This window comes from Amblyomma americanum, chromosome 2 (genome assembly GCF_052857255.1).
Source record: "Amblyomma americanum isolate KBUSLIRL-KWMA chromosome 2, ASM5285725v1, whole genome shotgun sequence".
Lineage (NCBI taxonomy): Eukaryota > Metazoa > Arthropoda > Arachnida > Ixodida > Ixodidae > Amblyomma > Amblyomma americanum.
This window is the reverse complement of record NC_135498.1, coordinates 227,067,733-227,211,911: the sequence shown is the minus strand read 5'-3', so window position 1 is coordinate 227,211,911 and position 144,179 is coordinate 227,067,733. Positions and strand designations below refer to the sequence as shown.

The window sequence follows — 144,179 nt, the reverse complement described above, 5'->3', positions numbered from 1 at the left end:
AGCGAGCGTGTAACGGCATGGAAGTGCCGCGTGCTATACTTGAAATAAACTCGATATGAGCACAATCACTCAACTCAGTTGGCGTGTGACGTCTCACGCGGATGGGTACCCCTTGCGTATGCACGGCCCTAGCGAGCGTGAAACGGCATGGCAGTGCGGGTGCTATACTTGAAATAATCTCGATATAAGCAAATTCACGCAACTCGGTTGGCGTGTGACGTCTCGCGCGGATGGGCACCCTTTTCTTAATCTGCCGATCCACGGCCCTAGCGAGCGTGTTACGGCATGGCAGTGCCGCGTGCTATACTTGAAATAAATTCGACATGCGCGAATTCACGCAACTCCGTTGGCGTGTGACGTCTCGCGCGGATGGGTACCCCTTGCGTAATCTGCCGATGCACGGCCCTAGCGAGCGTGTTACGGGATGGCAGTGCCGCGTGCTATACTTGAAATAAACTCGATATGAGCGCATTCACGCAACTCAGTTGGCGTGTGACGTCTCGCGCGGATGGGTACTCCTGGAGTAATCTGCCGTGGCGCGGCCCTAGCGAGCGTGTTACGGCATGGCAGTTCCGCGTGCTATACTTGAAATAAAATCGATATGAGCGCATTCACGCAACTCAGTTGGCGTGCGATGTCTCGCGCGGATGGGTACTCCTGGTGTAATCTGCCGATTCGCGGCCCTAGCGAGCGTGTTACGGCATGGCAGTGCCGCGTGCTATACTTGAAATAAACTCGATATGAGCGCATTCACTCAACTTAGTTGGCGCGTGGCATCTCGCGCGGATGGGCACCCCTTGCGTAATCTGCCTATGCGTGGCCCTAGCGTGCGTTTACGGCATGGCAGTGCCACGTGCTATACTTGAACTCAATATGAGCGCATTCACGCAACTCGGTTGGCGTGTGACGTCTCGCGCAGATGGGTACTCATGGCTTAATCTGCCGATGCGCGGCCCTAGCGAGCGTGAAACTACATGGCAGTGCCGCGTGCTATACTTGAAATAAACTCGATATGAGCGCATTCACGCAACTCAGTTGGCGTGTGACGTCTCGCGCGGATGGGTACCCCTTGCGTAATCTGCCGATGCGAAGCCCTAGCGAGCGTGTTACGGCATGGCAGTGCTGCGTGCTATACTTGAAATAAGCTCAATATGAGCGCATTCACGCAACTCAGTTGGCGTGTGACGTCTCGCGCGGATGGGTACCCCTTGCATAATCTGCCGATGCGCGGCCCAAGCGAGCGTGTTATGGCATGGCAGTGCCGCGTGCTATACTTGAAATAAACTGGATATGAGCGCATTCACGCAACTCAGTTGGCGTGTGACGTCTCGCGCGGATGGGTACTCCTGGCGTAATCTTCCGATGCGCGGCCCTAGCGAGCGCTTTACATGGCAGTGCCGCGTGCTATACTTGAAATAAACTCGATATGAGCGCATTCACGCAACTCAGTTGGCGTGTGACGTCTCGCGCGGATGGGTACCCCTTGCGTAATCTGCCGATGCGAAGCCCTAGCGAGCGTGTTACGGCATGGCAGTGCCGCGTGCTATACTTGAAATAAGCTCAATATGAGCGCATTCACGCAACTCAGTTGGCGTGTGACGTCTCGCGCGGATGGGTACCCCTTGCATAATGTGCCGATGCGCGGCCCAAGCGAGCGTGTTATGGCATGGCAGTGCCGCGTGCTATACTTGAAATAAACTGGATATGAGCGCATTCACGCAACTCAGTTGGCGTGTGACGTCTCGCGCGGATGGGTACTCCTGGCGTAATCTTCCGATGCGCGGCCCTAGCGAGCGCTTTACATGGCAGTGCCGCGTGCTATACTTGAAATAAACTCGATATGAGCGCATTCACGCAACTCAGTTGGCGAGTGACGTCTCTCGCGGATGGGTACTCCTGGCGTAATCTTCCGATGCGCGGCCCTAGCGAGCGCTTTACATGGCAGTGCCGCGTGCTATACTTGAAATAAACTGGATATGAGCGCATTCACGCAACTCAGTTGGCGTGTGACGTCTCGCGCGGATGGGTACTCCTGGCGTAATCTTCCGATGCGCGGCCCTAGCGAGCGCTTTACATGGCAGTGCCGCGTGCTATGCTTGAAATAAACTCGATATGAGCGCATTCACGCAACTCAGTTGGCGTGTGACGTCTCGCGCGGATGGGTACCCTTTGCGCAACCTGCCGATGCGCGGCCCTAGCGAGCGTGTTGCGGCATGGCAGTGCCGCGTGATATACTTGAAATAAATTCGATATGAGCGCAATCACGCAACTCAGTTGGCGTGCGATGTCTCGCGCGGATGGCTACTCCTGGCATATTCTGCCAATGCGCGGCCCTAGCGAGCGTGTTACGGCATGGCAGTGCGGCGTGCTATACTTGAAATAAACTCGATATGAGCGCATTCACGCAACTCAGTTGGCGTGTGACATCTCGCGCGGATGGGCACCCCTTGCGTAATCTGCCGATGCGCGGCCCTAGCGAGCGTGTTGCGGCATGGCAGTGCCGCGTGCTATACTTGAAATAAGTTCGATATGCGCGCATTCACGCAACTCAGTTGGCGTGTGACGTCTCGCGCGGATGGGTACCTCTTGCGTATGCACGGCCCTAGCGAGCGTGACACGGCATGGCAGTGCCGCGTGCTATACTTGAAATAAACTCGATATGAGCACATTCACGCAACTCGGTTGGCGTGTGACTTCTCGCGCGGATGGGCACCCCTTTCGTAATCTGCCGATCCACGGCCCTAGCGAACGTGCTACGGCATGGCAGTGCCGCGTGGTATACTTGAAATAAAATCGACATGCGCGAATTCACACAACTCAGTTGGCGTGTGACGTCTCGCGCGGATGGGTACCACTTGCGTAATCTGCCGATGCACGGCCTTAGCGAGCGTGTTACGGCATGGCAGTGCCGCGTGCTATACATGAAATAAGTTTGATATGCGCGCATTCACGCAACTCGGCGTGTGACATCTCGCGCGGATGGGCACCACTTGCGTAATCTGCCGATGCACGGCTTTAGCGAGCGTGTTACGACATGGCAGTGCCGCGTGCTATACTTGAAATTCGACATGCGCGAATTCACGCAACTCAGTAGGCGTGTGACGTCTCGCGCGGATGGGTACCCCTTCCGTAATCTGCCGATGCGCGGCCCTAGCGAGCGTGTTGCGACATGGCAGTGCCGCGTGCTATACTTGAAATAAAATCGATATGAGCGCATTCACTCAACTCAGTTGGCATGTGACGTCTCACGCGGATGGGCACCCCTTTCGTAATCTGCCGATCCACGGCCCTTGCGAGCGTGTTACGGCATGGCAGTGCCGCGTGCTATACTTGAAATAAATTCGACATGCGCGAATTCACGCAACTCAGTTGGCGTGTGACGTCTCGCGATCATGGGTACCCCTTGCGTAATCTGCCGATGCGCGGCCCTAGCGAGCATGAAACGGCATGGCAGTTCCACCTGCTATACTTGAAATAAACTCAATATGAGCGCATTCACGCAACTCAGTTGGCCTGTGACGTCTCGCGCGGATGGGTACGCCTTGAGTAATCTGCCGATGCGCGGCCCTAGCGAGCATGAAACCACATGGCAGTGGCGCGTGCTATACTTGAAATAAACTCAATATGAGCGCATTCACGCACTCAGTTGGCGAGTGACGTCACGCGCGGATGGGTACCCCTTGCGTAATAAGCCGATGCGCGGCCCTAGCGAGCGTGTTACGGCATGGCAGTGCCGCGTGCTATACTTGAAATGAACTCAATATGAGCGCATTCACGCAACTCGGTTGGCGTGTGGCGTCTCGCGCAGATGGGTACTCATGGCGTAATCTGCCGATGCGCGGCCCTAGCGAGCGTGAAACTACATGGCAGTGCCGCGTGCTATACTTGAAATAAACTCGATTTGAGCGCATTCACGCAACTCAGTTGGCGTGTGACGTCTCGCGCGGATGGGTACTCCTGGCGTAATCTGCCGATGCGCGGCCCTAGCGAGCGTGTAACGGCATGGAAGTGCCGCGTGCTATACTTGAAATAAACTCGATATGAGCGCAATCACTCAACTCAGTTGGCGTGTGACGTCTCACGCGGATGGGTACCCCTTGCGTATGCACGGCCCTAGCGAGCGTGAAACGGCATGGCAGTGCGGGTGCTATACTTGAAATAAACTCGATATAAGCACATTCACGCAACTCGGTTGGCGTGTGACGTCTCGCGCGGATGGGCACCCTTTTCGTAATCTGCCGATCCACGGCCCTAGCGAGCGTGTTACGGCATGGCAGTGCCGCGTGCTATACTTGAAATAAATTCGACATGCGCGAATTCACGCAACTCCGTTGGCGTGTGACGTCTCGCGCGGATGGGTACCCCTTGCGTAATCTGCCGATGCGCGGCCCTAGCGAGCGTGTTGCGGCATGGCAGTGCCGCGTGATATACTTGAAATAAATTCGATATGAGCGCAATCACGCAACTCAGTTGGCGTGCGATGTCTCGCGTGGATGGCTACTCCTGGCGTAATCTGCCGATACGCGGCCCTAGCGAGCGTGTTACGGCATGGCAGTGCGGCGTGCTATACTTGAAATAAACTCGATATGAGCGCATTCACGCAACTCAGTTGGCGTGTGACATCTCGCACGGATGGGCACCCCTTGCGTAATCTGCCGATGCGCGGCCCTAGCGAGCGTGTTGCGGCATGGCAGTGCCGCGTGCTATACTTGAAATAAGTTCGATATGCGCGCATTCACGCAACTCAGTTGGCGTGTGACGTCTCGCGCGGATGGGTACCTCTTGCGTGTGCACGGCCCTAACGAGCGTGACACGGCATGGCAGTGCCGCGTGCTATACTTGAAATAAACTCGATATGAGCACATTCACGCGACTCGGTTGGCGTGTGACGTCTCGCGCGGATGGGCACCCCTTTCGTAATCTGCCGATCCACGGCCCTAGCGAGCGTGTTACGGCATGGCAGTGCCGCGTGCTATACTTGAAATAAATTCGACATGCGCGAATTCACGCAACTCAGTTGGCGTGTGACGTCTCGCGCGGATGGGTACCCCTTGCGTAATCTGCCGATGCGCGGCCCTAGCGAGCATGAAACGGCATGGCAGTGCCGCGTGCTATACTTGAAATAAACTCGATATGAGCGCATTCACACAACTCAGTTGGCGTGTGACGTCTCGCGCGGATGGGTACTCCTGGCGTAATCTGCCGATGCGCGTCCCTAGCGAGCGTGTTACGGCATTGCAGTGCCACGTGCTATACTTGAAATAAACTCGATATGAGCGCATTCACGCAACTCAGTTGACGTGTGACGTCTCGCGCAGACGGGTACCCCTTGCATAATCTGCCGATGCGCGGCCCTAGCGAGCGTGTAACGGTATGGCAGTGCCGCGTGCTATACTTGAAAAAAACTCGATATGAGCGCATTCACTCAACTCAGTTGGCGTGTGACGTCTCACGCGGATGGGTACCCCTTGCGTATGCACGGCCCTAGCGAGCGTGAAACGGCATGGCAGTGCCGCGTGCTATGCTTGAAATAAACTCGATATGAGCGCATTCACGCAACTCGGTTGGCGTGTGATGTCTCGCGCAGATGGGCACCCCTTGCGGAAAATGCCGATGCGCGGCCCTAGCGAGCGTATTGCGGCATGGCAGTGCCGCGTGCTATACTTGAAATAAGTTCGATATGCGCACATTCACGCAACTCAGTTGGCGTGTGACGTCTCGCGCGGATGGGTACTCCTGGCGTAATCTGCCGATGCGCGTCCCTAGCGAGCGTGTTACGGCATTGCAGTGCCGCGTCCTATACTTGAAATAAACTCGATATGAGCGCATTCACGCAACTCAGTTGGCGTGTGACGTCTCGCGCGGACGGGAACCCCTTGCATAATCTGCCGATGCGCGGCCCTAGCGAGCGTGTAACGGTATGGCAGTGCCGCGTGCTATACTTGAAATAAACTCGATATGAGCGCATTCACTCAACTTAGTTATCGTGTGACGTCTCACGCGGATGGGTACCCCTTGCGTATGCACGGCCCTAGCGAGCGTGTTACGGCATGGCACTGCCGCGTGCTATACTCGAAATAAGTTTGATATGCGCGTATGCACGCAACCCGGCGTGTGACATCTCGCGCGGATGGGCACCCCTTTCGTAATCTGCCGAAGCACGGCCCTAGCGAGCGTGTTACGGCATGGCAGTGCCGCGTGCTATACTTGAAATAAATTCGACATGCGCGAATTCACGCAACTCAGTTGGCGTGTGACGTCTTGCGCGGATGGGTACCCCTTGCGTAATCTGCCGATGCGCGGCCCTAGCGAGCGTGTTACGGCATGGCAGTGCCGCGTGCTATGCTTGAAATAAACTCAATATGAGCGCATTCACGCAACTCAGTTGGCGTGTGACGTCTCGCGCAGATGGGTACTCCTGGCGTAATCTGCCGATGCGCGGCCCTAGCGAGCGTGTTACGGCATGGCAGTGCCGCGTGCTATACTTGAAATAAATTCGACATGCGCGAATTCACGCAACTCAGTTGGCGTGTGATGTCTCGCGCACATGGGTACCCCTTGCGTAATCTGCCGATGCGCGGTCCTAGCGAGCATGAAACGGCATGGCAGTGCCGTGTGCTATACTTTAAATAAATTCGACATGCGCGAATTCACGCAAATCAGTTGGCGTGTGACGTCTCGCGCGGATGGGTACCCCTTGCGTAAACTGCTGATGCGCGGTCCTAGCGAGCGTGTTGCGGCATGGCAGTGCCGCGTGCTATACTTGAAATAAAATCGATATGAGCGCATTCACTCAACTCAGTTGGCGTGTGACGTCTCACGCGGATGGGCACCCCTTTCGTAATCTGCCGATCCACGGCCCTTGCGAGCGTGTTACGGCATGGCAGTGCCGCGTGCTATACTTGAAATAAATTCGACATGCGCGAATTCACGCAACTCAGTTGGCGTGTGACGTCTCGCGCGCATGGGTACCCCTTGCGTAATCTGCCGATGCGCGGCCCTAGCGAGCATGAAACGGCATGGCAGTGCCGCGTGCTATAGTTGAAATAAACTCGATATGAGCGCATTCACGCAACTCAGTTGGCGTGTGACGTCTCGCGCGGATGGGTACCCCTTGCGTAATCTGCCGATGCGCGGCCCTAGCGAGCGTGTTACGGCATGGCAGTGCCGCGTGCTATACTTGAAAAAAACTCAATATGAGCGCATTCACGCAACTCAGTTGGCGTGTGACGTCTCGCGCAGATGGGTATTCCTGGCGTAATCTGCCGATGCGCGGCCCTAGTGAGCGTTACGGCATGGCAGTGCCACCTGCTATACTTGAAATAAACTCGATATGAGCGCATTCACGCAACTCAGTAGGCCTGTGACGTCTCGCGCGGATGGGTACGCCTTGAGTAATCTGCCGATGCGCGGCCCTAGCGAGCATGAAACCACATGGCAGTGGCGCGTGCTATATTTGAAATAAACTCGATATGAGCGCATTCACGCAATTCAGTTGGCGTGTGACGTCTCGCGCGGATGAGTACCCCTTGCGTAATCTGCCGATGCGCGGCCCTAGCGAGCGTGTTACAGCATGGCAGTGCCGCGCGCTATACTTGAAATAAACGCGATATGAGCGCATTCACGCAACTCAGTTGGATTGTGACGTCTCGCGCGGATGGGTACCCCTTGCGTAATCTGCCGATGCGCGGCCCAAGCGAGCGTGTTATGGCATGGCAGTGCCGCGTGCTATACTTGAAATAAACTCGATATGAGCGCATTCACGCAACTCGGTTGGCGTGTGACGTCTCGCGCAGATGGGTACTCATGGCGTAATCTGCCGATGCGCGGCCCTAGCGAGCGTGAAACGGCATGGCAGTACCGCGTGCTATACTTGAAATAAACTCGATATGAGCACATTCACGCAACTCAGTTGGCGTGTGACGTCTCATGCGGATGTGTACCCCTTGCGTATGCACGGCCCTAGCGAGCGTGTTACGGCATGGAAGTGCCGCGTGCTATACTCGAAATAAGTTTGATATGCGCGCATTCACGCAACTCGGCGTGTGACATCTCGCGCGGATGGGCACCCCTTGCGTAATCTGCCTATGCGCGGCCCTAGCGAGCGTTTACGGCATGGCAGTGCCGCGTGCTATACTTGAAATAAACTCGATATGAGCGCATTCACGCAACTCGGTTGGCGTGTGACGTCTCGCGCAGATGGGTACTCATGGCGTAATCTGCCGCTGCGCGGCCCTAGCGAGCGTGAAACTACATGCAGTGCCGCGTGCTATACTTGAAATAAACTCGATATGAGCGCATTCATGCAACTCAGTTGGCGTGTGACGTCTCGCGCGGTTGGGTACCCCTTGCGTAATCTGCCGATGCGAGGCCCTAGCGAGCGTGTTACGGCATGGCAGTGCCGCGTGCTATACTTGAAATAAACTCGATATGAGCGCATTCACGCAACTCAGTTGGCGTGTGACGTCTCTCGCGGATGGATACTCCTGGCGTAATCTGCCGATGCGCGGCCCTGGCGAGCGCGTTACATGGCAGTGCCGCGTGCTATACTTGAAATAAACTCGATATGAGCGCATTCACGCAACTCGGTTGGCGTGTGACGTCTCGCGCAGATGGGTACTCATGGCGTAATCTGCCGCTGCGCGGCCCTAGCGAGCGTGAAACTACATGCAGTGCCGCGTGCTATACTTGAAATAAACTCGATATGAGCGCATTCATGCAACTCAGTTGGCGTGTGACGTCTCGCGCGGATGGGTACCCCTTGCGTAATCTGCCGATGCGCGGCCCTAGCGAGCGTGTTACGGCATGGAAGTGCCGCGTGCTATGCTTGAAATAAACTCGATATGAGCGCATTCACGCAACTCAGTTGGCGTGTGACGTCTCGCGCGGATGGGTACCCCTTGCGCAACCTGCCGATGCGCGGCCCTAGCGAGCGTGTTGCGGCATGGCAGTGCCGCGTGATATACTTGAAATAAATTCGATATGAGCGCAATCACGCAACTCAGTTGGCGTGCGATGTCTCGCGTGGATGGCTACTCCTGGCGTAATCTGCCGATGCGCGGCCCTAGCGAGCGTGTTAGGGCATGGCAGTGCGGCGTGCTATACTTGAAATAAACTCGATATGAGCGCATTCACGCAACTCAGTTGGCGTGTGACATCTCGCACGGATGGGCACCCCTTGCGTAATCTGCCGATGCGCGGCCCTAGCGAGCGTGTTGCGGCATGGCAGTGCCGCGTGCTATACTTGAAATAAGTTCGATATGCGCGCATTCACGCAACTCAGTTGGCGTGTGACGTCTCGCGCGGATGGGTACCTCTTGCGTGTGCACGGCCCTAACGAGCGTGACACGGCATGGCAGTGCCGCGTGCTATACTTGAAATAAACTCGATATGAGCACATTCACGCGACTCGGTTGGCGTGTGACGTCTAGCGCGGATGGGCACCCCTTTCGTAATCTGCCGATCCACGGCCCTAGCGAGCGTGTTACGGCATGGCAGTGCCGCGTGCTATACTTGAAATAAATTCGACATGCGCGAATTCACGCAACTCAGTTGGCGTGTGACGTTTTGCGCGGATGGGTATCCCTTGCGTAATCTGCCGATGCGCGACCCTAGCGAGCATGAAACGGCATGGCAGTGCCGCGTGCTATACTTGAAATAAACTCGATATGAGCGCATTCACACAACTCAGTGGGCGTGTGACGTCTCGCGCGGATGGGTACCACTTGCGTAATCTGCCGATGCACGGCCTTAGCGAGCGTGTTACGGCATGGCAGTGCCGCGTTATATACATGAAATAAGTTTGATATGCGCGCATTCACGCAACTCGGCGTGTGACATCTCGCGCGGATGGGCACCACTTGCGTAATCTGCCGATGCGCGGCCCTAGCGAGCGTGTTACGGTATGCCAGTGCCGCGTGCTATACTTGAAATAAATTCGACATGCGCGAATTCACGCAACTCAGTTGGCGTGTGACGTCTCGCGCGGATGGGTACCCCTTCCGTAATCTGCCGATGCGCGGCCCTAGCGAGCATGAAACGGCATGGCAGTGCCGCGTGCTATACTTGAAATAAACTCGATATGAGCGCATTCACACAACTCAGTTGGCGTGTGACGTCTCGCGCGGATGGGTACTCCTGGCGTAATCTGCCGATGCGCGTCCCTAGCGAGCGTGTTACGGCATTGCAGTGCCACGTGCTATACTTGAAATAAACTCGATATGAGCGCATTCACGCAACTCAGTTGGCGTGTGACGTCTCGCGCGGACGGGTACCCCTTGCATAATCTGCCGATGCGCGGCTCTAGCGAGCGTGTAACGGTATGCCAGTGCCGCGTGCTATACTTGAAAAAAACTCGATATGAGCGCATTCACTCAACTCAGTTGGCGTGTGACGTCTCACGCGGATGGGTACCCCTTGCGTATGCACGGCCCTAGCGAGCGTGAAACGGCATGGCAGTGCCGCGTGGTATGCTTGAAATAAACTCGATATGAGCGCATTCACGCAACTCGGTTGGCGTGTGATGTCTCGCGCAGATGGGTACTCATGGCGTAATCTGCCGCTGCGCGGCCCTAGCGAGCGTGAAACTACATGGCAGTGCCGCGTGCTATACTTGAAATAAACTCGATATGAGCGCATTCACGCAACTCAGTTGGCGTGTGACGTCTCGCGCGGATGGGTACTCCTGGCGTAATCTGCCGATGCGCGGCCCTAGCGAGCGCGTTACATGGCAGTTCCGCGTGCTATACTTGAAATAATCTCGATATGAGCGCATTCACGCAACTCAGTTGGCGTGTGACGTCTCTCGCGGATGGATACTCCTGGCGTAATCTGCCGATGCGCGGCCCTAGCGAGCGTGTTGCGGCATGGCAGTGCCGCGTGCTATACTTGAAATAAACTCGATATGAGCGCATTCACGCAACTCAGTTGGCGTGTGACGTCTCGCGCGGATGGGTACCCCTTGCGCAACCTGCCGATGCGCGGCCCTAGCGAGCGTGTTGCGGCATGGCAGTGCCGCGTGATATACTTGAAATAAATTCGATATGAGCGCAATCACGCAACTCAGTTGGCGTGCGATGTCTCGCGCGGATGGCTACTCCTGGCGTAATCTGCCGATGCGCGGCCCTAGCGAGCGTGTTACGGCATGGCAGTGCGGCGTGCTATACTTGAAATAAACTCGATATGAGCGCATTCACGCAACTCAGTTGGCGTGTGACATCTCGCACGGATGGGCACCCCTTGCGTAATCTGCCGATGCGCGGCCCTAGCGAGCGTGTTGCGGCATGGCAGTGCCGCGTGCTATACTTGAAATAAGTTCGATATGCGCACATTCACGCAACTCAGTTGGCGTGTGACGTCTCGCGCGGATGGGTACCTCTTGCGTATGCACGGCCCTAGCGAGCGTGACACGGCATGGCAGTGCCGCGTGCTTCTTGATCTGTGCGTTACAAGTTTCCCTCGTGAGAATGTAAAATCAGGCACCCTGGTCTGCAGTTTAAGCGATCATTTGCCAATATATTGTGTGTTACCCTGCAAACACACAGTCGCCCCCGAACACCAAGTATTAATTAGAGATTACTCCGAGTACAATGTTAACAAGTTTAGGGACATGCTGACAAATGTTGACTGGAACATAATTTTGGAGCTCTCGAACCCCGATGCCGCTTACGACGCTTTCCTTTCATGCTTTGTATCTGCTTATAACACATGTTTTCCCCTCAAGCCCCGAAAAAAGAACAAAAAAGTACGAAAGCCCTGGATTTCTCGTGAATTGTTTCAAAGAATCAAACAGAAAAACCGACTTTTCCAAACATTCTTGCAAACAAAAGATGAAAGTGACTTTCATGCATTCAAGAAAGTACGAAATCTGCTAAATTCAGACTTAAAAAAAGCAAAGCTCAAATACTACACACATAAATTTACACAGGTGAACGGTAATACACGACTGGTATGGCAAACCATGAGAGAGTTAATCTATAAGAATGCAGAAACAAAAAAGTGAAATTTCGGAATGCCGATCTGTCTGAAGCAGAGGTTTCAAACCTGTTTAATGAGCATTTTCTCGCTGCTGGTGCTCCTTTAGCCGACGCAACAAATGTCCCTTCTTCTACACCTTGGGAAAATTATGTCACTGCAAGTAATCCGAATACAATATTTTTGTCCCCCACTGATTTCAGCGAGGTGCAAGATATAATTATGTCTCTAAAAGACGGTTGTGCATCTGGCACTGATGAGATCAGACCAAAACCACTGAAGGCTGTGAGTCAAATAGTTAGTACTCCTATTGCACACATCTGCAATCTTATAATGGAAAAGGGAGTTTTCCCAGCCAAAATGAAACTTGCTCGTGTGACGGCTATACACAAGGGAGGCTCTTTCGATGACGTGAACAATTACAGGCCGATCTCTGTGCTTTCTGTATTTTCGAAAATAGCTGAGCATATTATAAACAAAAGGCTTGTTGGATTTCTAACCTCGCAAAATATTATCGTAAGGCAACAGTTCGGCTTCCAGAAAAACAAATCTCCAGAAACAGCACTACTTGGAATAAAAGATGAAATTCTGCACAATATCGAAAACAAGGCATTAACTCTGGGTATATTCCTCGATTTTAGAAAAGCGTTCGACAGTGTCCAACATGATATACTTATAAAAAAGCTTCAGCATTACGGTGTCAGGGGTATAGCTGGTACTCTCCTCATGAGTTATTTAACTTCACGTGAGCAGTATACTGTCATCAATGGTGAATGTTCAGAGACAAACACTCTGTTGTATGGTGTACCACAAGGGTCCATCCTAGGGCCAGTCTTATTTCTCATCTATATTAATGATATTGTAAATATACCGGGTGCCTCGAATTTGGTTTTATATGCGGACGACACCAATGTGTTCTTTTCGGGTAGGGATTTAGATGCGCTGTTCAGAAAGGCGAACAATTGGATGTTGGGCTTAACCTCATGGCTGGGAAGTAACCGGCTCGCATTAAACATAAACAAAACAAAGTATGTACTCTTTCGTTCCAAAGGTACAGAAATGTATACAATTCCGTGTTTAAAATTTAATGGCCTGGACATACAACAGTCTTCTACTACCAGATTTCTAGGTGTGACATTCCACGAAAATCTCTTATGGAATGCTCACATCCACACACTTAGAACTGATCTCTCTCGTGCCTTAGGCATCTTAAACAGACTGAGGTGTTACCTGCCAGCTTCTATCAAACGACTAGTGTACTACTCCCTTATACATTCACGTTTTAGCTATTGTTCTCTTGTGTGGCAAACCACAACGAAAACAAATTTAGATTCCTTACTATCAATACAAAAAAGAGCAATACGCGCTATCAGTAACTTAGAGCTGTCCTCTAGTTGTGCGCCCTACTATAGATCGCATAGAATACTCCAAATGCCTCAGTTCTACAAATACAGACTAAGCCTGGAAGTTTACCGCCAATACCGGTTGGATAAATCTACCTTTGAAACAAAATACCAAGAAAAAAGAAGTGTGTACGATTTAAGAAAAAGCATCATAGTCAAGCCCCGAGCTCGAACAAACTATGGACATCAAAGATTAAGCTGTCAGATAGCAGATTTACTAAACAACTATCCCGTCATTCACGACCTATTAACTGAAAATCTTTCATTAAGCAGGTTTAAGAAAACACTCAAGGGATTATTCTTAACGGAAGACTAGTGTGTTATGTTTTCATGTTTTTCTTCTTGTTTTCAATTTTATGTTCCATGCGCTTCAAGTTCGATAGTTTACATGTATTTTATGTTTGGAAGTGTTTTGTTAACATGTATTGCTAGCAGAAGTTGCTGCACTTATTCTTGTACTCTGTTTCCTGTACATATTCTTGCACTGTAAAAAAAATATATATATATATATAATAAGGGGGTTGGGGGATACAGTTTGATCTAAGACATTTCTCTGCATGTAAACTCTGTTGAAACTCTGCATGAGTGTCAAACCGCTGCTTGCCACAGGGTGGCGTGACCTCGTCAGGCACTTTTCCGCCTTTTGTCACGTCCCCCAAGACAATAGTCTTGTATTATTGTCTTGAATAAAAAATGATTGATTGATTGATTGATTGATTGATACTTGAAATAAACTCGATATGAGCACATTCACGCGACTCGGTTGGCGTGTGACGTCTCGCGCGGATGGGCACCCCTTTCGTAATCTGCCGATCCACGGCCCTAGCGAGCGTGTTACGGCATGGCAGTGCCGCGTGCTATACTTGAAATAAATTCGACATGCGCGAATTCACGCAACTCAGTTGGCGTGTGACGTCTCGCGCGGATGGGTATCCCTTGCGTAATCTGCCGATGCGCGACCCTAGCGAGCATGAAACGGCATGGCAGTGCCGCGTGCTATACTTGAAATAAACTCGATATGAGCGCATTCACACAACTCAGTTGGCGTGTGACGTCTCGCACGGATGGGTACCACTTGCGTAATCTGCCGATGCACGGCCTTAGCGAGCGTGTTACGGCATGGCAGTGCCGCGTTATATACATGAAATAAGTTTGATATGCGCGCATTCACGCAACTCGGCGCGTGACATCTCGCGCGGATGGGCACCACTTGCGTAATCTGCCGATGCGCGGCCCTAGCGAGCGTGTTACGGTATGCCAGTGCCGCGTGCTATACTTGAAATAAACTCGATATGAGCGCATTCACGCAACTCAGTTGGCGTGTGACGTCTCGCGCGGATGGGTACCCCTTGCGTAATCTGCCGATGCGCGACCCTAGCGAGCGTGTTACGGCACGGCAGTGCCGCGTGCTATACTTGAAATAAACTCAATATGAGCGCATTCACGCAACTCAGTTGGCGTGTGACCTCTCGAGCAGATGGGTACTCCAGGTGTAATCTGCAGATTCGCGGCCCTAGCGAGCGTGTTACGGCATGGCAGTGCCGCGTGCTATACTTGAAATAAACTCGATATGAGCGCATTCACTCAACTTAGTTGGCGTGTGACGTCTCATGCGGATGGGTACCGCTTGCGTATGCACGGCCCTAGCGAGCGTGTTACGGCATGGCAGTGCCGCGTGCTATACTCGAAATAAGTTTGATATGCGCGCATTCACGCAACCCGGCGTGTGACATCTCGCGCGGATGGGCACCCCTTTCGTAATCTGCCGATGCACGGCCCTAGCGAGCGTGTTACGGCATGGCAGTGCCGCGTGCTATACTTGAAATAAATTCGACATGCGCGAATTCACGCAACTCAGTTGGCGTGTGACAACTCGCGCGGATGGGTACCCCTTGCGTAATCTGCCGATGCGCGGCCCTAGCGAGCGTGTTACGGCATGGCAGTGCCGCGTGCTATACTTGAAATGAACTCAATATGAGCGCATTCACGCAACTCAGTTGGCGTGTGACATCTCGCGCGGATGGGCACCCCTTGCGGAAAATGCCGATGCGCGGCCCTAGCGAGCGTATTGCGGCATGGCAGTGCCGCGTGCTATACTTGAAATAAGTTCGATATGCGCGCATTCACGCAACTCAGTTGGCGTGTGACGTCTCGCGCGGATGGGTACTCCTGGCGTAATCTGCCGATGCGCGTCCCTAGCGAGCGTGTTACGGCATTGCAGTGCCGCGTCCTATACTTGAAATAAACTCGATTTGAGCGCATTCACGCAACTCAGTTGGCGTGTGACGTCTCGCGCGGACGGGTACCCCTTGCATAATCTGCCGATGCGCGGCCCTAGCGAGCGTGTAACGGTATGGCAGTGCCGCGTGCTATACTTGAAATAAACTCGATATGAGCGCATTCACTCAACTTAGTTATCGTGTGACGTCTCACGCGGATGGGTACCCCTTGCGTATGCACGGCCCTAGCGAGCGTGTTACGGCATGGCACTGCCGCGTGCTATACTCGAAATAAGTTTGATATGCGCGTATTCACGCAACCCGGCGTGTGACATCTCGCGCGGATGGGCACCCCTTTCGTAATCTGGCGAAGCACGGCCCTAGCGAGCGTGTTACGGCATGGCAGTGCCGCGTGCTATACTTGAAATAAATTCGACATGCGCGAATTCACGCAACTCAGTTGGCGTGTGACGTCTCGCGCGGATGGGTACCCCTTGCGTAATCTGCCGATGCGCGGCCCTAGCGAGCGTGTTACGGCATGGCAGTGCCGCGTGCTATACTTGAAATGAACTCAGTATTAGCGCATTCACGCAACTCGGTTGGCGTGTGGCGTCTCGCGCAGATGGGTACTCATGGCGTAATCTGCCGATGCGCGGCCCTAGCGAGCGTGTTACGGCATGGCAGTGCGGCGTGCTATACTTGAAATAAACTCGATATAAGCGCATTCACGCAACTCAGTTGGCGTGTGACATCTCGCACGGATGGGCACCCCTTGCGTAATCTGCCGATGCGCGGCCCTAGCGAGCGTGTTGCGGCATGGCAGTGCCGCGTGCTATACTTGAAATAAGTTCGATATGCGCGCATTCACGCAACTCAGTTGGCGTGTGACGTCTCGCGCGGATGGGTACCTCTTGCGTATGCACGGCCCTAACGAGCGTGACACGGCATGGCAGTGCCGCGTGCTATACTTGAAATAAACTCGATATGAGCACATTCACGCGACTCGGTTGGCGTGTGACGTCTCGCGCGGATGGGCACCCCTTTCGTAATCTGCCGATCCACGGCCCTAGCGAGCGTGTTACGGCATGGCAGTGCCGCGTGCTATACTTGAAATAAATTCGACATGCGCGAATTCACGCAACTCAGTTGGCGTGTGACGTCTTGCGCGGATGGGTATCCCTTGCGTAATCTGCCGATGCGCGACCCTAGCGAGCATGAAACGGCATGGCAGTGCCGCGTGCTATACTTGAAATAAACTCGATATGAGCGCATTCACACAACTCAGATGGCGTGTGACGTCTCGCGCGGATGGGTACCACTTGCGTAATCTGCCGATGCACGGCCTTAGCGAGCGTGTTACGGCATGGCAGTGCCGCGTTATATACATGAAATAAGTTTGATATGCGCGCATTCACGCAACTCGGCGTGTGACATCTCGCGCGGATGGGCACCACCTGCGTAATCTGCCGATGCGCGGCCCTAGCGAGCGTGTTACGGTATGCCAGTGCCGCGTGCTATACTTGAAATAAATTCGACATGCGCGAATTCACGCAACTCAGTTGGCGTGTGACGTCTCGCGCGGATGGGTACCCCGTGCGTAATCTGCCGATGCGCGGCCCTAGCGAGCATGAAACGGCATGGCAGTGCCGCGTGCTATACTTGAAATAAACTCGATATGAGCGCATTCACACAACTCAGTTGGCGTGTGACGTCTCGCGCGGATGGGTACTCCTGGCGTAATCTGCCGATGCGCGTCCCTAGCGAGCGTGTTACGGCATTGCAGTGCCACGTGCTATACTTGAAATAAACTCGATATGAGCGCATTCACGCAACTCAGTTGGCGTGTGACGTCTCGCGCGGACGGGTACCCCTTGCATAATCTGCCGATGCGCGGCCCTAGCGAGCGTGTAACGGTATGGCAGTGCCGCGTGCTATACTTGAAAAAAACTCGATATGAGCGCATTCACTCAACTCAGTTGGCGTGTGACGTCTCACGCGGATGGGTACCCCTTGCGTATGCACGGCCCTAGCGAGCGTGAAACGGCATGGCAGTGCCGCGTGGTATGCTTGAAATAAACTCGATATGAGCGCATTCACGCAACTCGGTTGGCGTGTGATGTCTCGCGCAGATGGGTACTCATGGCGTAATCTGCCGCTGCGCGGCCCTAGCGAGCGTGAAACTACATGGCAGTGCCGCGTGCTATACTTGAAATAAACTCGATATGAGCGCATTCACGCAACTCAGTTGGCGTGTGACGTCTCGCGCGGATGGGTACCCCTTGCGTAATCTGCTGATGCGAGGCCCTAGCGAGCGTGTTACGGCATGGCAGTGCCGCGTGCTATACTTGAAATAAACTCAATATGAGCGCATTCACGCAACTCAGTTGGCGTGTGACGTCTCGCGCAGATGGGTACTCCTGGCGTAATCTGCCGATGCGCAGCCCTAGCGAGCGTGTTACGGCATGGCAGTGCCGCGTGCTATACTTGAAATAAGCTTGATATGAGCGCATTCACGCAACTCAGTTGGCGTGTGACGTCTCGCGCGGATGGGTACCCCTTGCAAAATCTGGCGATGCGCGGCCCAAGCGAGCTTTTTACGGCATGGCAGTGCCGCGTGCTATACTTGAAATAAACTGGATATGAGCGCATTCACGCAACTCAGTTGGCGTGTGACGTCTCGCGCGGATGGGTACTCCTGGCGTAATCTGCCGATGTGCGGCCCTAGCGAGCGCGTTACATGGCAGTGCCGCGTGCTATACTTGAAATAAACTCGATATGAGCGCATTCACGCAACTCAGTTGGCGTGTGACGTCTCGCGCGGATGGGTACCCCTTGCGCAACCTGCCGATGCGCGGCCCTAGCGAGCGTGTTGCGGCATGGAAGTGCCGCGTGCTATGCTTGAAATAAACTCGATATGAGCGCATTCACGCAACTCAGTTGGCGTGTGACGTCTCGCGCGGATGGGTACCCCTTGCTCAACCTGCCGATGCGCGGCCCTAGCGAGCGTGTTACGGCATGGCAGTGCCGCGTTTTATACTTGAAATAAACTTGATATGAGCGCATTCACGCAACTCAGTTGGCGTGTGACGTCTCGCGCGGATGGGTACTCCTGGCGTAATCTGCCGATGTGCGGCCCTAGCGAGCGCGTTACATGGCAGTGCCGCGTGCTATACTTGAAATAAATTCGATATGAGCGCAATCACGCAACTCAGTTGGCGTGTGACGTCTCTCGCGGATGGATACTCCTGGCGTAATCTGCCGATGCGCGGCCCTAGCGAGCGTGTTACGGCATGGAAGTGCCGCGTGCTATGCTTGAAATAAACTCGATATGAGCGCATTCACGCAACTCAGTTGGCGTGTGACGTCTCGCGCGGATGGGTACCCCTTGCGCAACCTGCCGATGCGCGGCCCTAGCGAGCGTGTTGCGGCATGGCAGTGCCGCGTGCTATACTTGAAATAAATTCGATATGAGCGCAATCACGCAACTCAGTTGGCGTGCGATGTCTCGCGCGGATGGGTACCTCTTGCGTATGCACGGCCCTAGCGAGCGTGACACGGCATGGCAGTGCCGCGTGCTATACTTGAAATAAACTCGATATGAGCACATTCACGCGACTCGGTTGGCGTGTGACGTCTCGCGCGGATGAGCACCCCTTTCGTAATCTGCCGATCCACGGCCCTAGCGAGCGTGTTACGGCATGGCAGTGCCGCGTGCTATACTTGAAATAAATTCGACATGCGCGAATTCACGCAACTCAGTTGGCGTGTGACGTCTCGCGCGGATGGGTATCCCTTGCGTAATCTGCCGATGCGCGACCCTAGCTAGCATGAAACGGCATGGCAGTGCCGCGTGCTATACTTGAAATAAACTCGATATGAGCGCATTCACACAACTCAGTTGGCGTGTGACGTCTCGCGCGGATGGGTACCACTTGCGTAATCTGCCGATGCACGGCCTTAGCGAGCGTGTTACGGCATGGCAGTGCCGCGTTATATACATGAAATAAGTTTGATATGCGCGCATTCACGCAACTCGGCGTGTGACATCTCGCGCGGATGGGAACCACTTGCGTAATCTGCCGATGCGCGGCCCTAGCGAGCGTGTTACGGTATGCCAGTGCCGCGTGCTATACTTGAAATAAACTCGATATGAGAGCATTCACGCAACTCGGCGTGTGACGTCTCGCGCGGATGGGTACCCCTTGCGTAATCTGCCGATGCGCGACCCTAGCGAGCGTGTTACGCCATGGCAGTGCCGCGTGCTATACTTGAAATAAACTCAATATGAGCGCATTCACGCAACTCAGTTGGCGTGTGACCTCTCGAGCAGATGGGTACTCCAGGTGTAATCTGCAGATTCGCGGCCCTAGCGAGCGTGTTACGGCATGGCAGTGCCGCGTGCTATACTTGAAATAAACTCGATATGAGCGCATTCACTCAACTTAGTTGGCGTGTGACGTCTCACGCGGATGGGTACCGCTTGCGTATGCACGGCCCTAGCGAGCGTGTTACGGCATGGCAGTGCCGCGTGCTATACTCGAAATAAGTTTGATGTGCGCGCATTCACGCAACCCGGCGTGTGACATCTCGCGCGGATGGGCACCCCTTTCGTAATCTGCAGATGCACGGCCCTAACGAGCGTGTTACGGCATGGCAGTGCCGCGTGCTATACTTGAAATAAATTCGACATGCGCGAATTCACGCAACTCAGTTGGCGTGTGACGACTCGCGCGGATGGGTACCCCTTGCGTAATCTGCCGATGCGCGGCCCTAGCGAGCGTGTTACGGCATGGCAGTGCCGCGTGCTATACTTGAAATGAACTCAATATGAGCGCATTCACGCAACTCAGTTGGCGTGTGACATCTCGCGCGGATGGGCACCCCTTGCGGAAAATGCCGATGCGCGGCCCTAGCGAGCGTATTGCGGCATGGCAGTGCCGCGTGCTATACTTGAAATAAGTTCGATATGCGCGCATTCACGCAACTCAGTTGGCGAGTGACGTCTCGCGCGGACGGGTACCCCTTGCATAATCTGCCGATGCGCGGCCCTAGCGAGCGTGTAACGGTATGGCAGTGCCGCGTGCTATACTTGAAGTAAACTCGATATGAGCGCATTCACTCAACTTAGTTATCGTGTGACGTCTCACGCGAATGGGTACCCCTTGCGTATGCACGGCCCTAGCGAGCGTGTTACGGCATGGCACTGCCGCGTGCTATACTTGAAATAAGTTTGATATGCGCGTATTCACGCAACCCGGCGTGTGACATCTCGCGCGGATGGGCACCCCTTTCGTAATCTGCCGAAGCACGGCCCTAGCGAGCGTGTTACGGCATGGCAGTGCCGCGTGCTATACTTGAAATAAATTCGACATGCGCGAATTCACGCAACTCAGTTGGCGTGTGACGTCTCGCGCGGATGGGTACCCCTTGCGTAATCTGCCGATGCGCGGCCCTAGCGAGCGTGTTACGGCATGGCAGTGCCGCGTGCTATACTTGAACTCAATATGAGCGCATTCACGCAACTCGGTTGGCGTGTGGCGTCTCGCGCAGATGGGTACTCATGGCGTAATCTGCCGATGCGCGGCCCTAGCGAGCGTGAAACTACATGGCAGTGCCGCGTGCTATACTTGAAATAAACTCGATATGAGCGCATTCACGCAACTCAGTTGGCGTGTGACGTCTCGCGCGGATGGGTACCCCTTGCGTAATCTGCCGATGCGAGGCCCTAGCGAGCGTGTTACGGCATGGCAGTGCCGCGTGCTATACTTGAAATAAACTCAATATGAGCGCATTCACGCAACTCAGTTGGCGTGTGACGTCTAGCGCAGATGGGTACTCCTGGCGTAATCTGCCGATCCACGGCCCTAACGAGCGTGAAACGGCATGGCAGTGCCGCGTGCTATACTTGAAATAAACTCGATATGAGCGCATTCACACAACTCAGTTGGCGTGTGACGTCTCGCGCGGATGGGTACCCCTTGCGTAATCTGCCGATGCGCAGGCCCAGCGAGCGTGTTACGGCATGGCAGTGCCGCGTGCTATACTTGAAATAAACTCGACATGAGCGCATTCACGCAACTAAGTTGGCGTGTGACGTCTCGCGCGGATGGGTACCCCTTGCGTAATCTGCCGATGCGCGGCCCTAGCGAGCGTGTTACGGCATGGCAGTGCTGCGTGCTATACTTGAAATAAACTCGATATTTGCGCATTCACGCCACTCAGTTGGCGTGCGACGTCTCGCGCGGATGGGTACCCCTTGCGTAATCTGCCGATGCGCAGGCCCAGCGAGCGTGTTACGGCATGGCAGTGCCGCCTGCTATAGTTGAAATAAACACGATATGAGCGCTTTCACGCAACTCAGTTGCCGTGTGACGTCTCGCGCGGATAGGTACACCTTGCGTAATCTGCCGATGCGCGGCCCTAGCGAGCGTGTTACGGCATGGCAGTGCCGCGTTTTATACTTGAAATAAACTCGATATGCGCGCATTCACGAAACTCAGTTGGCCTGTTACGTCTCGCGCGGATGGGTACCTTTGCGGAATCTGCCGATGCACGGCCCTAGCGAGCGTGTTACGGCATGGCAGTGCCGTGCTAGTTTTCATGTGACGTCACGCGAGCCACTTCCGCCGGATGTCCGCCATTGCCGGGTACTGAAGATAGCTGGGCTCGCGGCGCCTGCGCGTTCGTTCGCTGCTCTGTTCCACGCAAGACGATGGCCAAAGCCGACCGGCGTGAGTTTTTCCGCTCCTATTTGAACGAGCTTGTGGGGCCTACGCGGGCTCGGTACGAATCCAAGGTGGAAATGTGCGGTGGCGTGGACGCCTACACACTACGCGTTGGGACGGACTCCGCTCCCGATGCAGACTTCTAAGCACGATGCACGTAGATATCATCAGTTACCTAGTGTTATCAACTAGCTACGTGTCTCTTCAGCAGATGAAGGCATACAAGTCTCTTGAGGCTCATAATTACTTCACCAGTGGACGGGTAAATGTGTGACTGCCATGCAAGTGCCATCGAAGCGTGTTCTGAGCGGTGAGCTTCCTTAACGTCGAAGCATGTGTGCGCGGAAGCGCGCGTTTGTGTTCGTATTTAAAATATAGATTTGTACTCTAATATTTGTGGCTAACATGCCGCCCGCAGCACGCATTAGACTGTATGGTCGCTTTGTTTCGAATGGCAGATACGAGTTCGTGTATGTAGGGTATGTGCGAGTGGAAAATGATTGCAAGTGAAAGAAATGGAGCTTTTGGCATACGCTTACAGCCTCAGATTAAATGCTTGAATTCACTGTAGCCTTAAATTATGGACGAAATTCGTAGTTGGGTGTTTGACGTGCTGATGCTGCAGCTGGGCAACTAGTCATGCCGGTGAATCACGCATGCCACTGACCTGAAATGTCCGAGTGAACGCGCATGCTTCATCAGCTGGTAACATTACCAGGCAACTGGATCGCGAGGCAGTGGAGTACAGTATATTTTTTCCCCGAGGACACGCATCCCGTTAACTTTTCCGGGCAACAGATTGTTTCTGCATTTTGTTCCAATCGAAATGCGGCTGCCGGGGCCGGAATCGTACAAGCAATCCTCAGATCAGTGACATCTTAAGATGTAGATTGCTGTCAGCACCTAATTACTGGTCATTTTTTCTCAGGTCACCCATTCACAAAGGCTACGGGAGGCACCACTGAAGGTGTGGGTTCTGGCAGAGCTTGACGGAGCCATCGTGACAGCGCACTGCACTTGAATGGCAGGTGCAGGCGAAGCCTGCTCTCACATTGGTGCTACATTGTTCACTGTTGAGACGGCAGTATGTCTCAGAGACTCACGAGTGTGCACGGACAACACCGTCTCAGCCAACACATAGACGACGGCGAGGCTCGTGTACCACAGTTCATTACCAGCTGCAGCTGCCACGGTAAACATCTCCGACAGCGACCGTATGTAGGCTTATGTCAATCAATAAAGTTTACTTTTTCTTACCTGTGATAAAGTGCCGACCGCATACACGAACGTTGTCCAGGTTTTTCAAGTCTTTCCGGTTGATCCGTGCGAGCCAAAGGCTTCGACGCTTCTCCAAAAGGAGCTTTGTGCACTCGCACTGCCAGCTAATCAGTTTCGGTAAACAGTGAAGTCCAACGCCCGGCTCGGTGTTTGTTTTCTGAGCAGAAGACTTGCTTCTGCTTGCGCAGTCGAACATGGCACACATCGGCATGATGACACCCCTCAGAACCAGAAATACTGCTACGGTTGTGCTTGTGCTTGGAACGCTCGTGCTTGGTGCGCTCGCGCTTGGAACGCGAAGAGGACGAAGTGCGTTTCTGCTGCTGGGCTTCGCGTGCCCGGTTGTTCGGCTGCGTGGCTGTAAGCTGTTTCCCTGTAAATATATTTTTCCCTTTTGGTGTGCACATCTTCACGTTACATTATTGGTGTGAGGTGCTGGGTACAGCCACAGCAAGCACGGAACTTCGCAGCGGTCGTCAGCTCGCCGGCTCTTCAACCATGACCAGCGAAGGGGCCGCTCCGTCGGCGTCCGCCAACCCGGCGTTCGTCATTGCCCATCCGAGAGATCCTGGGACCTTCAACGGAACGGACGGCGTCGACGTGGAGGACTGGCTCGCAATGTACGAGCGCGTGAGCACACACAACAGGTGGGACCCGACCCTAAAGTTGGCCAACGTCATCTTCTACCTGACGGGCACTGCCAGGGTATGGTTCGAGACCCACGAGGATGAACTCACCAGCTGGGATCTCTGCAAGCGCAAGCTTTGTGACCTGTTTGGTAAGCCATTCGGGCGTCAGCTCACTGCGAAGAAGGAGCTCGCATGCCGTGCACAAACGTCCACAGAGTCCTATGTATCATACATTCAGGACATATTAGCTCTCTGCATGAAAGTCGACGCCACTATGTCAGAGTGCGACAAAGTAGGTCACGTGCTCAAAGGCATCGCAGATGACGCCTTTAACCTTCTTGTATACAAGGACTGCGGAACGGTTGACGCAATCATCAAGGAATGCCGCCGGTTCGAACAAGCGAAGAGCCGCCGAATTTCTCCGCAGTTCACGCGGTTGCCGAATACGACTGCGACGTCGTCCTGTGTAGACTCGACTCCACCGAGCCGTCTGCCGACATCTGAGAGCCTGACACGACTTGTGCGCCAAGAAGTAGAGGCAATGTCCCCCGTTGCGTTTCATCCACCCGCAACAGACAGTACTCCAGCAGTATCCCTTATACAGGCTGTCGTTCGCAAAGAATTTGCCAATCTTGGGATTCAACCTGTTTGCTCAGTTAGTGCCCCATATGCTCGCCGCATGTCCCCGGAGCTCGGTTCTGAACGTGCATACTACCCTCGACGCAGCCGCAATCCAGATGAATGGAGAACACCTGATGACAGGCCCATCTGCTTTAACTGCTCCCGAGTTGGCCACATATCTCGACACTGCCGAAGCCGTCCGTCCTCGACCTACAGCCGCTACCCGCCGGGTTCTGCATATTCCCGCCGCTCTCCCTCGCCCTCGGAAACGACCTCTTCTGGCCACAACGCTCAGACCCCGCTTACCAACCGTTCGTCGTCACCTCAGCGCCGTCGATCTCCATCGCCCCGACCTCGCCGCCCTTCGTCGCCGGCCCCATATGCCCGCTCCCGGTCGGAAAACTGATGGCTGCAGCGTCTGGGGGTGATGCTGCTCTGACGACCCGACCAGAAAACCCTCCTTTAACTCTTCATGCTCATCGGAACATCCTTAACGTCGACGTGGACGGGGTCCCTGTTACCGCTCTGATCGACACTGGAGCGCACGTCTCAGTCATGAATGCTCGTCTTCGCCGTCGCCTAAGGAAAGTGCTCACTCCTGCCCCCTCAACTGTGGTCCGTGTTGCAGATGGCGGTATGTCTATTGTCGTCGGAATGTGTACTGCTCGTGTTTCAATAGCCGGCCGCCATACTTCTGTGCTCTTCACTGTCCTCGAACACTGCCCTCATGACATCATTCTCGGCCTTGACTTTCTCACCGACCATTCCGCCCTTATAGATTGCGCCACAAGCATCGTTCAACTCGCTCTACCTGTTCCTTCAGAGCCACCGGATCCAATTGTTCACCGACTGTGCACCGCCGACTTTGTCCGCCTGGACCCCGATGCCGCCACTTATGTCCGTTTCTCCTCGGTCCCGCCAGTTCCCGATGGTGACTACATCATTACTCCGGTTCCTGATGTGCCCTTTACACGCAGTGTTGCCCTTGCGCATACAGTTGTCACCATGTCGGCAAATCAAGCGTCCCTTCCGGTTCTCAACTTTGCCTCTTACGTTCAGCCGCTCCCACAAGGTATGTCGCTCGCCACGCTGTGCCCTGCTGCCGAATGCGTCGTATCGGCGGTGAGAAGCGTCCCACCCTCGTCGAACTGCCGCGACTCTGACGTCCCACCACCTGATGAATATGCAAAAATGATTGCTGCTGACCTCTTACCAGGGCAAGCTCACGACCTTCGGTATCTTCTGTCGTCTTTTCGCGACATCTTTGACTTCGATGACCGCCCTTTGGCTCGAACATCTGTGGTCACGCATCGCATCAACACCGGTGACGCAGCTCCTATTCACAGACGACCCTACAGAGTGTCCAGTACAGAACGCACCATCATAGAGCAAGAGGTGGACAAGATGCTCAGTAAAGACATCATAGAGCCCTCGTCGAGCCCTTGGGCCTCACCAGTTGTGCTGGTTAAAAAGAAGGACGGCAGCTGGCGCTTTTGCGTTTATTACCGGCACCTAAACAACATAACAAAAAAAGACGTCTATCCACTCCCAAGAATAGACGATGCTTTGGACTGCCTTCACGGAGCCAAATTTTTCTCTTCAATTGACCTTCGGTCCGGGTATTGGCAAATCTCTGTTGATGACAATGACCGCGAAAAGACGGCATTCGTCACACCGGACGGCTTATATCAGTTTAAAGTTATGCCATTCGGTCTCTGTAATGCGCCAGCTACCTTCGAAAGAATGATGGACTCCTTGCTTCGCGGCTTTAAATGGTCCACATGTCTATGTTACCTCGACGATGTTGTGGTTGTTTCGCCCACGTTTACCACGCACCTCGAAAGACTGGCGAGCATTCTTTCTGTCTTCCGTCGAGCCGGGCTACAGCTCAATTCGTCGAAATGTCAATTCGGTCGCCGCACTCTCACCATTCTCGGACATCTAGTCGACGCTTCTGGTGTCCGCCCGGATCCTGTTAAAGTTAAAGCCGTCAAGGACTTCCCTATTCCCCAGTCGTCTACGGATGTGCGCAGCTTCGTCGGCCTCTGCTCGTACTTCCGCCGTTTCATCAAAAATTTTGCCGGCACCGCTCGCCCCCTGACCGACCTTCTAAAGAAAGACACCCCTTTTACCTGGGGCCCTGCCCAAGAGGAGGCCTTTTCTTCGTTAGTCGACTTACTCACCTCCCCACCTATTCTGGCCCATTTTGATCCGTCGGCTCCGACTGAAGTTCGCACAGACGCCTGCGGTTATGGGATTGGCGCCGTGCTAGCCCAACGTCACCAAGGGCAAGAACGCGTTATTGCATATGCCAGCCGCCTCCTTTCTACAGCTGAGCGAAATTACTCAATTACAGAGCGCGAGTGTCTAGCTCTTGTTTGGGCCGTAGCTAAGTTCCGACCGTACCTGTTTGGCCGTCCATTCTCCGTAGTGACCGATCACCACGCCCTCTGTTGGCTGTCTTCACTGAAAGACCCCACAGGCCGGCTCGGACGTTGCGCCTCCAAGAGTATTCTTACACTGTTCATTACAAGTCAGGGCGTCTCCATCAAGACGCCGACTGCCTGTCTCGGCACCCTGTAGAGCCGCCTGATCCTGGAGACAACGACCTCGGCCCGTGCCTCTTCGCTATCTCCGATCTGGTTAACATCGCGGACGAGCAGCGACAAGACTCTTCCTTGCGTATTCTCATTGATCGCCTCAACTGTGCCAGCCGAGATCCTTCATTGCAACTGTTCGTCATTCAGGATGGCGTCCTATACCGCCGCAACCTTCGTCCTGACGGACCTCCGCTCCTGCTAGTCGTTCCCCAGCGCCTCCGTTCATCTGTCCTAGCGGAACTACACGACCTACCGACCGCAGGCCACCTCGGCGTCTCCCGCACATACGATCGGGTCCGACGCCGCTTCTTTTGGCCTGGTCTGTACCGCTCTGTTCGGCGTTACGTTGCCTCCTGCGACCTCTGTCAACGCAGGAAGAGACCATCAACGTTGCCTGCTGGCCTTCTACAGCCTATTGACGTACCTCTCGAACCATTCTACCGTGTTGGACTCGACCTTCTCGGACCTTTCCCGACGTCCTGCTCCGGCAACCGTTGGATTGCTGTCGCGACCGACTATGCGACCCGGTACGCTATCACGCGTGCGTTACCAACAAGTTGCGCAACCGATGTCGCCGACTTCCTATTGCAGAACGTAATCCTTCACCACGGCGCTCCACACCAATTGCTGACGGACCGCGGCCGCTACTTTTTGTCCCGAGTAGTTGACGATATCCTCCGGTCCTGTGGCACGCAGCATAAGCTCACTACAGCTTACCATCCCCAGACGAACGGGCTTACCGAGCGCCTCAACAGGACTCTGACCGATATGCTATCCATGTATGTCTCGCCCGACCACCGCGATTGGGACGTTGCCTTGCCTTATGTAACATTTGCTTATAATTCGTCGCGGCATGATACCACCGGCTATTCTTTCTACCTTCTGTTTGGTCGGCATCCTGCGCTGCCATTGGATACATTACTACCGAGTTCTACTGCCTCGACCACAGAGTATGCACGTGACGCCATCTCCCGAGCAACTATGGCCCGTGAAATCGCCCGAGACCGGCTCACCGCATCTCAGACCTACCAGAAGTCAGTTTACGACCGCCGGCATCGCCCAGTACACTATCCGCCGGGCTCACTCGTCCTCCTTTGGTCTCCTTCTCGCCATGTCGGTCTCTCTGAGAAACTTCTACGTCAGTACAGTGGCCCTTATCGAGTTCTCCGTCAGGTGACCGACGTGACCTACGAGATTACACCTCTTCATGCTCCGACGTCGTCCACTAGCCCTTTGACTGACGTCGTTCATGTAGTCCGTCTCAAACCGTACCACACGCCTGCTACATCATCCACTTAGCACCGGGACGGTGCTTTTACCACCGGGAGTTATGCTACGGTTGTGCTTGTGCTTGGAACGCTCGTGCTTGGTGCGCTCGCGCTTGGAACGCGAAGAGGACGAAGTGCGTTTCTGCTGCTGGGCTTCGCGTGCCCGGTTGTTCGGCTGCGTGGCTGTAAGCTGTTTCCCTGTAAATATATTTTTCCCTTTTGGTGTGCACATCTTCACGTTACAATACGAACGCACGGACTGACTGCGTCCCCTGTAGGTTTGTGTGGCTTGGCGCTCAGCGCCTGCGGTTCCGCTCAGTACCCAGAAGCCCTCGTATGTGACGTCCGTGAAAACTATGTTTATGTTCTGCTCCACCGAGTGAAGAGACGAGTGATTACCGTGCCCCCAACATGGGAAGCCCAAACAAAAAGCCTTTATTCATGCCCGCAGGCAGAATATATAGACCAGATTCTTTTACCCTCGCACGCAGGCTGCCGGAGTGCTCCCACTCTCAAAACCAGTCGCCATCTGTCGGCGCGTGCGGCACGGACTGCGGGCGGGTCGCGCCGGCGGCGTGTAGAGTGCGTTTACATGTTCTTCGCTTCCGTCGCTGATGCGCTCTATCACCTAACGTATATGGGTGTGTGCTGTGCATCACTACTCAGATTTCCCCAGGCCGTTCTACGGTTATCTGACACACATTGTTACACATATATCCGAGGGTAGTCAACCGGGTAGGGTGCGGATTCGAAACAGGTACTTACAAGCACATTTTGCGCTGGCATGTCGTTTGTTGCCGTCTTTTACGTACGCTAACATCTATGATAATTTTATGCATCAGGATGTATATTTATTGATTTGACTCGATGGTGCAGTGATGTGCAAGCTGTAACGGGATCGGCCAGCTGCAGACCGAAGCTTGTCCAGGCGAAGCACGTGTTTTCGATCAGCAGTACGTCTTCGACATCCATGTGCTGAGCTTGCTTTTGTTCCCGTTAAACACATTTCGTGCACGGGGATGTAAGCGCGACGCTACCAATTTAAGTTGCTATTTCCACATCTATCTCAGAGGGATCTGAGGGTAAAGGGCTGACCGTAGTATCTCTGGTGTTCGTACCTGCTTGAATCACAGCTATATATGCACGATTTTATTACATTCTGTGACACTTGGCCAAGCGGCTAAGCGACGCTGTCACACGCGCCGAGAGCTTCCGAATAAAATAAACGTGACTTCAGGCCGCAGAATTAGTGAAAGCTGGCCTCCCTGCCGATATTGACTCAGTCTTTCAATATTGATTCAAATGATTCAATATTGATTCAAAATGTTTTTGTGCGCCAGATAGCATAAATTATGGCTAAAACAGTTTTCTGTTAGCCCTGCAACTCAGTTGAGCTCACAACAATAAATTGCTGATGTAACTGGCGCACCACGTAGCTGGCGACAAGGAAGCCCTATTTGTGGTGGGTGCTTTATGGCCTGCAGGAAGGATTAAGAGTGCATTAGAGCTGAAATTGCATTCTAGCTGTGCACATAATGCTTTATACTGACCAAAAAAGTTTTCTCAGCCACATACCCTAGGAAGACAGGGCAAGCCAACCCCAGTGTGGTAGCGGTGGTGATAAACTCGAACACACACGAAATTGTTAGCGCATCGCTACGAGACTACACGGTAACCGAGGCTGAAGAAGCGGCCGTCGCTCTAGCTGCAGCGGAGGGCTACCGGACTAAGCGGTCCTTAACCATTCTCACCGACTCTCAAGAGGCATGCTGAAACTACACGTTACGCAGAATAGGACACAGAGTGCTCCACATACTCCGCTCTGGAGGTCACCACACAAGAAGCACACAAGAAGAAAACCCAGTTAAACACACGATAGAGTGGACGCCAGGCCACACGGACATGGAAGGCAACCGAGAGGTCGACAAGGTAGCTCGAGGATACACTACATACCGAGCCCCCTACGATATCGGTCTCGAGGATGCCGAGCCAGTCCATAGAGAGTACTCGGTTATACTCAACCACTACAGGGGCAGCAGGAAGCGGTATCCCCCACCGCACAACTCTCTCACCAGAGAAGACTCCGTAGCTTGGAGGCTGCTACAAACAGGCACATACCCGAACTTGAACACACTCAGTAAGATACAACCCACACAATACACAGACAAATGCCCATGGTGCCAAGAAACACCCACGCTATACGACATAACGTGGGCGTGCCAGGAGATAGATGCGGTACCAATAATACCAAACCCCAGTGCGGAGCAGTGGGAAGGAATGCCCTCCAGCGACCGTCAGGACGTCCAACTTGGGCTATTCCCACGGGCTCAGCTGGCAGTAGCATCCAGCGGAGCCCTGGACTAGGGGCAGACGGCCACCGCTAAGAAGATGGAAGACACCATCTGATTCCGCGAAATCTCACCAATCTTAGAGCTCAATAAAGGTTTTTCGTCTTCCTCCTCTCTGCGATAGAGCACCAGGACGGTAGCGATATAAGCGCGAGCGCGTGCTAAGCGCCGGCACAATTATCATGAATGCCGAACTAAATGTCATCAATTTTTATCTTTTTGATAACCCAAAGACTTCCTGCAATGGAAGTATGCAGGGTAAGGTTTTGATAGCGCCCGCAGGGTAGTAATTCATGGCTAAATGCAGGCGCGGCCCGCAGAGCTGCCGCAGACCCGTAGTCCCCAGTGAAACGCCCGCATCGCGGCGCGACAGTCGGCGAAAAATGGCCGTGCCCGAGAGCGGCCCTGGATTCTGATCCATACGCACTGAGGGGCACCGCCCACTTGCTCCTAGCGCTATCGCGTGACAACTCAAACAAGCACAAGGCGGCGACCACTACATCTTCCATCCTGAGACTGTTACAAGTTCAACCTGCGCAGTGGTCTCATTGCACGACCGTATCGCGTTCGAGTCTGTTCTTGAGGTTGAGGCGAACCCTGGATCTCAGGCGAATAAGGATACGTGCAAAGGTCCCACCGGCAACGAGCAGGAAGAAGTTTGTAGCGACCTTTCAGGTTTTGATGGCGAGGCTGCTGCCTGTTCTGGGATGTTCTGGCCAGTTGGGAAACGCACCAGATGGCGACGATTTCTCTGCAGAATGCTGGCAAGAGTCTCAACCACGTACGACCGAGGCCACTGAGCAGGGCTGAGGACCCGACCGCTGCAACCAATGTCCTTGACTCATACGTCGTCCCCTGGTTTCAGAGGACTCAGAGGGCTTGCACTGTGACCCTGTTGCACCTTGGCTGCACCTTGACCGTTTCCCTGTTGCATCTTGGTTGCAGAATCCTGTGCCCTGAATGTCTCGTGACTTGGCAGTGCTGGCAGAAGCCGTTCTAGCAGTCCCGGAAGGCGTGTTTGCAGTTTTCGTCCCATTAGTAATTGTGCTGGAGATATGCCCGAAACACCAGGCGTCTCGGTAAGTGAGAAGGGCCAGGTACGGATCAGAGCTTTTCTCAAGCAGGTCCTTCACTGTCCGCACCATACGCTCGGCCTCTCCGTTACTCTGGAGGTATCGAGGGCAGCTTGTATCACGACGGAATCCTTATGATCGGGGGAACTCGGCGAAACCGTTGGATACGAACTGAGGTCCGTTGTCTGTCCGCACGACATCGAGAATCCCGAAGCAAGCTAAGCAACTCTTCGCAGCAGCAATAACCGCCGTAGCAGTTGCAGTCCCCAGTGTGACCACTTCAGGGAATCTAGAGTAGTAATCAACAATCAGAACATAGTCACGTCCTTTAAACTGGAATAGGTCGATACCGAGGTGTTGCCATGGCCTCTCCCGTGTGCGAGTTGGCATCAGTGGCTCTGAACGTACGACTCTCATCTCGGCACACTTGGGACACTGGGCCACAAGATGTTCAATGTGCAGGTTGCAATTTGGCCACCAAACGCACTCTCGTGAGCGTTCTTGACAGCGGCGTACCCCTTGGTGCCCTTCGTGCAGCAATACGTGAATGTCCTGGCGTTGATCAGACGGAATAACGATACGGCAATCCAACAGAAGCAGACCCTCATACACACTCGGTCTGTCTCTCTCCTTCCAGTACGCTGCTATGTTGGTTGGTACTCAGTTCTTGGAAGGCCAGCCTCTCTCGCAGTAAGTCATGACAGGAACACTCCCCATCTTGACCTTGCTGTCGGCGAACATCATCTAGCCAACTTGCCACGCGAGGAGGTAGATCCTTCAGGACCTCACCGATAAGGATTTCCAGGCTGTTAACGGCTTTCGAGGCTGGCAGTGAAATAAACTCGATATGTGCGCATTCATGCATCTCGGCGTGTGAAGTCTCGCGCGGACGGGTACGCCTGGCGTAATCTGCCGATGCATGGCCCTATGGGCACCGCGCAGGAACCCAGGGGGCAGCACTCTCGGCGAACAGCCAGTGCCGCCGGAGCAAATGCGCTGGGAGAGTCGCGGCCGCCTGGGTCGGGCACGCGCCCAGTTTGGGGCGGCTATCGGGAAGTTTTCGGGACTTTTGCAGCGAGGTGGTAGCGATTTGGGCTAGTTGGAGTGACACAGCGATAAATAAACAGTGCGGGAACATAACGCCACCAGACAGAGAGACGTGGACGAGACCTGGCTTTATGCTGGGCGCTTACTTCCAAGTAGCAAAGCACGAGAAACGGAGCACACTACACAAGGAGAAGGGTGCCCAGCGTCACGAATTTTTCGCCCTCCGTAGCTTAAGCGCCGCAAAATTGCCCGTTTCCTGAGAGCCAGGTTGGCAAGAATAAGGAGAAAAAATTGCTGATGGCCTAGCTCTGATAGGCCAGGATATACGTAGCGAAAGGGCGGCTTTTGCATCGGAAGAGTGCATTCACTAGATGCGCCTTTATTTATGGTTAAAGCTTGAGCCCTCGTGGCGGTGTGGTGTCGTGCAGGACTAACGCATTTAAAAATTCCTTTTTTCCGCGCACTATTTGCGATTGGAATGCGCTATCCACCGACACGGTTGATTGCCCAACGGTTTCGTCATTCCTCTGTGCACTTGCGCATAAATCCTGAGTGACATGTGCCTCCCCCCCCCAAAAAAATGAAACTCATGTTGTAAATGGTATCTTGTGTGTTTGTTTTTGTTCTGATTTATTATTCAGCGTCCTGTATCTTGTTTGCAGATTTTAATGTTTTTGAATTTGTTGATTTGTGTTGTCCACTCCTGCCCAAGGCCTGATAATAAGGCTGGCAGTACCTATAAATAAATACAAATTTCTTAACAATTTTTGTTCTCGCACCTGTATGATGATTGAGGAAATCATCGCAACTGCAAAATTTCTTATCGTTTTATTTCAAACTGAATTATTATTGGAAAATGGATATATTGTAACAGTTGTTACACTGAAAAGGAACTGCAGCGGCTGAACGAGGGCACCAGAGAAACGGACCTACACTTCAGCGTCGTCTACTTCTAGAGGCTGCGATCTCTTTCTTCTTCTACTTCCAATCCTCGTGTTACTGCCCCCTCTTCAGGAGCATCGCCCCGATGCGGTGTTACCGTCAGACCGAATAGCGGGAAGAAAAAGTGTTCAAGAGGTACACCACGAGTCTTACATCACGGAATATGACTACATGCAGCCGGAAAGTCACTCGGGGGGGTCGCTCGTAGTACGGCTTCATTCGCACCACATGCACAACGTCGCTGCGCTTGCCGTTGTGCGATGAACGAGCTGGCGAGGCTGGTGCAACTTCGTACGTTACGTCGCTGAGGCGGCGGACAACAAGGTAAGGGGCGAAGTAGCGGCGCAGTAACTTTTCGGACAGCCCGCGACAACGAACGGGCGTCCAAACCCACACATAGTCACCTGGGTGGTAGGTAACGTAGCGGCGTCCAAGGTTGTAGCGGTCAGCATCGATCTGCTGCTGACGGTGAATGCGGAGTCTGGCCAGTTGCCGTGCTTCTTCCACGCGCTGAACATAGGTGGCGACGTCGACAACAAGTTCGCTCTCACTGTCAGGGGGGTCCACGGGTAGCATAGCATCGAGGGGGGTGGTAACCTGTCGACCAAAGACTAATTCGAACGGAGTGAACTGCGTCGTCTCTTGCTGCGCGGTATTATACGCGAATGTTGTGTATGGGAGAATTTCGTCCCATGTCTTGTGCTCGATACCAATATACATGGAAAGCATGTCGGTCAAGGTACTGTTGAGGCGTTCTACCAAGCCATTTGTCTGCGGGTGGTAGGCTGTTGTACGTCTATGGCTGGTGTGCGTGAGCTTGAGTACAGCCTGAGTGAAGCGGGCCGTAAATGCAGCTCCACGGTCAGTAATGATAGCTGCAGGAGCGCCATGACGCAGGACGATGTTGTGGACGAAGAAGTCGGCGACTTCAGCAGCAGTACCGTTTGCAAGTGACGTGGTCTCAGCGTATTGGGTCAAATAATCTGTCGCGACCGCAATCCACCAGTTTCCTCTGGTCGACTTCGGAAAAGGGCCGAGGAGGTCTATGCCAATTTGCTGAAAAGGGGTCTTTGGTGGTGCTATGGGCTGCAGAAAGCCGGCTGGCTTCAGAGGAGGAGATTTGCGCCGTTGGCAATCCCGGCATGTTGTTACGTATCTACGCACGGATGGGAGTAAATTGGGCCAGTAATACTTAAGCCGAATCTTTGCCAGTGTGCGACTAACCCCCAAGTGGCCGGCGGATGGTTCATCATGACAAGAGCTTAAGATTTCGGATCGTAACTGGGATGGCACAACAAGCAGAAACGTCTCTTTGTTGCTGTCAAAGTTGCGCTTGTAGAGGACTCCACGCCGCAGAATGAAGGCCTGTAGTCCACGGCGAAACACACGAGGTACATGAGAATTCAAACCCTCCAGATACTTAACGAGTGGCGCCAACTCAGAATCTGCTCGTTGAAGCTGCGCCATACGGGAGATGCTAATGGCACAAACAACAGGGCAATCTTCAGGGATGTCTTGCGTAGCCGGTTCCACGGGCGCTCGTGATAAACAGTCCGCGTCCTGGTGCTGCCGACCCGATTTACAGACGACCGTAACGTCGTACTCCTGTAAACGGAGGCTCCATCTGGCCAACCGGCCAGAAGGGTCTTGAATGCTGGCCAGCCAGCATAGCAAGTGATGATCGCTGACAACACGAAACGGTCGGCCGTAGATGTAAGGTCGAAACTTACTCAGAGCCCAGATGACGGCAAGGCACTCTTTTTCGGTCGTCGAATAGTTCCGTTCCGATCGAGAAAGTGTGCGGCTCGCGTAGGCGATTACTCGCTCTGCGCCATCCTGCCACTGTACGAGGATCGCTCCGAGGCCGACATTGCTGGCGTCAGTGTGGACATCAGTCTCTGCATTCTCGTCAAAATGAGCTAGTATTGGTGGACTTTGAAGGCGGCAGCGGAGTTCCTCGAAGGCTGCGTCTTGGGCACTTCCCCATACGAAGGGTGTGTCATCTCGAGTCAAGGCAGTCAATGGCTCAGCTAGGCGAGAAAAATCTTTAACAAAGTGGCGGTAATACGAGCAGAGGCCCAAAAAACGTCGGAGGGCCTTCTTGTCGGTTGAGCGTGGGAAACTGGAGACGGCGGAAGTCTTGTCGGGGTCTGGAAGAACACCTTGTGCGCTGACAACATGTCCTAAGAAACGGAGCTCCTCGAAGGCGAAATGGCATTTCTCTGGCTTGATCGTTAGTTGTGCAGACTGAAGAGCTTGAAGGACAATGCGCAATCGCTGCAAGTGTTGTTCGAAGCTAGACGAAAAGATGACCACGTCGTCCAGGTACACAAGGCACGTCTGCCACTTCAAACCAGCTAAAACAGTGTCCATCATGCGTTGAAATATGGCCGGAGCGGAGCAAAGTCCAAACGGGAGCACCTTAAATTCGTACAGACCGTCGGGTGTCACGAAAGCCGTTTTCTCGCGGTCTCGCTCGTCCACCTCGATCTGCCAATATCCGCTTTTCAGATCTAAGGAAGAGAAGAACCTGGCATCCCGGAGTCGGTCAAGGGCATCATCGATCCTCGGGAGTGGGTATACGTCCTTTTTGGTAACATTATTCAGTTTCCTGTAATCAACACAGAATCGCAACGTGTTGTCTTTCTTTTTCACCAGGACCACCGGCGACGCCCACGGACTTGTTGACGGCTGTATAACGTCGTCTGCAAGCATTTCATCGACTTGCGTCCTAATAGCTTCGCGCTCTTTAGGCGAAACGCAGTATGGACGCTGACAAACTGGTGGCGTAGCCGAATCGATGACAATGCGATGCTTGGCTACCGGCGTACGTCCGACCTTGGAGCTCGCCGCGAAGCAATCTTTAAAATCAAGTAGCAGCGACGACAGAAAGTTCTTCTGATGAGGTGACAACTCCGGGTTGATTTTAACCTTCTGAAGGGCGTTACTTGGTGCGGCATCGTCGTGAAGATTCACCTGTATGGGGCACAGATTCGGCAACCTATCCACGTCGTCGAGGAAGGCGACGGCCATTCCCTTGGCGAGGTGCTGAATTTAGTTCGTGAAATTCGTCAGAAAAACTGTCGCACAGCCGTCATTCAGTTCAACAAGACCGCGCGCAATAGCCACACCCTTCTCGAGCAACAGCGAAGGGTGACTGTCCGCAATACCTTCGTAGTCGTGAAACGAGTCGTTCCTCACTAACACCAGCACACTGGACCGTGGTGGCAGCATTACGTCGTCTTCGACTATACGCAGAGCGTTGACTCCTGGGCCTTCTGTGTTACTGTGCGCCACGGCTTGCTTCGTCGAAAATGTGACTCGCACCTCGTGTAGATCAATCACAGCACCGTTTGCCTGTAGAAAGTCAAGGCCCAGGATCAAATCTCTCGAACACTCACTCAACACGACGAATTTACCCACGTAGACGAAACCGCGGATGCCGACTCGGGCTGTGCACCTTCCGGCCGGGCTAATGAGGTGACCTCCAGCCGTGCAAATGCTAGGGCCCAACCATGGTGTCAAAACTTTGCTCAATTCCTGGGCGAGGGTGTGGCTCATCATGGAATAGTCAGCCCCAGTATCAAGTAAAGCGATGGTGTCAGTTCCGTCAATCGTCACACGCAAATCAGAAGTAGCGCGTCGGATGCTGTCGCTACCCTGCCCGGTGAGGAATCAGCGTATCAGTATATCGGCGGCGGAGGACCTTCAGTTTTCCGGACAGCAGCGGCCTTGCCTCCGGAGACCGCTGGAATTAGTTTTCCCGGCGTGGACTGGGAGAACGCCGCTCAGGGTAGCCGGCGTTTCGGCGAGGGCTTGGGGAACGGTAACGCAGCGGAGATGACGACCTAGGATCGTAGCGACCGTATGTCCCAGGCCTCTGACGGGCCGACAGATGAGCTTCAATTTCGAATGGTCGTTCGCCATTCCGGGGGCAAGGGTCGTCGGGCGCGAAACCACGCAGACCCACTCGGCGGTACGGGCAGGCCCTGTAAAGATGTCCCGCCTCACCACAGTGGTAGCAAAGGGGCCGCCGGTCCGGTGCACACCACACTTCACACTTCCATGGCCGCTGATAAGCTGGTCGAGCAGGCACACGGGAAAGACCAGACTGCTGCGCTGCGTGAGTCGCGGTATTCACGTCGTAGCCTGGCGTTGGGGCCCGGCAGAGGACAGATGCATAGGTTGGTCTGACCTCAGTCTGTCTTGGGATCTCAGGCAGTTGTTGCTGCTGTGCTGCTAGGCGCACCTCGTCCCGGACGACTTCAGACAGCGATGTAACAGACGGCGGTGCTGGGAGGCAGCTGGAGGGCTTGTAATTCCTCCCTGACGATCGACCTGATTAGGTCCAGTAAAACGGCCGCATCACTCCCTAGCGGCATCGAAGAAACAGCGGGTCCATGCGTGCTTACATCCCGATTGTATTGCCGGGCTCGTTGCAGGAGCGTCGTCTCCATGGTAGTCGCTTCCGTGAGGAATTCGGCAACAGTACGCGGTGGACTGCGCACAAGACCGGCGAAAAGTTCCTGCTTGACCCCGCGCATGAGGTGGCGAAGCTTCGTCTCCTCCGCCATGGATGGGTCAGCACGCTTGAAGAGGCGCGTCATGTCCTCTACATACATGCGGACGCTTTCGTTAGTCCGCTGGTTACGGGAGCGAAGCGCAGCTTCAGCTTTCTCCCGGCGGTCTGCGTTGGGGAATGTAGCTATGAGATTTTGGCGAAATGTCTCCCAGGTGGACAGGTTGCCCTCGTGGTTCTCGTACCATGTCCTAGCGGAGTCCTCGAGCGCAAAATACACATTATGGAGCTTACGGTCGTCGCTCCAACCGTTGTAACGGGCGACCCGCTCGAAGATGTCCAGCCAGTCTTCCGCATTTTCGTACACGTCGCCGCGAAAAGATGGCGGTGTTCGCGGCGTGTGGTAGAGGATGGGCGCCGGGAACCTACTGTCTGTGGCCATTTCCGGTGGGACTGTCGGTCGAGGCTGCGTCTTCCTCGTCGGGTTGTCAAGAGGCCCGAAATCAGGTGTCTCACCGCGGAGGCAGCGGCTTGGGCGCTGATGGACCGGTGTGAGTGCCGTCTTTATCTCGTAAGCGTACGCAGGTCGGGAAGCGTACCCAGCACTGCTCCACCAGATGTGTAACAGTTGTTACACTGAAAAGGAACTGCAGCGGCTGAACGAGGGCACCAGAGAAATGGACCTACACTTCAGCGTCGTCTACTTCTAGAGGCTGCGATCTTTTTCTTCTTCTACTTCCAATCCTCGTGTCAATATTTTATCCTGTGTCGGAGCCGAGTGTTTGTGGTGCCCTTCCTCGGAAAAAAAATAGTTACAGTCAACAAAAGAGAACAAAAGTACTGAAAAAGACTTGTTTTGCAATCATAAGAGAACACTGCAACAAGGCAGGAGGGGGAAAGCGAAGGACAGGTAGAAAAAAAATTGAGGAGGGAGGGGGAGGCTGTCAAACCACTGAAGAAGAGAAACGGCGGTGGAGCTGGAAGAAAAGGGTGTAGGTGTGGAAACAAAGAGAGGAGCAAGGAATGTTATAAGGCAGGAAAAAAAAAACAAAGCCAAAAGGACGCATTCTAGGCAACAAAGAGATAAAAAATAACATATTGAAATACAATTCTGAGCACGAAAGACATCAGAAAACAACGCATTGAAATACGAGAATCTGATCAAAAGCTTACGTTGGCCAACGTGCCAGGTTTATAATAAACTGCACATCTCCAACCATAAACTTTATCTTTAAGTTTTGAAGCCGACTCGGCTCCTTCATCAGGGGTGCCGGTAGCATTGAGCACGAACAAATTAACATTATAAAGCTTTGCGGCAATACAACTAGTATAAATTAGTTAACCAGCTTACTAGTCCACATGATTCACCAGTTTTCTGATGTCTGCCAACAATGGTATGCCACAAAAGGCATTAAGAATTTACTGCATTCAGAAAATTAGATTTTGGCATTCTGCACAGAGTTTGCATGCTCTGCCTGTATTTATTTTTGCATCTAGTGACTCATTCGAGTTGTTTCTCTCAAACAGGCCGATGTATACAAACAAGAAGGGAGAAAACCCAAGTGTGGAGAAAGGGGCCACTAAATGGCAGCCGCAGTTTAATGACAGTCTCGTTGCTCTAGAGATGTGCGATAAAAGAGGCACTACGAACAGCAGTTGAACACAGCACACCAAGGAAGAGTCTACAGCTTTCTGCTGCACTGGGCCCGAATGTAGCGGAGCGCTTCTAGGGCATGTGGCAGGCTCACTCTGGACAGCAGGACGCGTGCGAGTTCCAGCGACATTGGCCCCTGCAGGCCCTGAGAGGAGGAGCAGCTCCCCCAGCGAGGCCAGCATTGAGCCATGAGGCCACAGAGCCAGCGCAGGACCCACCGAGCGTCCTCTGCAGTGTCAGCTTGGGGGCCGCGGAGGAGGAGGTCCCGGGGAGCCAGGAGCAGCATCTGGCAGACCGTGGCAGCCACTGCCGGGCTGGGCCGCTGGATGTGGGATCAAGATACCCTTGCAATGGCTCCTCCAAACCAGCATATCAGAGAGTGGCAGTCTAGCAGGGTACCACTTAGGAGCATGATGTTAGAGGGCCTGTACAGTTGCTTGGGGGTACCCTTACCCTATAATTCCATTTTTTTTTTCATTGAAACTCTTTTCTACATCACTACCCTCTCGACCAATCAGGATTTTTTAATCACAATGACGGCGACGCTAGCTCGTCACGAGCTTGTTTGCTTATGACTAGCTGAGGTCGTCATGAGTGTTCCGCAATGTTCCGAGTGGCTTTTGATGAGCCCAGCTCGTCAAATGGTGTCTTTTTTATTTGAAACACAGATGGAAACACGGATTCCATCATTTGCACTTTTACTGAATAAGAGTTTGCACCCTTGATGGCATGCCTTGTGTTTCTCGCGCTTTCAAACAAGCATGGCATCATCCATGCAGCATTCTCATAGAGAAGATCAATCTCCGTCAGATGATGAGGATGTCAGCGTCGTGTTTTATTCTTCGAATGAAGAACTAAGTGACGACATTTTTACTGACAGCGAGTCTGAAGTGGAAGAAAGCAGCAATGAGATGTTGGCCAGATCCCTCAAATGGTGTCAGATAGACCACAACAATATTGGTTTGAATTCAAAAGTTCTCTGCCGCCACGGTGGCTCAGTGGTTATGGCGCTCGGCTGCTGACCCAAAAGATGCGAGTTCGAACCCGGCAGTGGAGGTCGAATTTCGATGGAGGCGAAATTCTAGAGGCCCGTGTCCTTTGCGATGTGAGTGCAGGTCAGAGAACCCCAGGTGGTCGAAATTTCCGGAGCCCTTCACTACGGCGTCCCCCATAGCCTGAGTTGCTTTGGGACATTAAATCTCAATAGACCATAAACCCTCAAGGATTCTCCAGGACTGACGGATACAATGGGAAGAGTCGACAGGGCAGATCAGATGCTGTCCAGCTACTCAGTGCCATAGAAACGAAAGATATCATACAAGAAGATTTTTTAACGCTTATTGGATGAGGCGACCTATAATTCATACGACCTCTTTCAGAAAGAAGGAGGCAGAGCATCTCATCCGGAGTAGCGGTTGCAACTTGTTGAGGACACCGTCAGTGGATACTCAAACAATGGCCGTACGAAGAAGAAAGCGAGGCCAGGATATCCCCTGAACATGAAGTGGTTTGCTGAGCACCACTTTCCGCTGAGCATCCTATGAACAGAGAAGAAGCAAGAACCGACACGTCTGCTACCTGATGCGAGATGCAAATGACAAAAACATCCGCAAGGAAACCAGGATCTGGTGCAGGTGGTACCAGAAGGCCCTCTGCACAGTGCCGTGCTTTGAACGATACCACACGGACGGTAGTCTCATCTAGTTTCAAGGAAACCATGGAGCAATAGTGCATTTTGTGCATGGCAGTTTAAAGCCAACCCTTACTTTCTGGAGTTTCAGGAATTTACTTCAGGATACACCTGATAGGCCCTAGGTACGGTATATTGCATGAGGAAGCGAGCAATGACAAATAAAACACTTCTTTTTTTTGCCGTAAAATGTTTTCAAAAATATGTTACTGAAGCATTTCATGTCAGAAAAAAAAAAATTTGCAATTTTGGAACATAACTGTTTATTGAGCCCATAAGGGGGCTAACACTGCCACGTTAAAATTACGTCAACCAGCCTAAACCTGGACACGCTTAGAACCAGGTGTCCCCTTTCATCATCAGCCTTACTACACCCACTGCAGGGCAAAGGCCTCTCCCATGTCTCTCCAATTAACCCTATCCTTTGCCAGCTGTATCCACCCTTTGCCTGCAAACTTCTTAATCTCATCCGCCCACCTAACGTTCTGCCGCCCCCTGCTACGCTTACTTTCTCTTGGAACCCACTCCGTTACCCTTAAAGACCAGCGGTTATCCTGCCTTCGCATTACATGCCCTGCCCAAGCCCATTTCTTTCTCTTGATTTCGACTAGGATGTCATTAACCCGTGTTTGTTCCCTCACCCACTCTGCCCGCTTCCGATCTCTTAACGTTACACCTATCATTTTTCTTTCCATGGCTCGCTGCGTTGTCCTTAACTTAAGCTGAACTCTTCGTTAGCCTCCACGTTTCTGCCCCGTAGGTGAGTACCGGTAAGATCATGCTGTTGTACACATTCCTCTTGAGGGAAATTGGTAAACTGCCACTCATGATCTGCGAGAATTTGCCATATGCGCTCCACCCCATTCTTATCCTTCTAGTTATCTCCCTCTCATGATCAGGATCAGCTGTCACTACCTGCCCTAAGTAGACGTATTCCGGCACAATTTCTAGGCTCTCGCTGCCAATTGTGAACTGTTGTTCCCTTGCTAGGCTGTTGAACATTATCTTGGTTTTCTGCATGTTAATTTTTAGACCCATCGATCTGCTCTGAATGTCTAACTCGTTGATCATGATTTGCAGTTCACCTCCTGAGTGACTCAGCAAGGCAATGTCATCAGCAAATCGCAGATTATTTAGGTATTCTCCATTTATTCTTATTCCCAACTGTTCCCAATTCAGGCCTCGAAATACCTCCTGCAAACATGCGGTGAACAGCATTGGCGAGATCGTGTCTCCTTGCCTGACGCCCTTTCTTATTGGAATTTTATTGCTGACTTTATGGAGGACTATAGTAGCTGTGCAGTTGCTATATATATCTTCCAGTATTTTGACATAAGGCTCTTCTACCCCCTGATTACGCAATGCCTGTATGACTGCTGAGGTTCCCACTGAGTCAAATGCTTTCTCGTAATCAATGAAAGCTATATATAGAGGTTGGTTATATTCTGCGCATTTCTCTATCACCTGATTGATAGCGTGAATATGATCTATTGTGGAATATCCTTTACGAAAGCCTGCCTGATCATTTGGTTGATTAAAGTCTAACGTTGCCCTGACTCTATTAGCGATTACCTTAGTAAGTACTTTGTAGGCAACGGATAGTAAGCTGATCGGCCTGTAATTTTTCAAATCCTTGGCGTCTCCCTTCTTATGAATTAAGATAATGTTTGCATTCTTCCAAGCTTCTGGTACAGTCGAGGTCATAAGGCATTGCGTATACAGGGTGGCTAGTTTTTCTAGCACGATGTCCCCTCCATCCTTCAACAGATCTGCTGTTACCTGATCCTCCCCAGCTGCTTTTCCCCTTTTCATTGCTTCTAAGGCTTTCTTTACTTCATCTTTCGTTACTGGCGGGATGACGCATTGCTGTGCACTGCTGTCTTTCTCTTTAGCGCTCTGATTACATTGGCTACTGTACAGGTCTGTATAGAACTCTTCGGCTACGTTTACTATCTTATCCATATTGCTAATGACATTGCCCTGCTTGTCTCTTAATGCATACATCTGGTTTTTACCTATGCCTAGTTTCCTCTTCACTGTTTTAAGGCTACCTCCGTTCTTTATAGCATGCTCGATTCTCTCCATATTAAACTTCCTTATGTCGGCTACCTTGCGCTTATTTATTAACTTTGATAGCTCCGTTAGTTCTATTCTATCGGTAATGTTAGATGCCTTCATGTTTTGGCGCTTCTTAATCAGATCTTTCGTCACCTGAGATAGCTTCCCGGTATCTTTTCGAACTGTCCTGCCGCCTACTTCTACTGCGCACTCCGTAATTATTGATGTCAGATTATCGTGCATTGAATTAACATCAAGATCATCTTCCTCAGTTAAAGCCGAATATCTGTTTTGCAGCGCTATCCTAAACTCCTGTGCTTTCCCTCTTACGGCTAACTCGTTAATGGTCTTCTTCTTCGCTAGCTTCTTCCGTTCCCTCTTCAAGTCTAAGCTAATTCTAGACCTTACCATTCTATGGTCGCTGCAACGCACCCTTCCGAGGACGGCCACATCCTGAATGATGCCAGGTTTAGCGCATAGTATGAAGTCGATTTCATTTTTAATCTCACCATTGGGGCTCTTCCAGGTCCATTTCCTGTTTTCTCGTTTGCGGAAGAAGGTATTCATGATCCGTAAATTATTTCTATCCGCGAATTCGACTAATAACTCTCCCCTGCTATTTCTAGAGCCTATCCCATAGTCACCTACCGCGTGGTCGTCAGCCTGCTTCTTGCCCACCTTCGCATTGAAGTCGCCCATCAGTACAGTGTACTGCGATTTTACTCTATTCATTGCTGATTCTACGTCCTCATAGAAGCTTTCAACGGTCTGGTCATCATGGCTGGATGTGGGTGCGTAGGCCTGCACCACTTTCAGCTTTGACCTCCTATTCAGCCTAATTACTATAGCTGCTACCCTCTCGTTAATACTGTAGAACTCCTCTACGTTGCCAGCTATATCCTTATTAATGAGGAAACCCACACCTAGTTCTCGTCTATCTTCTAACCCGCGATAGCACAGTATGTGTCCGTCCTTTAGTACTGTATACGCCTCACCCGTCCTCCTAACTTCGCTAAGCCCTATCACATCCCATTTAATTCCCGCTAGTTCCTCAAACAGCACTGCTAGGCTAGCCTCACTAGCTAAAGTTCTAGCGTTAAATGTTGCCAGGTTCAGATTCCAATGGCGGCCTGTCCGGTGTCCCCTTTAGAGAAATTTAACACACCGTACAATGCTGGGTGTGGAGACAACCCAACGTTGCCTCCACACACAAAGCCTGTGCCTGTTCAACCATATTTATATGATTGTAAGTCGACTCGAATGTAAGTCGACCGTCCATATCACATTTCAGAAAAAAAACACTTGGAGGTCGTTTACGCTTGGCCTGAGGCCGCCGCTTATTGCCAGCTGCTATCAGCTGCCGAGCGCGGGCACGCCCGTGGGCACATTCCAAAACAAAAATGTATTATTCACTGGACTACTCGTCCACACTTGCGCCATCGTCCACACTAGCGCTGCTGTCGTGATCGCTGCTGCGGTCCCAAAGCATGTCGTTTCTAACGTCGCCGTGCAGCGAAATCCCACACTTCACAAGCAGCCACATCATGACATCGCACGGAACAGCTGAAAATTTTGCCTCGCTGCAGTTGACACACCTGTATCACCCGTTGCGAATGTCGAACTTGCGGCCTGGTGCACAGTTGTTCGTTCCTTCGGCATAAAGAATGACAGACATATTGAATGCAGCCGTGAACGAGTGTCAGTCGCTTACGGATCCACAGCACAAGTGACGACTGACGAAGCACTACATTAAAAACTTGCGAAATGCGGCCGGCACTAGTGAAATATGTGTGACAGCCAAAAAGAAATTACGCGTGAGCGGCGTCAGCTCTTGTCAGCTACCGACACTCCCTGGTGCGGCTGCTGTTCCAAGTGACCATGGAGGAAGGAAAACTCAGGAGAGGCCCTTCGTATTCCCAATGCATTGATGAAAGTGTGGCGGAAGTGACATCAAAATTTAGGCTTAAAAAGTCGGGCCACCTGTTGCTATCGTTGACGTCGTTGATATGAAAACTCAGGTCACTAGCAACAGCGTACGGCATCGTCGTTGCTAGGGGCCCGGGTGTTTTTCTCGGTGATGGTGGATGAGCTTTTGGCATGGCGTGCTCGACCTTGTGTGTTAAAGTCGACATTCCTCGCGTCATGACGTTACGTACGCATCCAGGATTTTTTTCAAATGCGGCAAATAGGCGTTGATTAGATATTTTGTTCGTTAAATTTGGTGTGGTGATGCGGAGCGATCAATGCATTGAAATGATTTCGCGAAAGGTGCCACTCCGGAACCGTGCTTCGACACAGAAGCAGCGTTGGTTGTTTCGATCAGCGGACTTTCAGCACCTCGAAAAACAACATAGAAACATGAAGCGAAGCTGAGCTGCGTTTCGAAGGCCACATGGCATACGGTAGTCCCAAACAGGATGGTGCGCTGTGCTAAGTGGCGTGCGATAGTCTTTCTCGGCCTGGCGTCAGAAAAGGTTCACCACGCCTGTGCGCCGGTCTGCGTGTAGATGTGTGTTTACAGGGAAGTAGGCGTAGAGGTAATGTGGTGAGCGGCGCGGTTTCAAGATATCTTCTTTCAGGAACCGCTTGACAACGTAGCCTCGGAGTCCTGTTCGTTGTATGTTCTGGGTGTTGGCATCGGATCACAATGGCGCATTTGATCATAACTGATCGTTCGCAACCGATTTGTGCATTGATATTTGAAACTATATTGACGTCTGTCCCATCTGAATAATTAAAAAGTAACAAACTGTGCCTTTTGCAATGCCGGTATGCTATTGGTGCGGAAGTTTTGGTTGACAAGGATAGATTTGCTCCCAAACTCATGCACATGCTAAACCATATATACACTTTTAAAATGTGCACAAAGTCATACAGCTGCACTGCAACACAATTTTTTTTTAATACATGCTTCTTCTGTAGCACATTTAAAACAAGACCATCATGAAAATCTACACTGAAACCCTTCCAGCTCATCAAGTGCATTTGTTTACATACAATCTCATAAGAAATGACGTGCATGTGCAACTTTTGCACACGCATCACTCAGAGCCTTGTGTAACAAGGGACGTCCTAGGATAGCACTCCAGATCGCATGTGGGCTATATGACTCATGTGTTATCACATGATGGTCACCTATTTTCTGCTGGCTATAGTCTAACGAGTGTGGCCAACATAATGTGGAAAGTCATGGTCTTTGCAATGGATTGGTTGTTTCATATCTTCAATTCTCCAATGTAATGTAATGTAGTGTAATGTAATGCAACACCACAAATGCATTTTGGTCAAAAACATTTTTTAAGGCTCTGTGATGTTAATTATTGGCTGTCATCTGCAGATATGACTGTCATCTGGTAGATGACACCTGAAAATGCTTCAATCGGCAGTTTGTCTTTCACGTTCATGAGCTGGTTACAGAGCTTGCTGGTCGGGATGTGGGCAATGCGCATGCCATATTTTGAAACCACGCGCGATAGTGCCTCGCTGATTCCCTGCACGTGAGGAATGGCAGCACATGCCTGGAATGTCTTGTTGCTTTGTGTTCCCGGCTTTAATATCCGCCTCTGAATATTGCAGACAAAGCGACTAGGGTAGCCGTTATTAGTCAGCTCTCGGTGAATAGTCCTCGGCTCGTTTTCCAATGAATTTTCACCTGAGCAGGTACGTATGGCACGTGCTATTAAGGAAGATACCACCAACGTCTTGTGGCCAGCCGGATGACAAGACATAAAATTGGGGTAGCCACCTGTATGCGCAGGCTTCCTATAGACCGAGAAGGTGAGGGTGCCCTTATCCCTGCGAACCGGTACATACAGGAATGGCAGAGATCCGCCTTAAGTTCAAGGGTGAACTGTATATGCGTATTCTGGGCATTTAGGCTGTCCAGGAAGGTATTACTGACAGTCCTTCTCTGCTACTTTGGATGACTGTTGTGCCAACTTTCAACATATTCAGCATCCCCTCTGCTACTGATTAAAAAATGTGGAGAAGGTAATCTGCAGCGACAAGCCTCTCAACCTGACAGGAAATACCATAGACGGCATTGATAAAACAGGATGCGACGATGCTCCGTTTCAAAAGTTTCGAGGGGGAAAAGCTATACGGAAGGAAAGGCTTCTTACAGAAGGAACAAGACACATGTACAGTAGTGAATACAGGGTCAAGTCATGAAGCCTATTGCAGTCATTAACAGGCATTTCCTGTGTTCATTCTAGTGGCACAAGAACTTCGGAGAAAGAACTAATTTCAATCACTTCTGCAGCAAAACATGCCGAGTTACGTCTGAGTATATAAAACAAGTTGGTCATCTACAAACTGGGCTACTTTTTTAGCGTTTCCTGTGAATTGGTATATCACTCTAAGAAATTGTTGTCTGCAATTCATACATTTCGCTACTAGACCCCTTACTAGCCGATAGCTATGGGCTCAAACAGTGTTTGTGTATATGATGTAGTGCGACAAAGAACAACAAAGAAATTCAAAATTCATGAAATCCAAAATTCAACCCATGGGGACAATCTTCGAGTGCCCTGTCAAGCACAACCAAAAAGAAATCGATAAGCAATGCAGCAAAACAAGCCGTTTTATTTTTGCCCCGAGGTCTCGCAAAAGCCTCCCAACTGACAAAACATGCAGGATCTGGTCTTAACAAGAGCATGCATAATGGAACTTAGGAAGGAAACAAACAGGACAGGGCACGAAACATCAACCACATGAACGACATATTATGCAGGCATCATAATCACACCTGAAAGAATGACAAACATTATATCATGTTACTCTGGCATGCTGGCGTGTGCAGCGCAAATTTTCATCTAGATCAGCGACCTCTTTCTTTACTTAGCAAGACTGACACTTTGCTGGTGCAATAGGCAATTTCTTTATGCAGTACGCTTTGTAAATTTCTCAGCTGAGTTGGGACGCAAACTTTTTCAACATTTACGCGTCACGAAACAGAGGCTTACAATTATGCCAGTGGCGACAATGGTTGGGCAAATGCCCACCCCCCACACCAAAGCGTCAACTGCTGCTACGTGGTGCTCGTATAATATACACTCGCCAACCGATTTTTCGGACTCGAAAGGACCCGAAAAATGGTCCGAATAATCGAACAGTCCGAAAAATCCGTGAAGTACAAAAAAATCACTTTATTGAGATGAAATTGGCTTCAAAATGTCACTGATTTTACCTTACAGCAAATTTCTCTTGCGGGCGATGATTTGAGCCTGTATTTGCGCCAAAGTTGTGCTCTCGCTGTACATGCTAGACAACAAGGTCACCGCATTTAGTTGGAATATTTTCCACGCTTCTTTGGCGGACCCGGCGGGGCCATGCTGTCCACAACCAGAGTGTGCACCACACCGCTCGTCGAACACTCGCAAAGCGGCGGAACCGCCGGACGCAATCACAAAACGGCAAACGAATTTAACTTCGTGAAGACTGAACGCCACTCGGTCGACGCGGTCAGAGAAACCCAAGTGACGAAACGGCGAATGGTGAACATATGAGACTCGCCGCGGTGGCTCAGTGCTTAGGGCGCTCTGCTATTGATCCGGAGTACCCGGGTTGGAAGCCCGATCGCAGTGGCCACTTTTCGATGGAGGCGAAACGCAAAGGCACTTGTGGGCTGTGTGATGTCAGTGCACGTTAAAGATCCCCAGGTGGCGGAAATTATTCCGGAGCCCTCCATTACAGCACCTCTTTCTTCCTTTCTTCTCTCAGTCCCTCCTTTATCCTTTCCCACCGAGATGTGAGATAGCTCCTGCACAATTTCCTTCCCCCAACAACCAATTTTCAACGTATGGGACAAGAGATAACCGCCCGCGACAACGTCGGCGACAAAAGCAAGTTGACGGCGATGATAATCCGGCTGCCACCTCGAAGTGTCAGAGATCGCAGGGACCTCTACTGGCAACAATGAGGTACCGAAATTGTGTCAAGCCAAGCCAACTGCAGCATAAATCCACCTCAACCCAAGAATCGGGTCGCCTTTTGCGCCAACAAAAAGCCGATAAGATGGCCGATTTTGGCCCACATGCGACTGAAATTAGTCCGAAAAATCGAACTTTCGGACTTTTGAAGTTCAAAATATCCGTCGCGATTATGTATGCGCTTCTACTGACGGTGCCTCATCGAGGTCTAAAATATCCTACAAGTCCGAATTACCCGTCGGCTACTGAATGTTAATGCAACATCCAATTTGTCCTATGTAGCATTTTCCACAGGAGAGGGGTATACGGTATACTATCCCACTTTTACATGGGACAAAAACTGTCTGCGTGCCTGATGGTTCTTTTTTCTTCCCAGTAACATATTGCACATGCCGATAAGTTTTTTGGGTGCTGTAAAGACCACGAGAATGTCACATTTCTGAGCTGCATTTTTGAGAGAATGCGATATTTGGTGGTGGCACAGGATGGCAACAGGATGACGATCACCGCGGTGATCATCTCACAGGGAAACCCTCCACTGTTGGGCCTTCAAAGCTGTGTTGCATTTCATGCTGGCAGGACTTATCAAGAGCGGTGTGAAGGCAGTTTTTGCTATACTGCTTTAACAAGCTTGGAATGGGCGGACTGCTGACACCCCACTTGGGGTTCACTAATAATAATATCCCTGCAATGGCAGCTTGAAGGGGAACCTCAGCTCGAAAGTACACACTTCAAGGACCCACAGGCATACAGCCCTCATGCGAGGCTCCTTTATCTGAACATTTTAGCTGAGTGGGCTGTGTCAAGGCGTTCAGCAATTGACTTGTCACAATATGACAGCAAAAGGACGCTCAACAATGGGGTGATACATGAAGCAATGCACAACGATGTTCTTTCCTTGGACAATAGCTATGGTTGAGGCAAGATAAAAGCGAAGCATTTCCAAGAAGTCGCCCACACTTCAGCCACGTGCATTCTGGAATGCCACTGGGCCGTCGTTCATGGGGGAGTTCCGCGGTATTTCCACGATTGTAAGTCGACTCGAATGTAAGTCAACCCCCCCACATCACATTTCTGAAAACAAAAAAAAACTTGAAGGTCATTTATGCTCGGCCTTTAATAATAGAACGCGACAGCACTATCCTGCGGCCTCCGCTTATCGCCAGCCACTATCGGCTGCCGCACACGGGAGAGTCCGTGGGCACATTCCAAAACAAAAATGTATTGGTCACTAGGCTACTCGTCCACACTTGCGCCATCGTCCTCACTAGCACTGCCATCGTGATCGCTGCTGCAGTCCCACAGCTCGTCGTTCTAACATCCTCGTGCAGCGAAATCCCGCACTTCGCAAACAGCCACATCACATTGCATGGAACAGCTGAAAATTTTGCCTCACAGTAGCTGCCACACCTGTATCCCCGTTGCGAACATCGCACTTGCGGCCCGGCACGCAGTTCGTTTCTTCGGCATAAAGAATGACAGCCATCTTGAATGTAGCCGTGAATATGCACCGGTCGCTTACCGGACCTGGAGCACGAATGACGAAGCACTACATTAAAAATTGGTGAAACGCACCCAGCAGTAGTCGAATGCGACAAAGCCTAAGAGAAGCTATGCATGAGCGGCGTCTGCTCTTTCGTCAGTTATCGACACTCCGCGGCGCTGCTGCGGTTCCGAGTGGGTGGCCCTTCCATCAACTATCGATGCTCCCTTGAGCGCCAAGTGCGCGATTCAAAGCAAAAAAAAAAAAAAACTTGGACGACGCCTATTAAGAGTAGAACACGAATGTATTATCGGGTCGCCGCCACTTATGAGCACACGCAATCTGCGGCCATGTGTGGGGAGTCGGCTGGAGCCAGTTTGCTGCTTATCGACAGCCACCATCGGCCGCCTCGCGCGAGGTGGGGATGCTAGTTCTGTGCGTTGACATAGCAGCTGCTCAAGGCCAGCACCAAGAGCGATGTGACGGAGCCGCACAGCAAAAATGCAACCACGCTGTAGAGAGCCAGATATCTCGTTTGTCTCGTCTGTATTTATGGTGCAATGCTTTGGTTTCGATTTTAAGTCGATCGACCCCCCCCACTTCAGATTTTCAAATTTTGAAAAATAGGCCGACTTACAATCGTGTAAATACGGTACTTTCCAAGGGCAACTTTGAGCAGAAAGCAAGTGAAGAATCTTCAAAATAGGAACCTGCCGTCAGAAGAATGGCAAAAAAATCGTGCAAGAACCTCAACCAGGGAAAGAAGATGCATGCTCTCTTTAAACACTTGTGTTATGCTGTCCCTCATCACAAGCTGTGCACTAACGAAGTGATTGATGGTTACGGAGTAGTTGTCGCTCTTCACAATGCGTAAGAAGCCCGATGCCTTCTTATCTTGAGTCCACTTAAGCAAAATGAGATGGCTGTGCTTTTATTTCCCATTTCACTTCTCCAGCGTGGGTGGAGTAGGGAATGTGCCATGGAGTGATGCGATTTAATAGACATCGTTTCGGCACAACAAATAGCCCAAATTACTTGAGCAACAGCAGTGACAGCAATCATCTTTTCGAAGTCTACAGCACAAATTTCTAATTGCAGTAAGGTGCCTAGTTAAGTTAGTTAAAAAGTGACTAACAGATTTCACTTTATCACTTTACTCGTTAACAAGATTTGCCTGTTTTCTGACATCGACCAACACTGGTATTGCTGTGCCACATGCCTCTGTTTACATGGAAAACACATCTCTAAAAATTAGTGGCAAGTTCCCCTGAAACACCCGGTATAGAGGTTGTTATACTCTGCACGTTTCTCTATCACCTGACTGATAGTGAAATCTCTGTAAATAAATAGTGATGTTCGTAATGAACATATAGTGATGTTATAATGCAACTTTTTCGTTTGCATTTTCGGTAAAGAAACCTCTTGTTACAATCAAGTAAATATGGTCGGGCAAGAATACTGCCTAGTTTGGTTTGGTTTAGGGGGGTTTAACGTCCCAAAGTGACTCAGGCTATGAGGGACGCCGTAGTGAAGGTCTCCGGACATTTCGACCACCTGGGGTTCTTTAGCATGCACTGACATCGCACAGTACACGGGCCTCTAGAATTTCGCCCCCATCGAATACTGCCTAGTTGACTTGCCTCAAAGTACTAGGCATGCAAGTACACCAAAAAAACAATTTTGTGATCTTCTTAAGGAGCACCCTTTCAGAATGCCCACCTGTGCAGGGTCCCTGTGCAGCATGTCCTGCACCAAGGCTTGCACCACGAAGGGCATGTCCCGTGGCGGGGGCGGCAGCTCCGCCTCGCAGTATGTACGGCTGTCCCGGTCATGGAACGGGTTGGGTGCCCCGTACAGCTCGTAGGCCAGGGTTGCGGCCGCCCACAGGTCGGCCCGGCTGTAGTCCAGCACTGATAGAAGGCCCGGCTCAGCTGCTGCAACCTGCCCCGATTGACGCCTGTCAGTATTACCACTGCCAGTGAGGCACTTTCCCCTTACGTTCCGCCGCTAAGATGAAATACTAAGCAAACAAGTAAAACATCGCAAATGGGTTCCATATAGCCGAAATTCGTAATATAAAATTTTGCCAAAAACTCGCGGAAGCGCTATTTAGTCAGTGAAAGGACGGCAACTGGGAGAGACCTTTTCCAAATTTTCAGCTCTGTTTCGAAGCTGCTCCTGGCAATTGCAGATACTGCACCGGTGGCTGTGGTGGCTGTGCAAGCGGTGGCTGTGCAAGCGTGCACACCACGAATCCGTTTGTCTACATCATGCAGGTGTTCGCCTTCGTCGCTTCCGGCGTTGTTGGCCCTTCCCCCAGCAAGCACGTCATCCACTGCAGTTTACTGCAGTGACGATCGCATCTTCGCATGGCCCCAACCCGACGTCATCACTTCATCATGCCCGGCAGCGCCTCCCCCTGGATACCATTTCCCCGGCCCATCCTGGAAAGCCTCATCACCAGCAACATCAGCCACGGGATATATAAGCAGCGATCGACCGCCTTCGCCGCTTTGTGGGCTCGGTGGCTGTGCAAGCGTGCACACCACTAATCCGTTTGTCTACATCATGCAGGTTAGTTATCCGCATTCCGTAGGAAGCCGTAGGGCTTCCGAAACGTCAATACGTTTCTTTAAAAATTTTGACTTGGTCAGTGACCCTATGTTTTTATTATGCTAAAAGAAGTAGCAATTATTTCCTAGTGCAGCTGCCGAGCCCGCAGTGCTGCATTTTTCTTGTGCTTGAATGCGCTCATGTTGTTCGCTGCTTGCTGATCTTGGCAGGCGATATTGAAACTAACCCAGGACCTAACAATCTCGAGGCTGTATTCGCAGAACTAAAAAAGTTATCCGCCGGTCAACCTCAACTAATCTCCGAAGTGCAAGGTCTCAAAAACCAGCTTATATCCACTGACGGTGCTATAGCTTGTTTAAGTAAGCGCATGACCGATCTTGAGACACATTTGGAAGCCATGACAGCCATAAAATCTGAGTTAGAAATTATAAAATCTGAAAATACTCGGCTATCTCGTCAGATTGAAACCCTTGAGGCCCGCATTGACGATAGTGAAAATAGATCTCGCCATAACAACCTCATATTTTATGGAATTCCGGATTCTAACCTCTCCGAAACGTTTGCGGACTCTGAGGGAGAGGTCATTCGTCACTGCGCTCAACACTTGAGCTTAACCATTCATCCTGAGGAAGTAGAACGTGCCAACCGACTCGGCCGCCATGAACCCAACCGCTCTCGACCAATAATAGTCAAATTTATTTCGTACAAAACAAAAGACACAATACTCTCTAACGGCTGCAAATTTAAAGGAACGAAATTCAGTGTCGGCGAAGACTTCTCCCACAGAGTTCGTAGCGTCCGCAAGCAGCTAGTCACCTTTGCTAAAGCTAATTACGACAAATTTGCCCTACGCTACAAAACCTTGTATATCGGTCCCAGGCGCTACATTTTTGATGAGATCTCGCAAACTGTGAAAGAAATAACAATTGCTACACCACAATCAGATTAGCAATCATCTCTTCGCAAACAACTAAAAACCCGCCCCAAAAATATTCCCCTGTCCGCTGTGTTCACCAACATACGTAGTTTCCTTTCCAAGCGCGAACTTATTTCCAATATTGTCTTGTCATCTAGCAGCAATCTACTGATACTAACCGAAACCTGGTTGAACAGTGCCATCGCAGATAGCGAAGTACTAACTGACTTGCCAGACTTCCAAGTCTTTCGGAAAGACCGCCAGGACTCACGAGGAGGGGGAGTACTGATAGCGGTGAGCCAGCAGTTATCAATGTCGATAATTGACGACTCGTCCGACCTGGAAATCTTATGGCTCCACTGCCACGCTGTACCACACACGATTTTACTCGGTGTCTGTTATAGGGCTCCACATAACTCTCGTGATTTTTCCTGTCAGCTTAATAATTCCGTAAGTAAACTTATCACGAAGCACCCTAACGCACACATCTTCCTCTTTGGCGACATTAATTTTCCTAATATTGATTGGCAGCACCAGCCCGCACCGACAACTAATAATGGCGAAGCAAGGGAATTTCTAGATTTCTGCTACAATTTTAACCTTACTCAAGTAATATCCAAACCTACGCGTGTAACACAAAACTGTGCCAACATTTTAGACCTATTACTGACTAATTGCCCAGATAGCATTCAGCCCATTACGTACCTCCTTGAGATTAGTGATCACAAAACTATGCATGTCAACATCGACCTTAAAGCAATTAGGCGCCCAAAATACAATAAAACAATCCGCCTTTACAACAAAGGTAATTATGATATAATGAATGCCGAACTGACAACGTTTTTCGTAAGTTTTTCCTCAAGTTTTCATTCACGAAGTATTCATGAGAACTGGCTAGCATTTAAGAATAAACTTGATGCCCTAGTCAATGAATTCATTCCCCAAATAACTTTCCACGCTAATCCACACAAACCATGGTTTACTAAATGTCTTAAAAGGTTGGAAAATAAAAAGAAACGCCTGTTCCGCTCAGCAAGAGCCCATGGAGCGCAAAGCGCATGGGCGAAGTACCGCGCTGCGGAAAAATCGTATCAATCTGCTATCCATAACGCCAAGCACAACTTTTTTCATCAAGACCTTCCTAATATGCTCAGCGATAACCCCAGGAAGTTCTGGCAAGCCGTTAACCCTCATCATGAACACACGATTACCCTCAAAGACGAATCAGGCATGGCTATGACCGACTCTGAGTGCGCTACTTTATTCAACGCAGCGTTCTCATCCGTCTTTACTAATGAAACCGATACGCAACTTCATACATCTAATTTACTCTTTGAGCATGCTGTGCCGGTAGTCGCATTTTCCTCACTGGGTATTGCGTCCTTAATTAGAAACATGGAAATCTCATCTTCATCTGGTGTAGACAACATTAACTCGAAACTTCTAAAGAACACTAATGATATTTGTGCCCAGTTCTTATGCTTACTTTTTACCCAGTCACTCTCAACAGGACAACTACCGGACGATTGGAAAACTGGAAAGGTCGTTCCAGTCTACAAATCAGGTAACAAGGATTCGCCGTTAAATTACCGACCCATTTCCCTTACTAGTGTGCCCTGCAAACTAATGGAACACGTCATCTATACTCATATTATAAACTTCCTCGACTCGAACAATTTTTTCCATTCGTCTCAACATGGTTTTCGGAAAGGTTTTTCTTGTGAAACGCAGCTGGCCCTATTCATTCATGATTTACATGCTAATCTCGATTCTAACCTACAGACTGACGCCATTTTCCTGGATTTTGCAAAAGCATTTGACAAGGTACCTCATAAACGCTTAATCCTAAAACTTTCCCGTTTGAACTTGCCCCCCGACATAGTAAAATGGATAGAAGAATTCCTGACTAATCGCTCACAGTTTGTCGTTGTTAACAATCAAAATTCCAATCCGCTACCAGTAACATCAGGCGTCGCTCAAGGTTCTGTACTAGGCCCGCTTCTATTCCTAATTTATATTAATGACTTACCGACCAATGTGTGCTCTAATATTCGCATGTTTGCGGACGACTGCGTCGTTTATCGCACAGTTACTAACGCCTCCGACCCAACATACCTTCAAGATGACCTAAACCGCATACAGGAATGGTGCGACCGTTGGCTAATGGAACTGAACCCTCATAAATGTAAACGTTTGTCCTTCCACCGCCGCCGTAACCCGCTTGATTTCCCATATGTAGTCGCTAACGTTCACCTGCAGTCCGTTTCATCATACAAATACCTAGGCGTCACACTGTGTAACAACTTATCATGGGCTACACACGTTACTGACGTCATTTCCTCGGCTAATAAAACTCTCGGATTCTTACGACGTCATCTTCGCCACGCCCCACAACAGGTAAAATTACTGGCATATAAAACTCTTGTCAGGTCAAAGTTAGATTACGCATCGCCAGTTTGGAACCCTCATCAAGTTTACCTTATCAATGCGCTCGAGTCACTTCAAAACAGAGCAGCCAGATTCATTCATTCCTCCTATTCGTACGATATCAGTGTAACATCTTTAAAAGCGGAATCCAGTTTAGCACCCCTTTCACTTCGTCGTCGTATTTCTAGCCTCTGCCTATACCATAAATTTTTCCATAGTTCGCTGCGCTGCGCTCCCTACATTGCCCCGCCAGCCGGCATATCCCACCACATTCGTCATCCTTTCCAAGTGTTTCGCCCCCGTGCCCGTACTGTTACCTGTGCCGCTTCTTTTTTTCACCGTGTTTCTGTAGACTGGAACGACCTCTCCAATGACATCGCTACCATCTCATGCCCATCCACATTCGCCGAAGCTGTTACCAACCATTTTTCAACATAACACTTGTTCATTTGACTGTATGTACCCACCCCTTATGTAATACCCCCAGTGGGTCTTTAAGGTCTTAAAATGAAATGAAATGAAATGAAATGTCAGTTGGGTTGGCTTCCCCGCAGAGCACCGTCGTCCCGCAATGGCGACAGGTTAAAGGGGCTCTGAAACACCTCCTCAATCACTACATTCTCTAGTCATGAACACCTGACCCAAATAATGCATTTCTACATGCAGCAGAGAACTCACAATCACACTCGAAAGAGCCCTTGTTGACCCTTCATCTTGTAGCCTTTGCTGGCCATAAAAAAGAAAAAACTGACTCCAAATATACGCACACACCCATCATTACACTTTGTCCCGCCACCACACTTTGTAGATTCCTGTGGAATGGCATCACAGCACGTGCACAACTCAAACCAACAAACATGTAACGATGCAATCATTCTGAAGCCAATGGACTCCACCCTGCCTTCCACACTTGCGTGTGGCCCGAATGACTAGCGACAAACCCAGGCTGCTGCCAAAGTCACACAGCACCAGCCGCGGACACTGGGCACCTGTGCAATAAAAGCAGCAGAGGTCCACCCTTCCCTGTAGATAATAGACTATTCGAGAATCTTCAGGTTGGCGCGCTATACTCTGGCAGAAGGACTAGTTATCACGGGTTACGGTTTCATGAATAACAACTTAACATCTTGTATCTCATACGTGTTTGTACATTTGTTCTTTGTGTGTGAGTATTTAAGGAGAACGGTACCTTTAATAAACAGCTGAAAGTTCGCGCACGTACCTGTCTAGTCCAGTTTTTTGTAACCACTCCTGGTGCCAAAGTATGGCACCCCAACCTGAAGATGACGAACAACTAGCCACCATTACAGCATTATTCGAGAGTATCTTTTATTGTATTCACATCTACTTTGCAAGCAAAAATTTGATGCTCAGTGAACACCTTTAGGGTACTTGCCTCGGGTGCCATGAGAGCTGGGTTGCCCCCCCGGCTGACCTCAGTCGAAGTGAAGTGCAGCCGCATGCTACCCAGGCTGCTGCCAAAGTCACACAGCACCAGCCGCGGACACTGGGCACCTGTGCAATAAAAGCAGCAGAGGTCCACCCTTCCCTGTCTGTAGCGTAAATGCCAGCCAAGGCCATCCAGGGCTCGCTAGCTTCAAAGCTTCATTATGCAGAAATCACCCACATCATGACCGCGCCAGGCATCAGTGTAACATCATCATAAGCCTGTTGTTTACTAGGAAGCGCAAAAAACAAACGAGGGACAGAGTAGGGGACGCAAAAACACGTTCACGAGCGCTGTGTGCCCTACTCCGTCCCTCGTCCGTTTTTTGCGCTTCCTAGTAAACAACAAGCTTCACCAACTAGCCCGGCAGCTTGCTCTCCTGACGTGATCATAAGCCTGACTAAGCCCACTGCAGGGCAAAGGCCTCTCCCATGTCTTTCCAATTAACCCTGTCCTGTGCCTGCTGCGGTCATCATACCCCCGTAAACTTCTTAATCTCATCCTCCCACATAACTTTATGCCGCCCCCTGCTACGCTTGCCTTCTCTTCAAATCCACTCCATTACCCTTAAGGATCAGCAGTTATTTTGCCTTCATATTACATGCCCTGCCCAAGCCCATTTCTTTCTCATGATTTCGACTAGTATGCCATTAACCTGCGCTTGTTCCCTCACCCACTCTGCCCGATTCCACTCTCTAAATGTTACACCAGTCATTTTTCTTTCCATGGCTCGCTGCGTTGTGGTTAACTTAAGCTGAGCCCTTTTCCGTTAGCCTCCACGTTTCTGCCCCTAAAACTTATTTTGCAGAGAAAAAAGAGAGGCCAGGCTGCAAAACACTGCAGCAAGCATAATTGTACCATTGTTGCCAGTGATACACAAACAACCAACACCAGCTTCTTCAAGACTACATGAATTCTACAACAGCTTTTGCCTGCAGGTAACTTAGCTTCCACAAAGCGCATTAAAAAATTCTTCCTACAATGAGTGCAGGTTTGGATCAGAATCCCAGGGAACGAACACAAACTCTAATACATCAACATGGCAGGACAAAACCAACTAGAGATATGGCAATGGAACTGAAGGAGCTACAAGCGCAAACAAGGGCTCCTACAGCAGTTCATTAGCACTAGAGGAACCCCACCAGATCTATTACTTTTACAAGAGACAAACTGCATTCCAGCCCCGAGAGGATATACTTGCCAGGAGAACGGACGAACAGCTACTCTAATTAGCAACAAAATCGCCACCATTGCACACAAAGAATTCGAGGATACACAGCTCGAACACATAGTAACCGAGATAATCCCCAAGAGGAAGCGGAAAGCTAAAAGTACCTTCATAGTTAATCTATACAGCCCACCTAAAAATAGGGGAGACTTCATTAAACTTCACAGAAGCAAAAAAGCTAGCGGGACAAAACACCCTGAAAATAGCCGGGGATTTTAACGCAAAAAAGCCCGCAATGGGGCAGCAGAATTGAAGACAAAAATGGACGCAGCATCTGTACAGCAGCGGAAAACATAGGCTGCGAACTACTCACAGATGAGGGCCAACCTACTAGACAGGGGAATAGCGTCAGTGTGGACACATGTCCCGACCTTACTTTTGTCAGGGGCGCCAAGCAAGTGCACTGGGAAAACTTGCAAGAAAATCTGGGAAGTGATCACTACATAATTAGGATCAGCACGGAAGCAGAAAGCATCAAGAGGAAAATTGGTAAGGCAACCCTAACAGACTGGGACGCCTTACGAATCCACTGCAAACAGCTAAAAGGGGATATAGCTTCAGTAGAAGAATGGAGCCAACAACTCAAGCAAATCAGGGACCTCTACACCAAAGAAGTAGATCGAACAGAACAAGCGCCGGAAGTGGACAAGCGACTCCTCAGACTATGGGAGGCACGACGGGGCCTAACCAAGCACTGGAAGCGCCAAAAACTAAATCAGAAACTAAAGAAGAAAATTGCTGAAATAACACAGCAAGCTGAGGAATATGCAACGCAGCTAGCAAGACAGGGGTGGGAACAGTTTAGTACCTCACTGAATGGCACCCTCAGCACAGCTAGAACGTGGCAGATCCTCAGAACACTAATGGACCCAAGCAAAAGCAAAACAGAAAGCAGCAAATCTATTCAGAGACTAATTCACCAATATGAAGGGACCGAAGACCAGCTACTCCAAGCAGTACGAGAGAAATGCTATGGGAAAGACTCAATGGAAGGCTACAAGGCGACTACCAAGGAGAGGAGAACCCCACAACAGACCGGCCCATCACAAGGGAAGAAGTTGTCGAAGCCATACGAGCAACCACGAAGAACACAGCGGCAGGGGCGGACAAGATTCGCAACTCGCTAATACGAAACCTAAGTGAAGAAGCAGTAGACCAACTCACCCTCTACCTCAACAAATTATGGGAAGAAGGAACAGTCCCAGTGGAGTGGAAACACGCCGTAGTGGTCATGATTCCCAAGCCCGACAAGAAACTCCAAATTGAAAACCTCAGAGCAATTTCGCTCACATCGTGCCTCGGCAAGCTGTTTGAGAGAATCGTGACCCGACGAATCCAAACGCACCTAGAAGACGGAGGATGTTACCCCAACACCATGTTCGGCTTCCGGGCAAACCTCTCCACCGAAGACATCCTGCTACAACTAAAAGAAGAGGTACTCGAAACAATGCCCAAAAACGGGGAGAACGTCGTCATGGCCATTGATATATGGCCATTATGGAAGGACTCAACATTACCAACTGCGGGAAGAAAGTACACGACTACGTCAGAAGCTTCCTCACAGATAGAACTGCGACAGCAGGCCTCGGAGACCTGCGGAGTGACACCTTTCAAACGCCATGCAAGGGCACTCCGCAGGGCTTGGTAATTTCGCTGATACTTTTTAACATCGCCATGGTCAACCTTGCGAAGAAGCTCAACGAAGTCCAGGGAATCAGTCATGTCATGTATGCAGATGACATAACCATCTGGACCACCGAAGGATCACTAGGGGACAAGCAAGAAGCGCTACAGAAAGCCGCCGCTTGCATCGAGGAATATACGCAGCAAAGAGGCCTCAGATGCTCCACGGAGAAGTCTGAGCTCCTCAGTGTGGGAAGGCACCCAACAGATGCCCCACTCGAAGTAAAACTCGAAGGCCAAAACATTCCTAAACAGAAAATGATCAGGATCCTCGGCATGTGGCTGCAGGGCAGACGGAGGTGCAGCCACACCCTCTGCCTGCTGAGTAGAGCAGCAGGACAAGTGGGCCGCATGATCAGCAGAGTTGCGCACAAGCGATACAGCATGAAAGAGGAAAATACCCTCAGGCTGGTCAACAGCCTAATGGTCAGCCGGGTCACATACTCCCTGCCGTACCATGTAACCATCAAAGCCGAAAGAGAACAAGGAGAGCACTTTGTTGGGCGAGTCGGTCGTACATACTTAAAGAAGGGAATTGCGCTAAAAAAGACACGGACGAGAAAAGACAAGGACGGGCGCAAACTCGCGACTGATTTTATTCAGAAAGAACACAAATATATATATACCTAGATTCTTATTCAATCATTGCCTAAGCGCACATGCCAGGAACGTTTTCTCTTTCTTATACAAATTGATACTAGAATCGCTTACGCATTCATCACCTGACTTATCAATGAAAAAAGTCTCTGCGAGTTCACGTGCTACCTGGTTACGACTGCACCTTAAGATTTTTGTTCTAGCCAGCAAACGCTGGCATGCTTTATCAGGCGTAGCCAAAGGGCATGCGCCGCAATGTAAGGGCAAATTTGACCCTTTTCCGTTAACCATAGAAAGTTTATGTTCCCTTAGTCGTTCATTTATACAACGGCCCGTCTGGCCGATGTAAACTTTTCCACATGTCAGGGGAATTTCATACACAGCCCCGACAGAACACCTGACAAACTGGGTGGCGTGACGTTTCGTGCAGTCTCGCACGCATTCCTCGCCGGAGACAATCCGGGGGCACAAAGAGGCCAACTTGCGCGGGGCAGAAAATACCACCGGCACACCGTAGCGATTGGCTACATTCTTTAGGTTGTGGGACACCCTATGAATATAGGGGACAACAGCCGGTCTGGTCTTCGGTTGACCGCCAACTTTTTGAAGTGTTCTAAGTTTCAAGCTGTGCAGAAGCTTCTCTGCCACAGCAACCACAATGGAAACGGGATAACCAGCTTCCTGTAACCTGCCAATCTGATTGTTGAGGCTGTCCTTTACCAGGTGAACACATGATTTCTGCAGGGCTTCCTTCAGGCACAGCATAACAATGGCACGTTTAACCATCTTAGAATGAGCAGACTCAAATGGCAACAGGTCTTTCCGGGCTCGTGGTGAGTATATCCAACACGTGTGATCTGGTGTTAAAGTGAAGTTAATAACTAAAAACTGCAATCTATCTTGTTCAGGTAATTCGTGGGTGAAGGTTAGACCCCTCCCGTGTCGTTTAAAGACAGATAAGGTCTCTTGCACGGTAACCCGGTTTGACGCACACGGTTACCGTGCAAGAGACCTTATCTGTCTTTAAACGACACGAGAGGGGTCTAACCTTCACCCACGAATTACCTGAACAAGATAGATTGCAGTTTTTAGTTATTAACTTCACTTTAACACCAGATCACACGTGTTGGATATACTCACCACGAGCCCGGATAGACCTGTTGCCATTTGAGTCTGCTCATTCTAAGATGGTTAAACGTGCCATTGTTATGCTGTGCCTGAAGGAAGCCCTGCAGAAATCATGTGTTCACCTGGTAAAGGACAGCCTCAACAATCAGATTGGCAGGTAACAGAAAGCTGGTTTTCCCGTTTCCGTTGTGGTTGCTGTGGCAGAGAAGCTTCTGCACAGCTTGAAACTTAGAACACCTCAAGAAGGTGGCGGTCAACCGAAGACCAGACCGGCGGTTGTCCCCTATATTCATAGGGTGTCCCACAACCTAAAGAATGTAGCCAATCGCTACGGTGTGCCGGTGGCATTTTCTGCCCCGCGCAAGTTGGCCTCTTTGTGCCCCCGGATTGTCTCCAGCAAGGAATGCGTGCGAGACTGCACGAAACGTCACGCCACCCAGTTTGTCAGGTGTTCTGTCGGGGCTGTGTATGAAATTCCCCTGACATGTGGAAAAGTTTACATCGGCCAGACGGGTCGTTGTATAAATGAACGACTAAGGGAACTTAAGCTTTCTATCGTTAGCGGAAAAGGGTCAAATTTGCCCTTACATTGCGGCGCATGCCCTTTGGCTACGCCTGATAAAGCATGCCACCCTTTGCTGGCTAGAACAAAAATCTTAAGGTGCAGTCGTAACCAGGTAGCACGTGAACTCGCAGAGACTTTTTTCATTGATAAGTCAGGTGATGAATGCGTAAGCGATTCTAGTATCAATTTGTATAAGAAAGAGAAAACGTTCCTGGCATGTGCACTTAGGCAATGATTGAATAAGAATCTAGGTATATATATATTTGTGTTCTTTCTGAATAAAATCAGTCGCGAGTTTGCGCCCGTCCTTGTCTTTTCTCGTCCGTGTCTTTTTTAGCGCAATTCCCTTCTTTAAGAAAGAGAACAAGCCGAAGCAATCCTCCGGAAGGCATACAAAACAGCCCTTCATCTCCCAAGAAACACATCCAATGACAAGCTGATGCAACTGGGGATCAGCAACACGTTTGAAGAACTAAAAGAATGCCAGCTCAAGGCACAAGCGCGAAGGCTCATTAACACAACAACAGGAAGGGCGCTCCTGACAAAGCTGGGTTGGGAAATAGAAAAACCGCAAAGTAGTAGGGCAATAACACCCGACCTAATAAGGAAGAAACTACACATACAACCTGTCCACCGCAATATGAACCCCAATCTCCATACCAGCAGGAGACAGGCTAGGGCAGAATTCTACGAAAAAACGATGGGGCAGAGAGACAACACACTCTACACAGATGCTTCCCTCTATCCAAAAGAACACAGGAAACACGCAGTAGCGGTAGTTGCTAGTAATCAAAGCAAACTACTCACGAGTCTCACGGCAGCGGTATCAGACATAACCGAAGCAGAGGAAATAGCTGTCGCACTGGCAGCAGAGGAAGAATACAGGATAGGAAAATCCCTCAACATCCTAACAGACTCGCAAGAGGCGTGCCGAAACTATATCAGGGGTAGAATAAGCAGCACGGCACTCAAGATCCTTAGTAGAGCCCCGCTCTATGAAGGACAACCTACACACAACATAATCTGGATACCAAGCCACGCAGGGATTCAGGGAAATGAAGGGGCGAACAGCTTAGCTCGAGGCTTAACCATCCGAGCGGGCACCTCAGTCCCCCTGGGAGAGCCTCAGATTACTTGCGGGGACAGTTATTCAGAGCTGCTAAACCTATATAGAGGGCTAAGATTCCAATACCCCCCACCACACAAAGCGTTGACGAAGGAGGAAGCCGCAGGATGGCGTAGACTGCAGACGGGTTCCTTTCCAAACCTTTACATACTAAGCAGGATGTTCCCCACACAATATTGCGCCGTATGCACGTGGTGCAGAGCAAGGCCAACACTATATCACATCACATGGGAATGCGAGAGAAACAAGACATTCCACAAACATACCACACCAAGTGCGGAGAAATGGGAGAGCCGGCTCACCAGCTGCGAGCTAGGGGTCCAAAGGACCCTCATAGCACACGCAAACGAGGTGGCCCGACTCAGCGGTGCCCTGGACTAGGGGCCCACCCAAGGCTGAAGAGGACCCAAAGTTATCAAGAATGAAGACTTCGTCCTCAACTCGCTAATATCTTAGGAACCAATAAAGTTTCCCATTCCATTCCTGGACAATATTAGTGAAGCGGCGTGCTTTAGCATCCCAGGCTTACCGCATCTTTATTGGAGCCCTTTTCAGAGCCCTTTTAACTTAAGCTGAACCCTGTACCTTAGCCTCCACGTTTCTGCCCCTTAGGTGAGCACTGGTAAGATACAGCTGTTGTATACTTTTCATTTGAGGAATATTGGTAAACTGCCATTCATGATCTGTGGGAACCTGCCACATGCGCTCCACCCAATTCCTATTCTTCTAGTTATTTCCCTCTCATGATCCTGATCAGCGGCCACTACCTGCCCTAAGTAGACATATTGTGAGCATGTTGCGCGAACTTCTACTTCTTTCGCCTGTATAGACTAGATGGTTTTACCCATGCACGCAAGCTGCGGGCGCGCTCCTACTCTCGACACCAGTCGCCATCTGTTGGCACGCGCGGCGCGGTGAACTGCACATTGCGCCGGCACCGCACGTAGAACGCGTGTTTAGACGTTCTTTGCTTACGTCGTTGATGCACTCCATCACGTGTGGGTGTAAGCTACGCATCACTACTCACATTTTCCTTTTACCGGACCGTACTGCGGTTATCGGAGAAACATTGTTACACGTTAAGGTGACATCCGAGCGTATTCGACCAGGTAGGGTGCGGACTGGAAAGTGGTACTTATAAGGAGATTTCTGTGCTGGCGCGTTGTTTGTTGCCATCTTTTACGTGCACTACCATCTATGATAATTTTGTGCATCAGAATGTAGACTTACTGACTTGACTCGATGGTGCTGTGATGTGCAACGGGTGACCGGATCGGCCAGCTGCAGAGTGGAGGTCGTACATGTGAAGCGCGTGCTTTCAATCACCAATAGGTCTTCGGCATCTGTGCACTGATCTTGCTATTGTTCCCATTAAATACATTTCCTGTGTGGGAACGTAATCACGACAGCTACCAGTTTAAGCTGCTATTTCCGCACGTATGTCAGAGGGATTGGCGGAGTAAAGGGCTGTTCATAGTATCTTTCTGCTGTTGGTATCTGCCTGAATCATAGCAAAATATACAAGATTTTATTACATTTTATGACACTTGGCCAAACGGCTACGCCACGCTGTCACACACACACAGAGAGCTTCCTAATAATTTAAACGCGACTTCGGGCCACAGAATTTGCGAAAGCTGGCTTTTCTGCTAACATTTATTCAAGCTTTGATAAATTAACCAAAAGTTTTTATGCGCCACACAATAGAGCCCATGACAATATTTGTTTTTGGTTAGCCATGGGACTCAGTTGAGCTCACAGCGATTATCTGATGTAAATGGCTCACCACCACGCAGGCGACAACAAAACCCTATTTGTGGGGGATGCTTTTCTGGCCAGCAGGAACGATTAAGAGCGCATTGGAATTGGAACTTTGCTAGCCATACATCTAATGCTTGATGCAGACGAAAAAAGTTTTCTCGGCAATGGAACACCAAGATGGCAGTGATATAACCACAAGCGCGTGCTAAGTTCCGGCACAATTAACGTGAATGTCAAACTAAATATAATCATTAACGCATCAATTTTATCAATTTGATAACGCAAAGACTTCCTGCAACACAACTGAGGCGTGAAGTATGCTCGACAATGCTTTTTTTGACGCCCGAAGGGCAGTAAATCGCGGCTATATGCAGGCGCGACCATGAAGCTGCCTCAGCCTCGCAGTCTCCAAAGAAACGCCCGCACCGCTTAGGGCCAGACTGTCCTGGAATAAAGCAGCTCATCGAAGCGGTGGCTCTCAAGTGGCGGAGATGCCCTTCCTGTTCCTAACCTCTTGCTTTCAAGCAGTCTACCGTCCTCCCTGGAGTTTCGTTCGTTCGCTGTCTCCGCCCGCTAGTGCAGCTACCCCAGCCTGGACAGCCGCCAGCCGCCAGCGCAATCCGCAGATCATTGCCGGACTTCGTGGAGATGATGTTGAGGACTGGCTTGATAATTATGACTGCGTCAGTGTTTTTAACTGCTGGGAAGATATGCCTTTGCTATCTCGACGATATATTTTCGTCGGATTTCGATCAGCACTTACAGCATCTCAACAAAGTTCTTCTGTCCCTTGCACAACCCAGTCTTCAGCTCAATGCCAAGAAGTGTCACTTTGCTAGCAAGACCATCAAAGTTATAGGCCATGTCATCAGTAAAGCAGGAATCCAGCACGACCCTGATAAAACTGCAGTTGTAAATTTTCCTCAGCCCCAACGACAAAAAGAACTCCACAGCTTCCTTGGTTTGGCGTCATACTTTAGCTGTTTTACACGGAACTTTGCCATCACTGCGACCCCATTACACAAACTCGACTTCTGAAGGGTTTTATGTGTGGTCCCCTGAGTGTGAAGAGGCATTCCATTCCCTCAAGCAGGCACTGACTTCACCTCACCTGCTCCGCCACTTTGATGAGGAAGAGCCCACCATTCTTCACACTGACAACAGTGGACAAGGCATCGGCGCGGTTCTTATGCAACGCTCCGCTACATCTGAAGAGCAGTAGCGGCATACGCCAGCCATTTCCTTACTGCAGCCGAGCATAACTACTTAATAAGAGAGGAAGAATGCCTCGCTGGTAGAAATAACTTACGGATCATGAATATCTTCTTCCACAAAAGAGAAAACAGGAAGTGGACCTGGAAGACCCCCAATGGTGAGACTAAAAATGAAATCGACTTCATACTATGCACTCAACCTGGCATTGTTCAGGATGTGGATATCCTCGGAAAGGACATCCACATCCACGTTGTAGCGACTACAGAATGGTAAAGTCTCGAATTAGCTTAGACTTGAAGAGGGAACGGAAGAAGATAGTGAAGGGGAAGTCCATTAACGAGATAGCGGTAAGAGGGAAAATACAGGAATTCAGGATATCGCTGCAGAACAGATATTCAGTTTCAACTGAGGAAGACGATCTTAATGTTCATACAATGAACGATAATCTGAGCGCTATCATTATGGAGTGCACAGTACAAGTAGGCAGTAGGACGATTCGACAGCAGACTGGCAAGCTAACTCAAGAGACGAAAGATCCGACTAAGAAACACCGAAGCATGAGGGTGTCTAACCCTACAGACAGGACAGAACTAGCAGAGCTATCAAAGTTAATAAATAAGCGCAAGGAGGGGTAGCCGACAGAAGGAAGTTCAATATGGAGAGAATCGAGCATGCTCTAAAGAACGGAGGTAGCCTGCTTTCAGTGAAGAGGGAACTAGGCATAGGTAAAAACCAGATGTATGCGTTAAGAGACAAGGAGGACAATGTCATTAGCAGTATGGATAAGATAGTTAAAGTGGCCAAAGAGTTCTACACAAATCTATACAGTAGTCAATGTAATCAGAATGTTAATGAGAGAGACAGTAGCACACAGCAATGCGTCAACTCACCAGTAACGAAAGAGGAAGTAAAGAAAACCTTAGGAGCAATGGAAAGGGGAAAAGCAGCTGGTGAGGATCAGGTAACAGCAGATCTGTTGGAGGACGGAGGGAAGATTGCGCTAGAAAAATTAGCCACTCTGTATATGCAATGCCTTATGACCTCGACCGTACCAGAAGCTTGGAAGAACGCAAACATAATCTTAATTCATAAGAAAGGAGACGCCAAGAACTTGAAAAATTACGGAACGATCAGCTTACTATCCGTTGCCTAGAAGATATTTAGAAGAGTGCGGTGAGGGGCTAGTTGGTACGACATTATGAAAACAATGAATCTGCGCAAAAAGGACAAGACAAGAGAAAAGAACCACACGGGACAAGCGCAGACTAATGACTGATTTATTGCACCAATGCCTCCTTTCTTCGACAACAAAACGCATGCACACCAACCACAAAGATAAAAGCCATGATCATCTCGTCAAACCAAGAAACTCCAACTCCTTGCGGTACAAGTGTATAGAAGCCTCGCTAACACGTTCGTCAGGCCCTAATCTCGCAATTTCCAAGGCTTCGATAATTTCAAGCTCTTCACTTTCAGGAAAACCACTATAAGGATAAGAATGGGATGGAGCGCAAAAAAAACTGACATTGAACCTGACGCTTACCTTGCACCTCCCACATACATTTCCCGTAGAAGAGACCATAGCCATAGAACACGCGAAATTGCCTGTCGGACATCTGTATTTAAATCAGCTTTTTTTACCATGCACAATAAGCGAATGGAACAGCCTCCCAAAGCAATAGTTTCATTAGATGCATCATTGTACCATGCACCATAAGCTATTGACTGCTCTCCTTATCACAGAGTTTTTGCATGCTATTATCTCGCTTTAAATATATTTTAACCTTTTCATGACTTGTACAGCATTTCCCAAGGGTTTGTTACTGTTTTTTAGCTGCATTGCTGCTACGTGTTTTGAATGAATTTACATCTCTTCACGGTGCTTTTGCCTGTCACTTTACGTACCTCCCCCCCCCGGACACTAATGCCCAGTGGGGCGATTTGTACGTACCCAAATAAATAAATTGCAGCGAACCATGACGGCCGCGCCTGATGCCGCATAGGCAGATCACTGACCAAGCACCGATGAAGACGAGGCGCCGATGAAAGACAAAGCGTCGCCGCGCTGCACGAGATCGCTTGGTTTTTGGACTGACCGTCAGCGCTGCCCGCCGTCCTGCTCGCCATTTTGTGTCGCCCGCCGTGAACTCTTTCCCCTGACCTATTTGAGCACAAACCCCGTTTCACTTGGTGGAGGTGCGGATTTGCTGACGCCCTGCAGCTTCGAAGCCGTACGCTTCCGGTCATCACCATGCCCAAATATTCCAGCCCCAGTCCTGCAGCGCCTGATGCCGATTGTCGTCTGCGCTGGAGCTTTGTGCCAGCACGATCCTCTTGTATTCAGTGGTACCGGGGACCGTGACATCGAGGATTGGATAGCCTATATAAGCACCCATAACAAATGGGACGATGCCCTCAAACTGAACAATGTCATCTTCTATCTTACGGACGTTGCGAATCTGTGGTACCACAACCACGAGGCTGACATCACATCGTGGTCCGCCTTCAAGCAGAATTTCACCGATGTCATCGGCTGGCCTGCGGTGCGCAAGTTGCACGCCGAGTAACGCCTACGTGCTCGGTCTCAGCTGCCTGGTGAAAATTTCACCAGCTACATTGATGAGGTGGACCTGTGTAGGCGTGTGGATTCTTCGATGCCGGAGCGCGCCAAGATCGATCACGTCCTGAAAGGCATCGAAGACTATTCGTTTCAGATGCTTCTGGCCGAAATTCCGCAACCGTCGTCGACGTCCTTGCCCAATGCCAGAGCTACGACGAACTACGCAAGCGCCATCTTCTCACTCGCTCTCCACTCTCGCACCCGGAGCCTCTGGAGGCTTTGACGTCTGAATCCGACCAGTCGCTACTGTCACCCCAGATAAAGCAGTTTGTTCGCGAAGAAGTTGCTCGTCAGCTCTCTCTCGTCCACTCGAGTCCTGACGCTGCCTCTCCTCTTGTGCCTTCACTTCAGCGCGTCATCCGAGAACAAGTCACCGAGGCTCTTCTTACCCTGCCTGAAGTTCCTTCCGTCCCTCCTTTGTCGTACGCCGAAGCAGCGGCACGTTATAGCCCCTCCACTCCTGTGGCGGCGCCCTTGACAAACACCGCCATGGCTGCGCGGCCTCGGCCTGTGGCGTTTCCACCCAGTCAGCCTGTCCTGCATCCGGCACCGGTCCCACCAGCGGCCCCACTTCATCCTCCCTCTTCGCCACATTACAACCCTTGGCGCACACCGTACAATCGTCCTATATGCTTTTCGTGCGGTTTCCCCGGCCACATGGCCCGCCTCTATCGTCGCCTCTATCGTCGCCCAATGGTCACCCCTCCAGCGTTTGTGCTTTCTGCCGGCTCACCCCAGCTGGTTCGGGCTGCTCCACCTTCGAAAGCGTACGCCATTGACCAGCATCCATATACAACCCGTCGATCCCCGTCCCCACATCGTCGTTCACTGTCGCCTATGCGCCGTCGCCCTACGTCCGCTGACGAGAGAAACTATGTTCCGCAGTTCCAGAGGCAAGAACTGCGTGCTCTTCGAACAGTTCAAGGCCTCATCGTTCTCCCACGAACAATCTAGTGGTGTCTGCTGATGGTCTGTCTGTGTCCGCGCTTGTCGACACGGGTGCTGCTGTGTCAGTGATTGATGAGAGACTGTGCCGTCGCCTACGGAAAGTGACGACGTCATTTTCTCGTTTGTCGCATCGCACTGCAATCGAAGAGAGGATCGCATCTTTGGTCACATGCGTGGGTTGTCATCACTGATATTTTGTACAGCATAGAATTCTTGGTCTTGCCGTCTTGTTCCCATGACATGATTCTCGGGTGGGACTTAATGTCAAAAAATAACGCAGTGATCGACTGTGCCCGCGCTGAAGTAGAATTTTCTGCATTGCGTGATGAACTGGCCAACGACCTCTATTTAGTGTGTCCGCAGAAGCTCACCGTCACTGAAGACGCTCCGGAGGCTTCAGCGCTTGTATCCCTCTCGTGTCTTGCCACGCCGGCCGTCACCGTTTTATTTACGCCGTCTTCTTCCTTTGTCCACCGCAAAAGCCTGCCGCTGCCGTCTGCTGTTCTCGATGTTCACGGAGGTCTCACGAAGATGCTTATCAACAATCAATCTCGTTGCCCGCTTACCCTGCTATGTGGCGAATCTCCTGGTTCAATTCAACCAGCCCACCTTCTCTCTGACCTGGATGCCCCCGCGACCTCTCGCCATTCCTCCATCAACACTCTTCATTCCGATTCGGCACCTGATCCATTGCCCGATGCCGCTTTCCAAGCGGCCATCAACAACGCTCTTCCTTCCGCCCACCGGACGCAGCTCTCAGCCCTTCTGCACACGTTTCGCTCCGCTTTCGACGTTGCCCACTCTCCTCTACGCCGGACTTCCACCGTCGCTCATCGCATAGAGACTGGTTCTCACCCGCCTTTTCGAAAGCGGCCATATCATGTGTCGGCAGAAGAGTGTCGCGTGATTGGTGAACAAGTTGAGGACATGCTACACAGTGGTGCCGTCCGTCCGTCCGTCTCGCAGCCCTTGGTCTTCGCCGGTGGTACTTGTAAAGAAGAAAGATGGCTCAAGCCGATTTTGTGCCGACTACCGCCGCCTCAACAAAATTACCCAGAAGGACAATTATCCTCTTCCCCGCATCGACGACGCTCTTGATTGCCTCCAAGGCACTGAGTACTTTTCTTCCCTTGACCTACGTTCCGGCTACTGGCAAGTACCAATGGCTGCACCTTACAGAAAAAAGGCAGCATTGGTTACACCCGACGGCCTCTACGAGTTCAATGTGATGCCGTTCGGTGTGTGCAACGCGCCCGCCACATTCGAAAGGATGATGGATAACATCTTGCGGAAGATCAAAAGGCAGATATGCCTCTGCTACTTGGATGACATTGTTGTCTTTTCCGCCGATTTCACCATGCACCTCGCACGCTTACGACAGGTTTTGACTTGCCTGACTGATGCCAGCCTGCAGCTGAATCTCAAGAAGTGCCACTTCGCAGCTCGGAAGTTGATCATCTTGGGGCACATCATCTCCAAGGAGGGCGTTCTCCCTGACCCGGCCAAGCTCCGTGCTGTGGCGCAATTTCCTAAACCTATGTCACTCAAGCAACTTCGAAGCTTCAGAGGTTTGTGTTCCTATTTCCGGCACTTCGTACGCAATTTCGCGTCAATCATTGCGCCACTGACAAAGCTACTTGGCGGAAACATTGACATGTCTGGCTGGTCGGCCGAGTGCGACGAAGCGTTCACTACCCTACGCCATCTTTTGACTTCCCTGCCAATACTCTGACACTATGACCCAACAGCACCTACCAAGGTCCATACGGATGCGAATGGCGTTGGCCTCAGAGCTGTCTTGGCTCAGCGAAAAGATGGGTTTGAAGAATACGCAGTTGCCTATGCGATTCACGTGCTCACCAAAGCTGAATCCAACTATTCCATCACGGAGAAGGAATGTTTAGCTATTGTATGGGCACTAACTAAATTCTGGCCCTATCTGTACGGTCGCCGGTTTGACGTCGTCACGGACCACCATGCGCTCTGCTGGTTATCGTCTATTAAAGATCCATCCGGTCGCCTCGCTCGATGTGCTCTTCGCCTTCAAGAGTTTGACAGCCACGTCATCTACCGTTCTGGCCGTAAGCACACGGACGCCGATGCTTTCTCTTTGTTTCCCATTCCCAGCAACGCTGCCTGATCCTCGGCGACAGATCCCGTGCTTTCGTCTCTTGCCATCGCTGATATCCCTGCGGAGCAGCGGAAGGACCCGTGGCTTGCTTCCCTAATAGACGCCGTGTCTTCGTCACAAAACGTTGCGCCTTCAAGAACATTACGGCGTCAACCTCCGCACTTTGCCCTCCGGGACAGCCTTCTATACCGTCGCAACTACATACCTGATGGTCGGCGGTGGCTTCTCGCGATTCCCAGCCATTTACGATCTCAAATTTGCGCCTCTTACTACACCGACCCTCATTGTTCGCACACTGGTGTGCTGAAAACATTCAAAAGACTTTCTCAGCGTTACTACTGGCGCGGCATGTACGCCTATGTTCGGAAATACGTCCGATCTTGCGCCGCCTGTCAGCGGCGGAAGACCTCCGCTCCTCGTGTGACCGGCCCATTGCAACCACTCCCTTGCTCGGCACGTCCTTTCTATCGCGTTGGCGTTGATATTTACGGCCCGCTTCCCTGTACGGTCTCTGGGAACCGCTGGATTATCGTCGGCGTCGACCACCTGACTCGGTATGCCGAGACAGCCGCCCTTCCTGCTGCTACTGCCCGCGAAGTTGCGATGTTCCTGCTGCATCATTTTGTTCTTCGCCACGGCACGCCACGCGAGATCCTTAGTGACAGAAGCCAAGTCTTCCTTTCCCACGTCATTGAAGCTCTGCTTACCGAATGTCGCATCGTACATCGGACCACCACTGCCTACCAACCCCAAACTAACGGGCTAACCGAGCGCTTCAATCGTACTCTCGGAGACATGCTCACGATGTATGTTGCAGCGGATCAGACCAACTGGGACGCTGTCCTTCCTTTCGTGACGTACGCGTACAACACCACCACACAGTCAACCACCGGTTTTACCCCTTTCTTCCTGCTGTATGGGCGTGAGCCGCCGTCCACGATGGATACCATCTTGCCATATACTCCTGACGCCTCCAAGTGGACGCCCCTCTCCGAAGTTGCAAAGCATGCGGAGGAATGCTGCCAGTTGGCGCGCACTTTTACCTCGGCATCCCAAGGCCGCCAAAGCATCGTCATGATAACGATAACAGGCAACAAGTTTTTCCGATAGGATCCCTAGTTTGGCTCTGGGTTCCAGGCACACCACCAGGATTGTCGTCAAAATTCCGTACAGAATACCACGGCACTTATCGCGTCGTCCAGGAAACGTCGCGAATTACATCGTGGAGCCGCTCAACCCCTCTTCGGACTTGCGCCATCGCGGTCGAAAAACCGTCCACGTCAGCCACCTGAAGACCTACTATGACCCGCTCCTCTTGTCCTAGCCATAGATCGCCAGGGTGGCTCCTCTTCGTTCCCGGGGCAGTTGTAGCTAACCATTACGGCCGCGCCTGATGCCGCATAGACAGATCACTGACCAAGCGCCGATGGAGATGAGGCATCGATGAAAGACAAAGCGTCGCCGCACTGCATGAGATCGCTTGGTTTTTGGACTGGCCGTCATACATGAGGAGAAACATGTTTGGCTCTTTAGAGGTCAAACTGCGGAGCCAGAGGTCACACGCTGAAACTTGCCGGAAGAGGGTCATGATAAGAATAGAGCTCTAAAACCAGCCGCTGACACACCCTCGTCGTTGTCGGGTGGGAGGACGGCAAAAGGGAAGAAAAGGCGGAAGTGATGCCATCTGCAGAGCCAGCTGGCTGTCTAGCTATGCTTGCTTACTCCGCTCCATACCGCGCTTTGGTTATTCAAGCACTATACTTTGGTGAACGATAGATCAATGCAAGGAAGAAAAGGCGGAAGTGATGCCATCCGCAGAGCCAGCTGGCTGTCTAGCTATGCTTGCTTACTCCGCTCCATACCGCGCTTTGGTTATTCAAGCACTATACTTTGGTGAACGATGGGTCAATGCAATTTTCTGCCAGTTTGGTTGTTCAGCAAGACAGCAGAACATGTGGCGATATGCAGCATATCTAAACTGCCTGCACAGATTACATTATTACATTGTAGTGTGGTAATCTTCATCGATATAACCACTGACATGCGTCGCGTGCTGCCGCTCTCAAGGACGAAGAAGTTGTTCGCTGCCTTGCTCTTTCGCCACGCCTGACGCTTCGCTGCGAGTCTCCCCTGAGCGGCTGGAATCATCTGGGTTCACCGAATAAACACACCCCTACAATTGGTGCAGGTGCTGCTGGGTACGTTCCCGTCCACCCTGGAACTAAGAAGCCGCACGTTACCCTCTGCTTCCAGCATGCCGGATGACACTGCCACGACATCGTCGCCCCTCCCAACCACCGTGCTGTGTTCTGGAGCTCTACGGCAGCGTGATCCGTGCTTCTTCAGTGGCACAGCCGACCAGGACGTCGACGATTGGTTGGCGGCATATGAGCGCGTCAGTAGCTACAACAGATGGGACGACGCTATCAAGCTAAGCAATGTAATCTTTTATCTGACTGACGTGGCGAACCTCTGGTTTCGCAACCATGAGGCAGACCTGCCATCTTGGTCTGCATTTAAAAAGAATTTTGCAGAAGTGTTCGGCCGCCCTGCAGTTCGCAAGCTCCGGGCAGAACAACGCTTGCGTGAGCGCACTCAGCAAGTCGATGAGTCGTTCACTAGTTATATAGAGGACATCGTGGACCTATGCAAGCGTGTCGATCCGCTAATGACTGAAGCGGATAAGATCGAGAACATCATGAAAGGCATCTCTGACGACGCGTGCCAAATGCTCTGGGTAAAAAATCCTGCCACGGTGAGTGACGTGATCAAGCTTTGCCAGAGCTACGACGTGCTTCGTAAGAAGCGCGCTTCTACCCGGCGGTCCGGTGTTAGAGACGACGCCATCTCTACACTTGCGCTGGGCGGTTCTACCCCATCAGAGGACAGCCTTTTACTTCAGCAAATCAAAGCCTTCGTTCGAGAAGAGGTCGCCCGCCAGCTATCGCTGGTCCCTCAGTTACAGGATAGTGGCCGCCTTGTTCCTGACATGGCTCCGTCTTTGGCCCCTACCATACGGCGTGCCGTTCAAGATCACATCGCTGACGTTCTTCCTCCCAGCTCCATGCTCCCGCCCAGCCCTGTGCTGCCGCCCAGCCCCGTGCCAGCGCAAGTAACGGCACCACTGACTTACGCCCAAGTTGCGGCCAGGCCGCTCATGCCATCAGCATCTCTTTCCTACCAGGCCGCTCCTTCCAACCTTCCTTCGCCTTTGCCTGGGTCTGCATTCCATGTCCCTATTCCAAGGGTACGCCAACGCCCTACGAACCCTTGGCGTACCGCGGACAACCGACCAATCTGCTACTCTTGCGGGCTGCCGGGCCATGTCGCACGCCTTTGCCGCCAACGCCTTCCACCTTCTCGACCTGAACTATGGAACTACTCCTACAATACAGACCAGCCCTCGCCGAGAAATCCGCCCAGTTCCGAATTTGTATCTCGTGACAATCAAACGTACACAGCTCGCCGATCACCTTCCCCTCGTCGCCGTTCCCCGTCCCCACTCCGACGTTCTACCGGCACCGTTGAGGGAAACTAACAGTCGCAGTTCCCGGGGCAAGAACTGCGCTTGGTTCGAACTCTTCAAGTCCTCGGTGTTCTCCCACTAACGTAATTCAAGTGTTTGTCGACGGCGTCGCAGTACTCGCTCTAGTCGACACGGGCGCTGCCGTATCAGTCATCAGTGAAGCTCTTTGCCGTCGTCTTCGTAAGGTGACCACCGCACTTTCCGACTTTTCGCTTCGCACCGCCTCATCACAGCGCATTCATCCCTCAGCGGCGTGCACGGCCCGTGTTCTCATCGAAGACGTCTTATACACCATCGAGTTTATTGTACTGTCTCGCTGCTCACACGACATCATCCTGGGCTACGATTTCCTTTCCACTCATCATGCCGTTATTGACTGCGCCCGCGCGGAAGTTTCCTTTTTACCTCTTTGTGATACCGTCTTGTGTGACGTCCCTACCCGGCCTGCAAAACTCCTCGTCGCCAGTGACACAGACATTCCTCCATTTTCTGCTGCCCTCGTTCCACTCTCCTGTGAAAGCGTTATTAGTTCGACTGTCTTCTTCACACCTTCCGACGCCGCTTCACGCCATCCCTGCCTCCTGCTTCCATTTGCGGTCCTCAAGATCGAAGATGGCCTTAGTGCAATGTACGTCTCAAATCCATTTTCGTGCCCGTCCGTCCTGCTACGCGGCGAGTGTCTCGGTCGTATTGAAGAACTTGATCCCGCGCTTGTAAATACTCTTCCTGCAACGCCTACTTCATTAGACGTTAATGTGCTCAGCTCTTGCGATACAGCGACCGCTTCGACACCACCCGATGTTCTTCAACAAGCTATTGACGCAGATCTCCCACCCGCACAACGCGATCAACTCGCTGCTCTTCTACAGAACTTCACTTCTGCCTTCGACCTTCCTCACACTGCTCTGGGTCGCACGTCTGTCGTTACGCACGCAATCGACACTGGTACAAACGCACCTTTACGACAGCGTCCTTATCGCGTGTCGGCCTCTGAGCGCCAAGTCATTGCTGACAACGTGGACGACATGCTTCGCCGGGGCGTCATACAGCCATCTAACAGTCCATGGGCTTCTCCGGTTGTTTTGGTCACCAAGAAAGATGGTTCCATCCGGTTTTGCGTCGATTACCGTAGGCTTAACAAAATCACGCGCAAAGATGTCTATCCTTTGCCGCGCATCGACGACGCCTTGGACTGTTTACAGGGAGCCGAGTATTTCTCCTCTTTGGATTTGCGCTCCGGCTACTGGCAGGTACCGATGGCTGATAATGACCGCTCGAAAACTGCCTTTATAACACCGGATGGATTATACGAGTTCAACGTTATGCCCTTTGGCCTCTGCAATGCCCCGGCTACTTTCGAGCGCCTGATGGACACTGTTCTTCGTGGACTCAAGTGGCAGACCTGTCTTTGTTATCTGGACGACATCGTAGTTTTTTCTGCCGACTTTTCTTCTCACCTTCTCCGCCTAAAGGATGTCCTCACGTGTCTCGCCGGCGCTGGGCTTCAGTTGAATTTGAAGAAGTGCCACTTTGCCGCTCGAAAACTCACAATTTTAGGCCACGTAGTTTCTAAGGACGGCATTCTTCCCGACCCCACCAAACTTCGCGCAGTTGCAGAGTTCCCGAAGCCAACCTCCCTGAAGCAGCTTCGGAGCTTTATCGGCCTCTGCTCCTACTTTCGACGTTTCATCTTGAACTTCGCCTCTATCATCGCTCCTCTGACCCAGCTCCTTGCCGGCAGCTCCGACCTTTCCGCCTGGACTCCAGCCTGCGATAAAGCCTTTGACACTTTACGCCGCCTTTTGGTTTCGCCGCCCATTCTACGCCACTTTGATCCGGCTGCGCCTACGGAGATCCACACTGATGCCAGCGGTATTGGGCTTGGTGCCGTCCTTACCCAACGTAAGCCTGGTTACAGCGAGTATGTTGTGGCATACGCCAGCCGAACATTGACAAAGGCAGAATCTAATTATTCAGTCACAGAAAGGGAATGTTTGGCCATTATTTGGGCTATCGGAAAATTTCGTCCTTATGTGTATGGTCGACCGTTTTACGTTGTGACCGATCACCACGCTTTGTGCTGGCTTGCCTCTCTGAAAGACCCATCCGGTCGCCTTGCTCGCTGGGCTCTTCGTCTCCAGGAGTTTGACATTCATGTCATTTATCGATCAGGGCTGAAGCATACGGACGCGGATGCTCTTTCCCGCTCGCCATTGCCTAGAGATAATTCGTCTGACCACGTCTGTGCCTACGATATGTCGACTCTTACAACTATCGACATGGCTACCGAGCAGCGGAATGACCCCTGGATCAATGCACTTTTGAATTTTCTCTCAAGTCCTACTCCCGGTCATTCCTCCAAAGCGCTCGTCCGCCAAGCACACCACTTCTCCATTCGTGACGGTCTTCTCTATCGCCGCAATTATTTGCTTGATGGACGGAAGTGGCTTCTAGTCATCCCGCGTCATCTCCGCGCCGACATTTGTGCTGCGTACCATGGTGACCCACAATGTGCTCACGGTGGCGTATTGAAAACCTACACACGCCTACGTCTGCGATTTTACTGGCGTGGAATGTACCGCTTCGTAAGACATTTCGTGCGCGCTTGCGAATCTTGTCAACGCCGAAAAACTCCTCAGAAGTCCTCTGTTTCGTTGCAGCCGTTACCCTGCCCTGCTCGTCCGTTTGACCGCGTTGGCATAGATCTCTATGGCCCTCTTCCGACTACTCCTGCTGGAAACCGGTGGATTATTGTGGCAGTAGACCATCTGACTCGCTACACTGAAACATCACCGTTACCCTCTGCCTCTGCAAGAGACGTTGCTTTGTTCATTCTCAACAACTTGATTCTTCGCCACGGGACTCCGAAGGAACTGCTCAGTGACCGCGGACGCGTTTTCTTGAGCGACGCTCTCGAGGCCCTACTGAAAGAATGTCGCATCATTCATCGCACCGCTACTTCTTACCACCCTCAGACGAATGGCCTGACAGAACGCTTCAACCGTACTCTGAGTGACATGCTGGCCATGTACGTCAACGACGCTCATTCCAACTGGGACCACGTTCTTCCCTTCGTAACCTACGCGTACAACACTGCGATACAGACCACCACTGGATTCTCTCCCTTTTTTCTTCTTTACGGGCGCGAGCCAACCTGCACAATGGACGCGCTTTTTCCCTACCGCCCTGATGTTTCTGAATCGACGCCACTCTCGGACGCCGCCCAGTATGCAGAAGAATGCCGTCAGCTCGCTCGTTCGCTCACAAAGGAAAATCAATGGCAACAAAAACACCATCGTGACACTGGTGAGGCGCCTTCATATACGCCCAACTCCCTGGTGTGGCTCTGGGTTCCTGCCACAACCGCCGGCCTGTCAAAGAAGCTTCTTGCTCGGTATCACGGTCCATACCGAGTGCTTCAAAAAACATCTCCTGTGAACTACGTAGTTGAGCCCGTTACGCCATCTGCGGACTTGCGTCGCCGTGGACGCGAAATAGTTCATGTGGACCGAATCAAGCCCTACTACGATCCGTCTGTCCTTTCGGCACCATGAGTCGCCAGGATGGCTCCTTCTCTGCCCGGGGGGGAAACTGTAGTGTGGTAATCTTCATCGATATAACCACTGACATGCGTCGCGTGCTGCCGCTCTCAAGGACGAAGAAGTTGTTCGCTGCCTTGCTCTTTCGCCACGCCTGACGCTTCGCTGCGAGTCTCCCCTGAGCGGCTGGAATCATCTGGGTTCACCGAATAAACACACCCCTACAACATCAATATTTCTCTTCTGGCTATATTATTTTCTAACGTTTGTGAACTTTTTGCCTTTCCAGCTGGCTCACATCCATGTTGAGCTAAAGCCACTTCCAGCATTGCCTTACACTGTGAAGTCGCACAGGCTGTATAACTGCAATTATGCTTAACCGCTGTGTTGTCCTTAACTAAAGCTATACTCTTTTTGTTAGCCTCCACGTTTCTGCCCCGTAAGTGAGTACCGGTGAGATACAGCTGCTGTATACTTTCTCTTGAGGGATATTGGTAAACTGCCCTTCATGATCTGAGAGAACCTGCCATATGTGCTCCACCTCATTCTTATTCTTCTAGTTAGTTCCCTCTCGTGATTCGGATCTGCAGTCACTACCTGCCCTAATTTGATGTATTTGCAGCGGCGCTGGCATCGCCAGCGGTGCTGATGAAGATGAAGCTGGGAGCGTGACCTGGCTCGCGCAGAATAGAACGCTTTCGGCGACCAGCCTGGCCAGCAATGTCAACAACCCGCTCCGCCGGCTCACCAGCCGTGGCTACCGGGACCTCCAATAAATGTGGACCACCTTCCACATCTGGTGACACCGGACAACAGCTTCGATGCACGCAACGCTGCTCCCACCGGCTCTGCGCTCCTGTCCGCCCTGTCCCTCCACTTGGCCTTGCCACTGCACGCCCGCTGTTCGCACCCGGCTTTCGGCAGCTTTTTTCCGCCATGTCAGTGCTTATCGCATCCGGTGAGCTCCTTCTGCCGTATCAACGCTTTTTCCTTCCTCAGCTGCCCGGCCTGCCGCTTTTTATGCCAGGGACCCCGTTTTGTGGTTGGCGCTGCTGGACTCGCAATTTCATGTAAACCTCGTGTCCAGCCAGCTACTGCGTTATCAGCACGCCAGCCGCGAACTCCCACCCAGTCTCCTGGCAAAGCTGCGGTTGCCACCTCCTGGCCCCAACATTTACGCCGACTTCAAGAAGGGCCTGACGACGTATTTTGGCTTGGAGCCGACTCTCTGCGCTGCTGTTCCGGGCTCAGAAGCAGTGCCGCCACACAACTCACGACCACTGGCCGAATCCCACCCTCATAGCTGCTTCGGTTTTCCCTCTGTCAGCTATTCCACTGGACCCGCTCCCCACATCTGTCTGTCCACTATCGCCGCCACTGAATGTGCCCCCACCCACGATTCGGCAAGTGCCATGCGAGCATGCGTTGGTCTCTTGCCAACCTTCACAACCAGCTACCTCATACTACACCCCGGTCTCTCCCAAGTTTGCTGCAACAGCCCCTACGGACGGCCATCCACCTGCGAGCGCCTGTCCCAGGGAGCCTCCTGCCCAGCCCCGCTTCCCAGCTGTGGCGCCTGCCCTCACCAGAAGAGCTCTCTCTCGACCCGGGCCCCAACTCGCTTCTAGTCGCATGTTCTTCTGCCACCTCATGCCCAACCACAGTGAGCCCAACTGTTCTTGTCGCGGGGCACACATGCAAGCCACACCAGAGCCTTGTCGCTCATCACGCGCCACCCGAACCGCCTGGCATGGATCCCTGCCCACCTGGCGCCTTCGCGACAGACAAGACAGCCACAGAAGGCAGTGCCATGCTTGCGACACATTACTGCATGCCCCATCCAACACCGCCAATGGACTCAGCACGACTGCTTTCTTCCCATTCCGACCGCTACGTCTCGGACTTGTGCCCTCTGTTCGCAGCAAACAGTCCCAACACCCCAGTGGGCTTGCTTTGCAGCCAGTCGGTACATCCCGTCACACACTTCGACTACTCCCTAAAAAGGCAGCCCGTGCCCCACACAGCAGTCCTCAAGCCCAGTGTCATCCGCAGTCATTTCGCCGTCGCCAGCGGCCAAGGCATCGCCTTCATGTCTACGGCTGTGGCCTCCCCACGCCATACCTTCGTCTGCACCGACTGGGCCAGCGAACATCGCATCCCTCCCGTAAATCCCCACGCGGCTGCATTTTCTGTAAGGACATTTCACGGCCAACTTCAACCCAACTGTAACAAAAGAACTGTAGCACAACCGAGACGAACACAGCAAAGAGGCACACAGGACTAGCGCTAAACTTCATCTAACTTTGTTCACTGGCAGCGCAGCAAATATAAGGAAAAAACCAGATCACGTGCAGATACCAGTTCGGAGAGCAGAAAGTTGGGCTAGTTGGTAGATATGCATACTGAAGAAGTAGGCGTGGAAAAACGAGGACTCGTTTGTCTCGTTTTTCCGCGCCTACTTCTTCAGTAGATACCAGTTCACACACACCACTATCAACAGAACCGTTCAAGATATGCCATCTCCGATTTGTATAGATTCACAGACGTATCGCTAACATAATATACGCCTCTCTTCCTTACACGAAATGCCTCCAGTAGTTCCCTTGCCCTAGTATCTTTGCTTTTGCCCAAAATCTTTATCTCATGAAACCGTGGTTGACACTTTTTGCAGGACTGGCATCTAGCCTGCGGCAAATATTCTGCCGCTCGAGGTCACTCAAAACACTCAGCGCAGTGCTGAGGAAGATGTGCACCATTGTGTTCGTCTCGGTTGCGCTACAGTTCTTTTGTTACAAAATGCATCATCTAGCCCAACAAAAAGTTCTTCTAAATTCAACCCAACTGGTGGACCCACCAGTAGACCTTACGACTGAAGCATGCCTAGCTCGCCTCCGATTCCTCGACTTCCCCCGCCTGTTCTTTCCGTCATCCTCATCTTTTGACTCCTCTCGCCCTTTGCGAAGCAGCCAGGCTCAACCGCCCGAGCTTGTTTCTCCCGCCCGACGACCTTCACGAACTCTGGCCCGAACTTCACTGGCCTTAACAAATTTCTAGATACCATCTTTATTTTTTGCTTTATCACGCATCGCGCTAGGGGGGGAGCACCTGTAGGGGAGCACCTGTACACCTGTAGCCAGCGGCGCTGATGAAGATGAAGCTGGGAGCGCGACCTGGCTCACGCAGAATAGAACGCTTCTGGTAACAAGCCTGGCCAGCAAAGTCAACAGCCCGCTCCGCTGGCTCACCAGCCGCGGCTACAGGGACCACCAATAAATGTGGACCACTTTCCACATATTCCCTTACTATTTCCAGCACCTCGCTACCAGCTGTGAACTGCTGTTCCCTTGCGAGACTGTTGAACATTACTTTGGTTTCCTGCATGTTAATTTTTAGACCCATTGTTCTGCTCTGCCTGTCTAACTCAATGATCAGCATTAAGGATAGTTGCCGGTGATATCATTGATCAGGCCTTGCAGTTCTTCTCCTGGGTGACTCAGCAAGGCAATGTCATCAGCAAATCGCAGCGGCAAAGTGGGGGAGAGAACAAACGCAAGTTAATAACATCCTAGTCAAAATCAAGAGGAAGGAATGGGCTTCAACAGGGCATGTAATGCGAAGGCAAGATAACCGCTGGTCCTTAAGGATAACGGAGTGGATTCAAGAGAAGGCAAGCGAGCAAGGGGGCGGCAGACAGTTAGGTGGGCAGATGAGCTTAAGATTGGTTTATGGTTTATGGGGGTTTAGCGTCCCAAAGCAACTCAGGCCATGAGTGACGGCGTAGTGAAGGTCTCCGGAAATTTCGACCACCTGGGATTCATTTACGTGCACTGACATCGCACAGTACACGGGCCTCTATAATTTCGCCTTCGTCAAAATTCGACCGCCGCGGCTGGGATCGCCAAGTCTTTCGGGTCAGCAACCAAGCGCCATAACCACTGAACCACCACGGCGGCTCAGATGACATTAAGAAGTTTGCAGCGATACGGTGGCCGCAGCTGCCAAAGGACAGGGTGAATTGGGGAAACATGGGAGAGGCCTTTGCCCTGCAGTGGACGTAGTCAGGCTGATGATGATGCTTTAAGAACTAAAGACACCAAATTTTTGCTTGCGTGTTTTCTTCTTTCAAACGGCGTGCTAGACGTTGGTATACACAGAGCACCTCGTGGTATTCGCCTACGACTGATAAACAATTTATAATTGAATTCCTTCTTGAAGCAGTTTCGGTTTCATCAACCAACCGATGGCTGTGATGTGTAGGTGCTGTTTAGGTCACGTGATAAACAAAAATTCGGCACTACAAACACCGATACTTAGCTTTAACTCACTACAGCACTTAAACCAGTCTGCTTCAATAGCTAGAATTACAACAAACGACATGTCAGCAGTTATATTGCTGTTTATTTGTCACCTCACATGACCTAAACATCAACTACATGTCACAGGCCGGTCACTCCACGGTTGGTCTCGAGGGGGACAAGCGCGCTCCCCTCGAGACCGGCTGTGCTCTCACCATCCTGGATTGCGGTGCGCGTCGGATTCCTTTGCTTGCCGTCTGTTGTAGTTTTAAGGGCCTGTCACACTAGGCCAACAGTTGGCCGTTTCGGTCCGCCAAAACCGTGTCATTGCGATGTCTGGCTGTATGTCATATTGCACCGGCAAAAACAGTCAGCCGAGTGTCGGCGTCAGTGCCAGGTCTCCCACAAGACGGCAGTTGGCCGATGGTTCGCCAACTCCCATGTCATGCGAGACAACGTGCGAGACCTCCCGCCGACTTGGCCCTTTCTCGTTCTCACTCTTCTTTTGTCATAACTCCTTTAAACAAATCCCCATATAGTAAAGCAAACTCTTTAACAATCGTGATTATGAACCTAGTGGACTTGAACTTAGCATCTTCAGACTGAGAGCCTACTACTACACCCACGATGCCACGAACAACAGATATATTTGCTTCCTTCAGAAGTGCACATCTGAAGAGTGACACTCGAGACGGGAGTAAAGCAGGCGACACGTGCGAAAAATTGGCCGTCGCGCTGCACCGGTCGCCGCTTGCGAACTGCAGCCCCACTGCAAGCTCAAAGCCTAAGCTTTGCCACCGCGCAGTAGTGACCGACCTCTGCTTGGCTTGGTGTCGAAATTCGGACCAGAAAAGACATAATAGCCATATTATCGAAAGACCGCCTGATATATATACTCGTGCAGCGAAAAAAGCATGCCTGCCCAAGTAGCGAACTTTTGGCAATGGCGCCGCCCGCAGTCACGCCGGCCAATGAATTGCGCTCCTGCCTGACTGCCCTGGTCGTCACTAGGCCTATAGCTTCTTTCACATCGAAGACGCAGTGGACGCCGCTTAGGAAGTAAAGATATGGTCAATTTCCGCGACGCCTTCAGCAGCGGTCCTAGCGGACAGCTACACGAGTCAGGCGAGCCGGACAGTAACAGTGGGCCAGCAGCAGATGCGAGGCAATTCTAGCAAGAAATTTGCTAGTGACAATATATAGTGACGTATATTTTCACGATTCTACTTTCAAAACCGGTCACGACGAGAACACCAATCAGCCCACGAATTTTAAATAACACGGTTTTTAAAAATTCATAATAAATTGCCTGCTCACTTCCCAAAAATCATACTGAGTGTGGATGCTTCCTCGCATCATTTCTAAGCATTGAAAACATTTGCAAGCGGCTTTTAATTCATTGCATAGTCTTTCTGATCACCACTTGCTTTAGTTTATTTTTTTCGCGCTTCTATCGCCTCCGTGCTGGCTGACAGTGGTTGTAGTGCACGCTTGGCAGCTGACCCGAAAGAAGTGGGTTCAATCCTGGCCGCACCGGTCTCATTTGGATGGAGGAGCCCATGTACTGTGCAATGTCACTGCACGTTAAAGAACGTATATCCCAGGTATTTGACATTATCCCAAGTAGCCAGGGTGTCCCTCGTAACCTCAATCGCTTGTCCCAAAGCGACTCAGGCTCGAGGTTAAACCCCAGGTTAAACACGCAATGCCAGGTTAAACCTCATTAAAACAAACCAAACTTTTCACTTCATCTTTTCACACAGCTCCGTTCACTCCTTTTACTCTTCGTTCACACCCTTTCATTCTTGCTTTACCCTTGTTTCGTGTTTTTGCCGAATGGTTTCACCTCCATTTCACTTTAGCCATTCTTCTTTCACCTCCTCCTCGAGTTTTGCTTATCACTTGTAATTGTTTGTCAACTTTGCCCGCATTCCATGGCCGCCTGCTTACTCTGCAGTGCACTTTACCTGCCCCAGATGGTTATCCGCTCTTTGTGCCTTTGGCTGGCAATGCATCCTCAGGTGCTCCGCTCAGGCAATGTGTTTGCGGTCGGCTGGATGTGCAGTGGTACCATATGTGTGAGGTATTAGCCCCCCGTTTTATAGACTTTTTGTGTCTCCGAGGCACTCGCTTGCCTGCTTTTACTATTCCAATGACAACGCTCTAACTCACGGAATGCAGTAACGCAGACCGCCAGCTGTTCTCCTCCAGTATTCGACACAGCCGACCACTTTTTTGCTTCAGCGCCTCCCATAGAAACCTGCTTCAGTCTTGCCACTACAAAGCTTTCTAGAACACTGTACCTCTACGGTGGATCCCTGGTGCTAGCGTCAGTAAAGAATGCCCAAATGTGTTTTTCTCGCAAACAATAAGCTCAGATATAAAGCAATGTCAAAAATTAATGCTTCTTGAGGATCGCTGATCCGTACCGAATTGCTGGTAGGAGCGATAGCTGCGATTAGAGCAAGTTTCTCTTCACAGCTGCATAGCAGCTGCCGCCAGAGCGGCTTACCCAGTTGCTCGCATGCTAGCTCCCATGCTAAGGCGGAGCTGAAATCGATCATATCTTTGTTTGAATATGAGAAAATGGGGTTGTCAGTAAGGCGGTGCCATAAGTGGACCATTTACAATAGCGCTGGCCAATTCTAAAGCGCTGTCCGCTGTTGCTTCGATGCAAAACACGCTAGGCCTAGCGACGGCCAGGGAGTAGCACAGTCAGTGCCGTCAACCACTGCACTTCCTGGCGACACTATTGCAGTAAGCTCACGGAATGCAATGCTCCGAGCATTGCGAATTGTTGCCTACTTTCATGCTGCGGCAGTGACGGACCTACTTCGATGTTATGGTGCTAGAATGCATAGCTTGACGGTGCTGCAATACGCTGTTGCTGCATCATCCAGCCATGAACCCCCTCCAACTCACCAAGTTTTGCATTCTATTGCAGTTCTAAAAGGTCGAATAAATGGCAGAAGAAAGTAAACGAAGACATCGAAGAAACACACAGACGAGGACGATGCTGCATCGTCCTCGTCTGTGTGTTTCTTCGATGTCTTCGTTTACTTTCCGCTGCCATTTATTCGATCATGCACCAACTAGCTCAACAATCCACCTTATTAGTTCTAAAAGGCCTTCGGGTGTAAGCAGGCACCCTACTATAAATAAATGAACGAACAAATAAATTGCTTTACCTCGCGCTACTTGTAAGCATGCCAGAGATTCGATTCGATCATGTTTACAAGCGTCACAACAAGTTGGTGCTCCAGCGTTTTAGCAGCAGCGAGTGCACAAAAAGGGTTTCAATGCGATTTCGTTTTTTGCTGAGACTGCCAGCCGTATATTAAACAGGGAAGGAGGACCCAGAGAGCTGGTTCTCCTCCCTGGTCACCAGCTCACCAGGGACTTCGAGGAAACGAGGAGGCTCAATCGGTCACCCAAGGTCTTACTTACCGGTCGGCCCCTGGAACCTCCCAAGTCAGAGAGGATATGCATGCGTACCAGAAAATCGCACCACACTACAGACTACACCGACAAATTTATCTGCCAGCGGACAGAACACTCAATAAGAAAGAGGAGGCTATGTGAAGAAGATTACAGACGGGGGTTTTTCCCAACCCAGTACTCTACAGCAAGTGGCATCCCGAAGTCTTCAGGTCAAAGTGAAAATTTTGCGACAAGGCAGCAACTTTGGCCCACATGGTGTGGATATGTCCGACAAGGTACGATAGCTAGAGCACTCTAGAATCATAGGAGGCTTTGCTCTGCAGCCCAGACCCTAACGTCCAGCAGGACATCATCAGTCAAGCCCTTGCTGCTGCTGTGTTCCCAAGGGATTCCTGCCGACAGCTAGGGGCAACGTGGAAGATGGTCTTCTCTCCTGGCATTCACTGACTGGTGTTTTAATAAAGTTGTTTCTCTCTCTCTCTCTCTCTCTCTCTCTCTCTCTCTCTCTCTCTCTCTCTCTCTCTCGTCACTTGAACATGCACTCGCGCAAAATATACATACCCGCTGAGATTTCTGACACACGCAAATGTGGCGACTTGCTTCCGCGGTGGACGCACTCGGTGCACATCCGCGGTGGATGTGCGGTAAGAATCCAAGCTGCTCAACACTGCTAGAATAGCCCACAACTTTCTAAATCAACTTGGCAAGCCAGCTGAAGCAACGCTCTACGCAGCAACACAGTCAACGCCGGCTGAAGATTCAGCAGATGATGTCATGAAGATCCTAGCCAACCACAGGCAACAATGGCGTTCGCCTGGTGAGCGTTTTCTTATAAAAAACAGCTGTTTGCATTTACTTTCGCCCTCTTTAAATGAGATAATCTTGTTCAACATATCAAAAACTACAAATTGCTGCAGGGAACTCAAACCAAAATTAAAAAGTTAATTTCAGGTTCAAGCTGAAATGAGCTACCTGTGTGAATCTCATCCCCAAAAGATTACTACAATGCTGTTACCCCTGGTCAGGTCAAGCAGGCAGTTGTCGGCTTTGAGGTCTCGGTGGGCGACCCCGTGCTGTGCCAGGTGGCACAGGGCCTCCAGTAGCTGGCACAGCAGGGACAGACGCACTCGGGGATCCCCTGCAACCACTCGAGGAAAGGACCGCAGGTAATCGGGCAGGCTGCACTGGTACCTGCACAAAAGCAAATGAACACTTCTCAAACTAAATCCACACCTGTGGGGTTTTAATAGGGTGATAAATATTTCTTCCTGCTTAATCGCGGCTGACACAGTTCAAAACCGCCCGGACCCCAATTGATCGCATACGATACCGAGCGCACGCTGAGCACAAGCGAACGTTCGCCCATGCTAGGGAAGGGGATGTGCTCCATCGCCAGACGGGAAGAAATGCGAGAGGACACTTCTGTCCATGGGGTGGACTCTCTCTCTTCAGCTGGGGAACTCGGCTGGCGTAACGCTCCTTGTTCCGCCAGCGGGGCAAGGCCTTGTGGGGCCTTGACCCATCACATCATTCGTGGCGCTCGTGGCGCTTAGTGTTTATATATATATATATGCTCCCGTAAGGTGCAGAGTTGCGCGACTGTTTTCCCGTATCGCTCATAACATATTCACGGAGCGGTGATCACATGATCCCACTGAAGTATTTTGTTCCAATCCGTGTCTGCTCATACCCAACATATGCGCCAGAGGGGGTCAGCCGCTCCCATCTTGACCACAGTCTGCGTTGTTATCCGAATGAGGGGGCATATTGTGAACCTGATTGCCCTGTCAATATGCCAGTCCAGAGTCTGCGCCTTGTCTGCGCTTATGTGTGCCTTTCGTCTCATTCTCTTTGTGCAGTTTTACTCGTTCTTTTACAATGAACCAACTGGCCAGCCAGTGCGTCCTACTTCAGTTTATTTCTTCTCCCTTAGTCCCTTTTCTACTTCTCGCGAACAAGGGACAAGCGGCACACTTCTATGTGAACCTGACTGCCTTGTCAACATGGCAGTCCAGAGTCTGCGCCTTTTCCCTGCTTATGTGTGCCTTTCATGTCGTTCTCATTGCGCAGTTGTACTCGTTCTCTTACAATGAACAAACACAGAATATCACGGACATCGAGCCCTATAAATCGATAAAAAAAATTCATTGCGCACTTATGTGTGCCCTTCGCCTCATTCTCTTCGCGCAGTTTTACTCGTTCTTTTACAATGAACCAACTGGCCTGCCAGTGCGTCCTACTTCAGTTTATTTCTTCTCCCTTAGTCCCTTTTCTACTTCTCATGAACAAGGGACAAGCGGCACACTTCTGTGTGAACCTGACTGCCTTGTCAACATGACAGTCCAGAGTCTGCGCCTTTTCCCTGCTTATGTGTGCCTTTCATGTCGTTCTCATTGTGCAGTTGTACTCGTTCTCTTACAATGAACAAACACAGAATATCACAGACATCGAGCCCTATAGACCTCCTTCACCCGCGACGTCACAAAGATGCGGTGGCGCTGATGTCAGCAGCGACTTTCGCATGGTAGGCAAAACAGCTACGGCCAGCCGGTGCCTACCGCAGCTGCTGCAGCTACCGGCGGCTGCATATCATGCCTGCGCACTGCAGAAGCAGCATGTATTGATCAGTTGCGTCACTGTTTGATCCACGTAGTAGCATAAAAGGAAATTTAAATTAGCCCCGATAGGCTTCTCGCGATAAATATTGCATTAGTAAACTGGCTAACGGGGAATGGGCCGCGGTACTAAAGCGCGAAGTCTGGGAGTCGATTGGCACTGCCACTCAATATACTTAACAGCATGTAAGTTACTGCGTTCATTCACCTGAACATCAGCATAGTACGCTTATAACTGCGCAAGGAAAAAAAGCACGTATGTAGTAGCTGCGCACACATTTATCACCCGAGCCGGTGTGCACGGGGCCCCCGCCGGCAGATTCACTCGCCCCCGAGGAATGCGTTCTTTTGTTAATAGCACACCATGTTTTAATGGCACGTTTTATGGCATTTGATATTTACTAGAAAGTGTTTCTTAATATGACCGACGTAATTATTTGATTCGAGTAGAAAGAAGTCTGGTAAGTTCATGCGCGGTCACGTTGGCGTGCTTAGAATAGCGTACCTTAAGTGTGCTAAAAGCCACATGCTTTTTCATTGCATCATGCATGTGTCATGTTTCATGATGCAGTTCATTACCGCGAAGCTTGTTTGAAAAGAAGCAGCCGCAGGCGTGCTACTAACAGACGTGTCGAGATTGAGAGGGGGCGCAGCAATGAAAAGTGTTTTCATTATTTATGCACGCGACATGAAACTAAATTTGGTGCGAATATGAAATTGCTATGCTAGTTTCGGTAATGCCTTTTAGTTTTAGCTATACCTGGTGCAGTTAATGGGTAATTATAATTAACACCCTCGTCAAGTCGCCTCAAGGTCTTAACTAATTGAGTAGAAAGTGCGCAAATTTTTTATGCCAGCATGTTCACAAAGCCCTGTTCTGTATATGACGCTATTCTTTTTTTAGATGATCATGTACTTATGCATGCATAGTTACGTGAAAACGTTTCTTACAAAAATAACGAACATAATACTGCACGTGTAGGAAAAAAAATCGAGAGATAAATTACACTCCTCAACGTCTCAGGAATCGTTTGCGACAAATAGAATCATTCTATTTTCATGCGTTGCGAAATTACGAAGGTGTGAGTGATGCCAATCGCAGAAAATGTGAAAGGTCAGAAAACGAACCTTATAATTGACGTTTATTTCCTCGTTTTTGGCCTCTTCGCTCGCGCTTTGGTCAAAGAAATGCGGCCCTGAACTCAAAGAAAACCTCAAAGGAATTACCTCACAATTCTCGACGACACCGAGTCTCGAAAGCGTACTTTATAAATTTCTACTGAATATTTTGCTATATTTTTTCGTCACGAAACAGAACACCCCAGGGCTAAGAAAGAAAATAATTCTAGAAATCAAAAATTTTCACCAAATCGACGAGCTTAACAAGGGCAGAAGTCGGCCTGGCTGGTGCATGATCCTGTGGATAAAAACAGCGCTTAAACGGGACAGCTAGAGGAGAGTGGGGACACGACGCTGTCCCCACTTTTCGCACAGCACGACACCTACGTATGTCAGCAGACGGTGAGCGCACGTCTGCTCCGCCGAAAGATCGCCACATCCTCTCACTACTGTCCAGAAGCAAAATCATTCTGGCTAGGGCAGGATGTCAAAAACTTCGTATTTTATTCAATGCCTAGCGTAGGAATCAATGGCAGAAACGATTTCTGTTTACTACTAACCATATATACAATACACAGTGGCGAACTATTTCTCTGAATACACCGCACGTGGCCAACGCGAGGTCATGTACTTCAAGAAATTACTAAGCTGTAACATCAACCATTGCTGTGATTCGCAGAAACTGAAAACGCGCCTACAAGCCCTGAAAACCCGCGCTCAACACCTCTCCGCGACGACACTCCCTGGCCTTTTGCCTACCACGAGCCCGCTAGCGACTGCAGCGCCACCTCGTTCGTTTACAAACATGCAGGAGGTCTATAAACCGATTAAAAAATTTTATTGCACACTTATGTGTGCCCTTTGCCTCATTCTCTTTGCGCAGTTTTACTCGTTCTTTTACAATGAACCAACTGGCCTGCCAGTGCGTCCTACTTCAGTTTATTTCTTCTCCACCAGGCCCTTCTCTACTTCTCAAGAACAAGGAACGAGCGGCACTCTTCTATGTGAACCTGACTGCCCTGTCAACATGCCAGTCACGAGTCTGCACCTTGTCTAAGCTTGCATGTGCCTTTCGTCTCATTCTCTTTGCACAGTTTTGCTCATTCGATTCTAATGAACCAACTAGCCCGCCAGAGTCTTCTACTTCACATGTTCTGCGTACTCCTTTGCACTGGTTCGTTCTTTTCCTTCAGTGCCACATTTGACTACTTCCAGATAGATGAGAGCATTAACTCCGAAAGAAAAACTCGACATCCTTTTGGAAGTCGATGAAAATCACATGTACTTGGCACGCCGCGATATTGGTTTGCCTCTTTCTACACTAAACACTATCATCAGTGAGTGTGAGGAAATTCAAAAGAACATCCAAGTTTTCAGCGTCAGTGTGAAGCAAGCAAGGGGTGCTCAGCATGGCAAGATGGCGTGGCTTAAAATAAAAGCAGCACTCTCTTTGGTAATCAGCGATGCCTTGTCGTACAAGACAGTTACTGGCCAAACAACTGGCTTTCGACTTTCTCAGTACCAGCCCAGAAGCAATGCAGATGAAGTTTCAGCCTGATAGGCGTCTCAGTACGAGACATGCCAAGCAGGAACACGTGTTACTTGGCAAATTTTATCGTGTGACTCAGCTCTTTGACAGCAGTGTCTTTATCTGGTCTTGTGATGATATTTATTTGTGTTTTTTCCAAAATAAATTTCAGTTGTTAGTTCAGCGCCTGTGTTGTTGTTTCTTCCTGTTTTCTCCCCATGAGCAAAATAAAGCAAGGAAAGAGTGACTGTATGCTGCGACCCAGACGGACTCGTAGTCTGACAGCATACCGCCTGGTCAGTAATCATGGTTGACGGTCAATGAACTTCATTGACAGCACTGCTTCTCGCGTAACCGTCACCTTGCTGTCATTTACAAGTAGGCATGGATGACTGGGGCCCTTTCACACTGTTCCTCACCCTTCTGGATGCACGCTAACAACTGGAAAGTTCTTCTTGAAAATTGTGATGCTGTAGGGTGCACAACAAATCTTTGGAGGATTTGTGAACGCGGTGCGTCGACAGTGGTGCGTTGGACAGCGGAGCGCTGCACGTGCCAGCCCAGCGTTGCGCGTGTGCACATGCGAATGGTGTGTGTGAGGCGATGACGACGAAGACCACAGCGAGCACGAGGAGCGGAGAGCTGACGTGTCAGAAAACAAAGGTGTGAAGAGATACAGGGCAGTGGAGATCGGGTCATTCAAGCATGGAGGTGGCAGCCGTCGGATGTTGGGTCCGTGCTGCCGTGGACCTCCCTTGGATCACCGACGCAAGTCTCCTGCGTTCCTTGCCAGTGTGGACGTGGTAGCCGATGGACTGAGGGTCCGTGCTGCCGAAAGGCACTCTTGGATAAAGTGCTTTAAGGGGGAAGAGGGTCTTAGAGAAAAATTTTTTTTAATATTGGACTCAGCACAATAAAAACTTCAGCTATTATGTATTTAGTGTGCTAATTTCAAATATGATGTACATTTTTGTGTATATTATGTCGTTTTTTATTCCAGAATTTTGGTAAAATTATTCTGACAACTTTTTGAAAAAACTGGCTACTCAGATTCAAATAAATTTTATCCCAGTAGATTCAACTATTATTAATGCTTGTAATAAAAGTACTTTCATTGCTCTAGCCCTTCTGCAACCAAAGTTACAATTTTTTGAAGTTCACATAAAAGTGGCGAGGAAAAAGGTGATTTTTCCTTATGCTGTTTAATATTTCTACATTTTATTAAGAGTGCAGTTAATGGTCTTACTGCAAGCTCCAATCATTCAGCTTTCAAATAAGACAAGAATGGTGAAAATCGCGCGAACCAATGCCGAGAAAAGCTTGTCAGCAGTGTGTAGGGTGGCGCAGAAAATGAAACTGAGAAAAACGCAAAAAACAAAATGAAATATTTTGAAGCTGTGTAAGCGCATCACAGTGCTTAATTTTCCGAAACAAACAGCTTAGAAGGCCCATAGTGAATAGTCTGAATCACATTTTTGCCGTTGCCGCCGCTTAGCAAGCTGCAAGAATGAGGTCGAGGGTGCACACTGTATGTGAAGCAGTCTGTCGATCGCCACCAAATCTACGACCACGTCGGTAGCTTCACAGGCAATGGCAGGTTGGCGTCTACATGCTCGTTCGGTAGCGTCCACATCTTGCGCTAGGTTGCAGAAATTGCTGCCAAACTGGCGATTTTAACATCGGGCGTCGCAATTCCTCGTGATCAGCGCTGGAGAGAAATGTGTCTACTCTCACCTGCTGCTGCCAATCTCGCCCGAGCCCGCAATTTGCTCCGTGTCGAAGGCGGACGCCAAAGCTGGTACAGAAGCGCTTATCACAACCACCGAATCGCACTCGTGCGCCTCGTTATTCCCTCTTCCGATCACTGCTTGTCAAGTAAAACTGTCCACCGGTTTCACACCACGGTGGTCTTTTTCAAAATGGCGTCGCAGAACGAGCGCGGAGCGTTAAAAAAAATGGCACCGGCCAATGAGGCGCTTGGTTTTCGCCATGTGGTGCCCAAAAGCCAATAGCATTGCCGCATTTTATATTTTGTTTTCTGTCTTTTTTTCGGCGACCAATCGCAGTAGACCTTTCGTTCTGGTGGGAAAGAATACTGAGGCGTCGCTCTTTCAAATGAGACCAAAGTCGCCTCGCTGCGCCGGCTAGTTTTGGCGCCACACACAACGCAAAACGGGCATTTTCTACCAGATTTTCGCAAGCTCTCTTGTCAAAATTGCATCTCTGCATGTCGATTTTTCGTAAACTACGCGGTATTCAGCCATGAAACTTGAAATTAAGATGGAAAATGATGAGACATATCCAACTATGAAAAAATTGAGAAGTCGATTTTTTCACGATTTTTTGGTCCCAAAGATCCGCGTCTCCTCTTAAGCCACCGAAATGCCATCGACAGGTCCTGCCTACACTTCCCCTGCTGCTGCCAAGTTCTTCGGGCTGTTGACGGGAGACCACCGGCGTCTTCCTGTGTTCGTTCCTCTCCGCTCCTACTACCACCTATCTCCTTTCCGCCACTTCTTTCTACCACTTCTTTCTACGCATCACCAGCGATGCATCCCACTACTACAACCACCCGCATCTGCCCTGTCTGCAAGGCATCCCCACTTCACCTGGGACGCTCAGTACTTGGTGAACTCTTTCCTTTATTTCTGCAGTGTTGTATATGTGTTGAGTGTGTGGTTTTCTTGTTTTCATTTGATATCGGCTCTTTTCCTTTAAATTATAAATACGGCTTCGTTTCGTTTTGTCTGATCTCTTTGTCGCTTCGTTCTGACCAGTTCTGACCAGTTCTGACCAGCTTCCGATTCCGACAAGTGGCGTCCGCGCGACAAGACAAAGCCGTTTAACTTATGAGGGAGTTTTTTTTAAGAATAAGGAAACCATGAGCATGCTAAAGGAGTTAATTGAGCTAGGAAAAAAGTTGGGGTTGAAAGACGCCGAGCTGCACGCGTGGGTGGCTGCCGAGCAAGAGAAGGAACGTGCAGCCAAATGCGAGGCTCAGCGCGAGCATGAAAAGGCGCTAGCAGGAGCAGAAGCTGGTGGGGGTAATCAAGAACCCACACCGGGGCCGCCCTCAGTAGCGGTTAGGCCACACAAATTGATCCCGCCTTTCGACGAATGCAGGGATGACTTGGATGCATACTTCAAACGTTTTGAGCGTATAGCAGAAGGGCACAGCTGGCCCAAGGAAAAATGGGCTACAGCCCTCAGTATGTCTTTGACTGGGGAGGCTTTCCGTGTGTTCGGTCGATTGTCTCCCATAGATTCAATGGACTATGATAAGGCAATATAAAACCTGCTCCAACATATTCAGTTAACAGCAGAGGGTTATCGCGAAAGGTTTCGTGAAAGTAAGCCGCTAGATAAAAAAACAGGCAAACAATACGCAGCATGCTTGCTAAGTCTTTTCGATCGATGGGTTGAGATGTCGGGAACGGCCACAACGTACAATGATTTACGTGACTTGGTAGTGGCCGAACAGTTCATGAGGAACTGTCATAGTCGAGAAAGAGAGTGCAAGACGCTGGACAAAATGGCTGAGGCAGCAGACAACTTTCTAGAGGCCCAGCGGCAAAGAAACTCGTCTTCGTTCAAAGAATCGTGCGAGGTGGGCATTCCGAGAGAGAAGAATGTACCATCGAGTAGACAGTCAGGAAGGTGGCTCATTTGTAACTGACCGGGACATAAGGCTGCCGGCTGTTGCTCTAAGTCAAAACAGCTTTATTGCGTTTATTGCTGAAAAACAGGGCATGATGTAAGTTCCTGCTCAAAGAAGCATGAAAACAAGAAGTAATCGTCCTGTTGTGTTCAGCCAGAGAGTGTTGCGCATGAAACTGTGTCCACAACAGCAGATAGGCTTGAATCAGCTGAAGATAAGGTCGTGGTCGGACTCGTCCGGAATAAGCCTGCAGACACCCAGCACATGCCTGTACTAGAGGGGGAGCTCCGAGGGCTGCCCGTGCGTGTTTACGGGACACGGGGAGCAATACAGTGGTTGTGCGGAGAGCCCTAGCTCTTGACTCGGCTCTCACCGACTTGAGATCTACGGTGCTCCTTGCTGATGGCAGTAGTCTGGAAGTTCCCAAGGCAAGTATCGCTTCCCCTTATTTCACTGGCACGGCCCTGGTAAAGTGCATGGAGACACCACTGTACGATGTCATAATTGGAAATATACCGGAGGCCCGTGAGCCGTCAAATCCAGATATTAATTGGAAGAAATGGGAGGGCGCTGCTAAATTATGTCCTGGCATAGACAATGATGAGGTTGCCAGGGAAAATGGCGAAGGCGAGAGCCCAGAAGTGGTGCTGGCTCAAAAGGAAGTTTCCGGACGAAGTAGAGAAAATTCTGCTGTAAGCGTCGGTCTCATGCGGTTCACCAAGGAAACGCTAGAAAAAGAGCAAAGAGAGGATGGGTCATTGAAGGTGTGTTGGGTAAAAGTAGGAAAGGTGTTCCATGGCAAGCATGGCATTTCTCACTTGTATTCTGTCAAAAAGGGGTTGCTGTACCGCCTCTACCATCTCGCTTCCGGCACAGAGGTTCGACAGGTAGTACTTCCAAAGACTTGTAGATCACAGGTGTTAAGCCTTGCCTACGATAGCCCGTTGGCGGGGCATCAGGGCATTAAGAAGACTACAGATGAAGTTCTGGAAGAATTCTACTGGCCGGGAGAGCAGGAGGAGATTAAGAGGTATTGACTTTTCGTCTTCATCTCCTGAGTCACAAGAAGCAAACAGGTTGTTCGAATGTTACGCCCTTACCAACTTCATAAATGAAGAAACGTGACCGTTAACACAGACATCCATTGATGTTTTCTGTAGCAATGTGTCAAAGGAATTTATCAAGTCTGGAGTGGTACTAGCGCAAGTTAGTGATCACCTGCCAATTTTCCTATATGACATACCAGTGCATAACAAATTAAACTATCGAAAATTTCAGTAATGAAATACGAAAAGTCGACTAGAATCACGTCTACAAAATAACTGACCCTAGAAAAGCATATGACGCATTTATAAACACACTTAAATTTTTGTACAATAAATGTTTCCCTTATAAAACAACTAAGACGCCTAGTAAAGCGCGCAAGCCCTGGATAAATCGTCGTTGCTTAAATATGATTCAAAAGAAAAATAATCTTTTTAAACGGTTTCTTTGAACTAGGTCTTCCGACGACTTAGCCAGATTTAAATCATATCGCAACAATGTAACTTCATTTCTTCGAGAAACCAAGAAGGAATACATGGAAAAATTATTTTCTGGTAATGTGCAAAATCGAAGCGACCTCATGTGGAAAGAAATAAATAAAGTTCTAAACCGTACAGAACAGGAACCCGTCAAGCTAGAAATCTTAGTACGAAATGAGAAACTTTCGGGAAAAGAACTAGCAGATACTTTTAATAATTACTTCGTGTCTTTAGTTAACACTGTACATAATCCTGATTCCCTGACCTATCTCAAATCTAGAAATCACAGTAGTGCATTTTTATCACCAACGGATCGCAGTGAAATTGAAAGCTGTTTTCTTGCTCTCCGAACGAGTAGTACAAGGGACGGAAATGATCTAAAAATTCAACCTATTAAACATACCATTGATCTAATTAGTCCTGTTTTAGAGCATATATTTAATCTATGCTTTCTGCAGGGAGTTTTCCCACAAGCCATGCAAGTTGCTAGGGTGACAGTAGTTTTTAAAGGTGGCGAGAAAAATAACTTGTCGAACTATTGTCCCATATCAATCCTCTCCATTTTTTCAAAATGCCTAGAGAAACTGCTGTACAAAAGGATCATTAGCTTTTGTATCAAACATAACTTATTGACACCTCATCAACATGGGTTTAGAAGTGGCCACTCCACAGATACAGCGCTTTTAACTCAAAAGGAAATAATGCTGCAATCTTTCGAACAGCACCAATTAACTCTGGGTGTATTTGTAGATTACTCAAAGGCATTTTATTCTATTAATCATCAGACAATGCTTGCTAAACTTGAGTTCTATGGCTTCCGTGGCGTTTTTCATAACATATTGAACTCTTATTTATCTGCGCGAGTACAACAAGTAGTAATTAACAATAAATTATCCGACCCGAAATCAGTTTTAGCAGGTGGCCCGCAAGGAAGCATATTGGGGCCTCTACTTTTTATCATCTACATTAATGACATCGTTCTCATTGACCCACGCCCAACATTTATAATATATGCTGATGATACCAGTTTATTTTTCAACTCTAGCAATATACAAAACCTGACTGAACAAGCAAACACGTGTTTACATCTTTTAAATCATTGGTCGATCGTCAACTCACTATCTATAAACATAAATAAAACAAAAATCCTGCTTTTTAGGCCAAGAAATAAAATAGTGTGCGATAGCGACATTTCACTTCGGATTGGGTCTGTGCCTTTAGAAGTTGTCTCCGTCGTAAAAAGCCTTGGAGTGTATTTTGAGAAGCATTTATCGTGGTCAACACATGTCGATAAAACAGCGGACAAGCTGTCAAAAATAACTGGTGTGTTAAGTAAACTACGCTATTTTCTGCCACAAAAAGTGAAGCTAATTCTTTATAATTCCATGTTTGCTTCCGTTTTAAACTACTGTTTCACGGTATGGGGAACTACCACACTCTCAAACTTAAACAGGTTACATGTAATCCAAAAACGAGCCATAAGAAGCATTGCAAGCATCCCCCGCGACGTTACGATAAAACCCCTTTTTAATGCCTTCCACATAACTCCAATACACGAGCTATATAATGTCAACTTAATAAAACGACATAGGAGAAGTAATACCTATCGTAATTTTCTTGAAACTTTGTCTCAACTAACACCTAGAGAACACACTTATGCCATAAGAAACCGCGATAAATGGTTCATTCCCCAAATACGAACTATGGACGTCAAATGCTCAGCTACCTCTTACCCTTATTGCTAAATGCTTTGTGTTAGTCTTACAAACCAGTATTTTTGCATCTTATTTCTTTTCCCGTCTTTGTCTGTTTTTATCTCTTTTTTTATTTTTTCCGAGTCAGTTGTGTCTCGCTTATTTTTCCTCAAACGCAATTGTTATGTTAGTTGCTGCCAATATATGTAATCAAACAAACCTTGAAACCTTGTACGGGGGCGCAGGCGCGCAATCAAGCTCCAGTGAGAGCTTTTTGTCTGCGCCCCTAACATCTGGATGATGTAAATAAAGATTTGATTTGATGTCAGGTCGTGCGACACTTGCCAAAGGACATGCCCGAAAGGCAAAGTAGGGAGGGCTCCATTAAGACACATGCCTCTTATCGACACTCCGTTTGATCGGGTCGCTGTCGATATTGGCGGTCCACTGTCGCCCACATCGGTGAAAGGGAATAGATATATTCTCACTCTCGTCGATTTTTCCACGCGGTATCCCGGCACCATGGCTCTGCCAAAGATAGATTCAGCAACCGTGGCAGAAGGTTTGGTGGAGATTTTTCACGAATAGGTTTTCCGAGAGAGATCCTTTGTGACCAGGGCTCCTGTTTCACTTCCAAAATGATGAGAGAGCTCAATGATCTCTTGGCGGTGAAACATCTCAACACGACCCGTTACCATCCAATGTGCAATGGGTTGGTGGAGAAATTTAACGGCACACTCAAGCAGATGCTGCGGAAGCTCAGTCAGGAGCAGCCCAAAACATGGAATTATTATATCGCGCCGCTTCTGTTCGCCTACAGAGAGGTGCCGCAGGCAAGTCTGGGGTTTTCTCCGTTTGAGTTGATATTTGGACGACATGTGCGAGGATCGCTCGCAGTGCTCAGAGAGCTCTGGACAAGGGAAGAGCTGGGAGAAGACACGAAGACGACTTATGGTTACGTTCTCTATCTAAGGGAACACCTCGAGCAAACTGTGAGAGCAGCACATCAAAATTTGTTGTGTGCCCAACAGCCTCAGAAGAGATACTATGACAGGAGCAGGAAGAAGCGGCATTTAAGAGATGGAGATCAAACCCTCATTTTTTTGCCGAGTAGCCACAATAAACATCTGATGCAGTGGAAAGCTCTGTAGCGCCCCTCGAGCCGCGCTCGGCTCGCAGGCCATGGCACACGGACAAGAAAGAGGAAGTTGGGCGAGGCTGCCGCAATGCGAGGAGCGCAAAGAAACAGTTCGAACCTCAACCCTGTCGGAGCTGGTTCTTCCTCGCCTTAGCTCCGACAGATTTGGCGACCCGGCTTCGAATATGCAACCTCATCATCCTACATGGATTCATCATCATCATTCATCATTTATTGATCGCTTAGGGACCCTTCACAGGGTATTACATAAGGGGGGAGGGGCAACGTACATAGGACAATACAAGAACAAAGCCAAAGAGGTTGAAAAAAAAAAGAAAAACAAATATAGTAAAACATATATATAACATACGAGCGCAATTAGGACAATGAATATAATCAGTAACATCATATGAGAACACAATTAAAACCGTTACAAAAAAAATCAATCGAGTAGAGAAGGGGATTTACAAACGAGTTGCTCAAGCACATCAAACTAAGGGCAAGAAAAGAAATATAGACAAATTTAATGTTCAAAGAAAGTAACTGCTCTTTGAATTTGACAGAGTCAGTTTCCATGACAGTAGTATCTGGCAATTCATTCCATTCCTGCATTGCAATTGGTTGAAACGATTTATTAAAAGCAGATGTTGATCCATGCAGGCGCTGTATACTTAAGCTACTGATTAAGCGTCGAGATGAACATGCTGGTGGGTGAAGAAAAGATTAGCGCAGATGCATGACATGATAGGATATCTTGTGAAAGAGGCATAGTCGTGATATCTTGCAGATAAAGACCAATGAGGGGAGATCCAGTGATTATTTTAAACTGCTGATACTGATTTTGTAGTTGTATTTTGAAGATACAAACTCCCAATAAACTGGGAAAAGTAGGGGCTCTAGCACAGACGAAATGTTAGGGGAAGGTTAGTAGGAAACAACGCAATATCAAGCATGGGAGCAAGTTTGTTACCTGTAAGAAAGGCGTGGTATATCTTATTCCTTTGTCCTGCGGGCGTATGTACATTGGCCAGACCGGGCGGTGTATCAATGTTAGCCTCACAGAGCATGCCAATTCCGTCAGCAGGAAAGAAAATATAAATGTATCACAACACTGCATTGCGTGTAATTGTACTCCGTTTTTTTGTGGATACGACCGTACTGTTCGTACCTGATGACCAATCCACAAGAGAGATCGCTGAGGCATTCCACATTCTCAGAAAGGGCGATGGATGTGCGAGCAAAACGTCGATTAGCTTGTCAAGCAGGGAAATGAGCTTGCTTCATTGTGGGTAGCGGGGTTGACGGTAGCGCACGTGCCTTGGAAATTTGTTTAATGTGTTTTTTTGGGGGGGGAGGGGGGGTTATTGCATGTGGGTGATTGCAGTACATCTGTGTTTGACAGGACAACCTAACACGTGTGTGTGTATTGTATAAATTGACTTCTTGCTATCGAATAAAATTCAGCTGTAAGTTCAGCGCCTTCCGTGTGTCTTGTCTCGTCCTCTGTGTGTTTTTTAGCGCTGGTTTTTAATGCGATGGATCACAACCAACTCGCCCAATCCTCAGTTCTTGAATGCTTCTGCCTTTTCGACGAGAAGGGGCCCGGTGACCAGCAGGTTTTGCGATCTTGCTTTTTTAAGCCACAACACCGAAGCTTTTTCCAAGAGAGGCACCTCCTCATATTCAATGCAGCCCTGCTTTTCAGCTTCTCCCGAGCATTCCAGATGCCGCAGACTGTTGTTGAGGGCAAGTCCCACACACACGCTAGTGCACTCTTCGTAGTTCCATTTTCAATGGAAAGAATAATGTCCAACTTCTCCTTTACTGTTAGTACGCGATGCTTCGGTCGAGCCGCTATTGACTTCTTTGTAAATAGCTCTTGGAAATGGCCATTTCTTCTGCGTAAATGCGAGTATGAAACAGCGTTTTCGAAAAAAAAAAAATCCGGTAGCACAGTCGTTAGAATCTGCGACTTTTACTCTCAGGGTGGTGTGCGTGCGAGACCTACGTTGGGGGCATATACTGTTGGCACACACTGATGCAACAACTGCGTTGCGCTTCGCACAGCACCAGCTCGGAACAAAAGGATGCCACCACAAAGTGTGTGTTGCCTACCTGCAACACATCCGCAACGCAGCATAATGCACGCAGTTTGAGGTTGGCGTATAGTGCCTGTAATATACTGGACATTCTAGGCAGTACAGACCTTTTCACGACGCAGGCGAAAACCGGTTTTCTGGGCTGTTCGGAGAATGTGGGGGAGCTTCATCCTCAACTCTTACTATGAGCACAGCCCAGTGCCCAGTATGGCGCCACGCATGGAGCTCTTTTTGAAAAGGTCTATAGTTGGTGCGAGGACACATGGGCAGGGTGGCGTGACGGTGATGGTTACTGTGATAGGGCTGGCAACGATATTACTCCGCGATGCATTAGCACGCAAGAACACAGAAGTGGCCGACGCTTCCTGGGCTCCTCATCGATATGGGCATCGCCGAACTTGTCGTAACATGACCGAAATGGCCACAATGTTGTATTACCGCCGGTCCGCAAGTTCATAAAGCTTTTCGAAAAAGTGGAAAACGTTTTGCATCACAGCACGGTGCCAGCCAAACTGCGACGGCAAGTCGGCAAGTACGCATTTTTTATTTTTTATTTTATTTATTTGATACCTGCTTCGCCTTTGCAGGCATTACAGCAAGGGGATACATGAACATAAGCATCATATTTCAAAGAACTAATTACACAAAGCGCGGTAAAAATCATCATTAGAAACAATGGATACAATCATATACGGAAGATCATTCCAATCTCTAACAGATCTAACGAAAGAATAGCGCAAGACATCACCTTTAAAGGAAAATTCATTTACTTTGAGACTGGGGTCCCTTCTTTGGGATATGTAGGACGGAGCTTAGATGTACTTTTCCTTATCGATTCCAGTTTTGGAATGGTAGATATTATGAAAAAATTTCAACCTGAGGTTTCGTCTACTATCTTTCAAGTCATCCCATTTAGGTTACTTTTGCTTTCTCTCATACTAAGTTGACGATCCCAATTACCTAAAACGAATCGCATTGCCCTAATCTGTATTTTTTCAAGCGTATCGGCCAGCTCTTTGGTATACGGGTCCCAGCAAACAACACATGTGTATTCTAATAATGAGCGCACATGAGTGAAATACAATTGTTCTTTTAAGTTCGATGGTGGTTCGCTGAAATTTCGTCTTAGAAAACCCAAAACACGTGCAGCATTTATTATTATGTGGTTAACGTGCCTAGTCCACTTCAAATCACTTGTTAAATAAACTCCTAAATATTTATATTCCCTGGCCGTGCTTAAAGCAGCGATATTTACAATATACGTAGTCAACAGGTATGAGCGTTTCCTTGTAAAGGCGACGTGAACACACTTTTTAACATTCAACGACATTTCTGAATGGGCACACCAGGATGCTATTACATTCAAATCGTGCTGCAGGTATTCGGAATCACGTTCATTCCCTATAGTCCTGTAAACTACACAGTCATCCGCGAACATTCTGAACGAAGATTTGAGGCCAACAGTAACATCATTGAAGAGCGGTTCATTGTATAGCTGAAAGGGCTGGCGGCGTAACCGTTGCACAAACTGACCCAGCAGCGGCGGCACCAGAACAGACTTCCAGAGCAAGCTTGAGCTCTCCAACGCACGCGGCAGCCGGTCGACGAGGCCGGCCGAACCTCTTCGTTGTCGTTGATGTTGGCGCACTATCGTCTTCTTCATTGCATCATTAATATACAACAGAAACAAAAGAGGGCCAAGAACTGAGCCCTGAGGAACTCCTGAGGTCGCGGGAATATATTCGGAAGAACAACCGTTAGAACGACCGACTGCTGTCTTAGAGATACTCGGCTATCCATGCAATAACAGATTCATTCAGTTTATAGCCCCGTAATATACTAACAAGAAAGTCATGAGGAACAACATCGAATGGTTTTTTGAAGTCCGAGAAAATACAGTCAATTACTTTACACTTATCTATTCCTAGAGCCAAATCATGCGTGAACTCAACAAGCTGCGTTGAGCAAGAACAACCTTGCTGAAATCCGTGTTGACTAGGATGCAGAAGATTATGTTTAACCAAATGTGTCATTATACAGCTATAAAGGACATGTTCAAATATTTTACATGTTATACTAGTTAAAGACACCGGCCTGTAGTTCTCAACGTCATTTCTTGGTCCATTCTTATGAACAGGTGTAACATGTGCCAATTTACAATCACGAGGTAGTGCTCTCTCAACTAAGCACTTCGAAATAAACAGTGAAAGTACAAAGATAACGTTGCCGAACAGTTCCTTATTATCGCTACCGGAATATCATCTGGGCCACATGCTCTAACTGGTTTTGACGCTTTCTAACTATTTTCAAATACCGCGCACACTAAAAGTGACCTCAGGCATCACTTCTGCCTCGGTGCAAGAAACCGTGTTAGCAACGCGCAAGCAACTTTGACTAAACACGGACAAAAAATAGTTGCTAAAGATGGCTGCCTTAGTCGCATCATCGTCAACGATTGTGTGAGAATATTTTAGAGGAGGAATAGATATATTTTCCTTACCATTGAGACGAACGTATCTCCAAAACTGTCTCGAGTCCTCTACCAACTTCTTACCAAGGCGCGAGAAGTAAGAATTCTTAGCTACTGTAGCTAGACTTTGAAAATTAAGTTTCAATCTTTTTAGCCCATTCTTGTTTTCCAAAGAATTTTTTTTTTTTACATTTCCTGTACATTCGCTTTATATGTCGCAATAGAGTATGCACTTAGTGTTAAACCATGGTTTATCTCTAAACGGTAGGCATTTCATGAGCCACCACACCTTAAGCGGTCATGGGTTTCACTGGTGGCTAAGCCGGGGAAATCTCGCAACTCGGTTTCAACCACAACTACTCGGTAAGCGGGTACGTATTAACGAAGTTTTACTATAGAGGCTTCTTCTTCAACTTTTCCAGCAGTGTACACATAGTAAAGCTTTTCACAAAAGAAATTCCCTCAGCTAACTTTTTTTCTGGCAAGCTGTTAATTTGTACATTCTACAGAGTGCCATTAAGTTTACATCACTGAGGAGCTATTATTCTTGCCTACCATATTTTCCGGTGTACAAGACACACCCCTGTATAGCAGGCTTTCAACGAAAAAGTTGATATATAGGACACACCCTTGTATAAGATGCACCTCAATATATCCATTTAAGCTTCACTACATATGCTTCTGCGACCGTCACGAAATGCTCCGTGCCTGTGAGAACACTCCTAATGATAAAAAAAAAAACAGCAGCACTCTACTTTTACTCAAGCCTTCAAAGGCTTTATCTTCAAATGCGCCTATAAAAAAAGTTGACGATTTCGGGCGGCAGCGCTGCTGAGATACCCTCTTCACATTCAGAATCGCTGCTCTGATCATCGTCGTGCTTGGTTGCTGATCCAGCTAGAAGCAAGCCTTGTGAAAACTGCAGATATCAATTCCACTTTAACTGCCCTGCAGGCCTCATGGACCCACTTTGCACCTTCGCTAAACAAAGCGCAATGTAGCTGTCATCACCTCCGGCTCTCAACGCCTCCCAAAGGCACAGCAAAACAGCTTCAAAGATGTTTGGTTTGATCTCGGGCTATGAGGGAAGCCGTAGTGGAGGGCTTCGGAAATTTCGACCACCTGGGGCTCTTTAACGTGCCCTGACATCGCACAGTACATGAACTTCTATCTAGCATTTCACCTCCATCAAAATGAAACCACCGCAGCCGGAATCAAACCTGGGTCTTTAGGGTCAGTAGCCGAGCACCATAAACACTGAGCCATCATGGAGGCTCAACTTTAAAGCCGTGGTGACCGATAGTGACACTTTTTTTTTTCTTTTACGTATATCTGATTTTATCATGGCTATAGTGCAATACTTGCGACCACCCATTCGAAACGGTGAAACAAGCCAGAACATCAACCCGAATTATTTCTGCAGTCACAAAGAAAAAAAAAATGCACATAAGCCACACCGTTGTATAGGACACACTAACAATGTTTAAAAAAAAAACGTGTCTTACACACCAGAAAATATGGTACATATCCGAAGCATGAATACACTGGCCCACCTGCGCATGACCAGGTAGAGGGTGGCGTTGCGGCCACAGCCCTGCGGGTGCAGGCGGGGCGACAGGGCGCTTGGCCACAGCAGGGTGGCACCAGGCAGCAGGGACACCACGTCCACAAACGCCACCCACATCTCCACCAGGTGTGGGTGTGGAGGCAGCCGGCAGCACCACCTGCAGGCACGTGTGCTGATGAGCCAGCTTTGGAAAGTATGCGGCGGCAGCAGGGCCCCTCATCACCTGCCCGGGGGCAGCAGCTGGTTGACCAGGACGGGCAGGCACTCCTTCTGCAGCGAGTCCCAAATGGCTGTGGCATTGGATGCCGCGTAGTAGTTGAACAGCACCTTGACGGCCAGGTCGAAAGGCTCTCCTGCCTCACGCATCCCGCTTGGCTGCTCCAAGAAGCCACTCTCCTCATCTGTGGTCGGCAAAGAGCGAACTCAGGCCCCACCCCAATGATGCAGAGTTCCAATTATGCCATAACATACCTGGCTCTGTCTGAGGACCTTCCCAAACTCAGCACCCTAAGTGCCCCAGTGGTAATTGATGCGCACCAGTTTTTGTCCTCAGTGCACCAACAGAGCCTGACTGATTTAAGTCTCTTAAAATTACCCTTCCAGATTTTTGTGCAGCTTTATTGGTTCACAAGAGTAAGATGGCATTACGCACGCTTTCACAAGAGGAACAGGCAACTTCCATTTGAGAATCTTTCCCTCTACATGACACGCTATGTTTAGGGTTGTCATACACTACTCAATGTACTACTACAGATTTTTCCTTCAGGCTTTCAACAATGCAGCCTTTAAGAAGAGGGTTCATCATTAGTGGAACTTGCCGACCTTTCCACCAAAGGCATCCTTTGTTCACCCTGACAGCAGCATTGACGTGGGACATGATTTTCACAAAAATTAGCAGCTTACCTTGGAACCATCGCTTAAACCACAGAGCAACCAGCCTGGATAAGTTTCACTTTGTGCATGGTCTATGAGATGGACGCAGCATGGAATCCAGAATGACTTTGATGCCGCGGTACGGCACTGCGGTGCCTTGCACGAGAAAGTGCACAAACTCCACGTGCTATTACTTCCAGCTTATTTAATCGAAACGGCTTTTGAATGCAACTATCTACAATGGAGCAGGCATGCAACAGTATATACAGTGCACGGCTAGCGAAACAGCTAAAATGGAAAGTATGTCACACCTTATATGCTTTCGAAAAAAAAAAGATGACATGCTGATGAGGCCAGACCATGTGCAGGGCACTCATAACTCTCTTGCGATTCACAGCATACCATAGTGTTGAGTAGGTCATTTTCCCTGACTTGGCCATGACCATTGCCTCATTTTTTCAGGTTCACAAAAATTGCCTGTTAATTCCAGGTTTTCTAGGTCATTAGAAAACCTGGAAGTAGTAGGTTTTTTACCCTGTGGACCGGTCGCGTTCGGACCGTGATAGGCTTGAACCTTGGGCGAAATTTCGCAAGTGGGCTTTCCCACATATCACGTGTGACGAGAAAAGATGGCGACCACCCACTTCAAAAAATCATCATACGAAAATGCATTTTTTTTTTGGTTCCCTTCATAATGCATTACATACATAACACCCACACCCATAACCCTCATTCTGTCGCATTTACAACTACCCTAGTGTGCGCCCTACCACCTCATTTTCGACTATTAAGATTTGGTTTATGAGGTTTAATATGCCAAAGCGACTCAGGCTATGAGGGACGGCGTAATGGAGGGCTCCGGGCAACTTAGAACCACCTCGGGTTCTTTAGCGTGCACTGACATCGCACATACATGGGCCTCTAGCATTCCACCTCCATTGAAACGTGACTGCTGTGGCCGGGATCAAACCCTCGTCTTTCGAGTCTGTAGTCGAGCACCACAACCACTGAGCTACCACGGCGGCTCTGCTCCCTTGTGGAATTTTGCATGGGGCTCCTAATTAAGAGGCGGCATTACCGGCAGGGTAAGTGATTGGTCAAATGTTTTTTAGGGGAATCCCCCAAGGTGGAGTAGATTAGTAATAAGGGAGTAATTACTCATTGGCATCCACCCAAGCGCAGCCATACAGCTACTAAGGAAAGCTGTATTGTTAAAGAAAAATTCCTCCTTTCCTTTGTAGCCCTATGGCTGTGCTTGGGTGGATGCCAATGAGTAATTACTCCTGTATTACAGGGTAAGTGATTGTACGGTAAGCCTAAACGGGAATGGGGAGGGTCATTTAATAACGAGGTACGGCACTGTGGTGCCTTGCATGATAAAGTGCACACACTCCTTGTGCTACTACTCCAAAGTAATGGTGTTTCACTACTTATCGCATAATTTTTGCCTGCCAGTCATGCGTCATTCATACATTTAATTTTGTCACTCATTTTTTATGACCAGAGTGCAGTTCCAATTTTCCTTCTTGAAGCCAACACACCAACTGCTCTCAAATGCTTTTTTTTTCTCATGACAGTGCGCTACGAGTCTCCAGGGGGCCGCTATCTCTAACGGCATCTTCCCTTTGTGGGACCCCAGAGGCTCTTGAGCAAGAGACTGTATGGCACCAGGAATCATCAGGTGCCGGGGGCCAATGCTAATTAGGCGTCCAAATGCAGACAGCGTAGCCGTCATTTTTATTCGCACGCCAACAAGCATTCAACTGGGCAAGAGGACTGACGATGGCCTGTTTGAAGTAAACAGGCCCATTTAGAGAGCTGGCAGGAAAAAAGCGCAGCTCCTTCCGGACTAAGCGGCCCGCATTCAACGCTGTGGAAATGAGTGTGTCCGCTGCATTAGCGAAGCCAGCCCAATTACGCTGCTGTGATGCAACAGCAACTGCACACCCTGCAAGAGTGAAAGACACCACCAGGAGGGAAAAAGACCCAAGCCAGCGGAAGGTCCAGGGAAGACCGGGAATGCCACCGGCACTGAGAGGAGGGCGAGGAAGACGCTCCAGCCTGGAAAGAAGGACTGCCCGAATGAACGGGGAAACAAGGAAAGCGGGGCAGTGGTGACAAGCAGGGCCTGAGACAACACCGCTGGCCACTCAGTCCTCTGGCGCCCAAGCACCCAAGTTATCGGGGAGAAGCCGAGCCTGAGTGAACCAAACCAGGCCTCCGTTTCTACTCCCGACGCCAACGCAGCTGCATGTAAGCTTTGGCACCCCAGCATCTGCATCATGCACTCGTTAACATGTCATTCCTGAATATGTCCGTTTTGTTCCAACTGAATCTAGCGGTGTCTCCTTGCCCCTCTGTCCCGTATGGACCTGCGCAGTATGTCGTATCGTCACAAGTGATGTCAGAAGTGGGGTCTCAAAAACAAAGGTCCTCTGAATGCTGCAACATTCATGGCTACAAATTTGTAATCCAAGGAAAATCACCTGACTGACTGTGGGACTTTAATCCCCATTCGAGAGGCTTGAGACACCAAAGGCATGAGTGGACAAAATGTCCGTATCCAAGGGAGCTCCCACTCCGCAGCCATCGCTCGAAGCAAGCATGTTGGCATTACGAAGCGTTATTCCGACACTTACGGGTGATAAAAATAGGAGTTCCGATCAGCAATTTCTTTTGCATGCTAGAAGGAATTGGGAAAATGGGAGGATGGTCCGATGCACAACTGCTGGGCATGGCAAGGTGCAAGATGGCAGGAGCTATTCATGATTTTGCATCGTGAGACGAACAGGTCAAGTCCACAAGATCATTTTCGGAATTGAAAAAACTCGCGTTTGAGCACTACGATACTCAACCACGTCAAGTGCACGTACAGAAGTTCTGTGAGGCCAGACAAATGGTAGGGGAGGTCGTGCGAACGTTTGCACCGCGACTTCAGCGCCTAGCACACAATATACTGACGGTGGAGGAAGGAGGCCCGCTAAAGAAGAAATATGCAGAGGAGCTACTGAAAGAGGAAATGACTGCCTTGTTTATGGCCGGTTTGCGAGACCCCGTGCACCGGTTCGTGCTGTAGCGCAAGCTGAGCAATTTTGACCGTGCTGTGGAGGCCGCTTAGGATGAGAAGCGAAACGAGGCACTAAAAGTGAGCAAAGGGAGAGTATGCGTCGTCAAGACAACAGAGCCACACCCTGAGGTTGATCTTTTGATAGAGCAGCTAGAACACTTAGAACAGCTGTTAGTGCAGCAGGTGGAATGCAATGACGAAGTGCGGACCCAGCAGTGTCCATTCATTGGAAACCGGAGACCGCCACAAAGCTTCAGGCACGGCACGAGAGGTTTTGAGAAAATCATGTGCTTCGCTTGCCAGAGTCGCGGACACATTGCGAGGTTCTGCCCCCAAACGTGTGCCGAGGGGAGCCACAAACTGAAGCAGGTGAGACTCATCCCTAGCAAGAGTATAGAGAGGCTCCATGTATTGTGTCAGGAAACTAGGAAGCCCTTCCCAGCCTGAGAAGCATGGTGAGGAAACAGGAGATAATGAAGTGATGGCGGTTTGCATTGACTACGAGAATTTCCCTGTTATGCACAAGATAAATGGCTGCTGCCTGGAAGTGCTGATAGACACAGGGTCAAAGGTGATGTTCCTTAAGGAAAGTGGTTTTAACACGCTTCAAAAGAAAAGGGATCGGGAGGTGTTGGAATTGTCTGACAGTGTTGCAACTAGGTTTGTAGGCATAATGGGGGGATCCTCTTGGCATAAGCTAGTGTCTTCCGGTTACACTTCACTCTCGGCGGAACTGCATTAGAACACCCCTGCTACGTATGTTCGGACATCTTAGGACAGGATTTTTTTTAAAAGAGGAAAGGTTGATGTCTCATTCTTGGAAGAAACGGTTCATGCGGGGTGTACAATAGTTTCGTTTGCAAACAGAAAAATGGCTGCTATTTTGCATTACCAGTACTGACACCCAACAAACCGTGGGATTAGTGGAGGTGCTCTCGCGAGTTGACATAAAGCTGTTCGGTGAGACAATCATCCTTCCTTGTCAGAGCATGTTTTGTGCATGTGCCTTCAGATACAGAGAGCGGCACCGTGGGAGTGCTTGAGCCCGTCAATTCTCTTAGCAATGGCCTGAAGGAAGCCGCGTGCCTCGTAACTGTTAGTGGTGACCACAGAGTGCCTTTACGGGTGGTTAATTGCAGCCAGCAGCCACTGAGCCTCCCCAGGAACAAAACATTAGCTTTCTTTACAACTGGGATTGAGAGATATGAGCCCACCGAAACAGTACTTGCCGCTGTAGAGCATGCTGGCACTTTGGCCGAGCAGGTACTTTGTTCGATCTTTCTCATGTAAAGTCCGAGAAGAGGGAGGCACTGACTGCCCTGCTGAACGAATACTCGGAGGTGTTTGCCGCAACCAACTTGGATCTGGACTAATGTGGAGTTGTACATTACAGGATACCAGCGCACATTCCGAATTTCCTACTCCCAACGTGAAGAAATGGAGTAGCAGGTGCAGGATCTGATTGATCACGGCACAGCCGAACACTCAAAGTCACCATGGGGGGCACCGGCCCTACTGGTGGAGAAGCCAGATGGTAACTACCAATTGGTAGTGGACTATAGGAAACTCAATGCCGTACCCAATCCCCAATAGAAGGTCTGACTCCCCAACTAAGCTCATGAAAGACAATAACATTCCGTTGCTCCGTACACGCAGGAAACTTAACTATTTCTTTCCTTCATAGAATTTACGCAGGTAAGATTAGCATTTTTCCCTTTTCATTCCTCAAGCACTCCAATGCTCGAAGGACCCGCCACAGTAGGGAGCACTCCTTACAGCCTATTTTTGCAAAAACAAAAGCATTCCAGCAGTTTCTTCCCTCAAACAATAGCACATTGGAACGCACTCCCTGAATCGATCTTTAACACTCCTAACGTGGAACAGGTGCTAAAAACTTTTTTTGCTTCACTAAAAAGGAAGTGACTCTCCTATATTCAATTTCTAGCATGTATTTCTATTTGTCTTTGCTATGTTCCTTTTTTTTAAGTTTCATTTTTGCTGTGTGTGACATGAAATGTTTTCACGTGGTGTTGTGATTTGTGTTTTTTTCATGCCCCTCCTGCTTGGGCCAATGGTGGACTGCAGTATTTTGAAATACATAAATAAAATAATAAATATACAGGAGACGCTTTCTCTGCTGGGTTCTGCCAGTAGGGCGGTAAACTGGGCTAGTTGGTTGACGTTCATCTTGCACAAACAGGGGTACTGCGCTAAAAAACACACGGACAAAAGAAGAAGTGGACAGGACGCACGCAGACTCAAAACTAAAATTTAATTGATGAAAGATTACATACCGTATTTACTCACGTATAACCCGCACCAAAATATGCAAAAGCGGTAGTAAAAAGTGGGGGTGTGCGTTATCTGCAAATTTTTTCTTTGGGGGGGGGGGGGGGGGGGCTTCACAGCAATGCGCGGCGGCCTCCCCCGTGTAGTCTGCCATCCCCATCGTCGTTGACGCTTGTCAAGCCTATGAGGGGCCAACGAAAGGCATAGCCAAATCCTCATTCATTGCCTGTTTATTCCAAGACCAAGTGAACTAGAGACTTGCACATATGGCGGGGTCCTATGAGACTGCGTGCGTCAACTTTTGTTAACTTTCTGGCCGTTGAGGGCGCATGATGTGCTTATGAATGATCTGTTCCAGCATTTTGCATGACTATGATGTCAAGAGTACCGACCTATAGTTGGACAAAAGCTGTTTATCACCAGATTTATAAAGATATCAATCAAGATTTATAAAGAGGAAAAGGGAACTGTAGCAGGATGACTGCCACATGTTTCGATGACCACACTGAGTAGCAAAGCTGGAACACGTTATGAATACTGTCCGGACCAGTGCGTTTCTTTGAACCTAAGTTTAGGATAAGGTTTAAAATGCCAGTTCCGATTCAGTCTGAGTACGCTGTCTTGCACTCTCCACTCTAGTGCAATTGTGATTCTTTTACAATTCTGACTCTGCAAAATGCACCACATAGTTGGATCGCTGCGAGTCATACCACTACCGGCAGTTAAGCGATGCACATGACTGCTTCAAACACAGTCGCTGGTTGCTCTTGCATGAACCTGCAAGCCTCTTTGAGAGGCTGCATATTTTGCCCACAGGCCTGCTGTAGTCATAGTCCGCCTCCCTCCTCTCACCTGCACGGGCAGAGGGGCCCCTACACAGGTGGATTCCAATGCTCAAGACAGGCATCAGTCCCTAAAGGCATGGTATGTGCCACAAACCAATACTTTTGCTTTTGTCACAACCACGCTTTATGACAGGCTCAAGAGAGTGGCTTCTTCCTCGTGGTTTAGTACAATGGAAATGCTCTCTCACCTAGCACATTAGGCTTCGCAGGAGCAGCAGCATCCCTCTCGGTCAGTTCTTCTCGAAGTTCAGTCAAGCCTGCACAACCAGCACTGGTGTCAAATGCCTGGTCCCACTCTTCCCCCTGCTATGAATCCACTCTGCTACTCTTAACTTTGCTTTCCCTTGCCCATTTCGTCTTCTCGATTTCGACAAGGGGGTCAATGACTCGCGTTTGTTCCCTGACCTGTCTCTTGATTCTACACCTATCATTTTCCTTGCCATGGCTCGCTGTGCTGTCCTTAACTTAAGCTGAACCCTTTTCGTTAGCCTACACGTTTCTGCCCCGGAGGTGAGTTATGCTGTTTTCAACATTGTAATTCATTATTCCGGCCACAGCTGCATGCACAGCATAACATTTAGCAGCGAAAATTGATGCACAATTTGGCAGTGTTACTATTTTTTCTCATTTTCCTTGTACTGCAGCACTCCCGACATATGTTCTCAATTTTGAGTGATATGTGTAAAATTCTCTGTAGCTTGCATATTTTTCCTTAAGAGCCAGATACTCCTGTAGTATGTGTTTATGTGGTATTTGCTTATTACGAAGGTGTGTTAATGTGAACGGCAGCAGATTGTGTCTTGGTGCCATTTTCAGGTAGGCATCCAGCAATCCTAACTCTTGACATTTATCTTCAAAGCGTGTGGGATACACTGGTATGCCCCCTCGTTCCACGCGCCAGCGGCCACCGTGACTTCCACGTGCGCGCTGGCCACCAGGAATGTGGAGAGAGGCACCCTTGCGACTTTGCTCATTTCTGCCCCAGCACTGACGTGACTTCACGGCAGCGCACTGCCTTCTGCAAAGAGGGTAGCATGCCTAAGCTTGACGGCAACGATTTGCTGCTAGGGAGGCAATGACCGAGGGGATAAAAGGGGGAACTCGCGGCGGGAAGCGGAGACTCTCGCTGCCGGACCTGACTTAAGTGTCCCGAGGAACCCTTTCGCTGCCTGCTGGCCCTCAAACCCAACGCCGGTCAACGTCAACCACTTGATGAGCTACTGAACATCTATTTTACGGATAGAACATTCTTCCACAGTGTGCTTTACCTCGCGTTACGATAATAAACTATTTCCTAGCGTGCCCTGCAGTTGCCTACTTCATCCGGACCTGCCGTGGCTGCGACTCTGCGCCACGGGTTGGGGAAACGTGTTGCGTACTTGAATAACGCCTGCGAGTAGCTGGCACGGAAGTTCGCCTTCCCGGCTGGCTGGACGCTGAGTGACCCCATAAGTGCAATAGCAGCAGTCTTATTCACTGCGGCTTATTACTGAAGAGTGTCTTGGAAGGGTACTTTGTGGCTATGGAACAACAAAGGTGTTTCTGTAGGGACTTTATTTTTAGCATGTATCCGCACATAAGCATTGTTCTCCTATCTGTGAGGGGCAGTTCATCTGCCTCAACATAAAGACTATTCACGGGGGGCTTTCTGTATGCACCAGTTGAGAGACGCATACGTAAGTTTTGTACCGAATTGAGTCGTTTAAGGTAAATAAGAGTGAGATCAGTGTGCAGTCCAATTCTATGCGAGAGAGAACAGCTACTGACTTCTACGCAGAAAACCTGAAACCATTCTTTTCGGCCCACGTTGTTAGTTTGTTTACTGTCAGTTGTACTTGTATCTCACACAAATAAGCAAAGATTCCTTTAATATCACTTAACTGCAATTTCAATGCATTATGAATACCATTTATTGTATATGTGTAAGGAGAAAACACTAGATTACATTTCTGTTGGATCCGAAGAGCCTCGCCTACCAGCTGACAAGGACGGCACAGAGCTGCCTTGCAGTGTGTCCATCACTTCTTCAGAGGCACGGGACGACAGTGCAGAAGGCACGCTGACATCTGAGATGGACCTCGACCTGTGGGAAGAGGTCCTGAGGCCCAGGTATGCACAGCCTACTTTTGGGGTTGATGGAGTAGTGTTAGCTACTCGACCTGGGGGTTGTGGATGTCACAGGCTCATTGCATGTGGCCTGGACAGGTGCCAAAGCCTGGTGTGGTGTGCTGTGCCCATACACCACATTGGCAAAGTTTGCTTTCGAAGTGAAGAAGAACGCATTTGTGGTTAGAACAAGCCACCTTTTGCGTCCTTGAATAAAATGTTTTCAGTAGTTTTCAGCGTGATTATTCCTTTTTTTTTTTCTTCCAGGATGGACAACACCTTGGAGTATGCAGCATAGCCTCCTCCACATTTTGCACAGCGTGGGACGGCATCATGTACATCAGATAGGTGAACTTTTGAGGTGCGCACAAGTTTTGCGGCCACGACAAATCTGTCAGCCGTGGCGAGCTTTCTGGCAATTGAAACATCTGCTTGGGTTGGGCATATATGGTCTTACATTTATCTTCAGGTACCTCACTTCAATGGTGTCAGGCAATGTGCTGGTGTTGAATATGAGAATCAGGTGTCTGGTGTGTTTCCGGTTTATTCTTCCAGATCTTGATCCAGTGAACATCTATGAAATCTTGGTGAGTGAGGCCTTCAAGCAGTCCTTTCCTGCGAGATGGACAAAATCAATTTCCGAACTTATGTCTCTGACAGTGAGATCGGTGTGAAGTGACAGAGATGTCCCCTATGGACACAACGTCTAAGAGTTTTGAGTATAGCACAGCGTCACGCAGTTCGAGCAGTAAGTCATCACTGGCCATTTTTGATACCCTGTTGCCAAGGCCTGAAGCATCTGTGCAGCTCTTTGATACCAGAAATGGGGATAGAATTCTTGCTTGTTTTCCTTATACTTCACTATGGATTACATGACATTTGGGGAATGTTACGTTTCTTGTCTGAAAGAAAAAAAAGGTCACCTCCTTCGTTTTTGGAAAGAGGGGGAGCCATAAAGACAATTCAGTTCTTCAATCATGGTGCCAGCCATCCACCATGGAGCCCAACTAGGGGACTGAACAGAAACTGGTCAGCAAGTCCTGCCCTCGCTAGCTGGACACGACAGCTGTAACCAAATATGACGCAACTCAGCGTAGTTGGCCACACAAGGTTAACCTTCGCTGCCAGGAAAAATGGAAAAACCAAGAAGTGAGTAGGAGACAGGAGAGTTGTGAGAAAGATAAAAGAAAAGTGAAAGATAAAAGGAAGGACAGGAAAAGGCGCAGAATGCATTTTTTTCCAGCGTGAAATACACAGGACAATGAAAGAAGATACATGCAGGATGAGCGTTCGTCCTGTGTGTATCTCCTTTCTTTCTTTGTCCTGTGTATTTCACGCTGGAAAAAAGTGCATTCTACATGCCAAGACTGTGGGAATCCGAGCTTCCCACCGTTGCTGGCATCCCGCGTTGTTCTCCTCTTTCCCTTTCTCCCGCCTCAGGCGACGGAGAGGAGGCGGCTGCATGAATAATCACTGTCATTCGGCCGCAGCTCTGCCCGGCTTCCCAAGGGCCTTTGCCATTGGTGCCTTCTGGCGGGAATTCGGGACCCGCTTGGGCGGCCACGCGGTCAGAGCGGAGCCCAGAGAGGGAGAGACTCCTTAGGGACAGCGTAAGGTGCGTAAGCTACTGTCTATCTGGGCCGGCCTTTGCCGTTCGGACCAGTGCATACTCGAGCTCACCACCATGGGTCCTAGACCTGTAGCGGCTCGAGCCTGTCCAGGGGTCCAGCGACCTCCGACAGGTGCACCTTGCGTTGATTACCCACTCTCTCTCGCAAACGGCCCAACGGCCGACACGAGAGAGATCACAGCACTGCCGCGGTGACAATCTCCTGCAGCGGCGTGCTAGTGGCGCGCATTGCTCTTGTCGCTCCGAGCACGCCCCAGGACGGGGTGACTGTTGAGTCTGTGGACCGCTGGAGGATGCCGTGAATAAACGTCTCCTTCGTGAACTTGGAGGCCGGTGTCTTTGCGGCGAGTCGCTCTCCTCTCTGCAGAGGTTGAGTGCGCCACAGCGGTGCCCCAGGGTGCGTGTGGTGACGGATGATTGGGGCCCTTGGCTCGTGCGAAGCCTGAACCCGCGGTGGTTAGTGGCCTGTGCCCACTCAGAAACCCACAAGAACAACTAGCCCGTCTTTCTACTTTAAGAGGAAAACGCAACTGCCGATTTCCCCTGCTCAGGTCAGGCCAGAGGTATCGTCTACAGGAAGCTGCGGCCAAAGTGGCGTGTTGCCTCCACCAAGGGGCCTTAAAGGTTAGAACTCTCTCCATCGGCTCAACAACCAGGATCCCATTTTCCCGGATATGGTGATGTCACGCACGGCGAAGTCTGGTTGCTCCGGTCCATGGTGGCACACTACTCACCAACATCCCCCTGCCGGGATGTAAATGCGGATGCTCGGGAAGCCTATGGTGTCGCAACTCACCATCTGCATGCTGCAGATGCCCCTGCGGGGATAGGCAATGGATTGGTGCATAGTTTTTCAAGTCCTTGGCATCCCCTTTCTTATGGATTAAGGGAATGTTTTCCAAATTCTGGTATGCTAGAGGTCATAAGGCATTGCATATTATAGGGCCCTTAAACAGATTGCATGATCCTCCTCATCAGCTGCTCTCCCTGTTTCCCCTCCATCGTTTTGGCTACTCAGCTATTTTAATCCTCTGATCCATTCTGGAAATTACATTGCCCTCCCTTGTCTCTAAGTGCATACATTTGATTTCTGCCTACGCCCAGCTTCATCTTCAGTGCTTTTAAGCTGCCTCCATTTGTTAGAGCATGCTCGATTCTCTCAGCACAAACAGCACAACAAAGACAAGTCACGTGGCACTGACACCATAGCCACCACACACCTGCAGACCCTTCGCCACCCTCTGTCTTTCTCCAGCGGCCGCTGTACACGACTGCATTGGCCCCCTGTCCCAGCAGGGCACCCAGTTCCAGGTCGTGCAGGCCCAGCTGCTCCCTGTCTGGAAGCTCGGCCACCACCCGCTCCTTGTTTCCAGCAAGGGCCAGCTCCTGGGTCCACACACACCCCCATTGTCAATGGAACACTACTTTCTGCAGCAGACAAAATGCCTCATTCAAATGACAGCTATAACTTGTACATGACTCCTTGGTATATCGTTCGTGTGCTCTAGACAGGTCTGCGGAAGACTGGACATCACTTTTATGACATGTGCAGTGATGCTGCTGGAAAAATACAATTCGGAGAAATTTTTGGTGCCAATCTGGAGCACCTTGGAGCAGAGGAACGTCGATTTAGAGCAGTCTGGAGCATTAAAATTTCAAAGCAATAAAACACTGGTTTAGAGGCACTCTTAAGTTGGCAAACAATGCCAGAAAAGTTCAAGTGCAATGTAAAGGTGTGCTACACATTTTAAGATTGCAATTACTGGCACATAGTCACACCTGAAAGGTCTTCGATTCTAAGCTTTACGCTGTATGATTAAAGAGGGGACACCTTTGAGAAATAAGTCATACAATGTTTAGTTGAACAGCCCGTACATACACTGCACATCTCCTCCACATTAAGCCACCCACAATCCCACATAAAACCAATCGGCTCTTCATTTATGCCCTTCCAGTTCAGACACGCTTCCTTGGTCACTTACGTCCGTCACTCAAAAGCAATTATACTCGGTCACCTCCTTGCCCTTACGAGTCAGGCCAGTTTTGATCAGCCCTGCACTGGCTGAAGCATCGTTGACATTTCTGCCTGGAGTGCCCACAAAGCTTGCACTAACCCTGTATGAGGTATAGAGCTTTATTGTTTAAACAGAGAAGCAGAGTCACCATGCTGCACAAGTGAAACGAGTGGCAAAGTGCAAACGCAGCAACGCCATACAACTGTGCCTATTTCTAACGAACACTGGCCTAGCACACATGGGATCGACACGGCAGTTACAATGCGCACTGCAGCCATGGCACTGAGTCGGACAGGTCGAAAACCCCCGGACGTGGTACTAGGTTGCAACCAAGACACAGGTGTCGCGCAGTCTTCATCGCGAACATGAGCATCAAAAATACAACGCGTGGGTGTAACATGTACGTGACATAGAAAGCATGCAAAAATCCCCCACGCAATTCCAGCATTGGCCAGTCTCATAAGAACTTCGAGCTCACTGTGAGGCTACCGAAATTACTTAAAAGAATCTCGCAGCACGGATCGACACTACAGTAATAAAAGCTTGTTACTTCGAATTTCAAGGCACCGGAAAAAAATGTCCCAATATCCGAAGTTGGAATTATCGAATGAACCCGGTGAAACTGACAATATAGCTCAGTAAGGCATGTTGCCAGGCTAGTTGGTTTAGCATTTTTTTGAAGCTTGGAAAAAAATCCACCTTGGCGCAAATAACTTCACACAGACAAAAGAGACAGGGTGACAACGGACAGGTTCGTTGTCTCCCTGTCTTTTTTGTCTGTGTGAAGTTATTTGCGCCAAGGTGGATTTTTTTTCTGGTCCATTGACTCCCTGTCTCTTCTGTCTGTATGAAGTTATTTGCGCCAAGGTGGATTTTTTTTCCAAGCTTCAAAAAAAAGAAACTGACAAAACTGATAAGAACCACTTTTATAACGGTAGACTTTTTTGGTTAAAGACTACACAATGAAGTGTTGCTTGTTGGGCGAGTTGGTGATCCATGAAAATAGAGCAGCGCGTAACAAAACAGGACACAAAGGAGAGTTCTGTGTCTCTCCTTTGTGTCCTGTTTTGTTACGCGCTGCTCTATTTTCATGTTTCACTACACCATGGTCGTCTGGTGTTGAAATGGGCACAGCGCAACAGTGACTATTTTCCACATTTCCATCAGTGTTTTATTACGTGCCCGCTGCCGGTAGCATTAAACCAGAACAGCTCTAAAATGATAAAAGCCCTGCGGCACCTTTCACGGCGTGGTAACGACGAAGCCCTCTCACAAGTCACCAGTGAGAAGGTGCAGTTTCTGCAGTTTTGGCACCCTCACTCGAATGTTAATGGAAGTGAGGGGAACGCGCAGTGGCTGTGCTCTGTTGGCTGGCTGATGCTCGGCCAACAGGACAAAGCTCAGAAAAGCGAAACTATGAAAGACTATCCTTGGAAATGGGGCAGTTTCATCATGCCTGCCACTGCGCGCACATCAAAGGTGCATAGAACACCGCAATTCAGGTTTTAGTAGGACTATTGCGAAGACGTGAAAGACGAAGAAAGTGGAAGACGAGGCAAAGCCTTTTGCCTCGTATTCCACTTTCAACTGAAAGGAAATAAAATGATCTGAATCAGAAAAATCTGAATCGCTTGCCGTGTCGGTAATACTAGAACACGGCCTCGTTTTCATAACCCGTAATATTCAAATGAGCGGGCGACTGATGCCATAGGCAGACATGGGTGCTAGCCAAGACCACACCGGCAGTTATAATTATCCAAATTTTCGAATTAACGGGAGTTGAATTGACGAGCTGTGACTGTAATGCTTCGCAAATGCTTCTTGTCGTTCCACATCCATTTCGTTCCATCGTTTGACTCATGCTAGGGTTGAGTTGAGTTGAACTCAACTCATGCTACGAGTAATCGGCCGGCCAGTCAAGATCACGCAGATGAAAGGTAGATTCTCGAGACACGCGAACAACTTCAGTACCTAGGAAAGAACGTCACGTGACAGTCATCTACGTTATAAGTGGGCTTCAATGGCCCTTAACCTTATCAAACAATGGTGATTATGTCTGCCTGGATAGGCAGGCATTTTGAAAGCAGTGAGTTTGGAGCAGTTCGGTTCAATTTTCGAGATTTTTATCAGGATGGCACAGCTTACCTGGTTTGGCGCAACGATGGGGTCACTGCATGTGCAGGTACTGCCAAACAAGTGAATCACAGCTTTTGCCATCTCTACCTTCATTACAGCACACCTAACAGATGGTGCCACCATACTGCCCCCAACATAAGAATAAGGCGAAATACGGTGAAGCTTGATGTGCCATTTAAAACCAGTGCATGCCGTAAAAAGTGCTGTAAAAAAAAATTCCCTCTGAAGCACGGGCCATGCTACAAAGTGTATTGCCATGTTAGCTGCGCTACTGACTCTTGCGTCATTCAGAGAAAACCCAAGAACAACTGTCTCAGCTAAACCGCTTCCCCGAAATTTCGCACAGAGGTGGCAGTAACTTTTGTCATCGTCATCATTAGCCTGACTACACCCACTGCAGGGCAAAGACCTCTCCCATGTCTCTCCAATTAACCCTGTCCTTTGCCAGCTGCACCCATCGAATGCCCGCAAAATTCTTAATCTCATCCGCCCACCTAACTTTCTGCCGCCCCCTGCTACACTTGCCTTCTCTTGGAATCCACTCCATTATCCTTAAGGACCAGCAGTTATCTTGCCTTCACATTACACGCCCTGCCCAAGCCCATTTCTTTTTCTTGATTTTGACTAGGCTGTCGTTAACACGCGTTTGTTCCCTCACCCACTCTGCCTGCTTCCAGTCTCTTAACGTTACACCCATCATTTTTCTTTCCATGGCTCGCTGCGTTGTCCTTAAATTAAGCTGAACCCTTTTGTTAGCCTCCACGTTTCTGCCCCGTAGGTGAGTACCGGTAAGATACAGCTGTTGTACACTTTTGTCTTGAGGGATATTGGTAACCTGCCATTCATGATCTGAGAGAACCTGTCAAATGCGCTGCACCCCATTCTTATTCTTCTAGTTATTTCCTCTCATGATCCGAATAAGCTGAAACTACCTGCCCTAAGTAGATGTATTCATTTACCACTTCCAGCACCTCGCTGCCAATTGTGAACTGCTGCTCCTTTATTAGACTGTTGAACATAACCTTTGGTTTTCTGCATGTTAATTTTTAGATCCACCGTTCCACTCTGCCTGTCTAAATCTTTGATCATGCTTTGCAGTTCATCTCCTGGGTGATTCAGCAAGGCAATGTCATCAGTGAATCGCAGATTCGCTTTTCTATTATAATACTTTTCTGTTATACTACATTTGGATGGAGAACATGGCTGGTTCAGTGAGACATGGAAATTCTGCACCAACACCAAACAAAACAAAACAAAAATAGATTTTACAGACGCTGCCAGTAGCGCCATGGCAGGAACAGCCACGTCAGTCTCACAAAGGAGAGTAGTAGAAAATGTGAAACAATGCTTCATCATTGATGACAGCAATCAAGAAGCACAAATGGTGCCAGCAGCTCAGTCTCCATGGTATTTTTTGGTTTAGCAATGTAGTGAATTTCCATCTAATTATTGCCAAGCCTAAACACTGTGGGAACAAGCACACAGGGAGAATTATTCTTCCATATTACCTGAGCAATGCAATAGTCTCCTTGTGTACACAAGAGCCACATACCATTCAAAATGAGCCTGGATGACACTAAGAGCTTCGGACTGCGCATTAGCACAGGCCAGATGGGCCCCTGACTTTCTTGTATCTGGTCTGCACCAGTAAATGCAAGAGTGAAATGTGACAAGTGCCTCACGGCTGCATCAAAAAACACTGCGATCACTATCTTGGTGCCAAGGTCTCCAGACGTGCTTGTTATTGCGTCAGACACAAGGGCAAATGTGGCAATTTCTGGCCAAGCATGTTAACATTCCTTATGGTGGCCGAGCATTCCTATATACCTGCCCTGCATGCCAATGTAAAAAACAATACATGACAGCTGTACTGGTAAATAAAATCAAGTGCTTTGCATGCCTTGCTAGTTAAAAGGGCAAATGAATTACCGACTAGTTCACCACAGTCACAGGTAATATAAGCTTCTAGTTTTGTAAGTTTATGCCAACGACAAGTATCAAGCAACACTACCATCAGGGTTGACTACCTGCCTAGCATAAATGCGGAGGGATTAACAGTATCGGTTGTTATACAGTATATTAAGGTGTACCACGTTTCATAGGTAACTACGGAAAAAAATTTCAATGGCACACATGAACTGCATTAAGGAGGGCACTCATATCTCCATACCTCCTAGGATATAACATTGTGTGGCTGTTCCATAAAGAGTGCAGTCATTGTTTGTACACTGATCTCATTTTGAGCCATACTTGATGACCTGATCATCAGAACAAAGTTGGGTTCGTTTCCACCACAGGCAGTCGTGCTGATTCTACTTCAATCACCGCATTGCATACCTTTTTACTGCCATATGACGCCTCCATACTTGCCTCAGTCCATGCAAAGACACAATCCTTGTTAGCACTCAATGATGACCCCTAGAGCATATTTCTCAACAGTCCACAGCAGTGCCTTGAGGGCATGGAGAAAAGTGAGCAACTGCTTCTGCAGAAATTCGCACTGTGTGTAACTAACTCAGAACACTGCCTTGTGCAAACGTGGCTCTGACAGAAAAAATTGCGACAACTGTATGCAAGTTAGCAAGAAACGTCTGTAATTAAGGATACCTCAACAACAGCGTATTGCTGCGAGAAAAAAAAAAAGCCGAGGATGCTGAAGAAATGAACGGCTGCGCAAATCAGGACACACATCATCATGCACCAACTCGCCCCTCAGGCCGTTATTCCGTGGATGCTCATGCTTCTTGGGCAAGTCCTCTGCGGGGTCCTTCGTAGCAAGCGTACTGCGCAGGACATACCCGCAGCGCGACGCAGATGCTCTCCAGCTCCTCTTCGCGGCTGAGCAGTGACGGCTTGCTGACGAGGCAGACGCCCGTGAGGCCCATGAGGGGAAGTCGCGCGCCTGCGAACAGCTGACGGCCGGCTTGCCTGCGCAGGTCGGCCGCCCGTGACTGCCTGATCCAACGCTGCAGTTGACGCGGGCCCCGGCGCGCGGCCGCCGACGCTCGGCCCCCCCGGGGCCAGAGCAGGGTGCGCAGGGCAACGCGGAACCGCAGCACCATGTCGTTCACGCAGCAGCGCAGTGCAGCAGTGAAATCGTTGCTGGTGACGCAGCAGCGCCGCGACTGCGGAGCCCAAGCGCGGCCCACTGACTTCCACGCTGATGTCAGCTTCATGGCGACGGCGGCCGCGCCGCAGCTCTACCAGTCACCACGTATATACTAGGAACAAGGCAACAGGGGCCACTTCGCCACTTCTGCTTTTAGAACACTGTGCATCAGCGACAGACGTCGCGGATGATGGGTTCTAGAAGACACCCTGGTGGAAAGAGCGAAGCGGGAGCAGGTGAAGCAAAAAAAAATGTGGCCGGCCACGCGCGGCGCTGCCGTCGAGTACTTTGGGGGCTATGGGGCAATGTTTTTAGATAAGAACCTTATCTAAAAACCATATGTCCTTATCTAAAGACGTTGCTATGGCGCTAGCTTCGATGGGTCTGAGAAGCGTTTGCGGGTCGGTAGGCTGGAAACGCCGATTGGTCGGTGGGATGCGTGTCTGCGTGACGTTTATTTCGCTTCACCCTCGTTCTCAACCGGATGTGGGATCGCCGCGCCTCTCTCGGCCTGTCCCTAGAGGGCCTAGGGAAACAAGCGGCCCCGCCGCGGTGGCTCAGTGGTTAGGGCGCTCGACTACTGATCCGGAGTTCCCGGGTTCGAACCCGACCGCGGCGGCTGCGTTTTTATGGAGGAAAAACGCTAAGGCGCCGTGTGCTGTGCGATGTCAGTGCACGTTAAAGATCCCCAGGTGGTCGAAATTATTCCGGAGCCCTCCACTACGGCACCTATTCTTCCTTCCTTTCACTCCCTCCTTTATCCCTTCCCTTACGGCGCGGTTCAGGTGTCCAAAGATAGATGAGACAGATACTGCGCCATTTCCTTTCCCCAAAAACCAATTATTATTAAACAAGCGATTGCGGGTCGGTAAGCTGGAGACGCTGATTGGCCAAAAAAAATGACGTCACGCCTTTAACGTCATGGTCACATGATTTTAAATGACGTCATGTCCGGTTGGGGACATTTTTTTTAGAGTTTTCTCAGAATTCCACACGTTTGTGAGAGCGTGCGCGGGATAAAGAAGCGCATCTTTACCTCCACCCCACCCAGTTCGACCACTTTGCCGAGCGGGGTGCAGTTGAAGAACCCTTGCCTAAATGCTCCCGCCATTCACGTTTACCCCCCGCCTCCCCCACGACACTTTCCCGAACTCGAATGTTTTGTCGCCTTTTTATTTTTATTTTTTGTGTTTGCATGCACAGTGCACGTGTCTCTAGTTAAGCAAACTGCGCCGCTGATTCCACATTGACTATTCCTGCCGAAGAGGCTCCAGGGAAAGGAGCGTTTGCGGGTCGGTGGGCTGGAAACGCCGATTGGTCGGTGGGTTGCGTGTCTGCGTGACGTTTTTTCGCTTCGCCCTCGTTCTCAACCGGATATGGGGTCGCCGCGCCTCTCTCGGCCTGTCCCTAGAGTGCCTAGGGAATCGCTAGGGCCGGCCGGCCAGCCGCCGGGCGTGCGTGGTCTGCGGGCATTCTCTTCGTGAGCGTAGGGGGCGGAGCGCGCGTTTCGGAAGCTGTCCTGGTATGGCTTTTTTTTTTTTTGCGTGGTGCGCTCGTCGGCGCAGCCAGCTGAAATTTCTGTACAGTTCTTGCTTCCACGACATTGCGACGACCCCCAAAAGGCGCTGACCCGCGAGAAATCGCCAGCGACATAAAGGTACGCATTTTATTTCAAATTTTGCTTCATGAAGTGCTGTACCGCTTACCTACATGCCTTGCGCATTCCAGGACCTCGTTTTCCTGCTGCAGGAGCGCGTCGTGCTGGTGTTCAAAATTTTGCAACTCCATTACGACGACCCACATAAGGTGCGGTTTGAGGACCGCCGGCGTCGCCATCTGAACCGTCGTCTAACAGCCACGATGAAGCGCTTGTTGGGCGTGCACGTTCTCAATCACGAGGTAAGGGTTGAACAACGTTTTCGCACGTTTTCTCGTGCAGAACTCGCCAAATTGCGGCGCTTGTAACGTAACTTTTTTTGCAGCATCGTTTCCTAGATGCTTCTGGCGAGCCGATGCTGTCCTTATTTGCCGCGGACCGATACCACGTGGCGAGACGCCAGGGCATCGACCCCAGTGCGCCTTTGTTCCTTTGCAGTGGCAAGTCCAGAGTAAAAGTGGCCACGATATTTCTGCCACTACAATCTGCCCTTTAGGATCGCTATCAGCTGTAACAGTAAGTCCAGAAGTTCCGACTCGCGCATTGTGGAAATCGCGCCTGGCCTAAGTTTCCAGCATTCACCCAGTGCAGTGCAGCTTTGTTTAATTCCTTAGAGACTTCTCGCGCTTTGTCGAAATCGACGGCAGCCGTGAAAATTTACATATTAGACCTCGCTACAGCATTATCCCAGCGCAGCGCGCCTTTGTTTCTTTGCGTCGGCAAGCGTTAGAAGCGCGCGCCGTCTCGCGCTTTGTCCAAGTCGGATCTAAAACTCGCGCTAGGCCTCGTTGCCTGGTTGACAAAGTGCACGGCTTTGTTCCTTTCAATGGCAAGCCTCTGTGACTACAGTCGGCGGCCTTAATTTTTATGATCGCTGTCAGCTTCAACAGCAAGTCCAAGAAAAGTTATGACGATCGCGCGGTGTGGAAATCGGCGGTAGAGACAAAAAACTCGTGCTTGTAGCTGCAGACTTACCCAGCTCCAGTGCGCCTTTGTTTATTTCCGTAGCGACTACCCGCGCTTTGTAGAAATCGACGCCAGCCGTGAAATTTTACATAGACCTCGCTACAGCATTAGCGCAGAGCGCCTTCGTTTCTTTGCGTTCTAACTTGTTTGCTCGTTACTTTTGTTCTTTTCAGTCGTTTCCTGAATCTGTCCAAAGAGCCGGGGTAGGTGGATGATTGTTGGCCGTCAGTGGAACCACATGGCGATCGCACTGCATACAGCACGACTTTGGTCCATGTGTTTTTTAAATAAAAACATCAGATGTCGAAGGTCGTGCCCGAGGATTGCTTCGACAGCTGGGGCAAAACCATGGGGACCGCACACGCTGTGTCGTCGCTGCCAAGTGAAGAGGCACAAAACGGCTGTCAACCTTAATAAAGGCCCTTCTCGGGGCCGCCTCAGTGTTTCCTGGCAGATCACACGCTTTCCACCCTGTGCACGTGTTCTCATTTCCAATTAAATAGGTCCTTCAAACCCTGCAGAAGGCTTGAATTAGGAACTGCTAATATCAAGATGGTACTTGAGAAACAATAGCGGCTACAATAACAAAGATGAAGAGGGGCTGGAGTTACACGCAAATAAAAAAGTTTGGAGGTACCCAGATAGGCTGAAATGGTTTTGGGCGGGAGTCCTAGTTATTCTATATAGGACGCAAATAATGCATATTCAGCGTTTATCAAGGTTTTTGTAGGAATATATAAAGAACATTAAGCAGTCTAAACGAATAAGAGAACCATGGATCATGCCAGAGCTCAGAAGAATGATAAAGAGCAAAAACAAGTACCATGCCTTATTAAATAATCGCTCTCTTGAATCTCTTATTAAAAAACAAGAAATAATCTAAATGCTGAGCTTAAGCGTGCTAAGATTGTGTATCATCAAAAACTGTTCTCTGATGTAAGAATGAAAAATTCAGACACTGTGTGGAAAGTTGTAGATAACTTGTTACGTCGCAATACGAAAAATGCGCCAGCTCAACGAATAATCTATAAGGGCTCTGAATTATCCGGTCAGGCTCTTGCTGGCCATTTAAACAGCAATTTTTTAACCACCCATTTACCTATGATGCATCTACCTGAAGTTCCTTCATCTTGTAGCCCTTTCGAAAGCCTTTTCCTTGAGCCCATCAATGAGACCTTTATGAATTTGAATAATAGCAAAGCCTTAGATGTTGACAATATTCAGATAAAACCAGTCAAATATGTACTATCATATATTGCACCTGTGCTTGCATACATCTTCAATTTGTTAATTGAGACGGGAGTTTACCCGGAAGAAATGAAGAAAGCAAGAGTGACAGTTGTGTTTAAAGGGGGAGATAAAGATGTAGTGTCCAATTATAGACCGATATCTGTGATTCCAGTCTTTTCAAAGGGCTTGGAAAAAGTAATCTTTTCCCGTGTAGTGAACTTTTTTAATGCAAAACAAATCCTGTCTGATGCTCAATTTGGCTTCCGAAGGGGAAAGTCGACGGAAACGGCTTTGTTATCACTTAAGGAATGTATCCTGCAAAACACTGAAGCAGGTATTCTCACTGTCGGACTCTTCATTGATTTTAGTAAGGCTTTCCATTCCCTAAACCATCAAATTTTAACTCGTAAACTTTCTCAAAACGGAGTTCGTGGAACACCTTTAGACCTCATGAAATCATACCTGCAAAATCGAAAACAATCTGTCTATATCCACAATCATCAGTCTTTTTTTCTGGCCGTACGAAATGGTGTGCCTCAAGGCAGCATTTTGGGCCCGATGCTTTTTATCATCTATATAAATGACATTGTGCATATTTATGACAAAGCGAAATTTATTATATACGCCGATGATAGCAGTTTACTAATCCCTGGTCACGACATAAACAAGTTAATTGAAGAGTGCAACGTAATCCTTACGAAACTAGAGAACTGGTCCTCTTCTAATTGCCTCCAAATAAAACCTACAAAGACTAAGGTAATGATTTTCCGTGCAAGGAACAAGCCAGTCGAACTACAACACGCTCCTAAATACGCAGGTCAAGAAATTCAATTTGTAGACAGCCACAAAATCCTTGAAGTTACTTTCTCGTCGCATCTCAGGTGGGATCGGCATGTGGAAAATATTTGCAAAAAGCTCTCTTCAGTAGCAGGCGTTCTAAAACGATGTCGATGGCTCCTTCCCACTCACGTGAAAATTCAAATTTATCATGCTCTTTTCGGTTCCGTAACTCTGTTTGGGCAACACCACAAAAACAAATGTGATAAAAATACAGGTTCTGCAGAAGAAAATGATCCGCTACATTGCAAACCTTCCTTATCTGTCTCTCCAACGCAAACTGCTTTTAGAAATTATAACATCATTCGTTTTGAACATATATGTTTTTCGCATTTTGAGGTTCTTTTACCATTCTTCTCCTGCTTATAGAGATTTCTGTGATGACCCCCCATAATGCGCAGGTCCACACGGGACGGAGAGGCAATGAGACACTGTATGGCTCAGTTTAAACAAACAGATATATTCAATAATTACACATGATTAAGATTATACATCAGAGGCTGGGGCGTCCGAGCTTACGTGCCGACGACTTCATGGGGACGATGGAGGGGCTCCGGAGTTGATCTCGAACGGTTGCTGGCAGAAGCTGCACGCCGTCGGGCTTCGGCGCTGAAGGCCCCCTTGGCGAACGATGTCTTCCTGAGCGTTTTTTCTTCGGTACTGCTTGTCGATTTTTATATCCTCTTCTCCCCACACTCTCTAAGGTGAGGACGCCCACGCCGGACGGGGGGGGCTAGGGCTTTCACTTGGGCGCACAAACACACCACCGCACTTATGGTCTCGCCCCCCTCACGTGTTGAGTCCGAGGGAAAGAAGGTTGTCTTCGAGGTAGCGCATAGCGTCGGCTGTGGTAAGGCGCGCTCTGGCCCGCTGTCGGTTCTCGCGGGTCACCGGCCTCCGTTCTCCATCAAATGACACTCGCCCCTCAAGGCCGGAACGCGAGGTCACTAAAAGGCCGGGAAAGTGGTCCCTTGTCCTGGGATGTGCTCGGGAGGGTTGATTGATGATGCCCACCGTCTTGCCACGGGGCCAGGCCCGCCGAAACGAAGCCCCCTGGAACCGCCACGGCCATTGGGGAAGATAACGCCCGTCTCCCCGCGGTGACGTCGGCGGCGGCGTTCGTCTCGTGCCGACACTATGGAAAGAGGGTCCGGTTGGGCTTAAACCCCTTCGTTCTGGTCGTCACTCTCAACGAGTATGGCTGGGTAATTGATGATGCCGCTGTCATCTGGGTCGTCTCTGTGCGGTCCACGGCGGCAGGCCCAAAAGCAATCTCACTCAAGTTGCTTGCAGCCATACACAGTAGAAACATGAAAGGGGGTCCGGTTGTGCTTTCGCCGCCACTGGGGGCTCCGTCTACGCCGCGCCGTCGAACGCGGAACCTCGTAGCACACACAAGGAACGTCACACTCGCTCACCCTCCAGAAGAATGTTCTCCGAACATATGAGTCCATGCAGCTCCCCTTGCCATTCTGAATCGCCTCGCACAGTGCGTCCGACAAAACACTTTTCGCTGCACTCAACACCACTGCACAACACTATATGCCTCCGTTGTCATAACTGGCGTCTCCAGGGGCAGCACTGATCTTCTTTTACAGATAAACATGAAACTCAGCACCCAAGCCTCTCCTTTCTAGTCCAAACTGGACGAAATAAATTTACCACAGTTACCAAAGGAGCTCTCACTTCTAGCACGATCACGGCACAGACAAAAATATAGATAACGAAAGGAAGTAGGGCAGGTTCTGCATGCGCTCCGCATGCTCTCCTGTGAAGGTGTTACTTAATGACAGAAAGGTTTAACTACACACTCCGATAACTTAACACATAAGCACATAGCAATGTTATGAGCTGCGGCATTACACAATTCTAACCAGTTCACAACTCTGCTCTGTTTACGCCATTAGTCCGACTTAGCTTTCCGATTTCGCAGCGGATATCGGCCTTCATGAGTCATACTAAGTAAGTCTGTGACCCTTTGTCTGCTTTGGGACTCGCGAGGGCTCGTGGCAGGAGCCTCTCCTGGCGTTATCTGCGCGGCAACATCGCGCGCTTCTTCTTCTTCTTCTAGCAATGCATGAAGTAAATCCGGTGGCATTCCGGCCGTCACCTCTGGCGCCTGCCGAACAAATGCAGGAGAGGGCGTTTCTTGCGAACTATCTGTGCGCTCCGCTTCACTTCTGTCCCCATCAAAATCCGCGCTTTCCCTTTCCTCATTTCGTGAATACTGAACCGGTGCCGACTTGAGGCGATTTGCGTGTATCCTTATCAAGCGCCGGTTCACGTCTCGGACTCTGAAGTTTACCGGAGAAAGCTTCTCGACAACCTCGCACGGTCCTCTCCACTTCGTCTGGAACTTACGAGCTAGCCCAATCTGCCTTTGGCAGTTTTCAATGTACACGCTGTCCCCCACATTAAACGGCGCGTCTCTAGCACTGCGATCGTGCACCTCCTTCCTGCGCTTCGCCGCTTTCTTTAAGGCCTCCTTTGCGATGTCCCTCGCCACTTGCAATCGCGATTCTAGCTCAACCTTATAGTCGTCCAGTGAAGCGTATGGGACACGACGGGGGCCCTCTGGCACTTCACTACGCTGGTCCGGGTCTCGGCCGTAGAGAAGAAAGAATGGCGATTCGCCCGTGCTCTCGTGTGCTGCGGAATTGTAGGCAAACATTGCATACGGGAGCCACAAGTCCCAGTCCCGCTGGTCGCGCGAAACAAAATGCGACAGGAACCCGGCCACGGTTTGGTTCAGTCGCTCCACCGCGCCGTTGCAAGCCGGATGGTACGGTGTTGTCTGCTTCTTAGCGATATTAAGCAGCTCGCAAACTCTCCTCATTAGTTGCGACACGAAGTTCGTTCCCCGATCTATCAAGAGTTGCCTCGGGGGTCCATGTCGGAGCACGATCTGTTCGACAAATGCTCTTGCAACCGTGTCTGCCTTCTGATCTGGGAGTGCTACCGCTTCCGCGTATTTTGAAAGGTGATCGACAAATACTAAAATGTACTTGTTTCCGGAAGTGGTCGTGGGCAATGGGCCCATTATGTCCATACCTGTCCGCTCGAAGGGAGCCTCAGGGAACCTCAGGGAACGGCTGAATTGGAGCTGGTCTTCGTCCCTTGGGTGTTTTTCTTTCGAGACAGGAATGACACTTCGCACAGTAGTCTCTAACATCCTGTCGCATGCCACTCCAAAAGTACAAACGCTCCACACGCCTGCGTGTCTTCGCTACTCCAAAATGACCGGCGCATGGCGCATCGTGAAACGCGCGAAGAACCCTTTCTGTCCACGACCGAGGTATGACGACTCTCTCCCAAGCGGTTTTCTCTGGTCTCCCTTTCCTGGTTGGCCTCGTGCGCCGACACAGGGTGCCGTCTTTGCCAATGAAATAACCTAGCTGTTCGGGGTGAGACGGTGCGCCCTCTAAGCTTTCGATTATTCGCTTCAGGTCAGGATCTTTGCACTGCTCTGTGCGTAATTCGGCGGGGTCGACTACGGGGACAAACTCATCTATAGCTGCCACGGCAGCTGTGCGGCTGAGTGCATCAGCATTCAGATGTGTCTTTCCTGACTTGTGCTCAACTTCAAAGCAGTATTCCTGCAGGTGTAGATTCCATCTAGCGAGTCGCGAGCTAGGGTCCCTGACACTCATCACCCATTTCAGAGGATGGCAGTCTGTGACTAGCTTGAATTTGCGGCCGTAAAGGTAGCATCTGAAGTGCTTTACTGCCCAGACAACGGCGAGGCACTCCCTTTCCGTAGCTCCGTACTTTTGCGCTGTGGGGCTCAGCTGTCGGCTAGCAAAAGCAACGGGATGTTCCTTGCCCTCGATAACCTGAGATAGCACGGCACCAACTGCGAACTTTCACGCATCTGTGGCCATAACGAAGGGCAAATTAAAATCCGGGTGGCGCAACAGCGGTGCACTCATTAGCTTCCTTTTCAGGGCCCCAAAAGCATCCTCCGCGTTTTCGTCCCAGCGAAAGGCGACATTTTTGGCTGTTAAGGCGGTGAGCGGCTTAGCGAGCTTGGCGAACTCCTCTATGTGCCTTCGGTAGTAACCGATCAGGCCGAGAAACTGCCGGACCTGGCGGACGCTAGTCGGGGATGGAAAATCCGAGACACACCTTAGTTTCTCAGGGTCCGGTCGCACGCCGTCAGCTGAAACAATGTGCCCGAGGTATTTCACCTCGTTTTTGAGGAATTGGCACTTAGAGGGCTTCAGCTTGAGACCCGCTCCTCTTAGTCGCACCAAAACCTGCTCAATATCGCGCAAATGGTTCTCAAAACTGTCACTGTATATGATTATGTCATCCATATACACGAAGCACAGCCTCCCCAGAAGACATGCCAGGATAACATCAGCGGTTCTCTGCCAGACAGCAGGGCTGTTGGCCAGACCCATCGGCATTCTTTTCCATTCATAGTGCCCTGAGGGCGTGTTGAATGCCGTTTTCTCGGCATCTGCCGGATCCATTGCTATCTGCCAGAATCCCGCCGCCATGTCCACTACCGTGAAGTACCTGGCAGAGCCCAGCTGAGAAAGCGTCTCCTGTATATTGGGGATGGGGTATGGATCGATGCGAGTTACTGCATTTAGTTTGCGGTAGTCCACTACCAATCGATACGAGCCATCTGGCTTTTCCACCAATAGTGCTGGTGCTCCCCAGGGTGACTTTGAGTGTTCGACAATGCCACGATCAATCAGGTCCTGCACCTGCCGCTCCATCTCCTCACGTTGGGAGTAAGGAATCCTGTACGCACGCTGGTAAACGGGCGATGAAGTGCCGGTTTCTATCCTGTGCTTTATAACACCACAGCCGCCCAAATCCAGGTTGGACGCGGCGAATACCTCCGAGTAGTTGTTCAGCAAACCAGCCAGAGCCTCCCTCTCCCTGGATTTTACGTGAGAAAGATCGAACGACACCTTTGGAGCAGCCGAAGGACTAGCATGCTCTACAGTTGCGAGTACCGTATCGGTGGGCTCACGTTTCTCTATCGCAGAGGTGAAGAAAGCCAATGTTTTGTTCTTGGGAAGGCTCAGTGGCTGCTGGCTACAGTTAACCACCCGTAGGGGCACTCTGTGGGCGTCATTAACTGTCACGAGGCACGCGGCTGCCTTCAGGCCATTGCTGAGAGAGTCGACCGGCTCAAGCACTCCCACGGCGCCGCTCTCTACATCTGAAGGCACAAACGCGTACAAAATGTGCTCCGACCAAGGAAGGACGACCGCCTCATCGACCAGCCTGACGGCAACCCGCGAATATACCTTCTCCAATGATCCCCCTGTTTGACGGGTGTCAATATCGGTAATGCGAATCTCAGCCCCTCTCCTGTTCAAAAACGGAACTTTTGAGCCGCCCGCATTAACCTCTTCCTCAGAGAATGAGACTACTACCTTCCCTTTTCTCAAAAAATCCTGCCCTAATATACCTGACACTCCGTTTGGCAGAGACACCGTGTCCGGGCATACGTAGCAGGGGTGCTCCAATGCAATTCCGCCGAGAGAGAAGTGTAACCGGTAGAGTCCACTTATGCCAAGAGGATCCCCCGTTATGCCTACAAATTTGGTTGCCATACCACCAGACGCTTCCAACACCTCGCAGTCCCCCTTCCTTCGAAGCGTGTTAAAACTGCCCTCCTTAAGCAATGTCACCTTTGACCCCGTATCTATCAACAATTCCATGCAGCAACCATTTAACTTGCAACGCACAACAGGGCATGCCTCGTCGGCCACACAAACTACCACCACCTCATCATCCACTGCTCCCTCCCCACGCTCCTCAGGCTGGGGAGGACTATCTAGTTTTTTGTCTCGGTATCTGGAGCCCCACTGTAGGCTTTCTTAGGGCGTGTCTCGCCTGCTTCTCTTTGTGGCTCCCCACGGCGCACGTTTTGGCAGAACCTGGCGATGTGTCCGCGACCCTGGCAAGCGAAGCATACGATTTCTTCAAAATATCGCATACCGCGCCTGTAGCTTTGTGGCGGTCTCCGGTTTCCAGCGAATGGGCGCTGTTGAGCGCGCGCTTCAACATGGCGTTCCACCTGCTGAGATAGCAGCTTTTCTAAGCGATCTAACCGCTCTGTCAAGAGAGCAACCTCAGGGTTGAGCACCGCTCTCTCTATGACGCGTACTCTCGCTGCGGCTGTCGTTAACGCCTCATTTCGTTCCTCATCCAATGCGGCCTCCACGGCTTGGTCGAAATTGCTAGGCTTGCGCGAGAGCACGAACCGGCGCACGGGGTCTTGCAGACCAGCCACGAACAAAACGGTCATTTCCTCTTTAAGTAAATCTTCCGCATATTTCTTCTTTAGCTGGTCTCCTTCCTCCTCCCTGCTTAACGTATCGCGTGCTAGGCGCTGAAGCCGCGACGCAAATGTTCGCACGTCCTCCCCTACCATCTGTCCGGCGTCACGGAACCTCTGTACCCGCACGTGACGTGGTTCAGTGTCGAAATGCTCAAACGCGAGCTTCTTAAATTCCGCAAATGATTTTGTGGATTTTACTTTTTCGTCTCGCCATGCAAAATCATGAGCAGCTCCTGCCATCTTACACCTCGCCATTCCCAGCATTTGAGCATCGGACCATCCCCCCATTTTCCCAATCTCTTCTAGCATGGAAAAGAAATCGCAGATTGGAACCCCTGTCTTATCTCCCGTAAACGTCGGAATGACGCTTCCTAATGCCAGCATGCTTGCTCCGAGCGACGGCTGTGGAGTGGGAGCTCCCTCAAATACAGACATTCTTTTTTTCAAACCCTCCGGTGCCTCAAGCCTCTCAAATGGGGGTAAAAGTCCCACAATCAGTCCCGTGATTCCCTTTTGATTACAATTTTGAAGCCATGAATGTCGCAGCATTCAGAGGTCATTTGCTTTTGAGACCCCACTTCTGACACCAGTGTGATGACCCCCCATAATGCGCAGGTCCACACGGGACGGAGAGGCAGTGAGACACTGTATGGCTCAGTTTAAACAAACAGATATATTCAATAATTACACATGATTAAGATTATACATCAGAGGCTGGGGCGTCCGAGCTTACGTGCCGACGACTTCATGGGGACGATGGAGGGGCTCCGGAGTTGATCTCGAACGGTTGCTGGCAGAAGCTGCACGCCGTCGGGCTTCGGCGCTGAAGGCCCCCTTGGCGAACGATGTCGTCCTGAGCGTTTTTTCTTCGGTACTGCTTGTCGATTTTTATATCCTCTTCTCCCCACACTCTCTAAGGTGAGGACGCCCACGCCGGAGGGGGGGGGGCGGGGGCTAGGGCTTTCACTTGGGCGCACAAACACACCACCGCACTTATGGTCTCGCCCCCCCTCACGTGTTGAGTCCGAGGGAAAGAAGGTTGTCTTCGAGGTAGCGCATAGCGTCGGCTGTGGTAAGGCGCGCTCTGGCCCGCTGTCGGTTCTCGTGGGTCACCGGCCTCCGTTCTCAATCAAATGACACTCGCCCCTCAAGGCCGGAACGCGAGGTCACTAAAAGGCCGGGAAAGTGGTCCCTTGTCCTGGGATGTGCTCGGGAGGGTTGATTGATGATGCCCACCGTCTTGCCATGGGGCCAGGCCCGCCGAAACGAAGCCCCCTGGAACCGCCACGGCAATTGGGGAAGATAACGCCCGTCTCCCCGCGGCGGCGGCGGCGGCGGCGTTCGTCTCGTGCCGACACTATGGAAAGAGGGTCCGGTTGGGCTTAAACCCCTTCGTTCTGGTCGTCACTCTCAACGAGTATGGCTGGGTAATTGATGATGCCGCTGTCATCTGGGTCGTCTCCGTGCGGTCCACGGCGGCAGGCCCAAAAGCAATCTCACTCAAGTTGCTTGCAGCCATATACAGTAGAAACATGAAAGGGGGTCCGGTTGTGCTTTCGCCACCACTGGGGGCTCCGTCTACGCCGCGCCGTCGAACGCGGAACCTCGTAGCACACACAAGGAACGTCACATTTCTTAATACGTACTACACATTTAAGGACCGCTTCGAATCGACTCTACACCTGAAATACCGATCTCTGGTATATTCCATATTTTCGAATTAATTATAAACTACAAACGCTTGAACACAATTTACCGACCACTGTTAATAAGCACAAAGTTTTGGATAGTGTTAAACCAAGCGAGTTAAAAATGTATTTTGTTAATATATAGCCAGGTTGCATTTAAGGTTCCTTTGTTGTCTGCCGGTGCCATGTATGCCTAATGAGTGTTTCTTTTCTCTTTATTTTTCTCGGGTCTTCTCTTTGTTTTCATGCGTCTGTAAACTATTGTTAATGAACATACATGCTCATTGTTTTCATTGCAGTTCAAAAAATTGAACAAAACAGTAAAAAAATAAAGATAGGGGTGTGGGGAGCAGACAGAGACAAGATTGGGGGAGGAAGCAAAAAATAGAAAGAAAAGAAAAAAAAGGGGAGGGAACTATTCTAGTAAGGAAGGACGGGGTAAAAAAAGGAGGTGGCGAAACGAGAGAAAGGGAGAGGAAGACGGTGCGGGGGACATGGGCAGCGCGGCAACCACAGGCGTACGAAAGCAAAACGTGCAAACAAGACACAAACAAAATGCACAAACACAAAGATGGGCGACAAAAGCATTTGTTGGGCGAGTTGGTGTTTACGATGATCCATAACTACAGCGCAAACGACAGGACAGAGATGAAGAAGGGACACCACACAGCGCTGACTCACAACTGAAGATTTATTGGATGCCAGCAGGTATAAATACCTCCCTGGCGGCCAGAAAGAATGCAGTCCACACTTACATGCGTGACTGACATACTGGTGTGCCAGTCATGTGCCTCCAAGCAAATCACATGCGCGAGAATACAATATAATCAGTGAGCAAGCACTTGTCAATATTCGCAATCAAGGTATCGTCTTTCTTTTTCTGACAACGCGATAGATGAAGCACTGATGCATTCTTCCGGGAGCCTACCTATTAAGTGAGCTTCAATGATCTCCCTTGCTAACGAGTCACGGTTCTTTTTTTCTAACACTGCACTTTCATGAAAGTTTGGCGCGCAGACGTAGGTATCTTCGTCATCTTCATTGCCTTTGCAGTGCCTGCAATGTTTCGCCACGTGGCCAGAGATAGCGACACAGGAGACATTATACTCATGCTCTTTGAGTCTTTCGTTTAAACATCGGCCGGTTTGGCCGATGTATCGCTTACCACAAGACAGTGGCAGCGAATATACCACCCCTTCCTGGCAAGGCACAAACTGTTTTGCGTGCTTTATCGGGCACTTGCGTGATTCTTTATTCTCTGAATTTACTTTCTTAATCAGGCTGGACAGTCGTTTGGGCGCCGAAAAGACAACATCAACGCCTGCATGTTTTCCGATTCTTTTTAGATTGTGCGACACTTTGTGAAGATATGGCAGCACAACAATCTTCCTTTTCTTCGTCTCTTTCGTACATTCGCTATTTCCTTTTGATTTTAACTTTTCCTGTAGTTTTCCTGCCACGGAAACTAATAATTCGGACGGGTAGCCTGCCTTTGCCAGGCGGTCTACTTGGTTGCTGAAGCTATGCTCCAACCTGTGTTCACAGGATTTGTTCACTGTGTTGCTAAAAACGGTATGTATAATTGCCCTTTTCACCAGCTTGGAGTGAGCTGATGAAAACGGCAAGATGGGCTTAACATCACGGGGCTCATAAGCCCAACAAACATGAGATGGAGTGAAATGAAGCGAAATATCTAAAAACCTAATAAAATCATTCAATGGTACTTCGTGTGTTAACACCAATGGTGTGAGGCATTCTGAGAACACCGAAAGGACGTCAGGGAATTGCTGCTCGTGACTCGTTAGCAAGGGAGATCATTGAAGCTCACTTAATAGGTAGGCTCCCGGAAGAATGCATCAGTGCTTCATCTATCGCGTTGTCAGAAAAAGAAAGACGATACCTTGATTGCGAATATTGACAAGTGCTTGCTCACTGATTATATTGTATTCTCGCGCATGTGATTTGCTTGGAGGCACATGACTGGCACACCAGTATGTCAGTCACGCATGTAAGTGTGGACTGCATTCGTTCTGGCCGCCAGGGAGGTATTTATACCTGCTGGCATCCAATAAATCTTCAGTTGTGAGTCAGCGCTGTGTGGTGTCCCTTCTTCATCTCTGTCCTGTCGTTTGCGCTGTAGTTTTGGAACAAAGATGGGCGCCGCTGCAGATGCGTGGCCAAAGAGGCGCCGCTGCGCAAATGACACTGGCAGCGACGAACAGGCCAAACCAGGCGCCTTTTGGGGGGTCTCACTAATTTCCGGTGAACCGAGGGCTACAACGTTAAGGAAGGAGTGGGCTACGTTAACGAGCACATGTGTAAGAACTTACTCAGGGGGTCTGGGTTTCACTGAACGGTGCACCCCTCTCCCTGGGCGGGTCGTTGAACCGACTTCGTCGGGAATACTTGGTTGTAGTGGAGGAGGGCTGGGCTAGCTCTGTACAAAGATTTCAAATTGTCGGAAAAAAGTAAGGAAAGAACGTCAAAGCTTATTAATACTGCACGAGGCAGGATAGTGTAAGTAAGGAGGGGTATGATTGCCTGGGATATACACTAGGAGTTATAAAGGGTATATCTGAGTTAGCCAATTAACGAGAGGTGCAGTATTATTTTGTTTGGAGGTCGTGAATAAAAGAAAGGATATCAGGCTTTTCGTTAAGACATTCTTGAATAGTATTTAACTTGTGGATAAAATAGAATTCACGTTGTTCACGTTCTCGCCTGTTTTTGAAGCCCCCTTGAATAATTGTTACTTTTAGTTGGTCAAATGGGTGTCCTTCTGAGTTTACATGCTCGGATAGGGGAAGATTGGGGAGAGACTTCGTGTGTGCTCGGTGGTTGTTGAATCGAATGCGGAATGCAGTGTTTGTCTCTCCTATGTATTGCTGGTTACACACAGTGCATTCAAGAAGGTAAATAATGTTTGATGACTCGCAGTCAAACTTGCCGTTGATTGAATGCTGGAAAACTGACCTCGTACTAGTTGCGGAACACGTAGTCTTCATGTGCTTGCAAACTTTGCAGCGATCTTTACTACAGGGCTGGCATCCATATTTTGGGGTTTTGTGTTCCTTGGAGTGGACTAGATGGTTCTGAATGTTTTTAGCACGCCTGTAAATCACGCGGGGTGCGCATGTAAATATTTTCGATAGTCGTTGACTTTGCTGGAGAATATTAAAGTGCTTGTTAAGAATTCTGTTTACGGTCGGTGCGTTACTGTTAAATGTGAGAATAAGGTTTGTAGTGTAATCATTTCGGTTATCTCTTCGGTGCCCCTGGAGTATTTGACTACGGTTCAGATTTGAAGCTCTGCTTATGGCGTCATCAATAAAAGAACGTGGATAGCGCTGCGTTAAGAGCACGTAAACATTTTTTAATGCTTTTTATACGTATATGTAAACATTTTTTTGCTTGAAGTGCGTTTGTCGTGTAATGCCATTTCAGAGGCGCTTGGGCCCAGTCAAGCTGCTTTTTAGCAGCTTTTAGCCCTTGCATCTCTGTAGTATGTAACTTGCATTTTGTAAAAATGAAATGAAATTGCATTTGGAAGAGAAAGACAAGGTTTCATTTTGCAGTGTAAGCTTGCGTCTCTAGAATGAACAGAGAACGTTGCCTCACACTGCTTGGGCCTGTCGTTTGACAAGCGATTGCGGGTCGGTAGGCTGGAAACGCGGATTGGCCAAAAAAAAGTGACGTCACGCCTCTAACGTCATGGTCACGTGACTTTTAATGACGTCATGTCCGGTTGAGGACAGACACATTTCCCCTAGAGTTTTCTCAGAATTCCCCACGTTTGTGACAGCGTGCGCGGGATAAAGAAGCGCATCTTTACCTCCACCCCACCCAGTTCGACCACTTTGCCGAGCGGGGTGCAGTTGAAGAACCCTTGCCTAAATGCTCCCGCCATTCACGTTTACCCTCCGCCTCCCCCCCCTCCCCCACGACACTTTCCCGAACTCGGATGTTTTGTCGCCTTTTTTATTTTTATTTTTTGTGTTTGCATGCACAGTGCACATGTCTCTACTTAAGCAAACTGCGCCGCTGATTCCACATTGACTATTCCTCCCGAAGAGGCTCCAGGGAAGTGTCCTGCCATGTCTGCGCTTTATTCTGTTTTTTTTTTTACTCGTTTTGGCCAGGGGCACGCGAGTACACGCATCTTCGCGAATCCGCCACCGCCTGTTTCTGTACTCGCCGCCGCTCTGCCTTGAGGGGCGACCATTCTCTCCTCCCGCTCCTCGTTTTCTTTTAATTCTTTCTCTTTTTTTTCTGCACGCTCCCAGCGGCTTTTCGGTGGACAGGGCGCGACAGCGCGTATTCTTTTTCTATTTATTACTCTTCCTCCCTTTTTCTAGTATTTTTCTTTTCTGTCCATCTTCTTTCTAGCACCCGATTGCTTGTTGCTGTTTTCATGTGGCGGACATGTGTGCCAATTACAACTCCTCAAGAACGGGAGGAAGATCGCTGTAACTTCAGTCTTGAGAAAGGACAGGCTCTGTCCGAAATGTTGACTCCAAATAAATCTGTCTAAATGAAGCGTCTCTCAACTTTGCATATATATATTTAGTTACCCTTGATGTAGTGTCTCTGTACACCAACAAACCGCATGATGATGGCATCCGATTCTGGTCGCATCCTATGGAAAACACAAAAACGATGATGCTCCTAGCCAAATTAAGTACCATCGCTGCACTTACTGATCTGGTCCTCAAGCTCCACTTTTTTGAATTCAACAACTCCTTTTACCTACAAACGAGTGGTACCGCTATGGGAACGAAAATGGCCCCAAACTATGCCAACATATATATGCATAGCATTGAATCGGAGTTTATCCGCTCATGCCCAACAAAAACGGCTTTTTACAAACGCTTCCTAGACAACATGTTCATGGTATGGACGAAAACCGAGGACCAACTCATCCAGTTTATTTCAGCATTTAACAACATACATCCAAACCTCTGTTTCACACACACTTACTCCACCAGTCAAGTTAATTTCTTGGACGTCTCAATTCGAATGGAGAAGGGTACCTTAATCACCAGTGTCTATAGAAAGCCCACGGATAGGCAACAGTACCTTCATTAGAAGAGCTGCCACCAACGCCACTGCAAAACTTCAATTCCATATTCCCAAGCCATCAGATTCAAACGGATCTGCTCACGACCAGAAGACTTCGAAGAAAATTCTAGCTATGCGGGAGGTTCTGAGGGACCAATACTATCCGGCCTCTATTATTGATGATGCCGTTACGAAAGCGGAAGCAACAGATCGTAATGAAATGTTTGGGGATCTCCCATCAGCAACCGCAAATGAACACCGCTCTAATCTCGTCTTAACCTTCGCAAACAACCTTCCTAATGTCAACAAAACTCTAAAAAAAAACATT

The 144,179-nt window shown here is 49.8% G+C and overlaps 1 protein-coding gene across 1 annotated transcript; it reads right to left on the bottom strand.

Moving 5' to 3' along the window:
* Window positions 1–40,208: 40,208 nt before the first annotated feature.
* On the bottom strand, window positions 40,209–126,522 carry Pink1 (PTEN-induced putative kinase 1). Its single transcript, XM_077655790.1, has 9 exons — window positions 125,798–126,522; window positions 120,069–120,234; window positions 115,301–115,369; window positions 108,262–108,439; window positions 108,025–108,195; window positions 89,643–89,818; window positions 58,774–58,892; window positions 53,180–53,401; window positions 40,209–40,621 (listed from the first exon to the last, which is right to left on the bottom strand). Exons 1-9 carry the CDS (start codon window positions 126,173–126,175, stop codon window positions 40,328–40,330), a joined length of 1,773 nt encoding a protein of 590 aa, XP_077511916.1. The 5' UTR covers window positions 126,176–126,522; the 3' UTR covers window positions 40,209–40,327.
* Window positions 126,523–144,179: the final 17,657 nt, after the last annotated feature.

Coding starts and splice junctions, on each gene's coding strand:
- Pink1 (XM_077655790.1), bottom strand. CDS start 126,175: ATGAAGCTGACATCAGCGTGGAAGTCAGTGGGCCGCGCTTGGGCTCCG. Junction 108,440..115,300: donor TGCGAAGCCTAATGTGCTAG/GTGAGAGAGCAT, acceptor TGCCGACCACAG/ATGAGGAGAGTGGCTTCTTG. Junction 108,196..108,261: donor CAGCTGCTGCCCCCGGGCAG/GTGATGAGGGGC, acceptor ACGTGCCTGCAG/GTGGTGCTGCCGGCTGCCTC.